We start from the raw sequence: 144,179 nt of genomic DNA on the forward strand, positions 1-144,179 counted from the left end.
TATGTATTATTATATTACATATTATTTAAATATGTATATGTATGCATAATTTAAATTTGTATAAACGAATTAGAGAAATTATATAAAATGGTCTCTAATATCAAATTTGTGAAACTAGTGAACCTAGCCAAAGACCGAGAAACACTGCTCTAATGTTAGAGTCTTTCTGGCATTGCCTCCGTTCTACTAAGCTTCCGCTAAAGATTCCAACTGTTGAAATATTTCCATGCTTTTTCTTTTGCTTTATTTACAGATAATGCTTAATGTATTAATTAGCTACTTCTACAAGTTAACTTTAGTACAATAGTTTATTTTGTTTTGATTTCTGGATGACAGTTTTTCATTATAATTGTACCTTTCTAATTAAGTTTCCATGATGAGGTTCAAGGATAATCTTATTTTTTATGCAACTTATATGGAAGCACTCCCAAATTCAGGGTATTGGATTGAATGTCAATGATTACTTGAAACTCTTAGATAAATAGTCATGCTGTGTTGTGCCATTTTGAAATATTAAATCACAGCCATCCAGGAAAGCCTGAATAATTTGCAAAATTAAAAGGAAATAAAAAAGACTAAGCAATCATCTTTAAAATGTATTTTTATGATTTCATGAAGCACTTCCAAGTTAATAATTAATTCAGGAAAATTTTAATACAGTGAGATTATTTTCAAATTTATAGCTACTCTAATAATTTGTTTTTTAGAAAATATGTCTTAGTCTATCTTCTAATCAAATTAGAAATGAAAGGGGATGTATCAAGTTTGTTCTATCTCATCGGAATGCCAAAGTTAAATGTCATAAGGCTCCAACAATTTACTAAAATGGTTGTGTCAGTTAATAGTAGTTTTCTGCTTGAAGTTTGGTCATTGATTGTGGCATACTACCCGTGCCCCACTCAATGCAATGCTTCAAAGCCTGCCTGGTGTGGGAATTTTTAGGAAATACTTAGTATCTTGCTGCATCAGACATTAAGAAAACCATTAATATAAGTCCCCAAGAATTAGGTGGATCTTTGGGATGCTGATGAGACTGAGAACTAGAAAGCCTTTCTGTCTTCAGATAAGTTTCTTTTAACACTTTGAAATAAGTATATATAATTATTAGAGAGCTTGATCCAATACTCTCACTTTGTTAAAAAGGGAGCAGCCCAAAATCTTATTTCAATTAGATAAACAGTTAGAAGAAAGGACATAATGTGGAGACTATGTTGACACTGATAGAGTTAAAAAGTTGGCTAGCACATTTTAAATGCATTTTTTTTTATGTTTTTTCCTCCATGAATCTGCAAGAAAATCTGATCCTGGTTTGAAAATATCCAGGGGAAAATTGTTCATTCCAGTGCTTAAAAAATACTAACAGTAAACACGAAACAGTGGTCCACGTTTTCAGAGAAGACAAACTAGAGCAATTTCTGCCTGATCTGAACATCTATTTAAAAGTTTTATTGGAACAAATAAATATTTATTAATGCCCATGGATTTGCTACGTGTTTTACATATGGTCTCTCATTTAATCATTACAGAACATCTGTGAAGTAAACTATGTTCTCCTCAATTTATAGGGGGAGAAACAGACCAACCAACCTGCAGCTCAGGAAGGTTACATAACATAAGCAAAGTCACACAGCAAGTAAGTACCAAATCTAGATTTAAACCAAGGTTCCTTTCTTCAGTTTCAGCCTCAGAGTAGAGTTAGAACTGAGGAGTTTCAGTGGTAAAACGCTGTCTTTATTGAAAGTGAAATGTCACTTGTCTTGCAATCACCAACTGTCACTGTAGTTGGCTTTAAATACAACTTCACAGATTTGAATTTCCTTTGCTACCGCTTCTGCCTCTTCTTCCCTTTTTCCTTCTTTCTCTTCATTTTTATCTTCCCTGAATCTATACCCTATAATAGTGTCATGTCTGCATGTATTTTTACAGACATCTGAACCCTCAAGAGATTTAGGCAATATATATATATATTTTACAAAGGAAGTATCTGGCTACAGGTGGGCATTTAAATAATCTTTACACCATTCTAATAGCTAGCTTCTGTGTGCACTTCAAGTCAGGCCAAATGTTTACATACTTTATGGCTTCACCATTATTTTCTCAATGTGTACATAGTATGGAGGGTGTGAATGGGAAAGAATCAATGGGAAAGAATTATACTAATTTATGGTCTCTGTCCTAATGCTGTGAACTAATTCAGACAGCATTACAATTCACTGTACTAAATAACAGAGTTTATAACACCCCCAATGCAGAATTCCAAGTACACAGATAATTTGTTAGTTAGTTTTTTTTTTTTTAAATATATTTTTCCCTTACTGTAATCAGGTATACTTTCTAAGGAAAATTTTCAGGCAAAGTTTTGAAAAAGGCAGAATAGAAAATGCATTTCTGTTGATTAAAGACTGGCCTTGTCTAAGCAAGGCATTCTTTGAGTCAAAAATAAAATGATTTGACAGAGATAATAGTGAAAAGTAGATTTTTCATGTCACTGTTCATGTCCCACCGCACAGCATGTGCACTCTGGAATCATGAACTGGGGATACTTACTTGCTCACAAACATTTTTTTCTTATTTCACAAATGAAGGTAAGGAAGGTGTGCAAGTTTATCTTGAAGAATGAAATAAATTAGAATTTTAAGTGTTTTTCACTATATCCCACAAATAGTGGGCATCGACTCCATCTTAATCGCTTTTCTTCTCACTCTTACTTTGAAGTCACAGTTCAATATAATTAGAACCTAAATAGTTATAAAACTACTTTGAAAATGATTGTTTTAGGCCCCCAACGTTCACTTGACAGAATATAACTTAGAGTGAATTTTTTCCAATCCCGTGAATATCGGAGAATTGTATTCATGCTAAGGATAATTTCTGGACTTTAATTTTCAGTTTTAAAAGATTATTTTAGTTGTTGACTAAGATTATATAATATAAAAATTAAGGTAATATTTTATTCAAACAAAATTTGAAGAGAAATATCCATGCTACAGACAATGTTTAGCCATAAAATCTAGGACCAGTCTCTTATGAACTATGTGATTCTAATCCTGGCTCTGAAATACATCAGCTACCACTGTGCTTCCCTGGAATTTTCAGGTCACAGTATTATATATCTCTTAGGAATTTTACTACGTCTAAATTGTAGATCACAGGGCAATACTTGCTTTGGTTTGCTAGTTCCAGGTGGATAGATTCTCATTTACAAACTGCCTGATTTCCCATATCCATCCATCCATCCAATTGGGATATGGAGCATCTGAACTAAATTGCGGGATTATTGTAAGAAAAAGATTTATTTCTTCTAACAAATTTCCCTGAAAACCAGTGACTCTTTGCTAATTATGACCTAACTCTCTAGGTCTTTGTATCTTTATTTTCTAAGTAATGAACCAAAACACCAACATGAAAGCAAGGAAGCTATAAAAGATTATTTTTTAAGCCTCAAGCTACTTTTCAGCTATTGACTGCACTCAATATCATGCTGAGATTTCACGTTGATTCCATTGCTTTGGCTTAATTTCCAGGGAGCTAACCCTGTTTTGTCTACATGAGTCTTTCCTTTCCTCCTCAAAACCAACTATGTGTACCTTTCACAACTCAAGCTAAGTTCTAAGTTGATTTGGTTTTTACTATTCAGAAGCTATTGAATTTTACCTAGAGGCAGCTAGTATTTTACAAGTGAATAAAGAAACAAGCATGGAAAATTAGGCATAGAGTAAAAAGATAAATTCGAGATTTTTTTTCACATGTTATTCTTTTCCAAATTACTTTGTATTTCAGAAATATTTTTCTTAGGCATAAAATTGTCAAACCTTCATCTACTCCATAATATTTTTATGAAAAATGCTAACTGTATTGAATAATAGTTTTTCTTTAAAATGACAACATAAGATAAGAAAAAGATCCTCAGGTAACTATATCAGACCCAAGTAGTATCTCAAGATTCCTAATACAATGGTGTTTTTATTGGTGTGATTTTATTTTCAAGTATTTTTAAATGTAAGGAATCTGAATCATTTATGTCATAGAATGTTGAGAGCTATTTTATGGTTTAAAATAACAAATCAAACACAACGCACTTTAAAATTACTGTCTTTTGACCAAGACCCTTCCAAGTTATTGAATGGCTATTTTAATTCATATCCCATGGGTTATCAGTTAGGATGGAAATCATGTCACAATTTTATTGATCATTTGTGTTTCTATGAGAGCCAGTTTGAACCTCCATTTACTTCAAAGGTTCCCTACAAAAGTATCCTAAGAAATAAATTGCAGGGAAAGGGCTATCTTCAGCGTACCAGAAGGAAAAGCAAAGGGAGGGGGCATATTCGCAAGCTCAATTCTATTCTACTTTCTAGCACCAGACATTATTTTTTTTCCCCCCTTGCTAGTCTGTCTTTGGGTCAGACTTATTATTTTGAGCCCACATCCTCTACCCTTGAGATGTTCTGTTTTAATCAGGTTTTTCTTCTTATATTTTCTCTAGAAATAGGAAAGGACAGAGGAATGTTTTCCCAGGCTCTTCCCTTCTTTCTAGTAAAAGAACATCTGGTGAAAAATGTAAAAAAGCTAGTCTGTCACTTTTTAAAAGTAAACTACCAAGATTTTAATATTATGTAATATCAAACTGAAACTTTACCGTCACTGAATCAAAAATTTACAACTCATTCTGTTTTATTAAACAATCAATTAATTTAGGTAATAAGATAGTAACTATTTCATGTACTAAGATACCTGACTTGACCTGACTATTCCTGTTGTAATAATCAGTTCAGATGTTTATTACATTTTGCTCAAATAATAAGCTCTCAATTATCAGCTATTAATTCATATTTTCCTACTTGATTCTTACAGTTGTATGACAATAATACTGTTATTGTTCCCAATAACAATTTCGGAGATGGTTCAACTAAGGCTAATTAAATAACTTCTTGAAGGGTGAAAATCAGTATTACTAAATGCTAGATGCATTTTTGAAACTATGTAGCCTAAATTTAGTGCCCAAATTTTAAACCACAGTATAATGCTGCCACCCTGAACCAAAGACAGATTTACATTAGATAATAGTTTGACACTATCTTTTCATGTATGGCCAGAGTAGCTAGTTATGAACAATATACAGTGGAAAAGTTTTAAAAAAAGAAAACCAATATACTATGACAGTCAAAGCTTATTTCAAGAATACAAATTAGGAGACACATTGAATATTCAAACATGATCCACTATATTTATAGAAATGAGAAAGAACATATGATAATTATAAGAGTTTTAGACAATCATGGTCAAAACTGTCACCAAACTAGGAAGAGAAGGAAACATCTAGTAAAGGGCATGATTAAAAAACCTACTTCGGGCATCATATTTAGTAGCTAAGTATTAGATGATTTTTATCTAGGATTGGGAAAAGAGCAAAGACTTTTTACTTTTCTATTGAATATTTTTACTAAAGGTCTAGCTATCAGTATCACAATAAAATAAAATCTTAAAGATTTGAAAGGAAGAATTAAATCTTTATTAGAGTTTCCTTTTCTCTATATCCTCATTAAGATTTGTTTTGATCATGTTGTGCACAATAAATATACACAATTTTATCTGTCAATATTAAATAATAAATGTGAAAAAAATAAACTACCAGGTGGCATGACTATTGATACAGGAAGTCCCAAGGAATCTAAAAAACAACTGTTACAATAAGGGAGTTTAGCAATGGAGTTGCCAAGAACTGTGAAGGGTCTTGAATCTTATTCTACTTACATGCTAACAAGTTAGCCTGTCACTTTTTTTTTTCTTTTTGGCAGAAGGCCCAATGCTCAAGTCACAGACAAAGAGTGTATTACTCATGACAATAGCTGTACCCAGAGTATCATGGTTTCCTCAGGAGCCGCAGAACAATACAAAGACAACTAGGAATCACCAGCACACATAGTGTGTTGAATCACAGGGGAGGAACACAGAGCAAGACCACCCTTTGCATGGGGATAGAATCCTTCACATTTGCTTGCTGCAAATGTAATGCTAAGAAATGGCTGAGGTAATGGTCCAGAGTCTTGTATTCTTGGTACATTTCAGCAAAATGTACAGGGATGCTCAGGGCCCATGGTAGACTGGTTCTTCCAACAGTTCCGGTGTATAAGGATGGCATACCAAAAAACACAATTGTATATTTGTGTGCTGGCAATAAAAATTTTAAAATAAGTCTAAAACTTCAAATTATGACAGAATCTATAAAATATATAATTTTTGATATAAAATATAAAATGTACCAGAACTCTCCATTAAAAACTACAAACCATTGCTGAAAAAAATTAACTGAGACTTAAGTATATGGAGAAATATACCTTATTCATGGCTTAGAAAACTATTTTTAAAATGACGATTCTCTACAAAATGTCTCTATTCAATGGAATATCAATTATATCGCAAGCAGGAATTTTAGTAGAAACTGACAAGCAATTTTTAAATTTATACAAAATGCAAAGAACCTAGAATACCCTCAAGGAATCTTGAAAAAAGGGGGGTAAAAGTTGACTTATACTGCCCGATACCAAAACTTCCTATCAATTTATCATGTGAAGATAGTGTACACAGTGGTGAGCAGACTGGCAAGAAGATCATGGAGCAGAATGGAAAGCTCAAAAAAAGACCCATTCACAGTCATTTGGTATTTTATCAATCCATTGGGGAATGAGAGTCTTTTCCACAAATAGTTTTGGAGTAACTGATATCAATAATAAGAAAATAAACTTTAGTTTCTACCTTATTTAATACACGAAGATTTTTGAGAGATGTGTTACGGATTTAAATATAAAAGCCAAAATTCATAAAGTATGTGGAGGAAAATATTAAAGCATATTTTCATAATTAGGGGTAGGCAAACATTTGTTAAGGCATTGTAAAGTTAAAAAATTCTGCAAGTTATACTTTATCAAAAGTAAAAACTGCTTATCAAATGACACCATTATGAAAAAGAATAGGGAAGTCACAAACTTTAAAAAAAAATTCAGAAAATATGCATCAGACAAAAGACTTATATCCAGGATATATAAATAACTCATACGACTTAATATTAAGAAAAGAAAAACTCAATAGAAGTGGGAAACACTAAACACTAGATAAAATATATAATATGAATAAGCACATCAAAATGCGGTTAGCATTATTAATCATCAGAGAAATGCAAACTATATACACATACCTATATGTATGTATGTATGTATGTATGTGTATATATATATATATATATTTTATTTTATTTTTTTTTTTTTTGAGACAAAGTCTGGTTCTATTGCCCAGGCTGAAGTGCAGTGACATGATCTTAGCTCATTGCAACCTCTTGGCTCAAGCCATCCTCCCTCCGCCTCCCAAGTAGCTGGGACTACAGGCACCCACCACCATTCCTGGCTAATTTTTTGCATTTACTGTAGAGATAGAGTTTCACCATGTTGGCCAGGATGGTCGTGAACTCATTAGTGCAAACAATCCTTCTGATTCGGCCTCCCAAACTGCTGGGATTACAGGTGTGAGCCACAACAATGCCTGGCCAAAAATGTAAACTGTATTAAATTAAATTAAAGCCATCTATAAAAGAGTACATTTGGACTGGCCAGTTACATAAAATTCTAGGCTGGAGAAACTAATTTCTGGAAAAACTCAGAACTAGTCTCTGGTGGAAAGAGTCAACAGAGATTTACTGGGAAGGGGCTTGTGGGAAATGTCTAGGGTCATACATTTTACATATTCATAGAGATTTTTGTTATCAGATATATGTATCTATTTAAACTCAGCAAATACACAAGATTTAGCCATAATCTGTTATGTAAATTTTACATTAAAGGCAAAAGAGCTGTAAATTAATGTTGTTATGTAATGTTCTAAGGTCTGCAATTAGCTTTAAGATGCATCAAAAATTAGATGCCTAGAGAAATGGTTAGATGTGTGATAAAGCAAATATAATAAAGTATGAATGATAAAATCCAGGTAGTAGATGTACAACAGTCATTGTAAAAATTTTTTCCAATTGGCTGTATGTTTAAACTTTTATGATGAAATATTGGGAAAAAATATATATCTTGCCAATACTATCTTAAAAATATAGCACCCCCTATCCTCACCTCAACAAAAAGCAAGGGCAATTGCAGCTACTCAAAATGCAATGAAGACACCAAACTCCTTTGTGATACTTCTGAGCCACCTTACTATTTGGCTTCTTTCCTACAGTCTCAGGATAGCTGCAGAAGCTACAGGTATTATGTCTGCATCATAAGCAAGAAAACAGAAGAAAATACAAAGGCTGGAGTTAACATACTGAAGGAGATATTGGCTGAGAAAAAAAAAATTCTGGAAGACTTATCAAGAAAATTCTGCGTAGAATAGGATCACATGACCTGAGCCGCAAGGTATCGTAAGAAATTTCCACATCATACAGAGAGAAGGGAAATGAAGATTGAACAGATTTTGAGTTGTTAATCCTCGGTGTGCACCACATGAGTTACATCCAAATATTTGATAATCTCTGTTTCAACTTTTACATGTAAAGAACAGAACCCTAAAGAATGTGACTGGAGAGTGATCCAAGATGGCTGATTGCTAACAGCTTGGGACTGTAGCTCCCAGTGAAAGCGCAGAGAAGGAGAGGACACCACACTTTCAGACGAATTGTCGTCGCTCACGGACCAGAAGATTCCCAGTGGAGGAGCCCCACGGGTTGCCAGCTCAACTCTTCTGGCTGGCGCAGTGGTTTTGCCGGTGCAGTGATTTTGCCAGCGCCTCGGCGTGGCAGCTCTTCCTGCAGAGTAAACAGGACTGGTTCCCCTTCTGACCGATGTTTGGAGCTCCGGGAAGGCAGGTCAGCTTATTAGGGACTCAAGAAGAAAGTCTGACCAGAGATTCCCAGGCAGAAGAGCACCATCAGTCTTATCGCTGCTGTTTTGGCCAGCGCAATGGGTTACTCAGATTCAGTGCTGGGAATCAATAAACTGGACGTCCACTCAGAAACCTAATTAGAAAGGCAGTAATTGTAAAGATGACAGATGGATAAATTCATAACATAGGGAAGAAAACAGCCTAAAAAGTCTGAGAATCAGACCCAAAATCAGAACCCCTCTCCCTCTACAGGGGATTATAGTTCCTCATCAGCAATGGAACAAGCCGTGATGGAAAAGGACTGTGTGCCATTATCAGAAGTAGGCTTCAGAAGGTGGATGATAAGAAACTTCTGGGAGTTAAAAGAACTTGTTCTAACCCAATGTAAAGAAACTAAGAACTTTGAAAAAAGGTTTGATGAAATGCTAACAAGAATAGACAATATAGAGAGAAATATAAATGAACTAACAGAGTTGAAAAACACAACACGAGAGCTTAGTGAAATATGCACAAGTTTGAATAGCCAAATTGATCAAGCAGAAGAAAGGATATCAGAGGTCAAAGACCAACTTAATGAAATAAAATGAGAAGACAAGAATAGAGAAAAAAGGATAAAAAGAAATGAGCAAAGTCTCCAAGAAATATGGGACTATGTGAAAAGACCTAATTTACGTTTCATAGGTGTACCTGAATGTGACAGAGAGAATGAATGCAAGCTAGAAAATACTCTTCAGGATATTATTCAGGAAAACTTTCTGAATCTAGCAAAGCAGGACAATATTCAACCCCAGGTAATACAGAGAACACCACAAAGATATTCCTCAAGAAGAGCAACCCCAAGGCATATAATCGTCAGATTCACCAGGGTTGAAACAAAGGAGAAAATACTAAGGGCAGCCAGAGAAAAAGGTCAGGTTACCCACAAAGGGAAGCCTATTGGACTCACAGCAGATCTCTCAGCAGAAACCATACAAACCAGAAGAGAGTGGGGGCCAATAATCAACATCCTTAAAGAAAAGAACTTTCAGCCCAGAATTTCATATCCTGCCAAACTAAGCTTCACGATTGAAGGAAAAAGAAAATCTTTTATGAACAAGCAAGTACTCAGAGATTTTATTACCACCAGGCCTGCTTTGCAAGAGCTTCTGAAAGCAGCATTATACATAGAAAGGAACAACCAGTATTAGCCTTTCTAAAAATATACCAAAAAGTAAAGAGCATCAACATAAAGAATTTATATCAATGAATGAATAAAATAGCCAGTTAACATCAAATGGCAGTAACCCTAAATTTAAGTCGACTAAATCCCCCAATCAAAAGATACAGCCAAAACCTAATGGTATGCTGAATCCAGAACCATTTCACATTCAAAGATACACAAAGACTCAAAACAAAGGGATGGAGAAAGACTTACCAACCAAATGGAGAGCAAAAATAAATAAATAAATAAAAAGCAGGAGTTGCAATTCTCACCTCTGATAAAATAGATTTCAAAGCAACAAAGATATAGTGGTAAAAGGATCAATGCAACAATAAGAGCTAACAATCCTAACACCTGGATACATAAGACCCATAAAGAGACTTAGACTCGGCTGGGCGCAGTGCCTCAAGCCTGTAATCCCAGCACTTTGGGAGGCCGAGGCGGGTGGATCACGAGAGATCAAGACCATCCTGGTCAACGTGGTGAAACCCCATCTCTACTAAAAATACAAAAAATTAGCTGGGCATGGTGGTGCGTGCTTGTAATCCCAGCTACTTAGGAGGCTGAGGCTGGAGAATTGCCTGAACCCAGGAGACGGAGGTTGCGGTGAGCCAAGTTCATGCCATTGCACTCCAGCCTGGGTAACAAGAGCGAAACTTCGTCTCAAAAAAAAAAAAAAAAAAAAGAGACTTAGACTCAATGAGACAGAAAATTGATGAGGACAACCAGGACTTGAACAGAACAAATAAACTTAATAAATATTTAGAGAGCTCTCCATCTTAAATACACAAAATATACATTCTCCACTTTAAATACACAAAATATTGATCGACCATTGTTAATACCCAATTTTAGAATAGAATAAAGCAACATTCCCGTTCTCTCCCTCTTTCTTCCTCTCCTTCACTCCTTTTTCTTTCTTTTCTTCTTTCATTTCTAAAACAAAAAAAAGAAAGAAAAAAGAAAACAATCCCATCCAAAAATAAATAAATAAAAATAAAGTAAGCATTCCTAAAAAAAAAAAAAAGGTGAAAACTAAATTAGGTATGAAAAAAGCATATGAAACACTATTACAGAGCCTGGCACAAAGTAATAATACATTAATATTAGTCCCAACATATTACCTTTGGGAAAAAAAAAAGAACCCAGCTGAGCTGGAAAGCAAACACTCTGCTCTCTCCCTTCACCATGCTGGTAAAAAAAAAAAAAAGAAAAAGAAAAAGAAAAAGAAAAAGGAATGTGACTGGACTCTGCAGGATGGGGCTTCTCCAAGATCTCACCACAGGGTGACAAAGTAGGGACTTGGATGTTTTGTTGAAAACCTCTGAATGTTAGTATTGTTGGCACTTTAGTTCAGTCTCTCTACAGAGAAATCCTCTAAGCTTCTGCAGTGGTTTGGAAAAATGAGGTCAGGAGTGATAAATCTAGCAGCCAGCAATAAAAAACCCAAGCAGGCAATAGCTTTGGATATCTCACTCTTGTAGCCTTAAAGCGAATTCTCCTGTTCCCAAGAACAAGAGAACTGATCCTTCATTCAGAAGCACAGCTCAACTCAGTGTCCTTGAGCCCAGGACTTCAGAGAGTAAAATTCTGATGGTACTGAAGAAGACAGTTATTGGATGCCATGGATTCTTGGAACGTGTCTAGAGATCTGATTTTCTTTTTCTTTTTCTTTTTTTTTTTTTTTTTTTGAGACAGAGTCTTGCTCTGTCGCCATGCTGGAGTGCAGTGGCACAATCTTGGCTCACTGCAACCTCTGCCTCCCGAGTAGCTGGGACCACAGGCGTGTGCCACCACACCTGCTAATTTTTGTATTTCTAGTAGAGACAGGGTTTCATCATGGCAAAAATGGTTTCGATCTCTTGACCTCGTGATCCGCCCGCCTCCGCCTCCCAAAGTACTGGAATTACAGGCGTGAGCCAACGCGCCTGGCCCAAAAATTGATTTTCTTTTTTTTTTTTTTTTTGAGACGGAGTTTTGCTCTTGTTACCCAGGCTGGAGTGCAATGGCGCGATCTCGGCTCACCGCCTCCTGGGTTCAGGCAATTCTCCTGCCTCAGCCTCCCGAGTAAAAATTGATTTTCTTAAGGGGCCAGGTATGTCTCCCATAACTCTTCCCAGTCTGGTAGCTTTTATTGACTTCCCCAAGTCCACTGAGGTTTTAGTATATCTGTTTTGCTAAATCAGGTGGCACAGCTCCACATGCTTTCTTCTTCCAAAATTTTGCTATTTCTTTATCTTTTTTTCCTTTTCTTTTTTTTTTTTTTTTTTTTATTGAGATGGTGTTTCGCTCTTGTTACCCAGGCTGGAGTGCAATGGCGCGATCTCGGCTCACCGCAACCTCCGCCTCCTGGGTTCAGGCAATTCTACTGCCTCAGCCTCCTGAGTAGCTGGGATTACAGGCACGCACCACCATGCCCAGCTAATTTTTTGTATTTTTAGTAGAGAAGGGGTTTCACCATGCTGACCAGGATGGTCTCGATCTGTTGACCTCGTGATCCACCCGCCTCGGCCTCCCAAAGTGCTGGGATTACAGGCTTGAGCCACTGCGACCTCTGCTACTTCTTAGTGATGCAAAACTTTAGAAACCTCACTCTGAGGCTTTGTTTTTATTTTCTGGAGCACGGATAATTTTCTTTAAATCAAGAATAGTTGAAGTTTTCTGACTTATGAGGATCGTAAGCCCCTCTCTTTAACTGTTCTGTTCTCTTTTGTCTGAGATGTGGTAATTCAAGACATTTTATTAAATAAATCATTTGAGAACATGACCTCTAAAATATCCACAAATACTTGGAAAAGCAACTCAATCCTGTTTACTTGGTATGTCAAAATACATGATTAGTACCATGAATTAATTTTGGAATCATACATATTAATGTTCAAGCCTGGGTCCAGAGCCCCTGCTGGCACACTTAGTGTCTTTGTGCAAATTAGCCAAAGGCATTCCCTGAGCAAAGACACTACTGAAAGAGTCCGGCTTAGGAGGAGGAGTATGGGTGGGATGGAGCTAACCGTCCGCATAGCACAACATACCAGTACATATTAAAACCTGCCCAAACAAATGTGGGGACCTGCTGGGTTCACATCTCTTATAGCTACTAAATTTGGGCAAGTGATTTTATTATAATGGTATTCAATTAATAAATATGAAAATTTTATGAGAATTAAATGAAGTATTTTTAATAATAAATCATGTGTGGTATTTAGTATTAGCTTCTGTCATCATTTATACAACAAACAACAATTCAGGTTTTTTTCACTTTCTTCAGATTAAATGGAGCCCTACGGAGCATAAATGTGTACAACCTGTTGAAAGGAGGAGGTAAGAACCAGTATAAATACTTCCCTAGTTGTGGATAATCTAAGATAATAATTCATTGTACTGAATTGTGATTAAGGGAATAATTTATGATAATTTTAAGCTTGTATTTAATCATTTTGAAACAGAACATAAGTATATAGCTTTGAAGTGTCCATCATTTTCTATTCAGATACCCAGAAATCACATTTTCATAAGTAATTGGTAATAGATTATAGAATTTTTGCTTTGTTTACAACATTTTATTGGGGTAGGGTTTTCCTATAGAATATAAATTGTGTCTTCTTATAGATTATTTTCATGTTTTATGTCATTGCCTTGTCTAAAAAAATGAAATACAGAGGGACATTAGATTTTTCAAAATCTGTTTAACTGATAGGTTGTATATTATATTAATACTGAAAATGTGATCCGTACTGTCAATTTTTCTCTCTTTCATCTTCTATTCTTTTTAACCACACACTCTCAGTTGGAAAGAGGTAAAAGAAAATTTGAGATGTGTGATATGAACATGCATTTATTTCCATATATATATATATATATATTCTTTTTTTTTTTTTTTTTTTTTTTTTTTTTTTTTTTTGAGACGGAGTTTTGCTTTTGTTACCCAGGCTGGAGTGCAATGGCGTGATCTCGGCTCACCGCAACCTCCGCCTCCTGGGTTCAGGCAATTCTCCTGCCTCAGCCTCCCAAGTAGCTGGGATTACAGGCACGCGCCACCATGCCCAGCTAATTTTTCGTATTTTTAGTAGAGATGGGGTTTCACCATGTTGACCAGGATGGTCTCGATCTCTTGACCTCGTGATTCACTCGCCTTGGCCTCCCAAAGTGCTGGGATTACAGGCGTGAGCCACCGCGCCCGGCCCCCACATATATTTTTAAAAAGCAGGTTTTAAGTCACAAATTTTTAAAAATCTACATGAATTATATTTTAATACATTTTGAACTTCCTTATGTTTTTCCAATGAACATTTTTAGATATGCAAAACAAGCAAATTGATCTGAAAATGAACAAAGAGAAATGAAGAAGATCTAATATGGATATTTTAATTTTTGGAACACTGACATTTAATGTGTCATTATTTACTGCAAGCTGGTAAAATTGTTTAATCAAAAGAATTATATTTCTGATAATGTAAGAGTTATTCCAAAATAATAAAAACAGATTTATTTTATATGTGATTTTATCTTAACATCTGTCTCTGTAGTATATGAAAATAAAGAATAATTTGAAGAGATAAATACAAAATACAAAATGTTTAAACACATATTGATCAGAATCAATTCGCATGAGTTAATTTTAAAGAGATGGATTCAAAAAAGGACCTTCCCTTAAGAATGTCACATTGGACAGACATACCTATATTTCATAACTTGATCCACAAAACATTTGAAACTTAATAATACTTTTCAGAGCAAGTGAAAATATAAATAAGAATATAATAATAAGAATAGAGTAGGAGAGGATAGTGGAATATGAGGATGCTTCTGGCAGAAAGGGGTACATTAAAATAGCACTGTGTAGCTAAAATAAGGTGTTACAGATTATGACGGTCACAAAAATAATGTAACACTCAATGGGTGCCATAGCTTCAATTGTTCAGGATTATCTCTCTGTTATGTGTTATGGCATTCTAGTAGTAAACCTGGTTTATATGTTGGCTCTATATTATTTGTAATACAATAAAGTCAGAAGCAAAAATGTAAAAGCAGAGTGAAGACAAGACAGACAAGACTTCAGAACTCTGATAACAGAAGACAAGATCACCTGCTTCTAGCACGTTCACAATCTGCTTCTATGAAATGCAGAAGCAATGCTTCTAGTGATGATTTTATGTTATCAGTGTCTTCTTAAATAGATTCAGGCCCTGTCATTCTTAAAAGGAAGCATAGGGTGAGCATTGGCCCTGCTCTCTCCCATTCACATGCCATGGCTGCAGATGAACCACTTTATTGCTGCAGGCTGAAGCTTCTGAAAGAGACTCAGTGATGATTTTGAAGCACTTTAGTCTCCAGCAACTGAGAATTCAAGTTTTCTTTTCTTTTTTTCCATTATGTTAGCATTTATCCTTTACAAGGTCAGCACCATTTATAGATAATGCTGTACAAAACACATTTTAAAATTGGTGGAACTAACATAGAACCCTAGCCATGGAGAATAAATTTCCAGCTATGTTTGCCCTCCAGCAATGCAATCCTGAACAGATATTTCAGACCTTTAATTTCCACCTCCCTGAAAAATAAGTTTTTTCTTAATACTTAAATAAATCCAGTAAATCATTCCAAAGTTCAGAAAAGAAAGTCAGTGCTTGATACTTTAATTAGCAGTAATCGTCAGTCATCTGTAAAGAATGTCATAGACATAAAGAAGTATAGATGGTTACCTAGGGGAATTCGTTAGCAATTGCAGACATTTTCAAAATGAGTAACACTAGATGCAGTGTCTCATTTTTGCAATCGCTGCATATGCTGATTAACTAGTCAAACACTTGTAGTCTTCCTTCCTTCAACAATGGCTAGAGACTGAAGGACAAAGAAGGCTTCCGGTCCCAATTTTACTTCTAATACTTTTTATTTATTTATTTTGTGATCTCTTACCTTGCATGTAATTTATAATTTATGCAGTAGTTACCTCCCTCATGAATATCTCACAAAGATTAATGAGTGTTGTTTTTAAAGTTATTTCTTCGTTATTATCTTTCTGCATAGTGGGAATTAGGCCTTGTCAAAGTAGGCGGGTGGATCACGAGGTGAAGAGATCGAAACCATCCTGGTCAACATGGTGAAACCCCGTCTCTACTAAAAAATACAAAAAAATTAGCTGGGCATGGTGGCGTGTGCCTGTAATCCCAGCTATTTGGGAGGCTGAGGCAGGAGAATTGCCTGAACCCAGGAGGCGGAGGTTGCTGTGAGCCGAGATCGCGCCATTGCACTCCAGCCTGGGTAACAAGAGCGAAACTCCGCCTCAAAAAAAAGAAAAAGAAATACCTATAAGCTTTCGAAACACTGTCACACTTAGGGAAAAAAGTATTTTGTACAACGGGGCCATGTTTCATTAGCTGAAGGTTCGTAATATTTCTAAGATACTATTAATATTCTACCTTTATCCCTTTTGAGAGATAGGAATACAAACATCAAAAAAGATGTTTATTAATGCAAATTGATATAAATAATTGCCCAAAGCCCCCAAAAGTATAATGCAATCATTTATGAAATTATGTTGTTATAAATGTTAAACTAACTCCTTTACCATATTGTATGACTCTGAGCTGTTCTCAAACAAAAAAACTGAATGTTCATTTATTCTCTCAATATTCTGTTAATTTATTCATGAATTTATATTCTGTGCCTGGGTTATGTTTTCTGTTTCTATCCCGTTTGCCCTTTTCCTTCATGAATATCTAGGTCCCCTATATTTTCAATCACAAGGTTTAATCCTTGTGTTTTCTGGTCGATTTCTAAATCATGGTCAATATACTTGAGGTTCTCTACAAGATTAGGAATTGCTGCTTTTGCTTCTTTTGTTTCTTTCTACTTCATCTTATATGAAATAAACTGCTTTAATATCATTTCAGTATCTTTCTCAACAGAAAAACTGGCTTTTAGCTGTGTGCATTGCCTCTAATAGAAAGTATTTCTTAATATCTCTTGTAGCGAGTTGTAGCCATATGATTAAGTGCTAGCCAATCAGGTATTTATGAACAAATTATAACATTTTTCCTAGAAAAATTCCTTAAAATGAAAGGAATTTTTTTCAAAAAACATTCTTCCATGGGCTATTTAGAATGTTATTGATTGTCTGAAACTGGAGCAACCATGTTGACTATTTGGAGATCTTAGAAATGGAGCAGTGGAAAGAAGAAGCCTGCTTCCCGGACAGTAGCCATTCACTGTCCACTTGCTTATTTTTTTCCATGATAGAGGAGTAAGCTTTTACTTTGCTTAAGGACCATTTTTGAAGGTTCTTCTTGGCTCATAAACAAATGTAATTTTAACTTATACAACCTGGTAAATTGGTAAGCATATATTATATCCTAAATAAAAACATACTGATTACTTGACTTCAGCTTTTTAGGGCTATGAACATAGGGTTTAATCCACGTACTCCACAGATAAAACAGATATGACTCATATAATAAGATACTAGACCTAGTTATTTTATGATTGTTAAAATTGTGATTTTAATAAATAGATACTCATACTTAGAAACAATCAGTATAAAGAATATAATTAATGAGAAAATATATAATAAAACAAACACAAAAATCATCCTAACAAAATCATCCAAAATTAACCTTATGTTATTTCAGAGAAAAGAAAATATCCATATCCATGCAATTTAGTTTCCTGATTTTTCTTACTTGACATGATGAGGATTATTTTATTAACATATTTTCTCTTTCAATATTATTCTTTTAAAATGATGTATGTATTCAGTCACTAAAATTATTTTCAGTGCGTATTAGGTACCATGCACAATGGTAAACACTATGGAAGGAGGTAAGCAAGATGTAGTCAGTCTATACTACCATGGAATTCCTGTCTAATAGAGATATTAAATAAGCAAATTCAATCTAATACATTTATCTGTCTTCCTTATAAACCTATGGCCTAGCACTCCAAAGTTGTCAAATTCACCAGTTCTATCTTTGCCCAGAGATTCTGGTAATAGTTAAATACAAGGGCAGATTGTAAAAGCATTTTTTGGGGGAAATGTCTTACTTCAGGAAATATAAATTGTCTCAAAAGGGTATATACCAATATCATGGCATCAGTATAATAATAAGCACACACGTGTCCCTGTTCCCAGGTTACTTGAGTGATATGGACATTCTTCTTTCCTCACTATCTTGCATACAAATTGTATTACTGTATCACGGGCAGGGGGCCACTTACAGATGGTTGATTTACCCAGATTGTTTTCACAGTTCATTTATTTAGAACTCAAAAGCTTTTCTATGGAAACACAGAAATGAATGTTTTGTGATAAGAGGTGGTAGAGGCCAAAATTTTATCATACAGATGAAGCTTTAAGCCAGCAGTTTTCATAGAGAACAGGGTATAAAGTGTTTCTTATCAGACCTAAAGTCTGTTGGTGCTAATGCCAGAGAGGTATAATGAGGCATATCTAACACCACTTTCCTTCATGGCCTGAATCAGTCTTTCCGGTTGAATTTCAAGAGCCCTAGCTGAAGAGGAAATTTGTTTAGATGGATGGGCGTCCTTAGAATTTTATTTTTGGTTTACAGTTTCAAAAGGAAAGAAGAGAAAAAGGAAAAGAAGAAAGAATGAGACTGTGGGAAAAAGAATAGAAAAGACGACAAAGCAAGAAAAAGGAAAGTATCTTCCATGTTATTTTGAGTAAAAACATTCTTCTCTTAAGAATGCAAAGTTTGTCCCCAATATACATATTTACTGAACTCCTTATTTAATGCTATTTTCCATTGCTCTGATATTTCTCCAAGTCCTCTATATGACATATCCTCCAGGTCTAGTTAGGAGTAGTCAGTATCAGCTTGTCCAACAGCCACTGTAAATTTCATTTATTTTGTTGCATCCAGTATCAGCTAAGAGTCATTATAAAGGTAGTGAAAGTGGTGCCATTTAACAAATATGTAATGGTGTCTTTTTACACATCCAGTTACTGTGATACTTAAATTTGAACAATTTGTCCAAACCACAACAATTTTACAAGCAAAAGAGATGCTCTTAATAACTACGCCAAGACAACAAGCTAACCCAGGACTATCCCAGACAGACTGGAAATATTGATCTTTTATGATCTCTATGTAAATGGACCCTTGTTAACTCAAATGAATCCATAAATGGTAAATGTTGAGATGAGTGAGGTCATGCAATGTTAAGAATTTGGATCATGGGCAATAAAATCATCTCTGCCTTAAAATGTCTTCTATAGGCCAGTACCTCTGAATTATTACTCATTTTCATAACTTTTCCTGATCCCCTGGATGCTCATCGACTTATTAACCTGTATTTACCTAGAACTTTACTTTTACATAATGGCTTACTTTTTCCTCCACAATTGCATATTGGTTTTAGCTAGAAAGTGTAGAAATTATGGGTCGAGAAGAGAGAAGTTTGGTCAGGTTGTCAGAGGTGTGTGAACCAGAGCAATTTCATCTTGGGTAGGAGCTGAGTAAAATGAGGCAGAGACCTACTTGGCTGCACTACCAGACAGTTAAGGCATTGTAAGACACAGAATGAGATGTGAGGTCAGCACAATATATGGGTCATAAAGACTTTGCTGATAAAAAAGATTGCAGTAAACAAGCCAGCTAAAACCCACCAAAGCCAAGATGGCAACGAGAGTGACCTCTGGTTGTCCTCACTGCTACACTCACAACAGCACCATGACAAATTACAAATGCCCTGGCAATGTTATGAAGTTACCCTATGTGGTCTAAAAGGTCGGGGGGGGGGGCATGACTATAATCTATCCCTTGCTTAGCATATAACCAAGACATAACAATAAATTTGGGCAACCAGCAGCCCTTGGGGCTGCTTTGTCTATAGAATAGCCATTCTTTTATTCCTCTACTTTTTTCATAAACTTCCTTTCAGTTTACTCTATGGACTCACCCTGAATTGTGTCTTGCACAAGATCTAAGAATCCTCTCTTGGGGTCTGGATTGGAACCCTCTTCCCGTACCAAGGTGATGGCCAAGGAACAGTATCTGTTTATACAATAAAGCCTCGTAAAGGAACCTGGGGAAAAGGCTGTTTGCTTTCATCTAAAATATGTAAAAAATAGAATTAGTTACACACACGTTGGTGATGCCTGTTAGGTTTAGGGATGGAGCTATTGCAAGCAAAGCTAAAGCAAAGGACCCTGTGAATTGGAAGAGACATTATAAAAAAGCATCAATGTTGTAGTGCTTATTCTTCACTTGCACTAAGGTACTTAAATTGTTAGAATGACAACAATAACATAAGGGCTAGCAGCAAACTAAGTGAGCAAATTCATGCCCACCTGATACTAATGTTATGCATGTGCTAAACTGTTAACTATATAGTATGTTTTAAAGTATCAGAACTATTTTCCATACACAGTTACCATAGTGTCTGAAATTCCATCTTCAGATCCAAGTGATCTAGAACAAGTATGACTTTCCCTGGTGTCCTTTGTGTCCTCCGAAGCCAGTGCTTCCAGGAAGGGAGGGCACAATTATCTCCGGGATCTGTACTAAGGAGCATAAATGCACATATGTGTTTATGCTAAAAAAAGAAATAGTGGGTTTATGTTAAAATAAAACTAGGTGAAAGAGGAAAATATCTTTCAATAAAATTAATTGCATTTTAGAGCCAATAAATCACTCTAACCATATACAATTTATTTTTTCACTGATGTCATTGAAATTTTAATTAGAACTATGCAGATTTACTTTAATTGTAACATATCAGTCTTATAAAGTACTTTAATTTTCAAAAAAAACTTAGCACTGATTCCTTGGAAAGACTGCAATTCAAGACGAGCAGCAGTTTAATCCAACTTTGTTTTAAATGAAATACTGTAAGAAAATTAAGAGGCAAGGAGGAGGAGAAGGTATGACTACAGGCCGGCCTCTAAGATGTGTAGCCAAACACATAATATGGTGGTGGGAAACCTGAAGAAACAGATGTTGTTCCAGCCCTGACATTCACCTCCCTCCCATGGAACTGGAAGATAGTTACCTACTCTGAGCCTCAGATTGCTTAACCAGAAAAAGGAGACCTTTATATTTCATCTTTAATGTTATAACGAAATGAAAACTATGTATATAAAGCATCATGAAATTCTTGATAGTATCTAGTAAATTGTATTTGATATTATTTTATCACTTTAGTATAGGACAAGGTAGCAAATTAGAATACAGTCAGCAACTAGACAATGACAATTAAGAAACAAAATGGTCAGCTAGGTTTGCATAGGAAATCACGGCATTAGTACAAGAGGTTAGATATAAATTTAATAGATTTTTCAGATTTTGTGAACAAAGTGTTCATTTGGTGAACAGTTATTATAGCAGCATGTCAATAATATCACACATACTAACTCTACCTAGTACTCAACACTCCTTGCACAGAAGAGAGAAAGATGAATATGTGAGAATTAAGTCAAATGTTCTGCTGGCATTCTTATTGCTTTTCAAACTTGAATATGTATATTAATCACCTTTGATTCTTCTTGAATTTCAGACCCTAAATTATTAGATTTGAGAAGAAGCCTAAGAGCATGGATTTCTAAAATTCCCCAACTGGTGCCAATGTAGGGTGGCATATTTAACAACTATAGATGCAGGCAGCCCAGTTAAATTTGGATTTCAGATAAACACTTGTATACTTGTTTTCCATGTGTATGTCCCAATGGCTGTATGTCTACTTAAAATACTTCTACTAAAAATCATTTTTTATCTGAATTTATAATTTAACTTGGTATCGTGTATTTTACCTAGTGACTACATATCAATGTCACTGCTCAGGAGATCACCTTTGAGTAGCAAGATTTTCAACCTTAAAACTCAGATTGTGATTATATACAAATGATATAAAATATCAACATATTGTTTATTCCAGAAAATTTAGAGCAATAGGACAATAAACACGTGCTCTCTAACTGTCTGACTTCGTGGTTTTTGGAACAAAAGACTTATTGGATTTGATTTGACATGAGATTAGTGTGCAGAAGGGAGAGCAGAAGATTTAACCTGAAACACAGGATTTGGGGAAGCCAAGGACTACAGAAACTGGTTCCTCTCCTTTCTCTTGGCTGTCTTTCATCTGATTCCTCTGGAATAAACTGGAATTTGAGAGATGGCAAGGGTAGGAGGAAAGTGACAAGGGTAGGAGGCCTCATTGATTAGCTGATTATAGTAAAGACATTTTCTATTTCTGGAAAACTTTTTTTAATTAAAAGCCGATACACAAGAAAAGGCAGGTGAGATGAAATATATCTCACTATCAAATTCTTCAAAATGAGCCTGCATCTATGTGAGGGAACTGGAGGAGGGAGACAGAAACCCGAGAAGGTACATTTTTTCCCCCCCTGAAAGAAACTAACATACCAAAAAAAAAAAAAAAAAAAAAAAGCACGTTGTAATATATTGCACTTATCTGTTTCATGGGGATGCTAACAAGTACATGACTGTGAGTCTGTGTGTATATTAGCTTCAACCATCAGTGCTTAAGAAAAATCTGTATTTGTCAAACTTGTTCCTGTTTGCAGCAGAAACAATATTATGGAATGAAAGCCCATCAGAGGTTCTGTGTGATGAATTGTTAAGATTGGATAACTTAACGTACAGAAGAGTTTAGCAGCTCAGTGTACTCCCTACTCCAAACAATTTGTATTCTCTGTTACCAAAGCTTTGTTAGGGAGGTGACAAACAGTTTTAAATCAGTTGAAATTGAACGCATTCTTATATTTTTCTTATATTGAAGAATAAAGAATAGACTTCAGCTGAACACATGCAATGATTTAGCATAGTCACATAAAACAAAAGCATTTCATCTATGTTTGAAAACCTTGTAGGTGCAATAATTTGTGGTTGAAATGCAATGAATGAGAAAAAGAATAGAGAATTAAGGCAAGAGAGAATGCAAGAGGAAGAACAATAAATTATAAATACACAAATTCAATGAAATCCCTATCAAAGTTCCAATGTCATTTTTACAGAAATAGATAAAAACAATTCTACAGGCTGGGAAACATGGAAAAATGCCATCTCTACCAAAAAAAAAAAAAAAATCACACACAAAAAATAACTGGGTATTGTGGCACACCTCTAGCACCAGCTCCCAGGAGGCTGAGGTGGAGGATCACCTGAGTGCAGGAGGTCAAGGCTGCAATGTGCCATGATCATGCCACTGCACTACAACCTGGTGACAGAGTGAGACCTTGTCTCCAAAAACAAACAAACAAACAAAAAGAAAAAAACAAAAAAAGAAAGAAACAACTCTACAATTTTGTGGACCCACAAAAGATTCTGAATAGCTAAAGTAATCCTGAGAAGGAAAGGTTGGAAGCATCATACTTCCTGATTTCAAAATTATAATTTACAGCTATAGCAATCAAAGAGTGTGATGCTGGCATAAAAATAGATTCCTAGACTACTGCAACAAAATAGATAGCCCAGAAAGAAACCCAAGCACATATAGCCAACCAACTTTTAACAAGAGCATCCAGAAGACACAATGGGTAATGATAGTTGCTTCAATAGATGTTAGAATAACTGCATATCCACACACAAAAATGAAACTAGACCCTTATCTTCATTCATACAAATCAACTCAAAATGCACTAACAACCCAAATGGATCACCTGAAATTGTAAACCTCTTAGAAGGTGGCATTGGGGAAAAGCTCTTAGACATTGGTCTTGGCAACAATTTTTTTGATAGGACACCAAAAGCACAGGTAACAAAAGCAAAAATAAACAAGAGGGACTACATCAAATTACAAAGCTTCTGCACATGGAAAGAAACAACAAAATAAGGCAGCCTATGAGTTGGGAGAAAATATTTGTGAATCATATCTCTGATAGGGGGCTCATGTCCAAAATATGTAAGTAACTCACAAAACTTCATAGCAAATAATAAGTTGATTTAAAAATAGGCAAAGGATTTTAATTGATATTTTTCCATAGAGACACAAATATGGCCAATAGGTATATAAATAGGTTCTCACTGCCACAATTCATCAGGGAAATGCAAGTCAAAATCATAAGATATCACCTTATACCTGTTAGGTTGGTTACTATTGAAAAAAACAGGAATAACAAGTGTTGGTAAGGGTGTGAAGAAACCTTGTACACTGCTGGAGGGAACAGACTGATAAAGCTACTATTAAAAACCGTATGAAGAATTCTCAAAACTTGTAGCTAGAACTACTGTATAACCCAGCAATGTTTCTTCTGGATTTATACCCAAAGAAAATTAAATCATCTCCTTGAAAGATAAATTAATTTCCATGTTAATATAGCATTATTCACAAAAGTCCAGATACGGAAAGAACCTAATGATGAATAGATGAAGCAGCATGGTATTGGCCAGGGGCAGTAGCTCACACCTGTAATCCTAGCACTTTAGGAAGTCGAGGTGAGCAGATTGCTACGATTTTGTGTTCGAGACCAGCCTGGGCAACATGGCACAACCCTATCTCCACAAGGAAAAAAAAATACCTGGATGTGGTAGAACGGAACTGTGGTAACTAGAGGCGGTGAAAGCAGGGTGCGGAGAAAAAGAGAACTAGTGAGGTCACAGGGTAAAGAGCTGCAGTTATGTAGAATAAATAAGTCTGGAGATGCAATGCACAGCATGAGGACTACAGGACAGGTGTCCCCATCCCACGGGCCACAGACCTGTACCAGTCCATGGCCTAATAGGAACTGGGCCACACCACAAGAGGTGAGCAGGAGGTGACTGAGCAAAGCTTCATCTCTATTTACAGCTGCTCCCCATCACTCACTGAGCTTCTCCTACTGTCATATCAGCTGCTGCATTACATTCTCAAAGGAGCACAAATTCTATTACAAAGTATGTATGCAAGGGATCTAGGCTGCAGGTTCCCTAGGAGACTCTAATGCCTGATGATCTGAGGTAGAGCTGAGCTGGTGATGCTAGCACTGGGCAGTAGTGGTAAATACAGATTAACCTTAGCAGAGAGTTGGACTGCACTGAGTTGATTGCTTGCAAACTCACGTCGAAATCCTGTGAGTAAGGGGCAAGTGACAATTAAGCTGCATCTCATGGCAAATTTTACAGTGGCAAGTAAGTTGATATACTTCAGTTGTACAGCTACATCTAGTGGCAGTCTTTAAGTCAGAATTGGACACTTATTTCTGTCCATACACGGCCCACCCATTATTTCGTTTACCACTTCCATCTGCACCTCTTTCGTGCATTGCGCACCTCTCCCAGTCAGTTTTGGTAAGCCCGCAAGCTAAACCTAGTAAAAATGAGCAAAAAACAAATGTTACTGGAGAGCGTTTTTGAAAAGGGGTAAAGACTCAACGATGGGAAAGTGAAAAACTTTTAGACTGCCGACAACAACAACAACAACAAAGCTGCATTTAAAAGAAAATATTTAAATTTTAGGTTATATAATAAATTATGGATTTTTCAAAAGAAAAAACGTGAACATAAAGGACAGAAAGTTACTGAAGGCCGCCACTCAAATGTGTCTGCACTGAGAGCATTCTTCTTAGCAGCTAACTGCATTGCTAAAGCTAAGAAGCCCTTTACTAAGGGTGAAGATTTGATTCTGCCTGCTGCTAAGGACATTTGTCATAAACTTTTAGGAGAGGCAGCAGTTCAAAAAGTGGTACATGTTCCTCTTTTCCCCGGCATCATAACTAAACAAATTGATGAAATAGTAGAGGATACTGAGGCGAAATTGTTAGAGAGGATTAGTAAGTCACCATCATATACAATGCAGGTTGATGGGTCTACTGACATTGATGGGTCTACAGATATTGACAAGGAATCTTTATTTCTGTGCAATATATTTTTCACAGGAGGATATACATGAAGATGTGTACTTCTGTTTCCAACCACCACCACAGCTGCAGAACTATTCAAGTCTTTGAATAATTATGTATCAGGTAAACAGAATTTGTCATTTTGTGTCGGTATATACTTGGAGGAAGTGGCTGCCATGACTGGACAGCTTTTTAGTTTTACTACTTGGGTCAAAGAAGTAGCTTCCGAATGTGAGTCTATGTACTGCATCATCCTCAGAGAACTGCTGGCTAGTTGAAAAATGCCACCTGAACTGAACAACATTTTTGCAGGATGTGATTAAAATTATCAACCACATTAAGGTACATGTCCTTAACTCATGTCTGTTTGTGCGGCTTGATGAGAAGATGAATGCAGAGCATATATGTCTTCTCATATCCTATGAGAAGTAAGATGGCTTTCTAAAGGCAGATCACTGGCCAGACTTTTTGAATTATGAGAGCCCCTCCAGAAATTTTTTTTTAAGATAAACAGTCACCACTGGCATCAAATTTCAGTGATACAGAATCAGTAGCAAAATGTGCTTACCTATGTGACCTATTCAACCTGCTGAATGAACTCAATCTGTCACTTCAGAGGAGAATTATGACCGTGTTTAAGTTGGCAGATAAAGTGGCTGCATTTGAAGCCTAACAGGAATTATGAGGATAACTGAACACTGAAATTTCCGACATGCTTAAAACATTAGCGGAGATTTTGAAAGAGACTTAGCCAGGGCCTTCTTTCTCCCAAATTGTGTATAATCACCTATCTCAGTTTTCCAAAGAGTTTGAGCATCACACACGGGGGCCTGTCGGGAGTGGGTAGATAGGAGAGGGATAGATGGGAGTGGGGGGATAAGAGAGGGATAGCATTAGGAGAAATACCTAATGTAGATGATGAAGTGATGGAAGCAGCAAACTACCATGGCACATGTATACCTGTGCAACAAACCTGCATGTCCTGCACATGTACCCCAGAACTTAAAGTATAATAATAAAAAAAATTCAATAATGAAAAAAAAGTACATTTGAGGTAACTTCAAATCTTCAAACATTCTGGATTAAAGTCAAGGTGGAATATCCTAAGATTGCCACAAAAGCACTGAAAAGCCTGCTTCCATTTCCAACATCCTGTCTTTGTGAAGCAGGGTTTTCTGCAGTGACAGAAACCAAAATGAGATTACAGAATAGACTAAACATAGGAAACACACTTTGGGTGTCACTGTCCCTCATCATCCCCAGATGGAACGGTCTAGTTACAGGAAAACAAGCTCAGAAATCCCACTGATTCTACATTATTGTGGGTTATATAATTATTTCATTGTCTATTATAATGTAATAATAGAAATAAAATATACAGTAAAATGTAATATGCTTGAATTATCCTGAAACCCTCCTCCCAGCCCACATCCCCAGTCTGTGGAAAAATTGTCTTACAGGAAACGAGTCCCTGATGCCAAAAAGTTTGGGGACCACTGCTACAGGTCATAATGTTATATTTTATACTGAAAGTTTGCTAAGAGAACATATTTAGTTGCTGTTACATTAGAAGATAACTATGTGACATTATAGCTACATTAATTGGTTTAGAGACAGTCATCATTTCATATGCATACACAAAGCAAAACATGTTGTACAACTTAAATATATAGACAATAATTTTTTATAAAAAATTTTTAAAAACAAAAAAGAAGGTCAGAGAAAAAGTGAGAAACAGAGACTGATGTTTTCATAAAATTGATTTCTTGTTATTTTCTCCACAGAGCACTTACCAAGCCTGGGCAAATACTTCCCAGAAGCTCCCAAGCATGAAAAGCCATTAACAAAATTGTTTCTATATTTTTTCCTTGAATGAGTTGTCGTTGACAGATGTAACAAGATCTAAACATAAAGCCTTTCTGCTTTTTTTTTAACCGAAATATCAAGACTCTTATTTTCAAGATGATACATAAGATGTTTACTATGGGGAATGTGAGGTCCTAATTATTGTTCCATCTATGGAAATGAAAAAAGCAAAACAAATACATATAGTTCCATATATATTAGTATATGCAGTATGTAATTACATACAATTCTTTTAATAGCATAGATTATAAAGTAATACAAAATATGGTAAAATTTATTTCAGACTTTTCTATTACACTAATTATAAGAAAATAATCATTTTTCAAGGACAGCAGAAAGAGTAGAAGTGGCTATATTTTATGAGATTTTCATTTACAAATGCCATACTTAGAAGTAACATGCTTTAATGCAGTCTGAGATATTTTTTATTTGAGAATACATAAATAATTTGAGAGCTGTGGTTACACTGTATTTTAGGACTAAATCTTTAGTTAGTATTCAATCAAGGGAAACATTCAGTTAATTAATTAATATTCTCAACTGAAACTATGTTTGACTCCTGTATATCACTGTTACTTCATAGAAAACTAACTCTTAGATTATTTGTTGTGTATTCATTCAAGTCTTCAAGAGCTGTAATTTCTGTTGCACCAGGTATATGAGTGAGGTTTTAACAAATAATTCTATTTTTTTAACTTTTATTTTAGGTCCAGGGATACATGAGCAGGTTTATTGTATGGTACACTTCTGTTACAGAGGTTTGATGTACGTGTCACCCAGTTACTAAGCATTAGAACTCAAGTTTTTTTTTTTTTATGTTTCTCTCCCTCCCCCCACACTTCACCTTCACAATTCTTGCTAAGTAGATTTTGTGTTAAAGTATTTGGGTAATATGAAAATGAGTAAGTTGTAACATTTTAGATGTTCATGCATTGGGAAAGTACATAGACCAAAACTGATTACAATAGCAACAAAAATATTACTCTTGACCATTTTCTTACTTTTTCTCAAAATGAACTTCTGTAGAAAACATTTTAGTGAACTTTCATTATAAAATGCTCATTGCAAATTAACACAGTTCAGTGAATTTTTGCAACTACTTAGGCTAAGCCTATGTGTACATGAAGTGTTTGGCACAAAGTAGGCACTGAATAAATGATACACATATTTTTTATTTATGTGAATGTTCTCGATTCCAAGGGAAAAAATGAATTGTCTGTCTCCTCTTCTAAAGTATTTCTCAATACACAGATTGCTTCAAATATATTCCCTAATGTATAACCACACAGTAAATTACTTAAAATTATATTTGAAGTTGATTCACTGACTCACAAAATAAATATATTTACAGAAAAAATAAATATGCAAATAAGCAGTCACTAGTTATAATGATGTAAAAGTATTTAGCTCTTTCCTTGAAGGTATAAAAATTAGATCATCTGAAGGTCAACAGACATGTATAAAAGATAAGAATACCAAGAAAATTGTTGGCTAGTTTAACGTTAGTCACACACAATGCACAGCATAACCAACTCTGATATTTTAGGTGTTAAATGGAACACAATTCATTTCTACTATTGTTCAATCCAAATCACATTTGATCTCCAATTTATATTGAGATGATGCAGAATGAATTTCCTCAGCTTTTTAGTTTTTAGCACATTGTACAATTTTCACAGATGTCTGACCTTTGGATTTTAACATGATAATGCAGCCTCTTCTGAACAAAGACTGTTACTTAAAAAAAAAGTTGTTCTTTCATGCAAAAATAATTTCAAAAGGAATATAAAAAGATACATTGTTTTTCAAAAATATGTCTAGAACTATCAAATATTGTTGGCTACAAAGGTATTTCAGAATGATAGGTAAATACATAAAAGGCTGAATATTGTAAGTGATCATTAATGCTTTCTTTATAAGTTTAACTGATTGAAAAACATGCTTAATGATTTCAATCTTAAAATATATTGAGACTGTCACCTTCTGAAATAGATACAGAGACAGACATCCAAATGGTCAAGAAAAAGATGACAGTGGCCCTCTTCTCACAGTTCCACTAGGCAGTGTCCCAGTGGGGACTCTATGTGGGGGCTCCAACCCTGTATTTCTCATCTGCACTGCCCTAGTAGAGGCTCTCCATGAGAGTTCTTCCCCTGCAGTAGACCTCTGCCTGGACATCCAGGCATTTCCACACAGCTTCTGAAATCTAGGTGTAGGCTCCCAAGCCTCACCTCTTGTCCTCTATGTACCCACAGGCTTAACACCACATAGAAGTCCCCAAGGCTTATGGTTGGGATCCACTGGAGCAGATGCCTGAGACATATCTTTTAGCCACGACAGGAGCTGGGGCAGTTAGGACACATGGAGCAGTGTCCCAAGGTTGTACAGAACAGCATGGCCTTGCCCAACCCCGATAACCATTCTTCTCTCTTAGACCTCCAGGCCTATGATAGGAGGGGCTGCCACAAAGTTCTCTGAAATGCCTTCAAGGCATTTTCCTCGTTGGCTGTTCGCATTTGGTTTCTCTTTATTTATGGAAATTTATGCAAGCAGGTTAAATTTCTCCTCAGAAAATGGGTTTTTCTTTCCTACCACATGGTCAATCTACAAATTTTCTAAGCTTTTATGCTCTGTTTTCCTATAAGTTCTAGTTTCAGTACATGTATTTACTCACACATACGGCCATATGCTGTTAGAAGCAGGGCACACCTTGAATGTTTTGCTACTTAGACATTTCTTCTGCCAGATACTGTAGATAATCACTCTAAAGTTCAAAGTTCCACAGGTCCCTAATGCAGGGTCACAATGCTGCCAGTCTCTTTGTGAAAGCCTACCAAGACTGGCCTCTACTCCAGTTCCCAGTAATTCCTCATCTCTATCAGAGACCACCTCAACCTGGTCTTCACTGTCCATATCACTATCAGCACTTTGTTCACAACCGTTCAACAAATCTCTAAGAAGGTCTAAGCTTTCTCTCATCTTTCTATCTTCTTCTGAGCCCTTCAAGCTGTTCCAACCTCTGCACATTACCCAGTTTCAAAGTTGCTTCCACATTTTCAGGTATCTTTATAGCAATGCCCCACTTCCTGGTATTAATTTTCTGTATTAGTTCATTCTTGCACTGCTGTAAGGACATGCCTGAGATTCGCTAATTCATAAAGAAAAGAGGTTTAATCAGTTCATGATTCTGTGGGCTATACAGGCTTCTGCTTCTGGGGAGGCCTCAGGAAATTTCCAATCATGGCAGAAGGCAAAGGGGAAACAAGTAAGTCTTACACGGTGGGAGAAGGAAGACAGTGAAGGGGGAGGTGCTACACATTTTTAAACAACCAGATCTCATTAGAGCTCTATCATCAGACAGCACTATGTTGCTAAACCATTACAAACCATCCCCATGATCCAATAAACTCCCTGTCAGCCCCACCTCCAACACTGGAGATTATAATTTGACATGAGATTTAGGTGAGAACACAGAGCCAAGCCATGACAGTGTCCTAAAATGATGCTCACCCTCTCCTGGTACCACAAACTTAGGGCAAGGGGGTGCCCTTGTCAAGTGCAAAATACAACTCTTCCTGTCAATTTGATTTTTCTCTTTAGACTTAGATAGCTCACCATTTTACACCTACTATGAGCAGAATGGCAATGGTGCTCATGACTTCTGTTGCTCATTTATTGTTTTATCTTTATTTTCCATACTTGCTGGTAAGCTTGTTAAAAATAGTGTGTGTGTCTGCTTCTTCACTGTATTGTTTCTCTGAAACACAGAGTGTCTTTCATCTAGTCAATGTTTTTAAATAGTTTATAAATGTGTGAACTGTCCACTGTCTTTGGCCCCATCACTTAACTGCATATGTATTTAGAAGTTAATACTTTTAAGTTAGGATGTAGAACTACGATCAGTCTTCTAAGTTACCTTTACAAAGAACAAAATGAAAAAGAAACAACATTTTATTTTGCTTATATTTGTTTAGAAGTTCTGGAAGTAAAAACAAAGTTACTGATCTCTGCTTCAAGATGGATTTTTTTTTTCTCTCAACAGAGAATAAAAGTAGTATGTAATCTTGGGATAATCCCCAAATTATATAATATCAAATATGAGAAAATGGAAACTCTTCAAATTATACATGTAAGAAAATAACATTAAACAAATTAATAATAAAGAGTAAAAACATATAGATGAAAATTATACATAATTATTTTATTCTTCCACTCAGGCATAAAATCTTTAGGATAAGCCAGTTGAATGACTTAGTATATTAATCTAAAATGTCATTTGCATTCTAATTAATTTCTATGGCTATACGGAAAGGCAGCAGAAAACTCATGCAACGTTCTTAGACTTCTCATGTCTTGATTCTTTCATTATTTTTTTCAGTTAATTTTCTAAAGTTATACAGACTGCTGAGAAGTGAACAAAATGTTTCAAGGCTGCAGATAAAAATATAATTATGAATAAGAAGCAAGCAACTTTTTCCTGGATATTTTAAAAGAAGTCGATGAGGATGTAAATTTAAAATTACATATTTCTAGACTGCCTAAAGATTTCATAATATGGTGCCTCCCACTTTGTTATTTATTCTCTTTTTCATATCAAAGTATCTATATGGTATTTTAACTTTTCTTAAAGTATACTGATGGGTTTCTAACATAGGTGAGATTACCGGTGTTTGATTGATATACAATTATTTTTTATCACCTTCTTTTTATTTTTGTTTTTCTCTTCTAGTCTGGGTTAATATTGTAATAAATTTATAATCTCACCCCCGAGGGAAAAAGTACCCTAACTAGCTATGTCTTTTAGGTGGTGTTGACTTTAGAAGTGGACACAACATCTAGTTTCCAAAAATAAAAATTATAATTCTATCCTATTCTTGAAGTGTATATTACTCCAATTTATTTCTACAATAGCCTTTTATCCCTTTCTGCTGTACAAAGTAGCTGATAGCTAAGCAATATTTTTGCGTTTTCACATGTATTCAGTCTCAGCAAAGAAATCAGCCTCAAATTGTAACATCACTTTCTACTTATTTTCTTAAGTAACAAGCCCTCCATTTCATTTTGAATGTAAGTTAGTGATTATTTTTGTTACATTAATAAAAATATTTTAAAAGTTGAATACGTGTGAACTGCATCAATGCATAGTAACTTAATTATCTGATGAACTTGAAATCTTACATATCTCAAGTTGAAGAAGACCATTAAGACCATCCTCATTTTGTTCTGTTTTGTTTTTAGATGGAGTCTCACTCTGTCAACCAGGCTGGAGTGCAATAGCATAATCTCTGCTCACTGCAATCTCTGCCTCCTGGGTTCAAGAGTTTCTCCTGCCTCAGCCTCCTGAGTAGCTAGGACTACAGGTGCGCATCACCATGCCCAGCTCATTTTTGTATATTTAGTAGAGACACACCATATTGGCCAGGCTGGTCTCAAACTCCTCAACTTGTAATTCACCTGCCTTGGCCTCCCAAAGTTCTGGGATTACAGGCATGAGCCACTGTGCCCAGCCAAAATCATCCTTCTATGCCACTTTTACTCTGTATCTTGTAGCCTATGGTGGCATTTATATACGTGTTCTGATGTAGAGTCAAGTTTATATCTGGCTGGAAAAATAATGCTTGTTTTCTTATTAAAGTCACTATACATGAATATATATATTTTCCTATTAATTGATAAGCTAATATTTCTAGATCTTTTAATAATTTTGCTTTAGTTAAGGAAGTTCCTAGAGCTATCACAGCAGAGCTTGTGATAATTTTGAAAATGTTTCATTAATCAACCACTAATATTTATAAAATCATGTCATGTAAATAGCTACATTTGGTACAACCAATTTGCATGTAGATATCATTATAAGTAAATGATATTCATAAGACTATTACTAGTTCCAAGACATGCAAATGAAAAATCTGGATAGTTACTTAAATGCTGATTAAAAGTAAATGTTGTAAATTGCAATATTTACTAAGAACGTGTCATAAAAATTCAGTTCTTTACATTACAAACACTTTCACCATTTACTTTAAATGATGGCCTTTTCTCTGGTTATACTTCTGAAGCTAAATAACTTGCTTATAAAAGTTCACGTCTGCTGCTGCATACTCTTAATGTCTTACATTTTCAAGACTTTAGATGTAGCAAATATTTTTATGTGCATTAACTTCTGAGTATATTGCATTTTGTGAAATTTAATACACATACCAATGGCCAAAATGAGCTGATTTTTGTTGTAGTACAGAAAATTTTCAATATTAATGGCCATCTTTTTACAGAGTAAGATATATAAATGTAGCAAATATACATAGTAAAATATTATATAAAACCAATAATTTATGTATTGATATACTATGTCCTTTTAACAATAAGGTACCTAAGTAAATAAAATAAGTTGATTCAAATAGTTTATGAACTAAATAACAGTATAATAGATGGTATAAAATAATGGTTACATGAACGACTGGAATTTAGGGTACATTGATTAGAATGGCAACCTACTCTAAGACAAACCTAACATAATCCTACATTCTTAGAAACATTACACAATCTGAAAAGCCAGATTCTCTGTTGAGTGTTTGAACAACACTAATGCCACGTTTATATTTTGAAGTAATTCAAATAGCTTCTGCAGGGCTTGACTTAGAACCAGCCCTCAATTTAATTTCTAAGAAAGTTATTCAATGTTATTTTTGTCTATACAAGCATTTTAATAGTAACTTTTTGGTCATAGTTTATACTGTAATATGTTACAAGTATTCTTAGCTCCAGATCAATGATATGCCAATAACTAGGAATGTGTCATGAAAATCCAATTCCTTACCTTATTAGTCCCCTCACAATTTATTCTAAATGGCACCTTTTTTCTAGTTATACTTCTGAAGCTAAATAACTATTGCTGATTCCCCAAGTGTGATAATCCTGCAGCCTTAAGTTTGCATAAAGTTGACACTGTGTAAGACACTTTGAGAGAACATTTAGAAACCTAAACAGCTTTCAGATGTACTAAGTAGATTTTTCCTCAAATCAAATTCTCAATAATGTATTTTTTCAGAAGATTTTCTAATGAAGTATAGACTTTATCTTATCTTTGTATTTCAGCTTTCTATCTATGATGTATAGGGAGAAGGATAATATAAGTTCTACTGATTAAATGTCCAGATAAACTAGTCATTGGTCTTCTCGCTTTCTGCTCTGTCCTCCAGCACAACCTGATTCTCACAGGACACAAAAAACTTCCAAAATCATTAGTTAACAAAACACTACAAAGGTCACTAAAAAAGACCTTTTAGCTACATTTAACTGTACAATTCCCTTTTAGCTACATTTAGCTGCTCAACTAAGAGTTACAAAAATGAATAAATAATAATGATTCAGTCTTATCATTTTGTTTGAGCCTGTGGTTCTATGTAAAGACTGTTTTTGATAAATTTTAGAAAACCAGATGGAGGGAAAGTTTTAACCTTCTAGTACTGCTCGGTTAGAAAAGCACACATTTTACTCCATATATGCAGTGTTCATTTGTATTAATTTCATGTAACTGAGAGAAAAGTATCTTGAAAAATTTTAATCAAATTGAAATTTCTTATGGGTATCTGAACATCCTAAGGAATCCAAATGCAGAAATGGGAAGAAACTAAATCAGAGACCCCAACACTGCTAGGAATTTTTCTGTCTTTCATCTACGCCTTATCATATATCAGCTTTGAGACAGTGCTTGCAATAGTGACTGCTCAATATGTGATAGTCATTATTTCTATGCATTTGTAAGTTTGCACACTGAAATAATTTTCAACTCAGGAAAGAGTTGTAAACATACTACAGTTGAGTTTTTTTAACTCTTGCTGTGTTACATTTGTTATTTGTGTGTGTGTGTTTTGTACGGGAAATACTTTTCTGCTTCATTTTTGTCAGCCATGTTGCTCAAGTTTCTATTTAAACCTTTTCTTTTCCTGTGAGAAATAGCTACCTTGGTGCTCTCATGTATTTTTTTAAATCCTTTTGTTTTTCCTTAAGCATAAAGGAAGAGAGAAGTGAAATGAAGGGGAACAGAAGCATTTCCATGGATGTACTTCAAATTCTATCTTCGGCTTCAGTTGATTCTGAAATTGTCAGCTGGGATAGTCATCTATCTAAAATTTGACTTGAAAATTTTCAGTCTTCAAATATTTTTTTAACTTAAAAAGCCAAGTGCATAGCTCTGTCAATTTTTGTGCCTGGTTCTTAGTATTATGTTTAATGATGTAAAAGCTGTCTTTTACCATTTTGCATGTCAAGCAGGCACCCAGAGGGTTATTTTTTAGAGTACATCAGACATTTTCTTATTCTACTAAAGAGTAATATGACCTTCTGTAATGTTTGGTCCATTATATTATGCCATTAAATTACCAATAAATACTTTCCCAATTTTGGCCATTTTTCAAATTATGGTTAGGGTTATATGTCTTTGGCCTCTCCTTCTCTATCATTCCTCAGTGACTTGAGAATCATTCAAATGGACTGTGCTTATCTACAGAAGAGCACTGAATCATAGAAATAGTCCTTTTTTTTAAGAAGTGCTAATGCTAGAGACGTATACAAACCCTTGAACACAATGAACATTTGATTAGTTGTTCTGGCATATAAATACATCACAAGGAGAAGTCTGATTTGAAATTCAATTACTCTTAATATCATACATAAAACTGATAATGTACATAATTGTTTTCATTAGTTTGAACAACACTATTTCAGCCTTTATAAAAGTAAAATTAAATAATATCAGAGCCTACCACTATGTCTTTGGCAATGAAACAACCTGTGCTATTTTTTCCAACTAGGAGTTTCATTGGAAAACACAGAAACAGTAATCTGATGACTTATAGCCTTGTAAAATATTCAGTCTTCAAAAAAAAAAAAGTATCTTTTCTGAGTACTGGCAATGAGTTAAAAGAGAAGTTCATTTTTCTGACATATGTGCTACTTGTTAACTGACCAGATATGAAGAAATTACAGTTGAGAAAAATATAAAATAAGTGGCCAGGCACAGTTGCTCAATCAAGCCTGTAATCTCAGCACTTTGGGAGGCTGAGGAGGGTGGATCAGACCAAGACCATCTTGGCCACAATGGTGAAACCTGTGTCTGCACAACAGAGGCAGCCATACTGTCCTCTGAAACGTAACGCCATTGGCCATTCTCCCACTGGCAAAAGACAAACTTATGCTCATGAAAAATATGTGCTTATGGCAAATAAGTACATGAAAGGACTTTCAACATATTTGGCTATTAGGAAAATGCAAATTAAACCCATGAATATATATCATCACATAGTTTTTAAGAATGGCTAAAATTAAAAAGACCATAGCAAGTATTGGGAAAAATGCAGAGAAGGTGGAGCTTTAATACACTTCTGCTTGGAATGTAAACAGTTCATTTGTATTAATTTTATGTGCATTAACTTCTGAGTACATTGCATTTTGTGAAATGTAATACATGTATCAATGGTCAAAACCTTTGACAGTTCCTGGAAAACCTTTGGCAGTTTCTTAAAAACTTAAGCATACACTTACCATATGATTCGGTTATTCTCCTCCTAGGTATTTTTCCAAAAGAAATGAAAACATATGTAGAAAGACTTGTACACAAATATTCATATTAGCTTCCTTTATATCAAAAACTAGGAACAACTCAAATGTCCTTCAAAGAGTGGATTAAACAAATAACACCTGGCACATCCATGTCATAGAGAACCAGGAAATTATACAAAGTATAAAAAGCAAATATAACAGATTATGTACTCCACGGTTCTATTTATAAATATTTATAGAGTATGCAAACTAATCAACAGTGACAGAAAAATGATCAATGGTTGACTGGAGTGATGGATGGCCTGGGGGTCAGGAAGGTAAGAAAAAGACTGATTACAAAGGGCCATGAGGGAACTGTTGATACATAGGTTTATTAACTTGATTATACCAATCGTTTTATGAAGTAGTGATATACCAAGAGCTATCAAATTTTATTTTTAAGTGTGGTATATTGTGTGTATCTATTATACCTCAAAAAACCTATTACTTCCCCCAAAAAGCTGTTTTAAAAGTCATTATATTCAGTTAGAATTATTGTGTGGATATTTAATATTATACATAAATGTTTAATTTTTCCACAATTTCTTCTTACACCTTGTTTTTCATCTTGGCCTGCTTTTGTTTCATTGAAGATACACCCTCTTTAAACTATTGCTGAACTAAAATACACATTTCTAAAAGCTTCTTCAGTTTCCAGAAGCAAATACATTTCTGAGGAAAGAACTCCATGTAGATCTTGAGAATATGAACAATTCCTCTTCTTTAGAACAAACAGTTTGTTCAATAGGTCTAAAATCTCCTGTGCTATTTTCTTCTCTGAAACTTCTTCTTTAATATAAAGAGATTCACCATGCCTGTTTCTAAATAAATAACATATTCTGTTTATTTTCATTACATTCTCAGACTTCAGGCTTAAGGGAAGGCTATTTTCCCTGAATCATCTATCAAGCTGTTATTCCCTTCCTGTTCTCTGCAGTGCAAAAAATGGCCACTAAAATGTTAGGGACCAAGATTGGTCTGAACATGGGCAGGATGAACAGTTCTGGGTTATCATCTTCTAGTCATCTCCTAATATATTAGGGCACGTAATAAAGACATATTTAGGGTAAAATTTCTGATGGCTTCTCATAGAATTTTGGTAACTTTAAATAGTAATTTTTTCCTCCTATTCATTTTTTCTCCCACTGCGAGGGAACTGAATTAGTTTTTGTCACGAGGTATAATATATCTAGGGAGGCCCTTCTTATTTTCCCCATGTTCCTTCTGGAAAATCCAAGTTCACTTCTATTGTCCCATCATTATCATCACTAATTTTTACTCTTAGAAATGTGATGCTTTGGATGATAAATTTTAGGGCTGCTGCCAAAGTGAAGTGAGTGAGGCACTTGCCTCGGGCATAAATTTAAGGGCAACAAAGAAAATTCAGAAGTTAAATAATATCATTGCAATATTTTATGCAAATAAAAATGAATGTCCAAAATTAATTTTAAAAATTGAAAAATTTTAACTAAGAAAGGGATAATTTGTTACCCTAATTACATTTCATAACATATATACAAGAATGCAAAAGGCTACTTGGTAACTATTTTAGCATAAAAAATACGGTATCCCTTATTTGAATTTGAAGTCAGATGCCAGTGGAATGAATTTCTAGAGGCAGTTGCCTTCTGTCCATTGTCTAGGCAGAAGTGTCTCTTCTTATTCCTGCCACATGAACAATGTAGAGGAGGCAGAAATCTACCTCTGTTATTTGTTTGCATACAGTGAAAAGGGAGACTAGATGTTAGTAGAATTACCCTCATCATTAGTGTGTTTTCATTCCTTCTGAAACTATTTCAAACAATAGAATAAGAGAGACTCCTCCCTAACTCATTTTATGAGGCCAGCATCAACTTGATACCAAAACCTGGCAGAGAAACAACAAATAAATAAAATTTCAGGCCAATATTCCTCATCAACACTGATGTGAAAATACTCAACTAAATACTGGCAAACTGAATCCAGCAGCATATCAAAAAGCTTATCTACCATGATCAAGTCAGCTTCATCTCTCGGATGCAAGGCTGGTGCAACATACGTAAATCAATAAACGTAATCCATCACATAAACAGAATCAATGACAAAAATCACGATTATCTCAATAGATGCAGAAAAGGCCTCTGAAAAATTCAACACCTCTTCATGCTAAAACTCTCTGACAGAAAAGTATCTCAAAATAATAATAACTATTTATGACAAACTCACAGCCAATATCATACTGAATAAGAAAAAGCTGGAAGCATTCCCTTTGAAAACCAGCACAAGACAAGGATGCCCTCTCTCACCATTTTTGTTCAACATAGTACTGGAAGTTCCGGCCACAGCAATCAGAGAAGAGAAATAAATAAAGGTATTCAAATATGAAGATAGAAAGTTAAATTGTCTCTGTTTGCAGATGACATAATTGTATTTTTAGAAAAACCCACGGCTTTAGCCCAAAATCTCTTTAAGCTGATAAGCAACTTCAGCACAAACTCAAAATACAAAACCAATGTGTTAAAATCACAAGCACTCCTATAAACCAATAATAGCCAAATCATGAATTATGAGTTAGCTCCCATTCACAATTGTTACAAAGAAAATGAAACACCTAGGAATATAGCTTAGAAGGGTTGTAAAGTACCTCTTCAAGGAGAACTACAAAGAAAAAAGAGAGGGCACAAATAAATGGAAAAAACATTCCATGCTAGTCAATAGAAAGAATATCATGAAAATGGCCATACTTTCCAAAGTAATTTATAGATTCAATGTTATTCCCATCAAGCTACCATTGTCTTTCTTCATAGAATTATAAAAAAAAAAATCACTTTAAATTTCACATAAAACTCTGACGGCCAAGACAATTCTAAGCAAAAAAACAAACAAAAAAAGTGGGAGACATCATGCTATCTCACTTCAAACTATACTACAAGGTTACAGTAACCAAAACAGCATGGTACTGGTACCAAAATAGATACATAGGCCAATGGAACAGAATAGAGGACTTGGAGGCAAGGCCACATATCTATAACCATCTGATCTTTGACAAACATGACAAAAACAAGCAATGGGGAAAGGATACCCTATTTAATGAATAGTGTTGGGAAAACTGGTTAGCCATATGCAACAAACTGAAACTGGACCCCTTCCTTAGACCCTATATAAAAAATCAACTCAAGATGGATTAAAGATTTAAACATAAGACCTAAAACTATAAAAATTCTAAAAGAAAACCTATGCAATATAATTCAGGACATACCATGGGCAAAGACTTTATGACTAAAACACCAAAAGCAATAGCAACAAAAGTCAAAATTGACAAGTGGGATCTAATTAAACTAAAGAGCTTCTGCACAGCAAAAGAAACTATCATCAGAGTGAACACACAAACTACACAATGGGCGGAAATGTTTGCAATCTACTCATCTGACGAAGGGCTAATACCCAGAATCTACAAAGAAAAAACTTACAAGAAAAAGGAAACAACTCCATCAAAAAGTGGATGAAGGATATGAACAGACACCTCTCAAAAGAAGACATTTATTGAACCAACAAACATATGAAGAAAAACTTATCATCTCTGGTCATTAAGAGAAATGCAAATCAAAACCACAATGAGATACCATTTCACACCAGTTAGAATGGCGATCATTAAAAAAATTCGGAAACAACAAATGCGGGAGAGGGTGTGGAGAAATAGGAGCGCTTTTAAACTGTTGGCAGGAATGTAAACTAGTTCAATCATTGTAGAAGACAGTGTGGCTATTCCTAGAGGATCTAGAACCAGAAATATCTACTTGACCCAGCAATCCCATTATTTGGTATATACTCAAAGGATTATAAATCATTCTACCATGAAGACACATGCCTTCATATGTTTATTGAGGCATGTTTACAATAGCAAAGACTTGGAACCGACCCAAATGCCCATCAATGATAGACTAGATAAAATAAATGTGGCACATATGCACCAATAAATACTATGTAGCCACAAAAAAAAAGGTTGAGTTCATGTCCTTTGCAGGGACATAGATAAAGCTGGAAATTATCATTCTCAGCAAAGCAACACAAGAACAGAAAACCAAACACTGCATGTTCTCACTCATACATAGGAGTTGAACGATGAGAACACATGGACACAGGGGGAGGAACATGACACACCAGGGCCTATCAGGGGGTGGAGGGCTAGTGGAGGGAGAAATACCTAATGTAGATGACAGGTTGATGGGTACAGCAAATCACCATGGCACATGTACACCTATGTAACAAACCTGCAGGTTTTGCACATGTATCCCAGAACTTAAAGTATAATAAAAGAAAAAAAAGCATATTTTAAAAATATTTGACTAAGAGTTAAAAATTTGCCTTTCTAATACACTTAGTTAGATCAAGTTCCTTAATGAGTTGGATTTTAGTTTGTCATCTACAGACTTAGCCTTTTTAAACAGAGTGAATGGCCTAACATCTGTTTCTTAATAATGTAATTAATAAACTCTATTTTATGCCATATTTTAAAATTAACTGGTTATTGACATAGCATTTTTATAAATGGAAATTAGAATTTTGAATATAATTGATTCTTATTAATTTGCATAACTGCTAAAAAGTTTTTTACTTCTGTATATTCAATAGTTAAGAATATGGCCTTTGGAATCACACACAATTAAGTCAATATTCCAGGTCTGCCAGCGCCTATGTATCTTTGGGCAATTCAATCTCCATGAGTTTCAATCTCACCATGTCAAAGGATTATTATAAAGAGTAAGTAATGTAGGCTAAGGATCTACCACAATGCTAGGTACATAGTAAGCATTTCAGCAGTGGTAGTTGTTACTAATATTAATGTATATTTTAATGGGAATATAGACAAAAGGATTCCTGGAATGTTCCCTCATGACAGTGACTTCCCAAAAGTCCTCAATGAATATAATTTTCTTATGTGGAAATGGCTCAGCTTTCACTAAAGAATAATGACAGAATTTTTATATATTCCCAGGTGATGAGCAAGCAGAATAAACCTTGTAATGCTCACAATAGTTTCACTTACCTTGATGTGACAACCCTACATTTAACAGAAGGGAAATCTGACCTTATGTAATCTTAACTGCCATGGGAAGACACCAGGAAAAGGTGAGCTGCCAGTAAGGAGTCAGTGATTAAAGAGTTGTTACTTACACTATTACCTTCTTATTACTGTTAAAAGCAAAATGGCATCTGCCCTCAAAGTTGACAAATTAAGATTCTTCCAGATCAAGAAAAATAATAAAATTATCCACATGCTTTGGGATAAAGTGAAAAGAGGACTTATTTCTCAAAGTTTTAATAATATAACAGTTAATTTAGTAATTAATAAGTGATTAATAATGAATTCAACTTAATCACAAAAGTAATTTAGTTTTCCAGATCTACTTTGTCTGCTATCCTCCTAGCAGGGCATGGGAAGTATGAGATATTGCTTTGTTAATTTTGTTGGAAGTTATTCCTATGTTGGTAAAACCATTTATTTACATAGAACCAGAATTTTGGTTTGCTTACTCAAATGTTCAATGTTTCTAAAAACAAATCATTGTATGACCTTTTTTCTGTGTGATAATCCTCTTAAGTGCAAGAGCTGCTAGTTAATTTCACCCAATTTGTGACATAATTTAGATTTTGTATACCATTTAATTCATAAAATATATGTTTTTAATTATCTGGATTTCAACCAAGTAGTAACCTTACTTATGACAGATTAAAAAAAAATTGTCAATTATTAGTAGAAACAAAGCATAAAAAAATCAGATGTATAGTATAACATTAGCACTTAGTATTGTCTGAAGAGATTTGATAGAATTATTTTAACACAGATAATATATTTGCCATCTGTAAAAATGTCAAACTGCAGTTCTAGTCAGTAAATATGTCTTTACCACATACTGAATACAGGACTAATCACACTGCATAAGACAAAGCCTTGATTTACATATGAATACAAATTTTGAAAAAGTATATACATATAAGAAAAGTAAATTTCAGCAATTATGAGAGCCAAAAGAATGCTTTGACTAACTTACATAAGAACTCATTTTTAACTTACTTAAGTGCTGTAACAAGCAAAGTCATGATATGGATAGAACTATCCTAGAGGTGTTTGTAATTGACACTAGTTTTTAATTTTTATTTCTAAATCTGTAGCCCTGAAACTTCATGGAACAGAAACCATGATTTCTGTATAATTAATCACGGTCATCATCAGACATCTCATTTTCTGCAAAAACTACTGTTGCACTAGAATAGATTAATCCATGTAACACTTGCATCAGCTGAAACACATGCGTGAAATGCAGAGACTGGACCTTACCCCAGACTACTCAGGAAACTCTTGTGTGATGGTCCATATTTTTAAATAAGCTCTACAAATGAATGTTATGCACACATATTTGATAACTAATGCCCTCTATAAACCTCAAATACTGACCTAGTTACCTATGAGAAAAATAAACTTCTGAACAATCATAATCGACTTTAGGAAATCTAGTTCTAGTTAAACTTTACAGTATAAAACCATGCCTTTTTGAATCTAGCCAAAAGTTAATTCTGATGGTTTTATTCACCTTGTCTTACATACCCCTGACCTTATGTTTTGATTCATACACTCGTCTCGCTTGTGTGCTGAATACTCTCTACCTCACCTCACAACTTCTCTTTTCCCTCCCTTTTTCTTCCTTGTCTGCTATGCCCCTCCTTTTCCCTCCCTTACTTTTCCCTCCCCTCTCTTCCTATTTTTCTTCTCTCCAGATTAATCATTCTTAATTTCTTATTAGAATCAATTAGAGATCTTAAAAGCATATCAATGCCTGACTCCCTCTCAGATGAATGGAATCCGGAATCTGTAGTAGCATAAATTACAGGTACAGAATATATTCCACTTTATCTCAGCCCCTTCCCTGGCCACCTTAGCTGGAAGTCTTTCTCCTTTGAAGAACTTGGAAGAAGCTATTATCCCTTTTACTACTCACAGATGGTCTTTTCTTGCTCCCTGGCTCTTGTCTATTGACCTTAAACTCTCTTTAAAAAATTAAAAATAAAGTAACTCATCCCTACACTGCTAATATCATTTTTTGCAAAGCATAAATTCTTGACAAATATATATTTTTGGAACAAATATAGGAGTGATCACATTTTTTAGGACTGGGAAAGATGCTGATACATAAACATTATTTTAATATCTGTATCTTAAAAGTAACTTTTAGGAAAACATTATTTTAATATCTAGATCTTAAAAGTAACTTTTCTTTCAGTCTTCTCTGTAAAGGGAAGTTATTTTGCATTTTAAGCAAAGAAAGGAAAATATCGAGATATGTGATTTATATAAAAATGTGTACCAGACATTGCCATTCTGTAGTTTGTTTCCTTTCTCCTCTATCTGTTCTTCTTTTACATGGGTAATTAATCAGACATTTCAGAATCACCTGCAGACATAATAGTTTATATTTGGCACTAAAATTAGGAACCCAAGTTTTGACCACCCTCATCAAACTATGAGAAGTGAAGTGAAAATACAGTTAAACTGAGAAGTGAAGTAAAAATACAGTTCTGTGGCCTTTTAAACAACTCCATGTTTTTGATGATTGTAAACATCTGGAGCTTTGGTTTCATGTAGGAAAAGCATGTAGGTCTCTGCATTTTTCTGTTTATAAAAATCATGGTGTTTTAGACAGCACTAGCATCTACTGAAGATTATTTCCATTATAGGTTCTGTATTAGGTGTCATGCTTCATTTTTGCAAATTGTATGATAATCTATATGTTAAAAGGATAATATTAATCTATTTTAAAATCTGTATTAACACTAGCCTAGGGATAATTACAAATTATATTTATAAAAAGAGAATGGGTTAGAAATATATTTATATAAGTTTGATGTCTCAGATGAAGCAAACTGACACATTTAATTGTTTTGGAAATTTGTTCACATTTAGGTGCTTGTGGAATTTCACTAAGAAGTTGGCTTACAGGATTGTTAATATCACAGACTACACACACAAGAGACATTGCTTTGAGCCTCAGCGATACCAGCACTGGCCCCATCAGTTGAATCTGTATGTGGCCTTTCAATATGAAAACACAGTACCTATCTAATAGGTATGTGCTGAGTAAAATGCTAAAGATCCTTTAGGCTGAAGTTAAGTTTTCTTCTTTGCCGTTAAGGGTATTCTACTGATACAATTTTATATTTGTATTCTTAACGTTTGGTCAAGTAAAATCATCTCGAAGGAACAAAATAAGTTTGAAACACAAGTGAATTTTTCTCAAGTCAGGCCATGCTGAAAATTACATGGCCATTTCTAAATTACATTTCTTAAAGTTGAATTTTGTTTCTATTATGTTATAGAAGAGAAACAGAGCCAGTGGAGCAGAGTAGAATGTATGATCAACCTATACCAAGCCTATTTTCTACTCCTTATTTATTCATTCTTCAGTTCTGTTCCTTAGAGAATACCAAGAGTAGTTCTGAGTAAAATTTAATTCTTACATCTACTTGTATGTTAGGTTCCAATTCAATTATAGACAAGAGTCATTAGAAAACAAAGTGTTCTGAGGCTGGGACAAGAAAACTGAAATTGGGTGTTTTCTATTCCTCATTTGATACACTTTCCCCTTGTTTTAAAAAAACAAAACATTTTTCTTGTTATAATTTTCCCATTCTAGGTTTCTCAAGTTTAACAAGCTAAAATATATGATAAAACTAGAACTATTTTGTGGTCTCCCAATCTAGAGGTCCTTCTGCTGGAGCATCTCTAGGTGCTTAGCTCCTGAAAGATTTGCATTTCTCCTGAATTATACAACCAAGACTAAGAGAGTCTAGATAAAGGGCCCGTTTTACCACACTGTGAGAAAGACATTGCTAGCTTATTACACATGGATAAAGTGGGTCTATAGGTTCAACCATTTTCGTCTTGTTAATGCTCAGGAGAAAGGGAAGGGTATTCCAACTCAACTGTAGGAAGAAAGGCATCCATGGCTTTGGCCACAGTTACTACTCTTAATGATTGACTTGAAGATATGTGAACACAGAGAAGATAGAAAATTGAGCTTCTCTACACTGAAATGCAAAAAGAAAAGCAATAACTGTTCTTTACTTTCAAATGACACTGCATCTTCTCCAACCTCTTGTTCAGTATTAGATTATTGAAGAGTTCATTGAATGTTCAATTGAATTAAATATAAAACATGCCTGTAACACAAAACCTAACAGAAAGAAGCCTGCCCAAGGAAACCAGAAATTTGGTGAACTCCTTTAAGCTTAGAAACTTGCATGATAATCTCATATTTCTCATAACAGCTCTATGAGAAAGAAATGGCTTTTATAAGCCTATAAAAAAATGAGGACCCTACAACTTAATTATAGTGCTATTGTGAGCCAACCCAAGACTGCAATAGAGATCTGTTCAATTTTAAATCTAGATTTTTTTTTCTATTAGGTTTCAATGTCTCTAGTCATTGTTTTATTTTTTTTTGGAAATTATTTATTTTAAATTACACCAAACTATACTGACTAGCTCTATGATTTTAACTGCCATATTTTGTATAAAAGAAGAACTGTATTAAAATGAGATTAACTTCTAATCATAACTAGATATAAGCTGAAGAAAAAATTTTTAATGGCAATTATAACAAAACCAATGTTTAAAACCTTATGTAAACAATTTGGACTACTCTCCTTGGGAGCACTTAAGTTAATATCACTGCAAAGTCTGAAGCCAAAACAACTTAGTTCTTTTTAAAAATAGTTACTTTCTACTCAGCCGTTAAGTTTGAGTGTACAGAAAAAAAAATAGTAATAATCTGAGCTGTTGTCTTAAAAGTAATTGTATCATGTTCTCTTTTTTTGAAACTTGATTCTGTATAATTAGAGTAACTTATCACCCAGATTAGAAAACTAGTGAGAAGAAAAACACATGCAGTGAGGATACTGGATAGTATTCTAAACCAGGACTTTTGTAGCAAACTAGAAAGTATGACAATCCTATACCAAGTCTACTGTCTTTTCTTTTTATATTTATTCTGCAGTTACGTTGTTTATACAATACCAAGAATAATTCTGAGTGACATTTCATTCTTAAATCCACTTGTATGTCAATGACTTACCTTCTTCTCATTATCATCTTTATTTTTCTTACTAGGAAGCCATATTCCAGCATCACAACAGCCATTCAAACATGGCAGCAGATGACATTTTCATTTATTTTCCTCTCAAAGGGACTGAAAATCTAAAAGTATATTCAATTTTAATGCACCCAGTGCATTTGATCACAGGTATTTCAACTTTGTCAACTAAGGGTGTCCCAGCTTTTTGTATTACATACATCCTCCCTTGACCGACTCAATCTATTTCTTTACTTCAGCTAGAATTATTTTTCTATAAAGATTACTTTTCTCTTGTAATCATTTTGTAGCATTTAATTACATATATAGTTCAAACTTTTTAATATCAGTAACTAGCTTCTCCAGTATTGTCATGCTAAGCTCTTTACCGTTCCCTAAATGCCCATACTACCTATTACCTCTGATATTGTTGGTTACCTGATACACATCCTCTGGAGAAGTGCATAACTGTCACTTCATTTATTCACCTACTCGTAGAAAATTTACTTTGAATCTACAAGAGCCAAAGTGCTAGGGTTGATACAAGCAGTGAACAAAGCAGATCCAGTCCATGCCCTCAAGGAGTTGAATATATTCCATTACAAATTTACTTTCTCACATTGCATTAAACATTATTCTGTGTTTCTGTAGCATTCTGTATGTGGTGGGCAAAATAATAGTGTTCACCTCCCAAACCCTGGAGCCTGTGAATATTTTATCTTACATGGCGAAACGTACTTTGCAGATGTGATTAAGGACAAACTTGAGAGGTGGAGTTTATATCAGATTATCTATCTGGGCCAATCTGAGAGACAAAAAACTGAAGAAGCTTTATCTGGTGCAGAGAGACAAAGAAAGCAATGCATGGTAGAAGAATGGTGCCGCCAGAGAAGAATTTGATGCCTTGTGGCTGATTTTGAGATGTAGTGGGCCTTGTGCAAGGACTGCAGATAGAGACCAACCCTCAGCTGAGAGCTGAAAAGGAAATCATGGGTCAGTCTTGTGACCACAGGGGTACTACATTCTGATCATCTTTGCTGAGTGAGAAAAGAAAGAGACTCACCTCTAAAAACTATAGAAAGGTCAACATGGTGAAACCCCTTCTCTACTAAAATTACAAAAAATTAGGTGGGCACGGTGGCGCATCGCTGTAATCCCAGCTGCTCGGGAGGCTGAGGCAGGAGAATTGCCTGAACCCAGGAGGCGGAGAATGCGGTGAGCTGAGATCGCGCCACTGCACTCCAGCCTTGGTAACAAGAGTGAAACTCCGTCTCAAAAAAAAAAAAAAAAGAAAGGAACACAGCACTGCCATAACCTTGATTTTGCACAGTGAGATTCAGTAGATTTCTGACCTACAGAACTGTAAGGTAATAAATTTAAGTTGTTTTAAACCTCTATAAATGTGATAATATGCATAATATATATAATAAATATGGCAGGTAATATATATAACAAAATAGCAATTGAAAATAAATGTAATGAACGTACCTCTGTTTTAACTTAAAAGGATATTGAATTTGTTTAGTTGCCCAATTTCTGTGCTACCTGAGTACAGTTTCTATAATTCATGTTTTTATTCCCAGCACCTGGCAAATTTTCTATGATATGGCAAGTGTGCTAGGAAATCATGATAAATTTAGAATTGCCTACTTTTTCATAAAAAAAGTTAGACAGTAATAAATTCTATCAACTAAGATGTCTGTCCTTAAACTGTAAGTATCAAACACACTTCAATAGCTGTAAAATCAGAATTAAATTAAATTTGAATAAAAAATAAAACTTAAGAAAAAATCTGGGAAATACTTAAAAAAAGAAAAACTATATCAAATGAATCTATTGAAATAGTTGAAATAAGATCAGAAATAAAGTGAGGTGAATGTGGAACACAGACAGCATTAGGGAACTAAGAAATGAAATCATTAGACCATAAACCACACCGAGAATCAAGTTATTAAGTGAAACAACTGAAAAAATTGCGACAAAAATTAACTGAACCAACGTGCTGATGACAAACAGTATTGCAGAATCAGTCGGTGTTGGGAAATGGTGATAACTTGATTCAGAACACCGAAGTGACAAATTTTAATAAAAATGGAAAACTGGATTTTCTAATAAAAATGGAAAATTGTTGACTTATAGAAACAAAGAGTATTGTTTAAGGTAAAAGTGGATTTTTTTGCTGATGTGTTTAAATTCTGTATAAAGCCAAGCCAATAAAACTTGTGTTTAATAAGCAACGTGAGCGGTAGACATTCTAGGTTAGAAATCTGAGGCAGTAGGCAGTTATTCAGAGTCAGGTAGATACAGAGCAACGGATAGGTCAGCATTAACTAGGGTTGGCTTTTATGCAAGTAGAGCCATCAGGGTATCTTATGGGGCAAAGCTATGTGGCTAGTGCAGCAGCAGGACAATGTAGCATTAAGACGTCCGACTGGAGGAAGGACTTCAAGCTAGATCTTTTCTAGCTCAAGGTGTGAAATCAGAGGACAGAAGCAAAAGAAAGTTAGCTCTAAAACAAAGTGCAATTTGGCAGAGTCACCAGTCCTAGATTGCTGAGGCAGGTACCGGCCTCAAGGAGGGGTCAACTGGGAATTTCAAAGAAGATAATGATCAAAGCTGACTACTGATGGTTGGCTTTTGAGTTTTGTCTTTGATCATAAATAAAAATTAAAAGAATTAGCCACTGAGGGTGAGTAAAAGTTGTCTAATTCTAAAATGAACTACATCTGGACAAACAAGAAATGGATCAAAAGAGAAATCATCAATAGAAATAGTAGAAAACATTCCCAAAATAATTGTAAGCTCCCTATGGAAGGGACAGACATTCAATTTATGATTTTCTTAAACACTCCACTGTCAATATTAGAAAGATCAATGAGACAAAAAATTAACAAGAATATCCAGGACTTGAATTCAAATCTGGACCAAGTAGACCTAATAGACATCTACAGAACTCTCTACCCCAAATCCACAGAACATAGATTCTTCTCAGCACCACATCATACTTACTTGAAAACTGACCACATAATTGGTGGTAAATCACTCCTGAGCAAATGCAAAAGAATAGAAATCATAACAACCAGTCTCTCAGACCACAAGGCAATTAAATTAGAACTCATGAATAAGAAACTCACTCAAAACCACACAACTATATGGAAACTGAACAACCTCCTTCTGAATGACTACTGGATAAATAAAGAAGGCAGAAATAAAGATGTTCTTTGAAACCAATGAGAATAAAAACACATGTACCAGATATTCTCACAGGTTTTGAAGAACATCTATATTATTCCTCTAGACATTTAAAGCAGTGTCTAGAGGGAAATTTATAGCACTAAATGCCCACAAGAGAAGCAAAGAAGGATCTAAAATTGACACCCTAACATCACAATTAAAAGAACCAGAGGAGCAAGATCCAACAAATTCAAAAACTTGCAGAACTAAGAGTAGAACTGAAGGAGATAGGGACACAAAAAATCCTTCAAAAAAGTCAATGAATCCAGGAGGTGGTTATTTGAAAAGATAAATAAAATAGATAGACTGCCAGCCAGACAAAAAAAAAAAAAAGAGAAAAATCAAATAGATGCAATTAAAAAATGATAAAGGGGATATCACCACCGATTCCACAAAAATACAAACTACCATCAGAGATTACTACAAACATCTCTATGCACATAAACTAGTATATCTAGAAGAAATGGATGAATTCCTAGACACTTACACTGTCCGAAGACTAAACCAGGAAGAAGCTGAATCCTTGAATAGACCAATAACAAGATATGAAGTTGAGGCAGTAATTAACAGACTAACAACCAAAAAGAGTCCAGGACTAGACTGGTCCACAGACAAATTATACCAGACATACAATGAGAAGCTGGTACCATTTCTTCTGAAACTATTCCAAACAATACAAAAAGAGGAAATCCTCCCTAATTCATTTCATGAGACCAACTTCATGCTGATATCAAAGCCTGGCAGAGACACACCTGAAAAAGAAAATTTTAGGCAATATCTATGATGAACACTGATGGGAAAATTTTCAATAAAATACTGGAAAAGTAAATCCAACAGCACATCAAAAAGCTTATCCACCATGATCAAGTCAGCTTCATCCCTGGGATGCAAGTCTGGTTTAACATATGCAAATCTATAAACATAATCCATCAGATAAACAGAATCAAAGACAAAAACTATATAATTATCTCAACAGATGCAGAGAAGGCCTTTGACAAAATTCAACAGTGCTTCATGCTAAAAACTCTCAATAAATTAAGAATCAAATTTATGACAAACCCATAGCCAATATCATACTGAATGGGATGGTATTCAAAATTGGAAGCATTCCCTTTGAAAACTGACACAAGACAAGTATACCTACTCTTACCACTCCTATTCAACTAAGTATTGGTAGTTCTATCAAGGGCAATCAGGAAAGAAAAAGAAATAAAAGATATTCACTTAGGAAAATGGGAAGTCAAATTGTCTCTATTTGCAGATGACATGACTGTATATTTAGAAAACCCCATTGTCTAAGTTCAAACTCTCCTTAAGATGATAAGCAACTTCAGCAAAGTTGCAGGATACAAAATCAATGTGCAAAAATCACAGACACTTCTATATACCAATAACAGACAAACAGACAAATTGTGAGCAAACTCCCATTCACAATTGCTATGAAAAGAATAAAATACCTAGGAATACGACTAACAAAGGATGTAAAGGCCCTCTTCAAGGAGAACTGCAAACCACTGCTCAAGAAAATAAGTGAGGACACAGACGGAAAAACATTCCATGATCATGGTTAGGAATAATTAATATCGTGAAAATGGCCATACCGCCCAAAGTAATTTATATATTCAATGCTATCCCCATCTGCACAGAACTGAAAAAAAAGACAAAAACAAAACCTTAAACTCCACATATATGGAACCAAAAATAGCCTGCAGAGCCAAGACAATCCTAATTAAAAAAAAAAAAAAAAAAAACCTTAAGGCATTCCACTCCCTGACTTCAAATTATACTACAAGGTTACAGTAATCAAAACAGCATAGTACGGGTACCAAAAAAGAGATAAAGAACAATGGAACAGAACAGAGGCCTTGGAAGTAACGCCACACATCTACAATGATCTGATCTTTGACAAACTTGACAAAAACAAGTAATAGGGAAAGGAGTCCCTATTTAATAAATGGTGTTGGAAAACTGGCTAGCCATATGCAGAAAGCTGAAACTGGAACCCTTCCTTATACGTTATACAAAAATTAACTCAAGATGGATTAAAGATTTAAACATAAGACCTAACCATAAAACCCTAGAAGAAAACCTAGGCAATAGCATTCAGGACATAGACATAGGCAAGGACTTCATGACTAAAACACCAAAAGCAATGGCCACAAAAGCCAAAATAGACAACTGAGATCTAATTAAACTAAAGAGCTTCTGCACAAAGAAACTATCATTACAGTGAACCAGCAACCAAGACAATGGGAAAAAATTTTGCAATCTACCCATCTGACAAAGGGCTAATATCCAGAATCTACAGAGAACTCAAACAAATTTTCAAGAAAAAAAACAACCCCATCAAAAAGTGGGTGAAAGATATGAACAGACACTTCTCAAAAGAAGACATTTATGCAGCCAACAAATAAGTGGAAAAAAGCTCGGCATCACTGGTCATGAGAAAATGCAAATCAAAACCATGTTAAGATACAATCTCATGCCAGTTAGAATGACAATCATTAAAAAATCTGGAGACAACAGATGCTGGAGAGGATGTGGAGAAACAGAAACACTTTTACACTGTTGATGGGAGTGTAGATTAGTTCAACCACTGTAAAGCACAGTGTGGCAATTCCTCAAGGATCTAGATATAGAAATGCTATTTGACCCAGCAATCCCATTACTGGGTATATATCCAAAGGATTATAAATTGTTCTATTATAAAGACCCATACATATATATGTTAACTGCACCACTGTTTACAATAGCAAAGACTTGGAACCAATCCAAATGCCCATCAATGATAGACTAGATAAAGCATATGTGGCACATATACAACATGGAATACTATGCAGACATAAAAACGGATGAGTTCATGTCTTTGGCAGGGACATGGATGAAGCTGGAAACTATCATTCTCAGCAAACTAACACCGGAACAGAGAACCAAACACTACATGTTCTCACTCATAAGTGGGAGTTGAACAATGAGAACACATGGACACAGGGAAGGGAACACCACATACCAGGGCCTGCTGGGGGTGTGAGGACTAGGGGAGGGATAGCAGGGAGTGGGGGGATTGGGGAGAAACAACATTAGGAGAAATACCTAATGTAGATGACAGGGGGATGGATGCAGCAAACCACCATGGCATGTGTATGCCTATGTAACAATCCTGTACTATCTGCCCATATACCCCAGAACTTAAAGTATAATACAAAATCAAAATAAAAAATAAAAATAAATGGTAGCAGATCCAGTAACACATACTTTCACTAAAATGTGTTTATGTAAGAGAAAAATAAGGAATCTCTTTCCATATACTATATGATTTGTGTAAATTGTCTAGCATGGACAAACTCTTGGACAGAGAGCTGATTAGTGGTTGCCAGGGGCTGTGCAAAGGGGTTGTGTGGAGAATGACTGCAGTTGGTTGGTTTTTGCATATAGTTTTGGTGATCTAAATATTCTGTAATGAGACAGTGGTGATGGCTGACAAACTCTGTGTGCTAAAAAACTACTGAATTTCATGCTTTACTTTTAAAGGAAGGTAAAATATATTTAATATTCAATAAGGGCAAGTGGATTCTCAAAAAGGTCACCAAACTTTTATTTTTATTTATGTTTTATCTTAATAGTTTTGGGAGAACAAATGGTTTTTGGTTATATGTACAAGTTCTTTAGTGGTAATTTTTGAAATTTTGGTGCACCTGTCACCCAAGCAGTGTACAATGTACTCAATGTGTAGTTTTTATCCCTTCCCCGAGCCTCCAAAGTTCCCATTGACTCATTCTTATGACTTTGTAACCTCATAGCATAGCTTTCAAAGTGGCCTATGGAACTGTCTATCTTAGAGAATGTTCCACGTGCTAATGAAAAGAATGTATAATCTGCATTTTTTGGTAGAATGTTCTGTAAATATCTGTTAAGTCCATTTTTTTTCTACTGTATAGTTTAACTCCATTGTTTCTTTGTTGCCATTCTGTATTGATAACCTATCTAGTTCTGTAGGTGGAGTATTAAAGACACCCACTATTATTGTGTTAGCATCTATCTCACTTCTTACATCTATTAATTGTAATTGTTTTATAAATTTGGGAGCTCCAATGTTAAGGTACATATATATTTAGGACTGTGATACTTTCCTGTTAGAAAAGTCCTTTTGCCATTATATAATGTTAACTGTTGTTGCTTTAAAGTTTGTATTGCCTGATATAAGAATAGTTACTCCTGCTTGCTTCTGTTTTCCATTTGTATGGAATACCTTTTTCTACCTTTTACACTAAATTATTGAGTCCTTATTTGTTAGGTGAGTCTCTTGAAGGTGGCGGATACTTGGTTGGTGGATTTTTATCTACTCTGCCAATCTGCATCTTTCAAATGAAGCAGTAGGCCATTTGCATTCAATATTAGTGGTGAGATTAGAGATACTGTTCTATTTATTGTGTTAGTTTATTGCCTAAATACCTTCATTTTTCCACTGTGTTGTGGTTTTAAAGGCCCTGTAAGATTAACGTTTTAAGAAGGTTCTATTTTGGTGTATTTTAAGGTTTTGTTTCAAGACTTAGAACTTCTTTAGTATTTCTTATAGTGAGATTTGGTAGTGGCAAATTCTCTCAGCATTTGTTTGTCTACAAAAGATTTTAACTCTCCATTTATGACTTGAGTTTTGCTGGATACAAAATTCTTGGCTGGCAATTATTTTGTTTAAGGAGGCTAAATATAGGATGCCAATCCCTTCTTGATTATAAGGTTTTTGCTGAGGAAGCTGATGTTAATCTGATAGGTATTCCTGTTTCTGTTACCTGATGCTTTTGTCTCACAGCTCTTAAGATTCATTCTTTAATCTTGACTTTAGATAACCTGATGACTTTCTACCTAGGTGATATTTTTTTTTGGGGGGGGAAGGGAGGAAGGCTTGAAGGGAGGAAAGGAAGGAGGGAGGGAAGAGAAGGGAAGGAAGGAAATCAGGCAATGAGAGAGACATTGCCGACCTGGATCTAGAGGTCTACAAGTTGATTTTTTTTTTTTTTTTTTTTGAGAGAAGGAAAGAAAAAGAAAAAAATGAGTAAAGGAGAGGAAGAAAGAGGAAGAGAAAGAGGGAGGGTAAAAGAAAATACTGCTTTATTATGAAAAAAAAATGGGTATTAATAATGGCCAATCAATGTTTCATTTAAACCTATGAGTAGGTGTGATGTGGTATTGACAAGAATGTATATTTTGTGTATTTGAAGTGGAGAGCTCTATAAATATTTATTAAGTTTACTTGTTCTGGATCTGAGTTCAAGTCCTTAATATCCTTATTAATTTTCTATCTCATTGAATCTAAGTCTCTATGTATCTGGGTGTTAGGATCATTAGCTCTTGTTGTTGCATTGATCCTTTTACCACTATCTCTTTGTTGCTTTAAAATCTATTTTATCCAACATGAGAATTGCAACTCCTGCTTTTTATTTATTTATTTATTTATTTTTGCTCTCCATTTGGTTGGTAAATCTTTCTCCATCCCTTTGTTTTGAGTCTTTGTGTATCCTTGTGATGCATTTCCTAGGAGTCCTTTTCTTTTTTTCTTTTTTGAGATGGAGTCTCGCTGGAGATCTAGACATCCAAATATAAGAAGCTCAAAGGACTCCTGGAAGGCAAAAGCAGGCAGAGTACTAGTAGCTGTGGATCTCTCAATTAGTTGTGCTGAGGTTTTATCAGGGTGAAGAGTGGGAGCTACCTCAGCTCCCCTGCCATGTCAGCAGAAAGGCTATTCATCTAACAGCCTTACTCCTGTCCTAGTATTTCAGCTATTCAGATCAGACAGCCACCTCTTTTCACCTATAGGAATGTTATGTTCCAAGTAGGGAGGAACTGTGACTCTGCCTTTCATGCAGGCCTAAATCTGGGGGGGTGCTCCTCTTGTTGGGCTGCACTCATCATGGATTGTTCCAGAAAGGCTATCCATAGATGCCTCCATGCTACGTTCCTGTGGGGGAAGCCCTAGCTGTACCTGCAATGAGTACCAGCAGGGACAAGGACCCCTTCTTCAAGGCCCTTCATGATTACAGGGGCTTCCTGCCTTTTGGGATATAGGTGTAGCCTTTCCCTACTGAGCCCAGCACTGAAATTGTTTCTCTACTTGAGAAACTACAAACCACTGGAAAGGTCTGCTACTCAAAGCCTTCTGCTCAGATTCTTTTGTCCCACTGGGTGATCCTTTGATGTGGTGCTTTCCCCCCTCCCTAGGGATGCGGCTTCCTTAGAGTCAGACTGCAGTGATTGTTATAGCTTTTCTGGGTCTAGCCACCTAGTGGAGCTACCATGCTCTGAGCCGGTGCTGGGGAATGTCTGCAAAGAGTAGAGTGATATGATTAGCCTTCAGGTCTCCCTGTCATGGACACCAGCATCTGCTCTCGAGGAGGTGGCAGTAGAGTGATATAGACTCTGGTTATAGATAGGTTAGTGTGCTGGTTTTCTCAAATGCTGGCTATGCTATCAGTAAAGCTGTCACATGGTCAGACTTAGGATCTCTGGTTAGCCAGGATGTTGCAGGCAGTGGTATTAGGTGTTGTCATCTCCTTCCTGGGAACAGTGTAATTCCGTCATGAGTTGCTGTAATGGCCTGAGTTGACTGGCCTCCAGCCAGGAGGTAGGGCTTTCAAGAGAGCACCACCTGTGTATTAGTGGTGGGATTTGAGCTTGCCCTAAGTTGGCCAGGGAAAGTAATCTGGTTTCTCAGGCAATGAGTGGGGCCATAAAGCTCACAAGAGTTTGTCTTTTGTTTTAGGCTACCAGGATGGGTAGGAAATACCATCAGGTGGGGGCTGGGTTAGGTAGGTCTGAGCTAGGACTTGCCTTGGGTGGGGCTTGCCACAGCCAAAGCCACAGCCAAAACCACAGCCACAGCCACTGTGGGGGACAGGAGAATGGCCAATAGGGTTATGTTCCAGAGGGCAGTATGGCTGCCTCACTCTGCGGTATAGTTCACCAGGGAAGTTGGAGACAGCGTTATGAGAGGCCTCACCCAGCTCTGGTGCAGTTGGTGAGGCCAGCCTCACTTCTGCAAAGCCCAGCTAACATCACCAGGTTTAGATCCCAGGCAGTCTACATCCAGAATCCAGACCTGCCCCAGGCCATAAGCTTCCCCACTGAGAACAAGCAAAGCTCTCAAACAATGCCCCTCCCTGCTGTGTGCAAATTCAGCAGCTCCTGCCCTATATCTGCAGCACTCCCTGGATTCTGCTCGAGGAGTTCATGCCCACTAAAAATTATTCCAAAATTCACTTGAAAGGTTATTTCATCCTAGGCCCCCCTCCCTAATTCTGCTGGCTCCTTCCCTGAGGGTCCCTGTGAGATACAGTCAAGAACGGCATCTTTGGGCTCAATATCAGGGGTGCCTACAAGGCTCTTCCTGCTGCAGTTTCTACTCTAAATCCATTCCAGCTCTAGGTAAAGTTAAATCCTTCTCTTGTGATTGGATTTTCAGATTCTTTAGAGGGGATATGTGTTTGGGGTGAGTTTTACCCCCTCTCACACTTTGGGGACTCACAGTTTTTCCCCAGTCTTGTGGAGTTTGCATTGGCATGCTGCTTTTTTCCAAGGATATGGGAATTCTTTTTGTTTTCCTTATATGTTTCTGTGTTGGTTTTTGGAACAAAAGTTCACAGTGTGAGTCTCCACACACTGTTCTGTCTGTCCAAGTGAAAGGTGCATGTTAGCCCTGCCTCCTATCCACCATCTTCCTTCTGCATCTGAAGGAATTAAGTTTATGATATGTGAGTTATTTGTCAATAAAACTTCACGAAAACAGAAATGCCAAAATTATTTCATATGTGTTGATATGGCCCCAATGACTGGAGGAACAGCAGGGTCATTAGCCTCACGATTATTTAGATAAAACGACAGGGACACATGTAAAGCTGTTTTAAGGAGCAAAGAGTTTAACAGGCCAGAAAGGCAGAAGCTCCCTCATACAGAGACAGAGGGAATAGGACTCCAAGCCAAGAGAGGAAACCTCTAGTGTAACAGAAAACAGCCAGTTATACGAGAGGGCTGAAAGAGAGGGTGTCTGATTTGCATAGGGCTCAGGGGATTGGTTTGACCAGGCACGTCATTAACATAGCTCATGAAAAACTGGCCCTGACACCCTAGCCTTTTAATCTGCAAATGCAGGGCACCATGATGTTCTACACAGGTGGTGATAGGTGGGGGCAGCCATGTGCCAGGCACAAGTGGGGGCAAGGAAGAAAATGGTAGGCATCACCATGTTTGGGTGAACCAAGTTTTACTGGCTGGCATTCGCATATAAAGTTTCCCTACCCAGCTCTAAGAGCCTGGGCTTTCCTGTTAGACAAAAAATGTTTCTGGGGCTTCTTTAAAAGAAACAAAAACTTCCCGAGAACCTCCTTTCCTCTCTATCTGCCTAAAATAATTTCTTAATAACTCCTAAAACAGTATAATTCACAATAAAAAATTATTTAAGTTATTAAGATGTAGTCTAATCACACAGGTGAAAACACATCAGTTATAATATATTCAATAAAATTATAATAATGTCTTTTCTTTCTTTGTTATTTTCATTCATTTGGAAATCTATAAGAAGGAGACTATCAAAAAGCAGCAAAGATTAGCAATCTGTAGGAAAGTCTCAAAGGACATAACAAGGCTGTGAAATACAGTAGTCTTCCCTTATCCAAGATTTCTCTTTCCATGGTTTCAGTTACCTGCAGCCAACCACAGTCCAAAATTATTAAATAGAAAAATCCAGAAATAAACAATTCATAGGTTTTAAGTTGCATGCAATTCTGAGGAATATGATGAAATCTCATGATGTCCCAGTTGGCCTGAGATATGAATAACCCCTTTGTTCAGTGTATCCATGCTGTCTATGCTATTCTAAGGTCTGACCGCATCATGGATGGCACAGTCGCCCCCACAAACCACACATAACTTCTGGAGGGCCTTCGGGAAATAGAAAACCTGAAGTAGCTGGAAGATCATGAGAAGAGGAAGAAATTATCAATCCCTGCAAAGCCTACTTAACTGAGACATTCTCTATTGTTTCTTATTCTGGCCTCAATTCACAAGGCCATTGGACTTTATAACTGACCTTGACCAAATTCAAGACTCCACACCCTACAGCCCCCTCCCAGCTTGGCCAAACTCATGATTCCACACCCTATGACTCCCTCCCAGCTTGCAAACCTATGACCCATTCTCAGCTTGCAAAAAACTGCCCCAAACTGTAACTTTTGTAACTTTCCACTGCCTCTCCCACAACCTATAAAACCAACTCCTATCCCACCACTCTTCACGGACTCCCTTTTTGGCCTCAGCCCACTCACACCCAGGTGAATAAACAGCCTTGTAGCTCACACAAAGCCTGTTGGGGGGATCTCTTCATTCAGAAAGCTCATTTTAACACTACTAGCTATTTATAAATAATCACGAACTTGAAATGGTTAACACCCTCTGCTGCCAGCCCATTATATGTCACATCGTCTGCTCATGATATCCAGTCATTGACATTATCACTCCATGATCCAGAATTTTCCAAAGCATATGATCTTCATTCTAACCATAGTTAGAATCATCAACAGCCTAAAGCTGTATTACCATGCCAGTATTTATTTCACTTCATGTCATCAATAGGCATTATCTCACATCATCACAAGAAGGGTGTGTATAATACAATGAGATATTCTGAGAGAGAAACCATATTCATCTCATACTGAGCATACTTTATAAACTAAACTATAACACAGGGATGTATGTATAGGAAAAAACGTAATATATAAAGGGTTTAGTGCTTTCTGCAAGTTTAGGCTTCCACTGGGGGGTCATAGAATATAATTCCCGCAGTTAAGGGGAATAACTGTATTTAAGTTTCACACTTGATTTTACCTATGTAAATTTCTAAATTCTCCACTTGTTTTTGAATCCTAGTACCCAGCTCAAGGCTTTTTGGGTTACAGACTGCACTGGGCCATTATTACCCTGCACCCATCCAATTATGCTGTTTCAGAATAATTACAGACTTGAAATGGTTGACTCCATCTGCTGTCAGGTCTACCCAGAAATATACAGGCAGTCTTAAAAAATATTTATGGTAAAGAAAGGTCTACAGACAATTTGATAGTTATATTTTCTATGTATACACATTAACTTTAATAGGCTCATTAAAAAAGTCCTAGCTAATAGTTTACTCTCAGTTTTACAGTTTCGTGCCTATGTTTTATTATGAAATTTTATAGTTCAATTTAATAAAATGTAAACATTATAAATGTTTAGATGACTATCTGCTTAATTTGTTACTCATAAACTTGATGGAGATTTTGTATGTCAAATACCAATATTAACATGTGTATGTGTCTGTATTTGCCTATGTGTAGAATTTATACTTATTCAGCTCCAAAGTAGATAAAGTTATTGCTGAGCAAATGAAAAGAAAAATGGTGCTTGGCAAGATGTGTTTCTCATCTTATTCTATAAGCCTACAGCAGAAAACAAAAAACACACCAAAGCATGAAACCAACCTTCCTTCCTTCCTTCCTTCCTTCCTTCCTTCCTTCCTTCCTTCCTTCCTTCCTTCCTTCCTTCCTTCCTCCCTCCCTCCCTCCCTCCCTCCCTCCCTCCCTTCCTTCCTTCCTTCTACAGTTGTGGCTGTTTGTCTAAAGAAACATTTTATTTTTGGTTGGTGGTAGGGCGGCAGTGAAATCTAAGCTTTAAAATAACATACTTTTTTTTCCAACCTTTATTTTAGAATTAGGTAGTACAAAGACACATTTATTACATGGATGTATTGTGTGCTGCTGAGGTTTGAGGGATGGATCCCATCACCTAGGTACTGAACATGGTACCCGAGAAGTAGTTTTTCAACCTATGCTCTTTTCTCTCCCATCTAGTAGTTTCCAGTATCTATTTTTCCCATATTTATATCCATGCGTACTCAAGAGTTGTTTCACTCTTGTTACCCAGGCTGGAGTGCAATGGCGCGATCTCGGCTCACCGCAACCTCTGCCTCCTGGGTTCAGGCAATTCTCCTGCCTCAGCCTCCTGAGTAGCTGGGAATACAGGCATGCGCCACCATGCCCAGCTAATTTTTTGTATTTTTAGTAGAGACGGGGTTTCACCATGTTGACCAGGATGGTCTCGATCTCTTGACCTCGTGATCCACCCGCCTCGGCCTCCCAAAGTGCTGGGATTACAGGCGTGAGCCACCGCGCCCGGCCAGTTAGCTCCCATTTTTAAGTGAGAACATGTAGTATCTGGTTTTCCGTTTCTGCATTTGTTTGCTAGGATTATGGTCTCCAGCTCCATCCATGTTTCTGCAAAAGACATTATTTCATTGTTTCTGTAGCTGTTTACTATTGCACAGTATATATGTACTTTTCTTTTTTTATCTAGTCCACCACTGATGAAAACCAATGTTTGGTTCTATGTTTTGCTATTGTGAATAAAACGTCAATGAACATACAAGTGCATATGCTTTTTTGGTAGAATGATTTATTTTTATTAGGGTATATACCTGGTAATGGAATTCCTGGGTTGAATGGTAGCTCGGTTGGAAGTTATTTGAGAAATCTCCAAACTGCTTTTCCCAGTGGCTAAACTGATTTTCATTGCCATCAACTGTGTATAAGCATTCCCTTTTCTCTGCAGCCCCACCTGTATCTGTTATTTTATTCACTTTTTAATAGATAGGCATTTTTTGACTGATGTGAGATGGTATCCCATTGGGGTTTTGATTTACATTTCTCTTATGATTAGTGATGACGAGCATTTTTTCATGTTTGTTGGCCACTTGTATATCTGCTTTTGAGAAATTCTGCTTATGTTCTTTGCCCAGTTATTAATGGAGTTATTTGGTTTTTGCTTATTAAGTTTCTAATATAGATTCTGGATATTAGGCCTCTGTTGGGTGCACAGTTTTCAAGTATTTTCTTCCATTCTGTAGGTTTGTATACTCTGTTAGTAATTTCTTTTGCTATGCAGAAGCTCTTTAGCTTAATTGGGTCCACTTGTCCTTTTTTTGGGGGGTTGCAATTGCTTTTGTGGACTTAGCCATAAATGCTTTGCCAAGGCTGATATTAAGATGGGTATTTCCTTCGTTTTCTTCTAGAATTTTGATAATTTGAGGTCTTACATTTAAACCTTACATCTAATTCAACTTTAGTTTTTGCATATTGTGAAATGCAGGAGTCCAGATTTATTCTTCTGCACATGGCTAGCCAGTTATTCCAGTACCATCTACTGAAGGAGTCCTTTCCTTGTTGCTTATTTTCATTGGCTCTTTTGAAGATAAGTAGCTGGGGGCATATGCCTTTACTTCTGACTTCTCTATTGTTTTCTATTGGTCCTCGTGTATCTTTTTGTACCACTACCATGCTGTCTTGGTTACTGCAGTCTTACAGTATAGTCTGAAGTTTGGCAGTGTGATGCCTACAAATTTGTTATTTTTGCTTAGGATTGCTTTGGCTATTCAGGCTTTGGTTTTATATGAATTTTAGATTTTTTTTATTATGTGAAAAATGGAATTGGTAGTTTGATAAAAATAGCACTGAATATGTAAATTGCTTTGAGGCAGTATGAACATTTTAACAATATTGATTCTTCCAATTTATAAGCATGGAATGTTTTTCTGTTTATTTGTATGGCTTTTGATTTCTTTCAGCAGTTTTATAGTTCTCCATGTAGAAATCTTTCACCTCCCTGGTTAGCTGTATTCCTATGCATTTCAAAAAATAATATACTTAAAGTTAGAATAATAAGGGGCAAGTTTTATATTGAAGGGAATGCTTTTCCCATAAACACACAGATATAGTCACATTTAGTAGGATTTTAAAATGACCATTAGGACGTTACCAATGTAATGTTTTATTGCTCCTACTTTCTAGTTTAAAATGTATTTTGTGACAAATTCAAAACTGAGACTATATGTAGTCAAAAGATGCCATCCATGGCAAGTGGCAGAGTTAATTAAGAATAAAAAATATATGGCTAATTAGTATCAGGACAACACAAGTTACAAAAGTACTGCAAATTAATATTCCTGAGCAAAAGCACAACGAAAGTGAAATGCATTAGAAGTACTTGGGCAAATATTTCCATTTAACAGAAATCTTGAGAAGTCAAGATTGCTAGTAAAACGATAAATTTTATCCAACTGTCAGCTGAATTTGTCCTTTCCAGTTAAAGATTCCCCCCCCTCCAAATTTAAGCTATGTTCAACCCATATCTCCACAAGAAAAACATATTCCAACTTTCATTTGTATCTTCAACTATACTAATCTTTTCTCATTTTTTGTAGTTGATCTTCTCTGACTTAAATACTCTCAGAAGACCTTCACGTGGTTGCCTATTCTTCGTCTTTTATATCTCATATCCACTACCTCTTTTTCAGAGGGTCATCTCTTATTACTCTTATTACTTAGAGACATCATGCCTTTTTTTCTGATGAATATTCTGAATCACAGCATCTACCCATCATTAACTCAAACACTCGATCTATTTTCTTCTTAGCTCTTAGCCTTACCCATCTCTGCCACCACCAAGAGAATGCAAGTATAAGAAGAATAAAAATCTTACCTGTTGTGTTCATTCAACATTGTCTGGTAGATAAATAAAATGTAACCTCAGCAGTTACTGCTAGATGAATTGAATGAACCATTCTGTAGGCCCCAGAAGTCTGAGGAGGTTAATGTGTACCTTCCCCTTGCAGATGCTTATTCTCTCTATATAAAAGTACACCTACAAATATATTTCAGTAACCTCTTTTACTCTCTGGGATCAAGTGCAACACTCTGGTCTCTGTGATAATGATTGTCACTTACACAGGCTTATATAGTCATGCAGGTTATTTTGGCAAAAGTCAAACACATAATGAGAAAGACTATTTTAGAGACTATATAAAAACATATGAGTTATTTGACACCCCCAAACACTGTCACATTTTGTAAACTATAGACAAATGGTTCTAAAGATAAGATGAAGGATAACCCAAACTCAAGAGTCAGCCATTTTCAAGATACTCTCTTTACTAGCAGAGGAGACGTATTTTATTCAATGGTTAATAGAACTCAAAGGCACTCAAAAGGAATGGTCTCATTTATTTACATTATTTTATTTCACATACCACCAAGCCTTTCATATTTTTGTATATCCAATACTTTATGTGATCTTCAAACAACATTTTGAAGTGGATAAAGCTGCTCCTTTGCTCCTTCTTGCAATGTATAGATATATACTGAGGTCAGGAACAGAAGCTACTGATGGGATGAGAATCTTGGTGAATTCAAGAGGTAGATAATAAAGTCAGGCCTTTCGGTAAACAAGAGCAGTGGAAACTGGAAATTTAGGAACTGAAGACTTTCTACTATTATTATTATCTGCATATTTTCATTTTCACTTCTTGTTTCCTCCTGTTCCTTCTCATGATTTATCTTCAAATCTCAGATATTTTTCTACCTCTAAACAATGTCGTTTCATATTCAGTTTCTCAATCAATAACTTTTGATTAATTCAAAATTAGTCAAAGTGTCTATGTTTATGTAAATGCTTGTTTTTACATTAAATATTTGCAAAGTTTTAAATAATTAAGATATTTTATTATCAGAATTTATTTTGTGTTGTATTCTTTCCTATTGCTATATAACACATACTTACTTAAAAACTTTTCTTGAAAGTTCTATGATTCATTTGTACAGATATATTATAAAGTCCTCTTGGTTTTGTCTCTTTGAAATTGTGTTTAAATATTAATTTTATTTACTGTACTCCTTTTAACATGGACTCACTGAACTCAAAGAGCAAGAAAGTCTATTCAAATGCATTGGAGTGAATGAGAATGAAATAATAATGAGCCCTTACTGCTTTCCAATTAAGGTAGAACATTTAAATTAGTTATAACATCTCCTGTCAAAGACCTACTCAATTAAGATTCACATCAAACAAACGCCTGATTGTTACATATTTACCTTTGTTCTTAAATGACTCATAGTCCAGCTAATCTCTATCTCAGAGTCCACTGCCAGGCAATTTCCAATTGTGAAAACCCTGGAGTTGTTCTAACTAGCAAAAGACCATTTTTATTTTCACCAAAGACTAGAAGAGTAAGAAAGTAACAAAAAAGTAGGCTGTAAGGGGCCAGAGATTACACATGACTTACCCAAATTATCCAGTTAATGGCAAAGCCAATCCTATAAACTAATTTCCTTTGTCCAGGACTGGAGTTTACAAAGAGATGCTCTCTTGGAAGCAGTACTGTAAAAGGAAATATTACAATTAAAACTTCTTGTCTTTTAGCTAAAAGGAATAGATCTGAAAACTGGCTGTATTTTTAACAGTTTTATACTAGTTGTTACATGAACCCACTCTCTCTGAGTGACATGAGAGAGAAATGGAACTTATCCTGCTCATTGCTGCTGCATGAGGGTAGTATTAGAGAAAGAGACAAAAGAAGTGGAATAGAGTTTCACGGGAGGTAGAGGCTTGCCGGGGAATCAGTCAGAGGGAGGAAGCAGTATATTCCTCTAGTGTCTGAAAAAGCAAACAATAAATGAAGGCACACGTGGAAGCCTCCTAGCATCTTGGTGTCTGGGAAGATGGGGAAAAAACCCTTCCGTACTGAATAAGAACTTTATTTTCTCTCACTGCTTCAAAAGTTGTCAAACTTTTTCAATCTTTTCACGGAGGATGTATTACTACTGCAGAAGTACTACAGATTCTTCTGGTAGCAAGCGAACACACCAGAAACAGTTACGCATTGTTTGCATTTACGATTTGCTCACCTTCTAGATGCCTTTAAGGATTTTACAGGCAGGACAGAAATAAATGAATGAAATGCACATTCTAAGAATCCATCAAAACAGTTTGTAAAGACGCCTTAAAGCAACCTCCACTGGGGCAATGATTAACATTTTGAAAAACTTTTTTTATTCAGAGAGAAACATCCACCTAATAATGTATGTGCTTCTATATTCTTGTCAAGAAGGATAATATCTATGATTCACTAACTTTAATGAAAACTTTATTCCTAACATCCAAATATTTTCTGATTCAACCTGTATTTGTTTTTTATTGCTGCGTTGCCACAAACTCAGGAACTTCAAACAACACAAAGTAATTATAGTTTCTGTCTGTCAGAAACCTAGCGTGGCAGGACTAGGTTCTCTGAGTAAAATGTCGCAAAGCTGAAACCAATACTGAATTCTTTCCTGGAGGCTGTGGAAAGAACTCTTGTTTCTAATCTCATTCAAACTTTAGGCACAATCTGGTTTCCTGTGATTGGGAGTTCTTTTTTTTTTTTGCTGGTTATGGGTTGGGCATTTCTCTCAGTTCTTACAGTCCATTTCCATGTTCTCTTCATATGAACCATTCATCTTCAAGTCAGTCAGCAAAACATATTTAGTCCTTCTCACTTTTTGAATTTTGAATAGTCTCTGACTTTTTCTTCTACTTGCCAGAGCAAATTATCTTAAGGGGCTTGTTGATGAGGTCATCCCCACCTAGAGGTCCTTCCTTTCTTAAAGTCAAGTATACCATACAAAATAAACTAACATGAAAGTAAAATTCATTAACGTTATTGTCTTGGAGATTATGCAGGGTATGGACACTGGAGGAGAGGGATACTAAACTCTGCGGGTCATTTTACACTGCCATACACACAGTCCATAAGGCACAGACTTTGTGCTCATGCCCATACTGAAGACACATTTTTGGAAAGACCAATAATTCTTAACCAGATATCACAATGACATGACAAATGCAAATGAAGGTACTAACAAGTTCTTTTTAAATAGCTAAAATGAAGTATATACGTAAGTATCAGAAAATATTTTACCCATTGATTTTTAGCTTTTTACAAAGAAAATGTGTCTGCCATATAATAACCCATACCTGAAGCATACCTGAAGATCTGTTGTTTTTATAGGGCTCATCATCCTAGGAGATATAGGACAGAAAAATATTCCCACTTCTGCTGCAGTGATCAAAAGAAACCAAATTTATCAATTCCCATATAACCCTGAGAGGGCTTTCTTTAGTTGTGTTAAGGAATGGCAAATCATGCCAACTAGGGCTTTCTGTCATTTCCTGACATAATCCCATTACTAGCTGACTACTATACTCAATACCTCCTGGAAACCTAGCCTTAGCATAAATCCATATATTATCTTTTATTAAAAAGTCAAAGTATTCATCTATGGTAGATATTATGTCTAAATTTTATTCTACATATGTACATAGCTATACTGGCCTCTTTCATGAACTATACAGTAATAATTTAATATGCCATAGTTGTATTTCCCATACAACAAAAGCATTGATATTGATCAAATTAGCAATCCATGAAATTTGCTTGCTACATTTTTTGGCAATGTTCAATCATTCATTCTAATATTTTGTGAGATAAAAGCATCAGTCTCACTAGTCTACTATAACTCAACTTTATATAACTGACTAAAAAACAGTTCATTTATCAATCAGGACCACCCTGGGACAAAGGCAATAGAAACAGAAAATGTCAACTGATGCATCCTTTCAACAATGTGTATTGAATGTCATTTGTATGCCTGTTGGACTCAGAGGTAATGACGGTGAACAAGAGTCCTGTTCTCAATTCACTTTGCATCTTCTTAAAGAAATGGATAAGCAGAGACTTCTGCCAAGATGGCCAAATAGGAACAGATCCAGTCCGCAGTTCCCAGTAACAGCGAGCCAGAAGGTGAGTGATCTCCCCATTTCTAACTGAGGTACCAGGTTCATCTCACTAGGACTGATTAGACAGTATGTAAAGCCAAAGGAGGGCAAATCGAAGCAGGGTGGGGTGTCGCCTCACCCAGGAAGTTCAAGGGGCCGGATGACTCCCTCTCCTAGCCAAGGGAAGCCATTAGGTACTTTTCCAGACACTCTGGCACTCTGGCTTAAATACTGCACTTTTCCCATGGTCTTCACAATCAGCAGACCAGAAGATTCCCTCCAGTGCCTACAACACCAGCGCCCTGGGTTTCCAGCATAAAAGTGGGCAGCCATTTTAGCCTCAGCCATTCTTTTTCTCATACACCAGTGGCACCTGAAATGCCAGTGAGACAGACCTGCTCATTCCCCTAAAAAAAAAAAAAAAAAAAAAAAAAAAGGATAAATTCCTAGATACTTACACCCTCCAATCAGGAAGAAGTTGAAACCCTGAATAGTTCAATAACAGAGTCTGAAATTGAGGCAGTAATTAATAGCCTACCAACCAAAAAAAAGTCCAGGACCAGACGGGTTCACAGCCGAATTCTACCAGACATACAAAGGGAAGCTGGTACCATTCCTTCTGAAATTATTCCAAACAATATAATAAGAGGAAATCCTCCCTAACTCATTTCATGAGACCCACATCATCCTGATACTAAAACCACAACTAAAAAAGAAAATTTCAGGCCAATATCCATGATGAATGTTGATGCAAATATCCTCAATAAAATATTGGTAAACCAAATCTATAAGCACATCAAAAAGCTTATCCATCGTGATCAAATTGGCTTCATCCCTGGGATGCAAGGCTGGTTCAACATACAAAAATCTGTAAACATAAGCCATCACATAAACAGAACTAAAAACAAAAACCACATGTTTTCTCAATAGATGCAGAGAAGGCCTTTAACAAAATTCAACAGTGCTTTATGCTAAAAACTCTCAATATACTAGGTATCAATGTAATGTATCTCAAAATAGTAAGAGCTATTTATGACAAACTCACAGCCAATATCATACTGAATGGCAAAAACTGGAAGCATTCTCTTTGAAAACTGGCACAAAACAAGGATACCCTCTCTCACCACTCCTGTTCAACATAGTATTGGAAGATCTAGTCAAAGCAAGCAGGCAAGAAAAAGAAAGGAAGCATATTCAATTAGGAAAAGAGGAAGTCAAACCATCTCTATTTGCAGAAGACATGACTGTATATTTAGAAGACCCCATTGTCTCAGCCCAAAAATCTCCTTACGCTGATAAGCAACTTCAGCAAAGTCGCAGGATAAAAATCAATGTACAAAAATCACAAGCATTCCTATACATCAATAACAGATAAACAGAGAGACAAACCATGAGTGAACTCCCATTCACAAGTGCTATGAAGAGAATAAAATACCTAGGAATACAACTAACAAAGGATGTAAAGGTCCTCTTCAAGGAGAACTACTAACCATGCTCAAGAAAATAAGTGAGGACACAAACAGATGGAAAAACATTCCATGCTCATGGTCAGAAAGAATCAATATTGGGAAAATGGCCATACTGCCCAAAGTAATTTATAGATGCAATGCTATCCCCATCAAGCTACCACTGACTTCCTTCACAGAATCAGGGGGAAAAAAACACCTTAAATTTCATATGGAACCAAAAAAAAGCCTACATAGCCAAGACAATTCTAAGCAAGAAGAACAAAGCTAAAGGCATCATACTGCCTGACTTCAAACTATACAATGAGGCTAAAGTAATCAACACAGCATGGTACTGGTGCCAAAACAGAGATATAGACCAATGGGATAGAACAGAGGCCTCAGAAATACCACCACACATCTCCAACCATCCGATCTTTGACAAACCTGACAAAAACAAGCAATGAGGTTTTCCATTAATAAATGGTGTTGGAAAACCTGGCTAGCCATATGCAGAAAGCTAAAATTGGAACCCTTCCTTACACATTATACAAAAATTAACTCCAGATGGATTAAAGACTTAAATATAAGATCTAACACCATAAAATCCCAGAAGAAAACCTAGGCAATGCCATTCAGGACATAGGCATAGGCAAGGACTTCATGACTAAAACACCAATAGCAATGGTCACAAAAGCCAAAATAGACAAATGAGATCTAATTAAACTTAAGAGCTTCTACACAGCATAAAGAAACTATCATTAGTGTGAACTGGCACCCAAGAGAATGAAAAAAATTTTTGCAATCTACCCATCTGACAAAGGGCTAATAACCAGAATCTACAAAAAACTTAGAAAAATTTACAAGAAAGAAACAACCCCATCAAAAAGTGGGCAAAGTATATGACAGACATTTCTTAAAAGAAGACATTTATGCAGCCAACAAACCTATGAAAAAAAGCTCATCATCACTGGTCGTTAGAGAAATGCAAATCAAAACCACATTGAGATGCCATCTCACACCAGTTCGAATGGTGATTATTAAAAAAATCTGAAGACAATAGATGTTGGAGAGGAGGTGGAGAAATAGGAATTCTTTTACACTGTTGGTGAAAGTGTAAATTAGTTCAACCATTGTGGAAGACAGTGTGGCAATTCCTCAAGGACCTAGAAATAGAAATACCATTTGACTTAGCAATCCCATCACTGGATATATACCCGAAGGATTATAAGTCATTCTATTATAAAGACACATGCACAGGTACGTTTACTGCAGCACTGTTTACAACAGCAAAGACTTGGAACCAACCCAAATGCCCATCAGTGATAGATTGGATAAAGAAAATGTGGCACATATATACCATAGAATACTATGCAGCCATAAATAAGGATGAGTTTGTGTTCTTTGCAGGGACATGGATGAAACTGGAAACCATCATTCTCAGCAAACTGACACAAAAACAAAACCAAAGACCACATGTTCTCACTCATAAGAGGGTGTTGAACAGTGAGAATACATGGACATGGGGAGAGGAGCATCACATTCCGGGTCCTCTCAGGTGGTGAAGGAGTTAGGGGTGGGATAGCAGGGGTGGGGGATTGGTGAGGGATAACATTAGGAGAAATACCTAATGTAGAGATGATGGGAGCATGGAAGCAGCAAACTGCCATGACACATATAATACCTATGTAACAAACCTGCACAATCTGCACATGTATCCCAGAACTTAAAGAATAATTAAAAAAAAAAGAAATGGACAAGCAAACTATCACTTACAAATAAAATATATTACTAAGGAGCAATTAAAGGCTGCACTGGGAACATCTATAATGGACACCCAATGTTATCTTAGGGGCATTGGAAGAGTATTGAGCTAAGAGTGAAGATATAACATTCTGTCAAGAGCCCTGATGTGTTAACATTTCTTTAGTAGATTTAAATAAAGACATCAAAGGCATGCATATGAAACTTGTGGAGAATTCAAAACTGAGATTACTTTTGTTAAAAATTATTATACAGCAAAATAACTATATAATTAGCTGAAATAAATTGAGTTTCCAAAAAAAAAACCCAGAAAAAAAGAAATAATTATATTTATATTTTAGAAAAAATAAAATTTAATAATGACTTGTTAAGATTCAGTTGATGAGTAAGGCAAAGAAAAAGAGAAGACTGGATTGATTAAAAGAAACAAATAATATCTACGATCTATTCAATATATACCCCATATGTACCTCAACACTTTACAGGTAAGATAAATTGTTTTCTTCAAGTTTACATGGTTCATTAGGGTAAGAATAGGAACTTAATTCCAAATCTTATCAGTGAGGGGTCTGAATAAGTAGTACAGGTCAGTAGGTAATTCATTATGTTGAAATAGAGACAATTATAGCTTTAGTTATAAAAATAGATAATGTATTTGCTAAAATATATTTTAGAGAAAAATACATGGTATTCATGGATATTTTGTTTAATATAGTTAATATGAAATAATATTAGGGCATTTATTAGAAAGTATATGTTTCAGTACAGGAGGAAATGAGAAAACCAGACCTACTTTGAAAGAGAAGACTGTGAACCACAACCAGAAGAATCAAGTGAGCTGATATTATGGCTGAGAGTTCAATCATTTGAAGCGGATGCTCCAGCTAAAACTAAATTCATTTAAAGATGCCCTAGAAGTGAGAACCTCTCTTCATAGTTATATCTTAAGTAGAAAATCTACAAAAATTAAATAAAAAGTATTTATCACTAGCTCCTACTCAGAAAAATGCCTGGGAGGAGTTTAACAGTTGTTTGTATAGTGACACAAAATAAATCAATAGAGGAAAGATACAGTTTGCCTATCAAAAACACCACACCTGTGCTATTGAGAAGTTCTTGAGTAATTCCCAGTTGTTTTATCTTCTTAAGTCAGTGTCATTAAGTTTTAGTACATATCCCACTGAAAAAAAATTGCTGCATGGAAGGATCCTTGCCTTAGGAAATAGTAACGCTCATTTTCATAATGTCCTTTTGTGAAATGGCTTATGTTGCTACCAATATGGTAGCTTACAGTCTTGATTGATTCCTGCCCTTTACTGAGAAAAAAGATGAAGTTGACTGAGAGAAAACTGAACAGTAGTGAAGAGCACACTGGGGAGACCTGTAAGAGGCTAAATAAAGAGCCTTAGGTGGTATATAATGGGCCTGTAAACATGTAATTGCTGTCTTCGAATCCATAATAGGATGTTCTAAACAAACGTGGAAGAAAGTTGTGTAAAGTATCAAATTTCAGATAAATGTTGAGTTTGTTTTGAATACTTTAGTTTTTCAATAAGTCCAACTTTTCTGACCTATTCAGTTCTCTTTCTCACTGAAGTAATTAATAAAAAATGGAACAGTGCTTTGTCAGGATACTGCAGGAAATTTCTCCCTTGGATATACAATTGCGTCAATTGATGTTAAAGTGCCTCCTAACTACAGATAACGTTATTCTAAGTGTATTTTTTCATAACGAAAGAACAAATTAGACAAGTTTATAAATAAATAATTTGATATAGAATAATATGAATAAAAAGTAAAATTATTAGTTCTGTAAATAAGATTTGTAATAAAATCTACTCTACTTATGATTACATATTGCCAAGGGGCTTGGATTCATTATTTAAAATTTAAAAAAATTTTTTCTCCTCCAGTTAAATATCTCTCATTAGATAATTATTAGGCAGAGAAATAAAAGAGTGTATAATATCTTTATACCACAGAAGAACCTGGGAAAAATAAAAGACAGATGTGCTAAATTAATCAAGTTAATCAAATTACCAAAGCAACCAGAAAACAGTAAAGATGTTTATAAGAATAATTGCATTTAACTCATTCTTACAAAGGCTTTTTCTAATTAAATAAACAACAACAATGGCTTATATCTCATGGAAAGACTTGCGCATTCCATTAGGAAGATATTTGATTTTCATTATATTTGTCTACTGGTGAAAATCATTCAAATACATTTTGGAACAGGATAACATAAGTGATGGGCTGAAACTGCAGAATTCATTTGAGGCCATTTTTTGGTTTGAGTTAACAATGACTTGAAACAAAAATAAAATTATAACATTTATTTAAGTTGAAATTTAAGTATTTCTCTATGACTGGTCTAAAACAACTATTCATATCATTTTAATTTTTACTTAATAACCTCTACTTAAACTACTTTCTAGTTTTTAACTAAAAATTAATATACAGTTTAAAATTAAATATTTATCTACATGTACCTATCTGTATCACATACACACATATAGCACACACGTATCTACATACATGCACAGTTTTATTTTTATTATTTTCTCGATGTTCTGAAATTTTAATATAAATTCCCATTTTGTTACTCAAGATTTTATTTTTAGTAAATGTATCCTTAAGCTTTATGGTCTTTATTTTTCTGTAATTTAAAAAATTAATTTTGGTTTAATTGCTTTTTGTTTATGAAATGTGTTGACATGTTCTTTCAACCAAATATGGGCTAAAATTTTCAAATATAGAAATAAAACAAAATAAAGGCAAAAATGATCAATTTTAAGAACATTCAATCAACAATCTAAGAAGTTGTTCACTCCATTAAATTTCAACCCATTAAATCAGCCTTACTAATTACATTATGTCTGGACATATTTATATACCATATATCTTCATTATGAGTCATAAAGTACAACTTTACGTAAAGCGCCATTCTATATACTATTTAATGATTTCAAGGCTTGTATTCAAAATTGTCTTATACCAAAATCAGAGCCACACTTTCTTATTTCACATTTGTTTCTAAAAGTTTTTCACTATGTGCTGTACTTTCCATTTATTCATCTTCTTGTTATCTGATTAGTCTCTTAGATACTTCCTCACTTTACAGCCTAGGTCAGTTGTCTCAACTACAGGTGATTTAGCCATGTGTGATGTTTTTGGCTGCCTCAAGTAGGGGAAAGTGGGTAAAAGCCCAAAACAAAGAATTACCTGGGCCAATACCAATAGCACTAAGACTAAGGAACTTGCCCTAGGGTATGCCTAGTACTTCTGAATCAGTGTGTCTCTCTGGTGTCTGAGGTAGCTTCCCAGACATACCTAATGTCACTATGTCACTAACCCCTTGCCAGTATGGCCACCAACATTCCTCAGCATTGCTTTCCCTCTAGTATCTCTATTTTTGCTCTCAACGCTGAAACACCTTTTCTCAGGATAGCCTGGGTGCTATTATTGTGAAAATGTTGAGTCCAGAATTTGGTCAGTAATTTATGAGAAGCCCGTGCATAAATGCATAGTGATCCTGTCTCCATAGCTCTTCCTATCTCTTGTCCTGCCCTGCATAGTCTAGCACTTCTCTTGTACCAGATTCTGATCTCTGCCCCCAAACCTCAATGAATTGACAACCTGCTTGAATTTCAGCTGCTGGCACATAATCCAGATATACCTGAGGCTCTGAACTCAGGATTAACATTTAAAAATCAATCAGAATTTTTTATTACCACACAAAATGATGTTTATTTTTTCTTTTATTGTCAAGTTTCCAAATCAGTTTGGTATTTCTGGGTACCATACATTTCACATTATTCAGAAAATACCAGATAATTTTCTGTTAACTCTCTAATCTTCACTTTTATGAAGTTCTGAACTGAAAAAGAATCTGGCTTATTCAAGAACCATTTTTAGTACATGGGATGATTTATTCACCCCTCAGGGTAATTTGAGCCCCATTAAGACAGGAATATGATCCAAATGAATTCTCTCTGTTAATAACTCAAATATGCTCTTTGGTTTATTTCCAGCTATAACAGAATAAGAAGTTAGCTAATGGGAGTCACTTCTCATTCAGAAAAGTGTCATCTCTCTTTTAACATTCTTACAGAATTTTGAGCATTTGGATTAATGAGGATCCACTGAAAATTCCTACACAGCAATACTCATTATAAACAAATTAAAGCCCATTATTCCAAAAATGTGTGGGCATTTAATAAATTGTGTTGATGGAACTATAAGAGTCAGAGTGCTTCATTTCTACTTCTGTATCTAACACCAGCTGTCAGACTTTGGGTACCCCTTGCTGGTATGGCCACCAACATTACTTGGTGCCTTAGTTTTCTCTTCTATAAAATAGGGATAATATTAGCATCTACACAAAAAGATAGTTGAAAATTAAATGAGTTAATTTAAGTCGCTGTGTTCATTTCTCTTTTCACACAATACTAAATCAATGAAAATTACTTGTTTTTTAATTGCTCTTATTTATTGGAGGTATTTTTCAGTTTTTTTAGTTTGATTTATACTAACATTTAATAATAACACATACTTATGGAGTATAATGTGACATTTTGGTACATGCACATAAGCCATAATGATCAAATTAGGGTAATTAGCGTATCTTTTATGTCAAACAATTATTAGTTCTTTTTTTTCTGGCTATTTTGAAACATACATTATAGTTAACTGTAGACACCCTACTATGAAACAGAACACCAGCACTATTTTCTTCTAACTGTAACTTTGTTTCTGATCCCCAACCCCCTTTTACTGGAGACTTCTAAATGTGGGATTTTATTATCAAATTCAGGAATCCACATCCTCATGGCTCTTTTGAGAAACCTCCTAATGGTATGGATCTCAATTTCTGCTTCAATGTTTAATCCCAGATTACATTTACCTTGATTAGTAAAAAGAGTACTTAGCAAATCAAACAGTTTGTACAATAACCACTGCTATAATCATTGATGGCTGACTAGATACCTCTCAGACTTTCCTCTTACTGTTTCATTTATACCTAAGAGAAGACATAAGATATGCATTTTGTCATGACTCCCTATTACACATACAGTGAGAAGCCTCCAGAAAGTGTGGACATAGGAGTGCAAGTAGGAACTCAAACCCTACTTGCCTTTTTCAAAAGTTCTTAGCTTTTAATTCTACTAGCACTGCCCTCTGAAATCTACACCATTCTCTAAGAAACCTTCCCTTGTCTTTATCATTAGAGTTAATAAATACTTCTCTTAGTCTGTTTAGGCTGCTGTAACAAATTACCATAGAATAGAGTATTAGGTCATTCACACACCACAATAAAGAACTACCTGAGACTGGACAATTTGTAAAGAAAAAAAGTTTGATTCACCATTCTACAGGCTGTACAGGAGGCATGGCTGGGGAGGCTTCAGGAAACTTACAATTAAGTCGAAAGGGCAAAAGGAAAGCAAGCACATATTCACATGGTGGTAAAAGAGATAGCAAATGGGAAAATCCTACACAGTTTTTAAAAAAAAAACAAACAAGCAGATCTCAGCTGGGTGCAGTGGCTCACACGTGTAATCCCTGCACTTTGGGAGGCCATGAAGGGCGGATCATGAGGTCAGGATATGGAGACCATCCTAGCCATGGTGAAAGCCCATCTCTACTAACATAAAAAATTAGCTGGGCTTGGTGGTACACACCTGTAGACCCAGGTACTCAGGAGGCTGAGGCAGGGGAATTGTTTGAATCTGGGAGATGGAGGTTGCAGTGAGCCGAGATTCTGCCACTCCACTCCAGCCTGGCGAAAGAGCAAGACGCCATCTAAAAACAAACAAAAAACAAGCAGATCTGATGGGAACTAACTATCATAAGAACAACAAGGGAGAAGTTTGCCCACAGGGTTCAATCACCTCCCACTCAGCTCCTCTTTGAACACGTGGGGATTGCAATTTGACATGAGATTTAAGTGGGGAAGCAAAACCAAACCATATCTTTCTGCCCCCGGCCCCTCCCAAATCTCATGTCCTTCTCAATTTTAAAATACAATCATGCCTTCCCAACAGTTCTTCAAAATCTTAACTCATTAAGCATTAACTCAAAAGTCCAAGTCCAAAGTCTCATCCAAGAAAAAGCAACTCCCTTTGGCCGAAGAGCCTGTAAAATAAAAAAAAGTTAGTTACGTTGATGATACAATGGGTTTACAGGCATTGGCAAAACGCTCCCATGCCACAGGGGAGAAATCAGCCAAACAAAGGGGCTATAGGCCCCATGACAGTCCAAAATCCAGCAGGAAAGTCATTAAATCTTAAAGCTCCAAAATAATCTCCTCTGACTTCATGTCTCACGGACAGGCAACTTTGACACAAAGAGTGGGCTTCCAAGGCCTTGGGCAGCTCCACTCCTGTGGCTCTGCAGGGTAAAGCCTCTGTGGCTGCTTTCACAAGGTGATGTTGAGTGCCTGTAGCTTTTCCAGGCACACGGTGCAAGATGTTGGTGGATCTAACATTCTGGGTCTGGAGGACAGTGTCCTAGTGGGGACTCCCTGTGGGAGCTCCAGTTCCTCATTTCCTCTCTGTATTATCCCAGTAGAGGTTCTCCATGAAGGCTCTGCCCCTGCAGCCGACTTCTGCCTGGACACCCAGATGTTTCCATACTTCCTCTGAAATCTACTCAAATGATGGCAGGAAGTGAAGAAACTCTCTAAGGCCTATTTTATAAGAACTTTAATCCCATTCATGAGCTCTCTACTCTCATGACCTAATCACCTCAGAAAGACCCCACCTCCAAATACTATAACATTGGGAATTAAGTTTCAACATATAATTTTGTAGAAACAAAATCATTCAGTGTATAGCACTCATGTGAAATTAAAAGAACTCTGTATTTTCTCTGGGGTCATATTTTACCTGTGTCAGGAACTTTAGCTACTTGTATCATTATTTTCTCCTACTCTTATTTATCCGTCTTCTTGTGTCTAATAGTTCTCCTATTTATCTTTATTTTCCTGTAATGAGCAAAAATCTACTCATAATACACATTTATTAAACAAAGTTATAAACATTTTATAAATACAAGAATTGTGCTATTTCTACTTAACAACAACACTTTATTTCTGTTTCTGATTTTCATAGTCAAATATGGCACCCGATTTTTTGTACATGATAGGAAAGGTTGAGTGCCTAAGGAAGAGGAGCTTACCTGGACAGGAGAGACACCATGAGGAGGACAGAACTGTCACTGATTCAATCTTTGCACCTTTTCGGAAAAACCAGACTCTATTTCTTCATTGAGTGGAAAAAGAAGTGTGCATTAGATTATGGGAGAAATACCAACAAAACTATGGCAGCTGCATGACTCTTTTCTCAGTCAGTTTGGGATACTATACCAGAATACTCTAGGCCTGGTGGCTTAAATAACAAACATGTATTTCTCACAGACTGGAGTCTAGAAAGCCAAAGTTAAAGGTGCTAGCTGATTCAGATCTGGACCCCCTTCCAGCTTTGCAGACAGCTGTGTTATCTCTGAGAGAACAATCTCTGGTATCTTTTCACCTTTCTTATAAGGGCACCGATTCCATCATGGGGGCTTCAGCCCCGGACTACATCTAAACCAAATTCCCTACCAAAGGCCACAACTCCTAATACAATCACTTTCGGGATTAGGTCTTCAATGAACAAATGTGAAGAGAACACAAATATTCAGTACATTGCAACTCTTTTCAATATATTTTGTTGTTTGCATTACAGTAGGTAACAACACAAATAGGGCAAAACCCCATCACAATTTAAAAATAAGTAAGATGTTGTGGTTGGTGATGATTAAAAAATTATACCTAACTAAAGCCACTAAATCTCCTAAAATGATATAAATTTCTATTAAAATGTGATAGGCATCATTATGTCAGTCTTATAGAAGTTTATTTGTTGAAAATGAGTTTATACCTCAACATATGTTTTTTTCCTCTGGGCTATCTTAGTACATCATATTATACTAATAATAGTTAGATACAATGAAGAAAAAGATAAGTTAATATAGACATCTTGTTCATAGATAGAGCTTACTTCTTATTTCAGAATTTTACTAGGGCCTGGGTATAGTGACTGACGCCTGTAATCCCGGCACTGGGGAGCTGAGGTAAGACTACTGGTTGGGCCTAGGAGCTTGAGACCAGCCCGCAAAACATGTTGTAACCCTGCCTCTACCAAAATAATAATAATAATAATAATAATAATAATAATAATAAAATAGGCAGGTATGATGGCACATGCTGTAGTCCCAGCTACAAGGAAGGCTGAGGTGAGAGGATCACTTAAGCCCAGGAGCTTGAGGCTATGGTGAGCTATGATTGTGCCTCTGCATTGTAACCTGGGTGACAGAGCCAGACCCTCTCTCAAAAAAAAAAACCTGGACTAGGTTTCTAACAAATCCACTTTCCAATATGTTCATCACAACTACTTGTAGAAATGTTTGATTACATATTCACTGCTCTTTTACTTTTGTATCTCCATAAATTTACAGTTCATTTCAAGTAGTGGCTGTGTATGCTTGTTTCAATAAATTGGTGTTCAGTCTCCTGATTCACTGAGATTATGGTTCCTATGTAGCCAAAAACATAATTCATGTTTGCTTATTCTGAAATTAGCTCCTGTAATGAAAGTTCTAGAACCAGTCAAACTGAAAACGTAAATATAAACCAAAATATTGCATACCATTTTTGGTGATTTATTTGCCCCATGAAATCCATGAATTCTCTAAGCCATTTCTAAGCAAAGCCAAGCCAACAAATAAAAGGGTTTGGTCTATAATGAAAAGAAACTGAGAGGACTGCATTTGGCTAGATTTATGCAATCACTTGAGATAAACAGAAGAACTTTGATATTTCTACTGATGAACAAAGACATACTCAGAAAAATGGCTGCAAACCAGAAAACTCAACCAAATAAGCAGCAGCTGATGCTGGGTATAAGCCTTTTCCTACTACTACATAGGAGTGTACTTCAAAAGGTAAAGGCATAGTCACTAAAGGCAAAACACAAAGCAAGTTAACATACCCTTGAGATGTAGTATTTTGCATACACCTTCTTCAAAAGGTCTCAGCTGTCTTCACCCTAATACTTATTTCAACAAATTATTATTATTATACATAGCTTTTTTTTTTTTTTGAGATGGAGTTTCACTCTTGTTGCCCAGGCTGGAGTACAATGGCATGATCTTAGCTCACCGCAACCTCTGCCTCCCGGTTCAAGCAATTCTCCTGCCTAAGCCTCCCTAGTAGCTGGGATTACAAGCATGCACCACCATGCCCAGCTAATTTTGTATTTTTAATAGAGATGGGGTTTCTCCATGTTGGTCAGGCTGGTCTCGAATTCCCAACCACAGGTGATCTGCCTGCCTTGGCCTCCCAAACTGCTGGGATTACAGGTGTGATCCACCATGCCTGGCCTTTAGAATTCTTATTATGCTGAAGCACATTATATTTCAATACTACAGTTGACATATTACCAATATGTCAACTGTAGTATTGAAATATAATGTGCTTCAGCATAATAAGAATTTTATATTAATCAGGATAGGCTTACCTATGATATAGAAACAAATTAAACCCCAATCTCAGCAGGCTAACTAAAAAAGAATGCATTTAATGCTTACATTATGAATCCACTGAGTATCAGTGGGAGGAAAGAGTGCTGCTTTGCTCCACATGGCCACTTAGTAAACAAGACCGAGAGATGCTACCTGTGTTGTAGCTATATCATCATGAATACATAGTCAAGAACTGAGAGGAAAGAAAAGAAACAGTGAAGCATCTTGTGGTATATTTCAAAAGACAGGTGTGGGCATTACTCCTGTTCAAATCCCACTTGCCAGAGCCAAGTTACTTGGCTCCAAAAAAAAAAAAAAGAGAGAGAGAAAGAAAAACTGCAAAGGGGGCTAGGAAATATCATATGTGGAGGAAGAGGTAATTGAAAGAGCTAGGTGAGCACCTATTGTTACCTCTAAAAAGATATCTATATTCAATGCTAAATTTTAGAATGTGTAGTTTTAAAAATGATTTCTGATACCTACTTTTGGGTGGCTGATGTTTATGCTTTCTACAAGCATGTTGCTCTTTGGATTACTTGTGATATGAAAGTGCTGTTGAGTCTGCACTGAAATTGACTAATAATAAAATTTGAAGATGATTGTCTAACAATGTTAAAAAATCAGAAAATATTTTCAATGGCTGGAAGAAAAATATTTTTATTCAAAAATTAATGTTGTATTTGGAGTGTAAATATTGCCCAAATCCTATTGACCAGAACCCAGTTAGTTGGCCTCAGTGTAACAGCCGAAGAAGCTGGGAAATGTCTTCCTGTGCTCAAATAAAAACACTCAAAGGAATTCACCATTTAAGAAAAAGAGGTACCTTTTGGCATAGGTAAGTAAGGCAATCAGCTCAAAAGTGGCTTATCATCACTTACTATCAAATGTCCTCTTACAGATCTGTATAATTCATAATGTTTTGAGGTCCTCTTATTTTCAGTAAGAGAGGTGATATATAAATGATTCTTCCCTGGAACATACCTTTAATTATTTTTAATAGCATGTGTTAGTGAAGTAGTCATTGATTGGACTCATTGATCTAGTTGTAGTATCCAAGGAAGCAAAGCCTTTAGAAGAACTGAGAGCCATATGGACAGTACCCTTTATCAAACAGATTAATATCCTCTTTTCCTACAGAGCAATCTGAGCAAAGGCTAAAAAATATTTACTTTCCAAAATAATTTTTGTTTAAAATTTTTCTCTTATCAGATTTGAAATAACCCAATTTTTTCATTAACACTAAAATGCATGGTCCACAATGTAAAATATCAGCCACTTAGACATGCTAACTTGCTTTCTAATTAGTGCACTTAGCAAAATATAAATTAAGTTGAGAACACTAACATAATGAGAAGTCATCAACTTTCCAAAGAGAAAAAAAGAAGAACTCTGTCATATAAATGGTTTTCTATTGATCTCCCTCTATGATACACTTAAGCAACATGGCAGTAAGACACCAGAGGAAAGGACTGACTGTATTTACAGTTCTGCCTAAAAACTAATTGTGCTCAACCATCTGTTTCACCGACATGGAAATGTTTTGAGGAGTTAGGATAAGTAGAATCTATATACAATTCATTACAATAAATGTTTTAGAAATCCCTGATCTGTACAAACACAGAGCCTCTGAGTAGAGATAAGAGCATTGGAAACTGAGTTTCTATCACCCTGAAGCTTCCAGGAACATGAGTGTTCTTCAAATACTTTCTGTACTTTCATAAAGGAAAAAGGGATATAGTGATGAGTTTTCTTGTCTATTTTGGGAAAATGACTTCTTGGTGACTGTACACTTTTTGTTAGTTTTTCTTTTCCCCTGGAAAGCAAATGAAAATGTTTGCCAATTTGTATAATAAGAGACAAATATAGTCACATTTTTTCCTAACTAAATGAAGAATTTTTTTCTACTTGGGAACATACAGATTAAACAAAACAAAAACAAAAGCCTTCATATTTCAACTGCGTAAAAATTATGTAGCCTGATTTTCTCACCTTTGCTAAGAACCAGAGTCCCAACAAGAGGAATTCTTATGGAATTGAAAAACTTATTCTGAAACTAGCTGTAGGCCATTATCATAAAAGAGAATGTGTTACATATTTTCTTTACATTTAAATTTTCTTAAAGGTACAAACTAGAATTTTTGAAGAGCATAAATTGCTTCATTTTTGACAAGTTTATCTGACACTACTATACTTATAGGATGACATCCAGAAAAAGCAAAATAAGCCTATTTATTCAAACAGTGGAAGAAAAAAAGCTAGTTTCCAAGATAGCCTAGTGAAATTATCCCCATAAAAAAAACCTTTTCCTCTTTTTCCTTTAATAAGTATAACCACATTAGCTGTGATTATTTTCTTCTAGCACTTATGAATTGTTTTTCTGCCTTATCGGGAGGTATGTTTTTGGAGAAACCTTCAATATCATACATTTCATCTACCTATAATGACATAAATTAACTATTGGCAAAATTGGGATCTCAGGCTTATGCTTGAAGATTTGAAGCTCTGCACAAACACCATCAATATAATCTCCTCTGGCCTTGAGAGGCACCAGTAGCTAGCTACCCTTCTTTTCCTTCAGAACTATTGCAAAGCTAGATTGCCTAAACCATGATTTAGCATCATATGTGCCTCAAGGAAGAGTGATATGTCTCCTGCTATAGTGGTGGGTAAGTTCTCTTACTCGACATGTATTCTCTTAATTGAGAAATGTTGGATCATGATATGGTTTGGCTGTGTCCCCACACTAATTTCATCTTGACTTTTACTCCAATAATTCCCACATTTTATGGGAGAAACATGGTGGGACGTAACTGAAACATGGAGGTGGGTCTTTCCTGTGCCGTACTTGTGATAGTGAATAAGTCTCACCAGAGCTGATGATTTTAAAATTGGGGTTTTCTTGCACAAGCTCTCTCTTTTCCTGCTGCTAACCATGTAAAACATGACTTGCTCTCTTGCCTTCCACCATGATTGTCAGGCCTCCCCAGCCACATGGATCTATAAGTCCATTAAAACTCTATATTTTGTAAATAGCCTTATCTCAGGTATGTCTTTATCAGCAGCATGACAACAAACTAACACAGACTAAGACAACTGTTGGCCAAGTGACTCAAATGTACTAAATCATTTTTTTGCATCTAAACAATTTTTTAGTCACATTCTATGTAATTGCAGTGACAGAACTCTGTTACAGATTTAAACTCAGTTTTTCCCTTATAAATGTCTGCAGAGAATGGGAAAAAAATCAAAATTTTATTTTTATAGTGAAGCAATTCATAATTTCAGAATGATGTTTAGCTCATCTATACACACTGAGATTATTGATAAAAATAAAACATTCCCAGTCAAATCAAAGAATAAAAGGTGATAAATCTCTCCTCCCCATGTCCACCAAAATCTGGAGTTCTAAAGAAAAGACTAGCAAGGATGTAGCCAAGAAGATTCTTGCATTTTTTACCCTTTATCCTACCTTAGATTTTGTATGGAAAAACAAATTTTTTTAAAGAAACATTTTTAGCAAGAGCATTGTTTCATAGTGAGTCTGTGCATTTCTCTTATCATCTCAGAAATATGTGGGTTATATAGAGGAAAAGGCAGTGTCTTCCTATCACCACCTGGAGACTAAGTTGAATAAGGGACTTGCCTTTAAGAAGGGAAACTAACATCTATCTCCTGTCCCGATAATTGTTGAGACACAAAATTCAACAGCTAGGCCAACTTCATGTCTGAAGATGCTAGAAAAAAATACAAGTCTCCAAGTGTTCAGCACTTGGAGAGCTGGTAACAACACGAATGCATGCAATTTTAGATGGAGCATAATAAATAACACAAATGGCAGCCAGGTTCCAGGTGTTAGGAACAACCTTACCTAGGAAGACTGTGGTGAATTGAGATGATTCTGGCATTAAAAACCTAAGAAGCTCTTGGGTTTTGGTGGGAGTTTGTAGTAGTCAGTCTGCATTAAGGAATTCTATCATTTAAAATTATCTTGAACTTAATTAAAATCAGCTAATTTAAATTATGAGAATGAATAGGGAAAAATCCAGTAACCTATCCCAAAGTTTCCTGATGACCAAACATATAGAAATATTGATCAGATTTACTCCCTTTTCCTTTAGCTATTTTAAAGATATGTAGGCTGCTTGTCTATTAAGTACTTTAGGGCAAAATCTATGTCCAAATGTGTTTATACCTTCCAAGGCTTAATACAACATTTCTAATCTGGTAGCTTCTCACTTAACACTTATTGAGATAATTTTCCATTATACATTACAGAAAAGTTTGCTTACATCAGCTATTTTTGTAGTTATACACAATCTACAAGGAAAGAGACTGATTTGAACTACCCTGCATAATGCCTTATGTGTGTGTGTGATTATGTGTATCTGTATGGTTGTGTGCACACATCTGTATGTGTGTGATAACATTTCATCATTTATCAATCCTGAAGAGTGCTAATTCCTCTACATCCAGATCAACTGAACCACATGGGATATCACAATGCTTTTTCTAAAAAGCTTTAATAATTGAATACAAGCCTCAATGTTTTTTAATATGTAAGTGTAATGCAGTTCTTTTTATCTATGGAATTACAATTGTGATGGGACAAAGTGAGCTGCTACCGACATATGCAAAATGCCTGGCACGGAATGTGTCTATTAGGGGAAGGAGAGAGAGGGATGACTGCAATGCACTATAGAAAAAGGGCACAGATAAGTAGAGCTTTACTTTTATCCTGACCTGGTAATCAGAAGTAGGAGATAAACTAATAGAACATAGTTGATTCTCATTATTCCCAGGATTTGTGCTCTATATGGTCGCTGTGAATACTGCCATAGTGAATATCAAACCACTTTTCTTGGAGGAAATGTAATTAGTTTCCCAAGTCTATCATCACAATATTTATTTCAACCAGTCAATGAATAACTTTGCTTTATATTTGTTTGTTTTTTAATATACTTTACTTAATATACATGTTGGTTCATTAACATTGAACTCACAACCAATGGTACCATAGCTCATGACTACACAAACGAATTCCCTTTGTAAGGCACATTGCAGATTTCTTGCACTTAGCAATATAAGCTAACAGTTAAGCACTATGCTTGGGAGCAAAATCAACAACAATCACAAATATATGAAAAGTGTAGCACTAAATAAACTATGAAAAGAATATGTTTACAGTATGAGAGCTAAAATAAGAGCCAGACATTTGCCTTGTACATCATCAGCTGAGAATGTGCCTGCCAGGAAACTCAACTTTTCTCCAATCCTCACACATCCATGAACTGCAAAAATGTCATGTGTACTGACTGTGGAATTCCAAATAAATTTAGCAAGTAAATATGCAAATACAGAATCTACAAATAATGAGAATTGGCTATATTTTTTTTTTTTTTTTTTGAGATGGAGTTTTGCTCTTCTTGCTCAGGCTGGAGTGCAATGGCACAATCTTAGTTCACTGCAACATCTGCTTCCTGGATTCAAGCAATTTTCCTACCTCAGCCTCTTGAATAACAGGGATTATAGGCATGTGTGACCACACGCAGCTAATTTTGTGTTTTTAGTAGAGATGGGGTTTCTCCATGTTTGTCAGGCTAGTCTCGAACTCCCAACTATAGGAGATCTGCCCGCCTCGGCCTCTCAAAGTGCTGGGATTACAGGCATGAGGCACCATACCCAGGCGGCTCTATTTTCAAAACTGCAAATTCCTTTGTTGGTAGATAAATCAAGAATAAGGGCCTCCCTACATTTTATTTAATGCTAGAATGTTCAGCACAGATATATTTGCAAATACCTTATGAAAAGACGCATTGAAATATGCCTTCATTAAAATGGAAACAATTCTCTAATTTTAGGAAGCAATAATGTCATTGATTTCAGAAATTTAGACTCCAATTACAATTCTGTGAGTGTGTGTGAAACAGGATCTTGCTATGTTACCCAGGCTGAAGTGCAGTGGCATCATCATTGCAACCTTAAAGTCCTAGTGTCAAGTGATCTTCCCACATTAGTCTCCTGAATACCTGGAAATACAGGCATATACTACCACATCTCGCTCGTTTTAAAAAATTATAGAGATAGGGGGTCTTGTTATGTTGCCCAGGCTGGTCTCAAACTCTTGGCCTAAAGAGTTTCTCCCACAGCACTAGGATTATAGGCATGACCCACCACACCTGGTCTCAAATTATAGTTTTAAATAACCAAGCCACAGTTTCCTAGATAATAGTGTGTTAATCTTTAAAATGAAGAAGAAAGCTTTTCTGAACCTGAAAATTTAACTCTGTAGACCAAAAGAAGATATAGAATAAGACAATTATAATACAATCTATTATTTTTTCTTCAAAAATAAGTATAAAAACTTTTTATACTTATAATTAAAGAATTACCTATTTAATTATAAAACAATTTATTTATTTATTTATAAAACATTAAACCTCAAAATGAAAATTGAAAGGTTTTACTATTTGAACACCTTACCCCCTCCTGTTTCCCATTCAAAAGGTCTCATTAAGCCTGCAAATGCCTCCCAGGGTTATTACCAGGTTTTACTTGTCCCTTATTTATTTTTAATAAAACATGACAATTGAATTGATTATACAGATTATTTGAATTTGAACCTTCTCCTAATACCACGGTAAAAAATATGTAAATGATGTTTAAATAACACACTGGCTTACCAGCAGCTGTACTTACAATGTATTCTATGGAAAATAAGAAGAAAATTGAAGTCATTATCTGCTCTCCATTACTTTCAATGAACATTTATTTGACTATACATGTAATACCAAAAGTCATTCCAACACAGTTATCCACAGTAAAGTACATTGCTGACCATTCAAAAGCGCAGCTGAACCCACAACTAGACAATTAGTCTAATGCCCCTACCACCTGTCCAACTGTTAGTGAAAGTAAATGGCCCTTAATAAGCAGTTAGAAAAGTTCATTCATGGGAAATTTATGCTGCTATGTGACTTTTATCACATAATTCATGAGACTAAACCAACTAAGCTTTGGAATTCAATTTGACAGAATATTTATTGCATGTCTATTGTTTGCCAAACCCTGATACAGAAACTAAAAATCATTCAAAGCTAAGTTTCTTCAGGAAACTCATTTTCCGGTTATGGAAATCAGAAACATACATAAAACACTAAAATGCTGGGCAACTTAAGATAATTACCGTAAAACAAGTACATACAAATTACTGCAGGATTTCAGAGAGGAAGGTGCATGCCATTCTAGGAATCATAAAACGTTTCTTGGGGCAAGGGTATGTGCACTGAAGCCTGTGTAGTTGGAATAATCACTTTAGCTGGGAAGGCAAGATAAGGAAAGTTTAGCTAGAAGTGACGGTCTCGGCTTGTGTATTAGAGGTATGCAACAAAAGGGTTCTTTGGAAGAACCTGCAAACTAAAGAGGTGTTTTATGAAAGACAAAGTTGTGTGTGTGTGTTTGCTGGGCATGAGTCAAGAAGAAATTTTGATAGCATCTGTTACCTCATAATAACCCTGTAAGGAATTGTTTTCCCCACTTTACAGATAAAGAAACTAAAATTTTAAAGAGATTTAGTAATTGTTCAAGGCTACATAGTTAGTGAAATATAAAGCTAAGGTTCAAAGCCAAGTCTACCTGATTATAGAGCCTGAGTAAACACCAAGATATATGGATTGCATTATTTTATATGCATAAATTGTTCTGAGCCTCACAGAATCCTTATGAGGATGTGAGAGAAAGGAGGACTTTCCTTTCCCTTGTGAAAGGAAAATATCTTGAACCCCCCAAATCATTAAGGAAAACTCAAGCTGGAAAATGCTTAGGGCAAACCTGTCTCCCATTCTATTCAAATCAGATATCTTATTTTCCTCCTTTGAAAAGACTATTAAGAACTCAAAAGAATGTAACCATTTGTGTATTACCTATATATGACCTGGGAACTCCCGCCCCACTTCCAGTCTTCTTGCCCTTGCTTCAAGTTGTCCTGCCTTTCCAGACCAAACCAATGTACTTCTTACACATATTAATTGATGTCTCATGTCTCTCTAAATATGTAAAATCAGGTTGTGCCCTGACCACCTTGGGTACATGTTGCCAGGACTTCCTGAGGCTGTGTCACAGGTGCATCCACACCCTTGGCAAAATAAACTTTCTATAGTAACTGGGACCTCTCTGTGATTGTCTGAGTTCACAAGGTGCATTGCTAGTTGCAAAGATTAAGAGATAACTGAGTGTGATACAGTGGGGATTCAAACCCAGGCTTCTTTACAATGATGGGTCAAGTTATGTAAAACATACGATTGAAGTAAACTAACTTCAAAGCAAACAGTTGACCCAAGACAGTATCTAACCTTCATGCTTCTTGGAAGAATGGTCTCAGTTCTAAGACCAAAAATTCTTTAGGGTGCTTTTAATAATGAAAAACTTGTTTATTTCCCTCTAAGATCATTTTATACTCGTCTGGAAGCTCCCAGTTACCACTTATTGTTGAGTTCACTGAGGGTACCATTTCTGAAATGAGGATATTAATCAGTATTTGATATTTTGTTTCAAAAAAAGGAAAGAAAAAGATCCTTAAAAACTATACTGTGTTTCTTATGCTCTTTTTCTATGAATTACATTAAGAATTTCCTCGAAGAAGCCACAATGTCACTACCAGCTTGGTTCAAATTCTACATGTATATGACATCCTTCACAATTTGTAAAATGTAGTAACTTTGTCATATTGTAGCAAGTCCCAGTATCAGAGTTAATAAGTTTACATACGGAAGAAAGAGGAGGAAGCCAAAATTAGATAACATTTTTTCAATAACAGAAAAAAGAAAAATGGTAACACTTGTTCATCTTGGACATTGATGGAAATTTTCTCACACTTGTGAACTTGAGCCTTTCTTCCTATTTCTGGATTTGAAAGTTGCAAGGCAATATTCAGTACATCATGCTGTGGCTGATGGATTGATATGTCTCTCACTCAGATAATAATTGGCTTTGGCTTCCTGCCTACTAACAGCTGCAAGAACAATTTAGAGTCTGACCTTGACACTGGACTCCATGTTTCCCAGAACAGTAGGAATTTACTGTTGTTCTTAAATTCACATCTCAAACAGTGTATGCGGGGTTAATTGATTTTTCCTCCTAATTTTTAATGTCCTGTTGAACATTATAAAACATCTATAAAATGTATATATGTATAAAACTTACTGAAATTGTCGTTCCTAAACTATCAGTTCTAAATTTCTACTGGATGTGGAAAAGGCTCTCAACTTTCCCCTTGCCCTCCAGAACTCTGGAATACATCACAACGGATCCTGACATTCTTGTTTTCTTGAGCAAAACGTGACAGTCATGCCTAAGTGGCTAATTCTGGGTCTATTTATTATCCTTGCTCTAGTTCATGCTATATACTCAACACCCATAACAGAACTGACATAGCTAGAATGAAAAACCTCTGGTTTTGAAATCTTGGAGAATTAGCTGTATACTTTGAATCACCTATAATTAATAACTTTTACATTAACGCAGTTATGGCAAAGATTCCTCCTGCAACACAGTGGGAAAGTGAGAAAAAAAATATTCTCAGGCACCTGCAGCATACTGCAGGATATGATTACATGACATATTCAATATATTTTATTATCAATCAAAAATATTTTAAGTTGTGTCAGGGTCATATGAAAAAAAGCAAGCAAGATCTCTAGAGAAATTACTTTAAAATACTCAATGGATACAAAAACCCATTCTCTGAGCAACTGCACATGTAAAATCAAAATCTGTGTGGAACCTAACTAAAGATTCTAACAAGATGATTGAAATATCTCCGGTTGGACTATCTGTGGGAAATTAAGCTATAGTGAGGACAAAAATAGACTCCAATGTGGAACTGCTATTTATCTTTTTATTTCATGTATATAAATAACATACAACATGTGCATAGTTATTCAGCATAAGATCATTTATGAGTAAGAATAAATATAAAATCTCTCATGGAAAATTCTGTAAGACAAGATTTATTTCTAACTGTATACCACTCAGTACAAGTATTTTATGAATTGGTATAATAAGTAATAGAATTCCAACTAGATTGAACTATATTAATGAGTGAAGTCTCTTTCAAGTATTAACTTTCAGGAAATACAAAGACGGAACACTATGAGCCCTGAAGAAAGGAAAACTGTTGGTTTCCTCTTGTCACCTTTAATTCAGGCATATCAGTATTGGCAGATAAGTTGCAATTCTGTAATTACACTGACTGTATTTAATTCTGGCTCCATTTAAAAGCCACGTGATAGCAGTCAGTTATTTATTCTTTATGATTATCATTTTCCATTTTTAAGTGAGAAAATACCAACTCATAAATTTGCTATGAGGTTTAAATAAAGTAATTTTTAAAGAGGATTTGGACAAAGGCTGGCACCTCTTAAGTGCCTGATAAATGTTAGCTTTCATTAGCTAACAATATCTACTATAGAAAATTTGCATCAGGCTCCTCATTCATCTGACCCAGAGACTTCAAATCCCATCAACTCTTGGAATTCTGCATTTGTTCTGTATTTCAAGACAGTTTTATTTTCCTATTCTGTTTAATGAGTCAGAATCTTCCTTCAGTTCAACATCTGCTAGCTCCTTTTGGCACAAGGCCAAAAGTCCCATATATTCTTACCAGCACATCGCAGTTATTCTGTATCCCCCAACTCATGTGAGTGTTAAAATGTGAGATGGCAGATGGAGGCTTGTAATGCAAACTGGTTTGTGGCACAGAGGTGCGTAGAAATCAGAAGAGAGTTCTCATTAAGACCAGAATAATAAAAAAGGGGAAAAGTATATACACAATCAGGAAATTGAGACCTATGAGAGAATACAACAACATCTTGGTGGAAAAGAAACAGAGGTGAAAACAAAGAAAAATAAAAGTGTATGCATACACGTACACAGGCAGACATATATGACATCAATGTTAGTTCTGTCATAGACACTCTTAATCAATATATGCCCTTTATCAATTTAAAAAAATTTCCTTCTATTCCAACATTGCTGACAATGTTTGCTGACAATGTTTTCTTTTTTTTCTAATAAATGGTTGGTAAAATTTATAAAATTTGCCCCTATATCTAATGATATAATAAGATATCTCTTCTTTAATTCTGCTGATATTATGAATTATACTAATTGTTTTTCATATATTGAAATAATTTCATTTATTTTTGAGACAGGGTCTTGCTCTATTTCTTAGGCTGGAGTGTAGAGGCGTGATGACAGCTCACTGCAGCCTCGACGTTCCAGGTAGAAGCAATCCTTCCTTTTCAGCCTCCTAAGTAGCTGGGACTACAGGTATGTACTACCATGCCAAGCTATTTTTTAAATATTATTTTTGTAGAAATAGGGTCTTTCTCTATTGCCCAGGCTTGTGTTGAACTCCTAGCCTCAAACAATTCTCCCACTCAGCCTCTCAAAGTATTGAGATTACAGGCATGAACCACACTACCACCTTGCAAGAGCTTTTTTTTAATTCTTGGGGAAACCTTTATTGTTTATGAGCTATTATCCATTTTTATTAACATCATTATTTAGATATAATTCATGTTATACAATTTACACATTTAAAGTACATAATTCAATGCTTTCTAATGTTCACAAAGTATGCAATCATCATTACAAACTATTGCAGAATATTTTCAAAACCCACAAAAGAAACTTTATACTAGTTAGTGTAGGAGATCGGTCAGGGCAGTGGGAAAAATTACAGGAAAGATGGAAATCTTCTTGGAAGGCCAGGAGGTATTTCAAAAGCTTTGGGAAAGGGTGATGGCTGAAGACAGCTTAATCCTCTTACCTTCGACAAATGGCAGAAGGCAAGTACAAGGGAGTGCAAACGAATTTATTTAGATACATTTGTTTACCTATTTCTCCAGAAACCAACCTTTGCTCATCCATGTGCAGGACTGCCCCCTACAGTGGGGGGACTGACAATGTTAATTACTCACAAATATTGTTTGCTGTAGGCCTTTGTCATTAAATCTGTACTAAATACATGTGAGTGTCTCCAGCTTATCAGGGCCACTCTTTCTCATCTGCTGTGCTAAGCTGAAGTCCCCTAGCTGCACTCACAGGGAAAATACCTATGGACTGTGAACGCCTTTCATCTGTCACCGCTTACTCAGAGTCTGCGGAACAGACTCAGCAAGTTAGCAGCCACTGTCCATTACACCTCGACCTCCCCAGACCTAGACAATTGCTAATCTACTTTATATCTCAATTGATATTCCTATTCCTTTCATATAAATGGAATCATATGTGCTCTTTTGTGACTGGCTTTTTTCACTTAACATAATGTACTTAAGTTTCTTTCATGTTGTAGGATCTATCAGTAATTCATACCCCTGCTTTTAAGACTGGCAATGTTTCTTGTTCTAAATATTTAATAAAACTTTCAGTGTAAGAGTTTTCTGGTATAAGACTTTGCCTTATGGAAAAATGCGATGACAGATTTAAATACATTAATAGATATGGAGATTTTCAAATTTTCTATTTAATCCTGGCTTTACAAGTATTTTTCAAGAAATTCATCCATTGCATTAATGTTTGAATGTGTCAGCAAAGTTTTTTTGTATTATGTTATTTTTATATCACTATGATCTGTTGTGACATCTTATTTCATTCCTGAGATTGACAATTTATGTATTTCACTTGTTTTTGGTATTTCTAGCACTTAATTAATTTAGTACTAAAAACTGGCTCTAATTTTCTCTATTGTTTTCTGTTTTTAGTTCATCCATTTCTTTTATCACCTTTATTATCTCCTAATTTGGTTTTAATTTTCCCCTTGTAATCTTAGTGCAGAAGTTTAGAGAACTAAACTATTTTAGTTTTGAATAGGACTTGATTTTAAAGTTTCATTTTATGAGCATCACCAACATTTTATATTGTGTATTATTACTTAGTTTAGAATAATTCCAAACCAATGGTTATCTGGACATGCACTATTTAATTTGCAACTGAGGCTTTTCTATTTATTTTGGTTTTGTTTATTTCTAATTTAATTTCACTTTAGGCAGAGAGCATGATCTGTATGTTGTCAAAGTTTGAAATTTAATTCTAAAATAAATCGGACTATTTCATAAGACAGAGAATATTTTCTTATAAACTCAGAGTATACTTTTATCAAAACCAATAAATCATATTTATCACAATGTTACCTAATCTTAAGACCATATTTATATTTACCAGTTATCACTTCAGTCTCTTAAATAACAAAAACAAACAAACAAAAACTGGATGCAGGTTCCATCTAGAATCGTGTTTGCTCTTAGTTGCCATGGTACTGTATCATTTAAGTCTGGAATACCCTCTCATTACACCATTAAGTTGTTTATCATTAGGATGTTTATTTGTAGTCTTTCTATTTTCTTTGATGCAGGCATTTATTGCAATGAACTTTCTGCTTTGTACTGTTTTTATGGTATCCTGTAGGTTTTGATATGTTTTATTTCTATTTTCACTTCTTTCTACAGATATTTAAGTTTTCTTCTTAATTTCTTCATTGACCCATTGGTCATTCAGAAATAGGTTTAATGTCTATGTATTTGTACTATTTCTAAGTAGCACAAATAAAGTTCCTCTCATTATTGACTTCTATTTTTATTCAATTGTGGTCACAAAAGAAAACGCACAATTTCAATTTGGTTGAATTTTTTTGTTACGTGGACTAACATATGATCTATTCTAAATATTCCTTGTGCTGCAGCTGTTGGATGCATGTTTTATAAATGTCTGTCAAGTTCATTAGGTGTAGTTTAGTTTAACTTAGATATTTCTGTTAATTTTCTCTCTGGATGATCTGTTAATCACTGAAAGTGGGCTGTTGAAATCTCCTATTATTCTATTGCAGTCTAACTTTCTCCTGAGATCTATTAATATCTGCTTTATGTATTTTGATGCTCTGATATTGACTGCATACACATTTTCTTTTCTTCTCTCTCTCTCTTTTTTCTTTTTGAAGAGAGGGTCTTACTCTGTTGTGCAGGCTGGAGGGCAGCTTACTGCAGCTCTGATCTCCTGGGCTCAAGCAATCCTCTCACTTGAACCTCACAAGTAGTTGTGACTACAGGCACATGCTACCACACACAGTTAATTTTAAAAATTATTTTTAGAGAATGGGTCTCCCTATGCTGTCCAGGCTGGTCTCAAATTTTTAGGCTCAAGTGAATCTGCTGTCCTGGCCTCCTGGGATTACAGGTGTAAGCCACCATGGCAGCTCACATATATATTTACATTTGTTATATCCTCTTTCTGAAATTACCCCCTTTTCAGTGTATAATCACATTCTCCATCTCTCTTAGTACTTGATGTCTATTTTTCTGATATAAATATAGCTACTGCTACTTTTTTTTGGCATGAAATATCTTTTTCTATTTCTTTTCTACACTTTTAAGTGTCTTTATAGGTAAAGTGAATTTCCTGTAGGTAGCACATAGTTGGCTATTCTTTTTTAATCCATTCAGCCATTCTATGTCTTTTAATTTGAGAGTTTATTCCATTTGCATTCGCTATTATCATTTTTACATAAAAACTTTGTACTGCCATTTTGTTATTTATGTTTCAGTTGTTTTCTAAGTCCTCTCTTCTGTCTTCCTTTGTGAATAATAAATTTTTTTGTGGTAGTATGTTTTAATTACTTGCCTTTTATTTTTAGTGTATCAGTTTTAAGTTTTGCTTTATGTTTACCATGAGGCTTATGAAAACACATATTGTAGTCATAAGAATTTATTTTGTATAAATAGCAACTTTGATCACAAAGAATTAAAAAAACTAAAAATATTTACACTTAATTCATCCCCCCACATATGTTGACATTTTATTGTCTGAATTTCCACTGTTGCCTATCTCTTAATTGTTATAGTTATTACTTTTGATATGTTTCTCTTCATACTAGAGATGTAAATGGTTAATCAACTCATTGCAATAGTTTTCAGAAATTGTGCACTTACTTTTACCAGTGAGTTTCATACCTTCTGATATTTAATTGCACATTAGCATCTTTTTTTCACATTAAATAACTACCATTAGCATTTTAGAAAATACAATTCTAGTGCTAATGAGTGTTTTCAGCTTTTGTTAGTCTAGGAAATCTTTCTCTTCTTGTTGGAAGGACAGCTTTACTGAGGGACAATATTTTTGACTGGCACTTTATTTTTATTCAGGATTTAAATATGACATTCCACTCCCTTCTGGACTGTTTGGATGCTAGTGAAAAGTCTGTTACCAGATGAATTAGTACCCCTTTATGTCATTTGCTTCTTTTCTTTTTCTGCTGTTAGGATTCTCTTTTTGTCCTTGACCAGTGAGAATTTTATTACTTTATATTTTGGAGTAGTCTTAGTGTGAAGAATCTGATGATCTTGAACTTTTCTGTACTTGGATATTTGTACCTTTCCTGGGTTTTAAAGTTTTTATTTTTTAAAAATCAGATCTACATTTTGTTCTTTCTCAATCCTTTCTAGAAGGCCAATGACTCTTAGATTGGCTTATTTGAGGTTATTTTCTAGATTCTGAGGCATTTCTCATTCCTTTACAATGTTTTTTTACTTCCCTCTGACTGTGCAATTTCCTTTTTTGAGACAAAGTCTCATTCTGTCACCTGGACTGCAGTCCAGTGGCGTGAACATGGCTCACTGCAGCTTTGATTTTCTGGGCTCAAGTGATCCTCCTGCCTCAGCCTCCCAAGGAGCTGGGACTAAAGGCACGCACCATCATGCCCTGCCCAGCTAATTTTTAAATTTTTGTAGAAATAAGGCCTCACCATCTTGTCCAGGCTGGTCTCAAACTACTGGGCTCAAGTGATCCTCCTGCCTTGGTTTCCCAAAGTGCCACCATTACAAGTATGAGCCACTGGGCCTGACTATGTGTTTTTAAATAGCCTATCATTGAGGTCACTAATTCATCTTTATTAGTTTTTTTGATGAGACTCTCAGATGCATATTACAGTTCATCTAATGTATTTCTCAGTTTCTGAATTTCTATTTAACAAAATTATTTCAATCTGTTTGTTAAATTTATCTTAAAATTTGAATGGTTTTTCATATTACTGCAAAGTTCTGAGTTTCTACAAGACTGCTATTTTGAATTCTTAATCTGAGAGCTCATTGGGGTCAGTCACTGGCTTCTTGCTTTATTCAGTTAGGGAGGTCATGGTACCTTGTTTGCTGCTATTATTTAAAAAGGTATTTCTATGTCTTCAAATTGAAGGATTAGTTACTTATTCCAGTCTTTACTGTCTCTCTAACACATGCGTATCTAAAGGTTCTGTGCAGTAGGCCTATGGATTCCTTTAACACCGTATATCACTGCTTTTGTTTTGACATCAGAAGATATCTTAAGGCCAAGTTTGCCATGGCTCTTGCAAAAAGTTCCAAGTAGGGGAATTAGAAAGGGTTTCTCCAGCTTTGGGGTGAAGCTGTCTAGGGGTTCATCCACAGAGGGCCCGTGAAGACTTCTTTCTATTGCATAGTACAGCTGAACGACTGCTCTGATTTGGATTCGTTTTTGTCTGAGTTCGAGAGCAGCCTGTGAGTTTTGCACTGGTGCTGCTATTCCCCATCTCTGCTATTCATATTCAGCTTCCCACAGGAGTCCCTCTCCACTCAGGCAGTTACAATGCTCTCCATGGGCTGAGGCAGAAACAGCTTTTCTGTGTAGAAACCCAAGATTATGGGGAAGCTGGCTGTATGCCTCATTGCCACGTTTTCCAGTGCAGAAATCATCAGTCTGGGAGACTTTTCCACACAGTGCCTAACAGTATACGGGGTGGATATCACAGATACAGAAGTCCTTCTCTCCTTATTTCTACTCAAATTTCAGATTTGGATATTTTTTGTTTTTTTAGGCAGAGTTTCGCTCTTGTTACCCAGGCTGGAGTGCAATGGCGCGATCTCGGCTTTCCGCAATCTCCACCTCCTGGGTTCAGACAATTCTCCTGCCTCAGCCTCCTGAGTAGCTGGGATTACAGGCATGTGCCACCAGGCCCAGCTAATTTTTTGTATTTTTAGTAGAGATGGGGTTTCACCATGTTGACCAGGATGGTCTCCATCTCTTGACCTCGTGATCTATCTGCCTCGGCCTCCCAGAGTGCTGGGATTACAGGCTTGAGCCAGTGTGCCTGGCCCATATTTGTCTTTTAAATATACTTTTTATTGTATTTTAGGTTTTGGGGTATATGTGCAGAACATGCAGGATTGTTGCATAGGTACATACATGGCAATGTGGTTTGCTGCCTTCCTCCCCATCACCTATTTCTGGCATTTCTCCCAGATTTTTACTTATTTGCAGCACTAGGTTTTCTCACAACCTCAGTTTTGAGTTTCAGGATATTGGTAATGATAAACTTGGCATTAGATAATATGTTTTTCATTTTATCTGTGGGAAAGTGAAACCAGATTGATGATATCACTGTTTGACCTAGGCATTTTTGAGTAGTACAGCTGTTATTTTACAGAGTATCACTAAAATTGCATTATTTTTTATAATTCTCACGACTAAATTCAAATTATTGATTTTGGGTAGGAAAACCATTAATGTCTCTTTGTTAGTATATTTTATCAGTAGGAATATGACAGTGATGGCAGCTGCAGCCCCTCTGGAGGAGCTGCAGCCATGACACTGGCTGCAGTGGGGGAGGCTTGGCCAGGGCTGTCTGTATACACAAAGTCAGCGGGAGCAGTAACAGGCAGAAGCCCCTCGCCCTTCCAAGTTGGAAGGCAGGAGCCCCATCCTCCTGGGCACAGCTGTAGCCACCCAGCCAGGAATCTGAACCCGGGCATCTCTGTACTCTTCGGGGTCCAGGAAGTCCCCCTGCCCCTGCAGGCTCAGAAGTACCTACTTGCACTGCCTGGCCTCTCTCCACTCCTGGTGCCTACTCTCATTTCAGAGTAAAGTTGTGGCTGAGCCTGGACACTCTAATGACATAGTCAGATGTGCGCATGCCCAGGGAAGCGCTGACATGCTAGATCCCTGCCACCTTGGCCCCCTCCAAACTTTGGACACCAACGAGCATGGGAGGGAGGCCAAGTAGGGGCTAAAGGTGGCTCAGCATGGGCCTGCAGGTTGGCATAAACAGCTTGGGCATCATGGGCACTGTGGATGGCAGGTTAATGGCATCAGGAGGCAGACAGGCTCCTGGGCAGAAGGAGCAGGTCCCTGGTGAAACCCCACATTCAGGCTAGGGATGGCCTGAGGTCTGGGGACTAGGCTGCGAGTTCCATGGACTGAAGTGAGAACTTATTTCACCTCAGTGAAGTGAGGCCAGTGCTTTTTCCTGGCCTGCCCATGGCTGCCCATGGACCAGTGAGCATGTACTTCCTCCTATATGAAGCCCATAAAAACCCTGGACTCAGCCAGACTTGAGTAGATGATTGGATGATCTGTCTATGGAGAGGAGCTACCCATTGTGGGTCTCCTCTCTGCTGAGAGCTAAGGAGACAAAGGAACAAACTGCCTATGAAGAGTAGCTTCTCACTGTGAGTCTCCTCTCTGCTGGGAGCTGAGAAGACAAGAGGACAACCTGCTTGCAGACAGGAGCTACCCACTGTGAGGCCTCCTTTCTACTGAGAGCTGGACACTTATTGGGATGACCTGCCTTAGAAGAGGAGCTAAGTCCCCTTAGAGCTGTCCGTTGCTCAATAAGGCACCACTTGCTTTGTTCACTCTCCATTTATCCACATACCTCATTCTTTCTGGATGCAGGATAAGAACTTGGGACCCACCAAATGGTGGGTCTGAAAGATGCCTAACACCAACAGGGCTGAAGAGTGCCTGTTTCTCACCACATTATAGGTGACAAGAAAAAGAGAAGAGAAATGGAGAGAAGAGCTGCAGTATTTTGAGCAGCCCAGACATAGGAGATCCTCAAACCAGGCTGTGACACCCTCTTTGGGGCTTTGCAGTTCCTGGCATCTCCAAGCTTCTGGGTGCCACCACATTTCCCAGTGCCAGCTGTGGAAACTGCCTGTGGTACACCTGGTCCAGCTGCAGCCTCACAGGATGCTGGCATCCATGCTGGTACCTAGAGCTGCTTTATCCGCCACAGCCAGTGTTCCTGACTGTGCACAGTGGTCAGAACCCATGCTTACTTGCTCACACACCCCTTGCCACTCCATGCCTGGCTCACCCTTGGTAGGTGTGGGATCCAGGCTGGTAGCACAAGCCAAGTGCAGCCTGTCAGGCTGAAAGGGTGAAACAAGCCCAGTGGGCCCAAGCAAGACTTGGGCAAAGGTGCTACCAGCCACAGAGGTATCTGCCTGGAAAAGCTACACCCGAAGAACCCTGTAACAATAGCTTTACCTTACTACCAGATAGTCTTTTTGAAATCTCCTACATGCAGTGACGCTTATATGTCCTATTGCCCCTAATTCTTCAGTTTCTTTACACCCCACCACTACTTCTTTAAGGTCCAATTATATCGTCTGATCTACTTGACTAAACTTCTAATTGAGTCTACAATAACCATTATTTTCTCTGCTTTCAGAATTACTAGACTAAAGCATGGCATATATGAATTTTCTTTTCAGTGTCCCAACTTTCAAGAAGTACATAATTAAATTAACTTTTAAAGCCTTGCATAATCTGATCTCAATATATCATACCAGGCTTATTTTTTATTACTTCAATGAGCACATAGTTATTAAAGACCTATTATTTGCTTCTGCATAAAATTTCTTAATAATTGTAATACTTTCCATGTATCACAAAACTCCTTATTTTTTTTTTGAGACAGAGTCTTGCTCTGTTGTCAGGTACCAGGCTGGAGTGCAGTGGCACGATCTTGGCTCACTGCAACCTCCACCTCCCCAGTTCGAGCAATTCTCCTGCGTCAGCCTCCCGAATAGCTGGGACTACAGGCACGCCACCATACCCAGATAATTTTTGTATTTTTTTAGTAGAGACAGGGTTTCACCATGTTGGCCAGGATGGTCTCGATCTCTTGACCTTGTGACCCACCCACCTCCGCCTCCCAAAGTGCTGGGATTACAGGCGTGAGCCACCACACCTGGCCCCACAAAACTCCTTTCTAATCCACTACAAAAACTTCTCCCGAGTTCTTCATTTTATACATTTAATCACAACTGAACAAACTTGTCACCAACTTTACTTATCGAAACCTTAGCCACTTATCAAGGTCTATTTCAATTGCCATCTCTCTGATGAAGCTGTTTTAAAAATCTTTCTAGTCTTTCTTTTTTTCTTGAACTGTCATACTATCTGAATCTCTTTATAAATACTGCATAACAATATTACACAATCAACCATAAATTTTTATTAGGCTTGGGTGGGGGCAATATGTATAGAATAGTATTTAAGAGAATGTGGCCTAGAGTCCAACTGCCTGTGCTCAACTCCTGGACTACAACTTCTAATTATGCAATTTTGCCAGCTCTTTTACCTCTCTATGTCTCACAGAGGTTGCCTAACTTACAATCTTAATTCTATTGTAAAGATTAGGTATAAAAACTCTTGTAAAGAAGTTAACACATGGCCTGAAACAGACTAAGTGCAATAAAAATAAACTGTCATTTTTATGTGGGTTTTGCCTTCTTAGCATCAACCTTACATGCTCTCCCCTCACTATTAGTTTCTTTCTCCTCTGCTTTCCTTCTCTGACTTTCCTGTGTGATAACATATTCTCAGCACAGTTTCTGTAATTCATGCCGCCCAACTTAAACTCTAACTTTTATTGTTGGAGTGGTCTTTCTCAATCCTAATTCTATATCTAAAGTACCTTCCTGCTTAAAATCTCTTAGAGCATCCACATGGCTCATAGCACAGAGGTAAATTTCCTTATCGTGACTTAAAATATATTTTTAAGTTTTGATTCTTTTTTTGCAATTATATCACTATATTTTCAGATTCATAAACTTCCTGTGATGTTTCACAAGACTTGACATGCTAATGGAGCTTCTTTTGTCTCCTATTTTCCTCCTTTTTACTAAATCCAATGAAGGAATTTTGCCCTCATTCAAGATTTTAGCTGAAGTGTCATTTTCCTGATCAATTCCTTTCAACTGTGTGAAGCCAGTCACTTAGGTCATATGTTTACATGCCGTGCAACATACTGACTGCTAACAGAGAAGCTATAATTTATTGTTTATTTGTCTATCTATCATTATTAGCCAGTCATCAACTTTGTAGCTCTGATATTTACAGCACTTAGTATGGTGGTTTTAAAAGAATGCTCAGTAAATATTTTTTGAGCCAATAAACAGGTAAATGTTGTTAGTAATGTAACAATTATTGTGTTGACCAAGACAGACCTAAGGCATTTGATTTTCCTTTGGAAGAGGACATGCTTCATGATGTCCTCACTTAAAGACTTTTACTGTTGGGCACCCTAGATTTAGAACATCACTTGATATAGTCAAAGAGGAAGCGTAATAAAATATTTATGGGACTATATAAGCTATCACGGGAGGTGACAGGCATCACCACTGCTCACTTGCAACCAGAATGGTGCAATTCCACCATGTCCTAGAAGAGATCTAAAATATGGATCAGAACTATTTATTACAATATCAACACCTGTGATAGCAAACTGTGAGCTCTTTAAAGGCACAAAATTGAATTCATAAATTTATACATATTTAAAACACCCAAACACACGTTACCCAAAGCAACTATTCAGTAAATACTTCATAATGAGAGAAAGCATAATCTCATATTCTCATTAAACATCAAATAATGATTATGGTCTTAGGCAAAAAATATATATATCAATCAAAGTAAGTAGTTCTAGAATGAGTTCATTTAGCTAAACGTTTTGTTTACTCCATTCACTTTTTCTATTTTCTTAAATCTCAACTGTTTCAACTTTGGAAACAATTGTATTATCTGGAGTTTCTACTCCAGTGTGTAATGTGTATCATCCTTGGGACTTTGCCAAAGCTCTTCTTCTGTTGTGATTCCATTTTTAAATCTTTTAACATTCTATAGTAAAACACTGTCATCTACAAACAATTACGTGTGCGGTGGTTTAATAACACTTTTTTATGGGAAATCAAGTGTCACTATTTTCACACCAGGCTAATTGTTTTCGGTGTAAATGTTTTCATTCTTTTCTAGTCCCCCGAACACAACTCTCCTTCTGACCTAACACAACCTTTGTGCACTCAATTATATTTCTTTAGAAAAATTATTGTCTTTGAATTTCCACTTTGGAATCCTTCCAGTAGTTCTCATAGTTATATTCTTGACCTTACTGAACAAGCATGAGTGAGTGAAATCTTACTGAAAGTGTCATGAAAGATATTACAAAGTATTAATCCTAAACTTTGATGATGTATAACTACTGTGTGGTGATGAGAAGCTTCTTGATTTTAAAACCCTAAAACTTTTAAATTTATTTGGAGGATAAGAAAAGTACAATTTAAGAAAGAAAAATAGAACTTTTTCTAAACATTGTATGTAAGTATCCTACATTAAAATATAGTTGTACAAAGAGTAAAGAATATAAACACATTGTTTCCCAAAGGTAATGTCTGTAGAGACTGGGAGAGAAGCCTGCTTTGTTTAACGCAGACACTAACACAGAGAGACAAGGGAAATAATGACCTAGGCAAAGATGTTCCAAACAAAGGAAGAATATAAGATTTCATAAACCCACCTAATGAAATTGAGTTGTATGATTTACCTAGCAGATAACTGAAAATCAGCTCCCAAAAAGATGCTCACTGTCCAAAAAACAATGCATGTAAAAAAGTGAGAATTTTAACAGAGACAGAAAATATTAAAAAGTACCAAACTAAAATAATGGGACCAAATAATTCAACATCAGAACTAAAACATTTACTAGAGGTGTTTAAGATGAGATTTGATCAAGCAGAAAAAAGACAGCAAACTTAAAGCCAGGTCACTGCAAATAATTCATTTAGGAGAGTGAAAAGAAAAAACAAGAATTAAAAAGTGGAGAAATTTTAAGAGAATAATGAGACATAATCAAGCAGACCAATACATGAATTATAGAATCTCAGAAGAAGAAAGAAAATATGAGAAAGATTCCTCAAGTAAGTAACAGCTGCAAACTTCCTAAATCTGGAAAGACAATGTACATTCAAATCTCAAAACCCAAAGTACTTAAGTTGAATCCAAACGAAGACACATTAAAAATCAAACTGGCAAACATAGATTTTTAAAGCAATAAGGGAAAACCAATTTGTCACATATATCCCCATAAAACTCTTAGTAGAATATATAGCAGAAAACTCTCTGGCCAGAGTACATAAGATGTTTTATTCTTCTTTATAAAAGAAGAAAATAAATGTTATCTTAGAGTATTACATCTAATAAAATTGTTTTTCAAAATTAAGAATATATAAAGAACTTCTCCATCAAACAAAACCTGCTCGATACAACTGCTAGATCTCCTTACAAGAAATGCTAAAGGAAGTTCTTCAACTTGAAAATAAAAAATGCTAATAGCACCACAGTAACATAAGAAAACCAGAAATTCATGGTTAAACATGTAGATTAATACAGAATGCCATATTACTATAGTGGCAAGTAAATCACTTAATTCTAGTATAAAAGTTTAAAAAGTATTACAAATATAAGTAAAACTATACTAAAATATACAAAATAAGAATAGGTCTAAATTGTGATGACAATAGTATTAAAAGTGTGTGGGGGGAAAAGCTAAATAAAATGTCAAGCTTCGTATTCAATTGAACTTAAGTTCTCCTCACCTTAAAATAGACTCTTATAACTATGAGATATTTCATATAACCCATGTAACCACAAAATAAAACCTATACGAGTTACGCAAAAGAAAAAAGGGATGAAAGCATATTAATATAAAAGCAATCAACAGCACAGAGACAGCAAGAGAAGAAATAAGGTACTAAAAGACACTCATTAAACAGTGAAAGTGGTAATAATACCTATGTCACTATCAATAATTACTTTAAATTTCAATAGACTAAACACTGCAATCAAAAGACATATGTAGTTGAATAAATAATTTTTTTAAAAGACCCAAATTTCCTATCCACAAAAAACTTAGCGTAAATTTAAAACCACACATAGGTGTAATCCCAGCACTTTGGGAGGCCAAGGCGGGTGGATCACGAGGTCAAGAGATCGAGACCATCCTGGTCAACATAGTGAAACCCTGTCTCTACTAAAAACACAAAAAATTAGCTGGGGATGGTGGCGTGTGCCCGTAATCCCAGCTACTCAGGAGGCTGAGGCAGGAGAATTGCCTGAACCCAGGAGGTGGAGGTTGCAGTGAGCCGAGATTGCGCCATTGCACTCCAGCCTGGGTAACAAGAGCAAAACTCCGTCTCAAAACAAACAAACAAAAAAACACACATAGGGTAAAAGTGAAGAGATGGGAAAATATATACAAATGGTAACAAAAAGAGAGCAGGTATAAATACTCACTATAACTTAGAAACAGAAGTTCCATTTGACCCAGCAATCCCATTACTGGGTATATATCCAAAGGATTATAAATCGTTCTACTATGAGGACACATGCACACCAATATTCATTGCAGCACTGTTTACAATAGCAAAGATCTGGAAACAACCCAAATGCCCACTGATGATAGACTGGACAGGGAAAATGTGGCACATATACACCATGGAATATTATACAGCAATCAAAAACGATGAGTTCACGTCCTTTATAGGGACATGGATGAACCTGGAGATCATCATTCTCAGCAAACTGACACAAGAACAGAAAATGAAATACTGCATGTTCTCATTCATAGGCGAGTGTTGAACAATGAGAACACATGGACACAGGGAGGGGAGCACTACACACTGTTGGGAGGAATAGGGGAGGGACAGTGTGGGGTGGGGAGATGGGGAGAAATGCCAGATATAGGTGAAGGGAGGAAGGCAGCAAATCACACTGCCATGTGTGTACCTATGCAACTATCTTGCATGTTCTTCATATGTACCCCATAACCTAAAATGCAATAAAAATAATATTCACTATACACAAAGAATTAGCTCAAAACGGAAACTTGAGTGTAAAGTCTGACAATGTAAAATATATGAAAGTAAACATAGGATAAATTTTTTATGACATGTGACAATATATCAGATATGAGATTACTTTTCAAAATATATAAGGAACAGAAATAACTCATTATCAAAACCACAAAAAAAAACCCACAAAATTTAGGTCAATAAAAATGGACAAAGTACTGGAATGGATATTTTTCAAAGAAGACATACATGGCTGTGCATGGGTTCAAATTCCCACACTTTGAGAGGTCAAGGCAGGAGAATTGCTTGAGGCCAGGAGTTCAAGATTAGCCTGGGCAATATAACAAGACCTTGTCTCTACAAAAAATAAAAAGTTAGCAAGGCATAGTGGCACATGCCTGCAGTCCTAGCTACTCTGGAGGCTGAGATGGGAGGGTCACTTGAGCCCAGGAGGTTGAGGCTGCAGTGAGCTATGATTGCACTATTGTACTCCAGCCTGCGTGACAGAATAAGACTCTGTCTCACATACACAAAAAAGAAGAAATACATATGACCAACAGGTATATGAAAAATTGTTTGACATTACTGATCTTAAGGGAAATAAAAATAAAAGCTACAGTTGAGTATCTCCTCATATATTGGCAAGGACGTGGAGAAATTAGAATCTTTTTAAACTGTAATGCAGATGTCAAATTGTGAAGCCACTATAGAAAACAGCATGGAGGTTTCTTAAAAAATTAAAAATAGAATACTCTATAACCAGCAATCCTACTTCTAGATGCTCATCCAAAAAAAAACTTGGATTCAGAATCTCCAAGAGATAATTAGTAGTTCCATGTTCACTGCAGCACTATTCATAATAGCAAAGATGTGGAAACAATTTAGGTTCTCATTGATATCTGGATAGGTAAAGACAATGTGATGTATACAACTACTGAAATACTATTCCACCTTTAAAAGGAAGAAAATTCTGCAATATGTGGCAGCACGAATGAACCTGGGACACATTATGTTATGTGAAACAAACACATGCACAGACAGACAGGTACTGCATGACGGAATTTACATGAAGAATTTAAGTTACTTAGATTCATAGAATCAAGACACCGAATCATGATTGTCAAAGAAAATGGGTATAAAATTTCAAACAAGATAAATATAAATCAACTCCAGCTATCTGCTGTATAACATTATCCCTGTAGTCACCAATAATGTAAACTTAAGATTTGTCAAGACTGCAGTTCTCATGTTAAGTGTTCTTATCACTAGAAAATAACAAAGAAAACAAATAATTTTTTTAATATTGAATTTAATATGTTATAAAATTCTTAATATACCTAATAGTATGTATTGTTAAGTATGAAATGCTAAAACTGATCAAACATAATTACAACCTACTTGGTATACAAAGACATATGTATATGCAAGGCATATTTAAACAAATTAGAGTCATATTGCCAGGGAAGTCTGGGTAATTTCTATAAACCATTCGTTAATAAAAACTAGATTACATGGACAATATTTTTGAAATCTGATCAAAGATATTGGAAGGACATCAAGACAGAAAGGGTCATGATTTCTAGATATGAGCAGCTGAAAGATAACTTTAAACAAAATGAAATAGGCAAATGACAAGGGGTTACAAAAAAACCCAGAAATTTGCAATCTTAAAGAGACAGGCATACAGCGCTGCAAAATTTAATTTGTATCTTTGAGAAGGAAACATTGCCATTTTGACTAGGGTCCTGATCAAGTTACAATCTGCTCAGAGGAATGCCAGACAGCTACCCTCAAAAGATCCAGGGCCAAAGACAGTTGGACAGATGTATGCTGGTCCTCAGGCCAAGTGTATCTGCAAGACCTCCAGACTGGCAAACTTGTTTCAACAGCAATGGCCACTCCTCAGCATAACTTTGCAACCATGAGGGAAGGTGCTACCCATTTCTATGGCTCCATGCACGGAGAGATGTTCTAAACATTTTGAAGATAAACAAAATTTGCCAGTGGCTTCAAACCATTACAACAGAATCTCACTAAATCTATTTCTCTAACAGAATCTAACTAAATGATACCTACATTGAAATTTTACCAAGTAAAATGCCTTTACTAGAATCTAATGCAAGTTCTCTTCTTCCATCTAGTGACAAATTTGCAAAACGCACTTACCTTTCCTAATATGACAGCTAAATAACAGACTGTAAGGTAGACTGTGGTAGACTTCACGCTTTAAAAGTTCAACCCGAAAGTATGCAGCCAGATCAAAAATGTTGCAATGTTTTTGTCTCTCAAATACATAATCAAAATCACTCCTCAGCAAAATGTTTGCCTGACATTGGATATACTAGAAATTATTTACAACGATCACTGAAAACGCCTGTACATACCACAAAGAGCCAGTTTAGAGACAAGCCTGAAAAGCTCAATGTAATATATACAGTTTTTTATAAACTTAAGATTTTTTTTTCTCTCATTCAGATTTTCTTATTTAATAAAATAGAGTCTTGCTGATGATGAACTCTATGCAGAGCACTCTTATTGATTATCCTCAGAAAGGCTAAATTCAGAGCTTTCTTGACCATAAATTGGTCTTGTGCATTCCTTCCATGTCTTCTGAATCTTCATGAAAACTGACACTCTTAGCTCAGAATTTAAACTTTTTTCAAATGTTCATTCTAATTAAGTGGTATCCTTTCATCTAATATTTTCCTATTACTGAGTAATAAGATATGAACTAACATCAATATGGAAAGATTTTCATCACAATCTTTTATAATTATAAAAAAAAGCTAAGTAATCAATACCTGTGAAAAATCAATTATACTTTCTAAATATGAATCAAATCACACAATTATATTTTAGTAACATGAAAAAATAACTGTACTCTTATGAGTGACTATAGTTTTTTAGTACTTCGGTTTTCAAGTTTTATAGTCATTTGTATACATTAACTTTAGAATTGAAATAAAGTAACATATTTCATTCACTGAAATCAACCCATTTATTATGAGGTGGAAATTAAAGTTCAAAGTCACACTGGTAATTACTGACACAGCCAGTACTTGAATCCGGGTCTATCAAGTCCAGTGCTTTGCTGGTTCTCCAAGGCCATGCTGTGAAGTGTTAAGTTAGAGTGTCTGACATTTTTATCCTCTTCTAATCTATTTTCAATTGGTTTTTTCCTGAAATGGTGACAAATATTGCTCAATTCTCCATCTATTGACTATTTTTCAGAGGATGGAATAAAAACTGCATCTCACAACTTTTCAAGAGGTCACCAGACATTAGATTCTGACATCCCTTAGAACTGCTGCACGCTTAAATCAAATACAGTCACCTGGAAGGAAAAGGTCTCTGGAGGCTTCCCTCTAGCTTTGAGATCTATATTTCACAATTATTTGAGGTACTGTTAAAAGCAGAGAGTAAAACACTTGAAAATTCACTTGCTGTTTTCAATGTTTTATTTATGCAAGAGAATTTGGGGAAAAAAGTAATGCTGAAAACTGAATAATTTAATATACATGTCTTTGTTAAATTTTTTAACTTTTTTTTCCATTGTAACCATTATTAAATAGAGAACTATGGGATGGACTGACAAGGCTGGACAGATACAGAGTGGAAACAGGTACAAATGCTCTTTCTTTTCATCCTTCTATGAAACAAAATATCTGCTTTGATGTTGCAGTGAGTACTTGATTCTATAAATTCTAAATGTATGTAAGTGTTGGCACTTTGTGTTTTCAGGAGCAACTGTCTTGCTACAACCACCCTCTCCTAAGCTAAGGTTATCGATCCAGGAGCTAAGTGGCCACTCCAGATATATTGCAGTCTCTACCTCTAGTTTAAAACAAGTAATACAACATTTTGCAGAGGAGATAACTCAAGTCCATAAAGATGAAGTGAAAAACTTGATGCATATAAAATTGTAAGTAGAGAGGAAAATAAAAACCCATGTATTCTGCCTACTCCAACATTATTGTTTGCAGCAATATATTCTGTTTAACATATATTTATGTATTTATTCATAGTAAAAAAACGAGAAATGCAGTATTAGTAAAAAGGGGTGCATATAGGCTGGATAGAGATAATCTGTAGATAAAAACCTTTAAAATATTCAGGTTGTCCTCCTTTCTCTCCTCAATAATATCTTTTCTTTTTAAAAAGCGATTACAGCATGCTTCTATGGCTAGTCAGACTGGTCTACATATTTGACAGCTATGTAAAAGCAGAGCAAACTGGGATGTGTATGGGAAAAGCCAGCAGCTCACAAGCATAAGCTTAGAATTACTAAGTTGTTCATAGGGATTCCACTTCTATTTGGGCTTGTGGAAGTAACCTAACATGGGATGAGAGAGCAATAAAAACTGCATTTGTGGCCCGGTGCGGTGGCTCATGCCTGTAATCCCAGCACTTTGGGAGGCTGAGGCGGGTGGATCAAGAGGTCAAGAGATCGAGGCCATCCTGGTCAACATGGTGAAACCCCGTCTCTACTAAAAATACAAAAAATTAGCTGGGCATGGTGGCACGTGCCTGTAATCCCAGCTACTCAGGAGGCTGAGGCAGGAGAATTGCCTGAACCCAGGAAGCGGAGGTTGCAGTGAGCTGAGATCGCGCCATTGCACTCCAGCCCGGGTAACAAGAGCAAAACTCCGTCTCGAAAAAACAAAAAAAACAAATACCCCCCGGCATTTGCATAAATATGGGGATCTGCAAAGTGACTAATGCAGTCATGGTCCTAATGCCAGAAAGCTGGAGAAAGTAGATATGAAAAGGAACCACTCACTGTAATAATAAAGTTTAAGGAAATTATTAATAATTAAGGTAATTAAATTTGTCTAGTAAATGTAACAATTATAAGCTCTACTTAAAAAACAGAGATTTTTCAATATCACATTAAAACACTTATGCATTTGTATCATGTATGCCTACTATAATTTATGAATATATGCATTTATTTATCAATTAATTCTTCCAATATTGCTTAGCCGTGTACTACATAGTACTGTGTTAGTCAGGGTTTTCCAGAGAAACAGAACTAATAGGAGATATACAGATATAGATACACATACACACATGGATTTTATTATGTGAATTAGCTCAAGAAATTATCGAGATTAAGTCTCACAAGCTGCCATCTGTAAGCTAGAAAACCAAGAAGCTGGTGGTATAATTAAGCCCAACTCCAAAGGCCTGAGAATCAGAGGACCAGTTATATAAGCATCCGAGTCCAAAAGCTTGAGAATCAGAATCACTGAAGTCAAGATGATGATGTCAGCACAAGCAGAAAGAACAAACTGTTCTTCCTTCATTTTTTTCTTCCATTCTGTCCCTGAACTAATTGCATGATGCAGACCCATATTGGGAAGTCAATCTGCTCTACTCAGTTCACCAATTCAAATACTAACCTGTTGCAGAAACACCCTCACAGACAAACTCAGGAATAATGTCTTACTAGCTTAATTAGGCCATTATTGTGCTGCTCTAAGGAAATACCCAAAGCTGGATAATTTATAAAGAAAAGAGGTGTAATTAGTTCGCAGTTCTACAGAGAGTATAGGAAGTGTGGTATTGGCATTGATTTCAGGCGAGGCCTCAGGAAGCTTACAATCATGGTAGAAGGCAAAGGGGGAGCAACTGTCTCACATGTCAAGAGTGAGAGCAAGTGAGGTGGGAGAGGTGCCATGCACTTTTAAACAACCAGATCTTGTGTGAACTCACTGTTCACAAAGAAGATGATGTTAAGCCATTCATGAGTGATATGCCCCCATGATAGAAGAATGTCCCAGCAGACCCTGTCTCCAACACTGGGAATTATATTTTAACATGAGATTTGCAGGGAACAAACATCCAAACTATAGTACTTCATCCCTGGATCCCCAAGTTTCATATCCTTCTCACATTGCAAAATGTGGTTATCTCTTCCTAACAGTCTCCCAAAGTCTTAATTCATTCCAATATTAAGTCTAAAGTCTTAAGTCTCATCTGAGACTTCTCTCACCTATGAGCCTATAAAATCAAAATCGATTATTTACTTCTAAGATACAATAGGAGCACAAGAACTAGGTAAACATGCCCACTCCAAAAGAGAGAAAGGGGCTACAAGCCCCACACAAGACTGAAACCCAACAGGGCAGTCATTAAATCTTAGAGTTCCGAAATAATCTCCTTTACTCTATGTCTTTCATCCCTGTGTGAGTGGTAGCCTCCCAAGGCCTTGCACAGCCCCCAAACTGTGGACTTTCCTAGCCACAGTTCATGTGGCTGCTTTCATGGGCTGAAATTGTATATCTGCTACTTTTCTAAGCTCAAGATGAAACCTCCCAGTGGATCTACCATTTTGGATTCCGAAACATAGTGACCCTGTTCTCATAGCTCCTTTAGGCAGTGCTCAAGTGAGGGCTCTGGGGGAAGTCTTCAACCTCACAGTTCCCCCTTGGTTTTCTGCCCTAGAAGAGGCTCTCTGCAGGGACTCTGCTCCTGTGGCAGGCTTCTGCCTGGGTACCCAGGCTTTCTCATACAATTTATTAGTTGATTCTCACACTGTTAAAAAGAACTACCTCAGACTGGGTAATTCATGAATAAAAGAGTTTTAAGTGACTCACAGTTCTGCAGGCTTAACAGGAAGCATGACTTGCGGGCCTTGAGAAACTTAGAATCATACCAGAAGCAAAAAGAAAAGCAAGCACCTTCTTCACGGGGGCAGGCAGGAGAAATAGAGAAAGCAAGCAGGGAAGTGCCACACACTTTTAAACCATCATATCTCATGAGAACTCACCATCTTGACAACAGCATGTGGGAAAAATTCAGCTCCACGATCCAATTACCTCCCACCAGGTTGTTCCCTCAACATTGGGAAGTACAGATGGACATGAAATTTGGATGGGGACCCATAGCCAAACCATATTGTACATCTTCTGAAATCTAGGTGGAAGTTGTCAAGCCTCCTCTACTCTTACATTCTGAGCACCTGAAGCCTTAACACTACGTGAAAGCCACCAAGGCTTACGGCTTACATCATTCAGAGTTGCAACCTGAGCTGTACCTGGAGCCTTCTGAGCCAAGGCTGGAGCTTGAGCACCCTGGATGCAGGGAGCAACATCGAAAGGCTGAACAAAGGAGTGGAACCCTAGGCCTGGCCCACAAAATCATTCAGCCCTCCACAGGCTCTGGGCCTGAGGAGAAAGGAGAGCTGAGGAGAAGAAAGAGTTAGTCCGTGTCCAAAAAATGAAGAACTTGGAGTTCTATGTTCTGCGGCAAGAAGCATCTAGCACGGGAGAAAGATGTAGCCTGGGAGGTTAGGCCAGTCTAACCTTTTCATGTTTTTTTTTGCCTGCTTTATATTTGCTGGCAACTGATTAGATGGTGCCCACCAAGACTAAGGATGGGTCTGCCTTAACCAGCTCTCTGCCTTAAATGTTAATCTTTGACAATACCCTCACAGACACGCCCCAAATCAATACTTTGCATCCTTCAATCCAATCAAGTTGACATTCAGTATTAACCACCACAGTTGGTGAGTAAAGGTAAGCTCCTTAAAATTGAGTAGAAATTATGTTTTTTAAATAAAATAGGCTTTATTTAGATTTACCATAAACCTCCTGCCACCACACTTGCATAGCCTACCCCACTATCAACATCATCCTCCATAGTGGTACATGTGTTAAAATTGAGGAAACTACATCGACAGATTATTATTACCCAAAGGCCACAGTTTATATTCACGTTTGCTTTTGGCTTTGGATAAATGTATTCCACCACTTTGGACAAATTTCACATCACTATCCTGTAACTATCATACAGGTGTTTCACCAGACTAAAATCCTCTGTGCTTGTCCCATTTATCCTTTCCAGTCCCCTAACTGCTGGCAGTCACTAATCTTTTTATTGTTCCCAGAGTTTTGACTTTTGCAAAAAGCTGGAATCTTACAGTACATATGTACAGTTTTAAGATTGGCTTCTTTTATTAGTAGTATACATTAAAGGTTCTTCCATATTTTTTTCATGGCTTGACACTTTATCACTTTCCGTTGCTGAATAATAGACCATTGTGTGACTGTATAACAATCTATCCATTAACCTACTGAGTTCTTCATCTTGATTGCTGGGTCCAACCATCTTAACTGCTTCCAAGATATGGAAATTAAGAAGAAGGGTGCTATAAATATGTGTGTGCAGTTTTTGGGTAGACAAAAATTTTCAACTCATTTGGGTAAATAACCAAAAACTGTAATTGCTGAATCATATGGTCAGAGTGTGGTCAAGGTTCTGGATTTGTCCATTTTAATTATTGTGTGGTGTTATCTCATTATTTTAATTTCTCTGATGTAAAATATCTTTTCATATGTTTACTAGGCATCTGTTTATCTTCTTTAGTGAGGTGTCTGTTAAGGTTTTCGCCTGCTTTGTATATAAGTTGCTAATTTTCTTAATGTTGAGTCTTGAACTATTTGCCTGTTTTGGTTCTTAGATGAGTTGTTATTTTGCAATTTTTTTTCAATCTGGGGCTCGTTCTTTCATTCTTCTGACAGAAATTTTTAATTTTTATTAATCTTTTGTCTACTTCTGTAATCCATTTTGACGTGTGTGTGTGTGTGTGTGTGTGTGTGTGTGTGTGTCTGAAGAATATAGTCTGTGTCCAGATTCCATTTTGTTTTTTTGCATATGGATTTCCAGCACCAATTGTGGGAAAGATTATCTTTGCTTCATTTCATTATCATTGTTTAGCTGTGAAAAACCAGTTGATTGTATTTATATGAATATATTTGGGGGCTGTTTTGTTTCACTAATCTATCTGTATATTCTCTTGTCCTATGATAACTATTTTAAGTTTTGAATTTGAATAGTATCAATCTTCCAACTTTGTTTTTATTCCTTCAAAATTATGTTAGATGTTATGGCTTTTTAAATCTCTGTATAACATAAAATCAGTTTGTTAATATCCACAGAAATAAAAATAAATAAAACCTTAGTATTGTGGTTGTGATTGTGATTGTGTCAAATCTGTAGAGATGTGAACTGACATCTTGGCAGTATTGAATCTTTCTATTTATAAGCATGGAAAACTCTCCATTTATTTTATTCTTAATTTTATATTAGCATTTTTTAGTTTTCTTCATAAAAATCTTGTACTTTAAAAAATTTTTTCCTAAGCCTTATAATTTTTGGTGCTAATGTAAATGATTTTGTTTTCTGATTTCAAATTCTACTTTTTTATTGCTGCTATATAGAAAAACAAGTGACTTTTATATATTAACCTTAGCATTTTTTTAAGACTTTCTTTTTGACTCTTTTGGATTTTCTATATTAAAGTTTTATCATCTGTGTACAAAGACAGGTTTGTTTCTTTTTTCCATGTTAGTATCTCATTTTAGTTGATTGCATTAGGTGGGACTTCCAGGTTGATGCTGAAAACAAGCGATGAGAGGAGACATGCTCGCCTTGTTTCTAGTGTTAGTGGGAACACAGTTTCTCACCAATAAGCATAATGTTAGCTGTAGTATTTGTTTGTAAATATTTTACAAAGTTGAAGACATAAGCATAATGTTAGATATAGTATTTGTAAATATTTTACAAAGTTGAAGACATTCTACTCTATTCCTAGTTTACTGCAAAGGAGGGGTAAGCTAATTCACAGAATAGCTAATTATGGTAGTGCACGTACAGAATTATCATGGAAGAGAATAAAATTCCTTAGCAAGTATGCAAATCAGAGAGAAGTTTAGAAAATATGCGGCCTCACAGATCACTTCGCTTAAGGAGAAGGAATCCAACCCAAATGCAAGGCACAAGTTGTCACTATCAGCCATAGAAACTTGCCTCAAGAAGCTTTGATTTATCAATCACATTAGTAATTATAGTTCTGTTCTGCTCAATCCATCAATAACATAAAGTGTCATGGGAGAGGAAACAGAAATATAGAAATACAGAATTTTTATATGTGATAAAAGTTATGCTTTTATCAGCTTATAATGGACTCTTATAAGTTGGTTTATGTAAGCCCAATAGTAACTGCAAGAAAGGCTTACAACATAAAAAAGATAAATGGATCAATGTAGCGTGATAAAAAAAATAAAGTGCACAGAAAGACAGTAAAAGAGAAAAAGAAGTACAAAAGAAACGGACAACACCCAGAAAATGGTGAACAAAATTGCAGTTGGGCAGAGTGGCTCATGCCTATAAACCCAGCACTTTGGGAGGCTGAGGCAGGTATATCACCTGAGGTTGGGAGTTCAAGACCAGCATGAAAACCTCATCTCTACTAAAAATACAAAATTAGCTGTGCATGGAGGTGTGTGCCTGTAATCCCAGCTACTTGGCAGGCTGAGGTAGGAGAATTGCTTGAAGCTGGGAGGAAGAGGTTGCAGTAAGCCAAGAACACCTCTTTACACTACACAGCCTGGGAAACAAGAGTAAAACTTCATGCCAAGAAAAAAAAAAAAGAAAGAAAGAAAATGATAAGCAAAATTGCAGTATTGTTATTTTCTATCAATAATTACTTTAAATGTAAATAGATTAAATGGATTAAATTATTTCAAAAGAGATGAGCGGCTTAATGGATAAAGAAAATAAGATTCAAAGATATGCTGTCTACAAGTGTATTCGATGGTTCTCACACTGCCATAAACACCTACCTGAAACTGGGTAATTTATGAAGAAAAATGTTTAACTGACTTGCAGTTCTGAAGACTATACAGGAATCATGGCTCAGAGTCCTCAGGAAACTAGCAATAATGGCAGAAGGCAAAGGGAAAGCAAGCACTTTTTACCATGGCAGGGCAGGATAGAGAAAGGGGGATGTGTATACACTTTTAAATAACCAGATCTCATGAAAACTCACTATCATCAGAGAATCAAGGGAGAACTATGTTACCATGATCCAATGACCTCCCACCAGGTCCCTCCCCCAACACTGGGAATTGTAATTGAGAATGAGATTTTGGTGGGGACACCGAGCTGTACTATATCAACAGGAGACTCACTTTAAATTTAATGATATACAGGACAGAAGTGAAGAGATAAAAAAATATTCCATTCAAATTGCAACAAGCAGCAGTGTTGGCTGTACTTAAAAATATATATGCTTTAAGTGAAAATCTGTCACAAAAGACGAAGGATATCACATAATAATAAAAATGTCAATTTTCCAATTAGTTATATTATATTTTACCCAATATTAGAGCACCTAAACATACAAAGATAGCATTTACAAAACTGAATAGAAAATTATACAGCAATAGAATAATAGTATGAAACATCAATACACCATTTTCAATGATGAATAAACTATCTGGACAGGAAAATCAATAAAGAAACAACAGACCAAATAATACTACAGACCAAATGGACCTAAAAAAAAAAGAAGACTACATCCAACAGCAACAGAATATATATTCTTCTCAAGTATGCACAAAATATTCTCCAGGAAAGATCACAGGTCTTAACTAAACAAGTCATAAAAAATTCCCAGAAGATAGAAATGTTACCAAATTCATTTTCTGATCATAAAGCAATAAAACTAGAAATCAACAGCAATAGAAAACCTGCGAAATTCACAAACGTGAAAATAAAACAAAACATAGTTGAGCAACTAGTGGGTCATAAAATTTAAAAAGTAAAATAAGAAAGTATCTGAGACAAATGAAAATAAAAAGACGATGCACTGAAACTGATGGGATATAGAAAAAGACAGGACTAAGTGGAAAGTTTATTATGATACAGGCCTATATTTAATAAAAGAATATTTTAAATAATCTAACTTTATCAAAGAACTGCTAATAATAATTTAAAAAATAAAGTACAAATTTAGTAAAAGGAGAGCAATACTTAAGAACAGAAAAAAAATAAACAAAATGAAAAATAGAAAAACAGAAGACAAAAGTCTGTGAAATTAGGGAGTTGGTTCTTGAAAGCATAAACAAAATAGACATTTTCCAACCATAAGCAAGACAAAGAAAAACGAGAGACAACTCAAGTAAAATCAAGTATGAAAGAGATATTATAATTTATGCCAAAGCAATAAAAATTAATATAAGATTACATAAGTACTAGAAGTCAAAAAATTAGATAACCTAGAAGATGTGGATAAATTCCTAGAAACATACAACCTTGTTAGACTGAATCATGAAGTCTAAGAATAGAAAGTCTAAGAAGACATATATTCAGTGGAGAGATTGAATCAGTTATCAAAACTTACCAAAAAAAAAAATAGCTCATTTCCAGATGGCTTCACTGGTAAATTTTATGAAAGAGTCAAAGAATTAAAGCCAATTCTTCTCAATATCTTCCAAAGAATTAAATACATAAACACACTTTATGATGCCAACATTGTCCTCATACAAAAGCCAGACAGACACTACAGGAAAAGAAAGCTGCAGGCATATTTCTAAAGAATACAGATGCTAAAATTATCAACAAAATTACAGAAAACTGAATTCAATAGCACATTAAAATGATCACACCTCATGACCAGGTGAGTTAATCCATTGCATAATAGAATGGCATAACATATGAAGATGAATTAACGTTATATGCCACATTAACAAAATAAAGGATAAAAATCATGTGAGCATTTCAATGAATAGAGAAATAAAATTATCTGTTTTTTTTTTTTTTTTTTTTTTTTTGAGACGGAGTTTCGCTCTTGTTACCCAGGTTGGAGTGCAATGGTACAATCTCGGCTCACTGCCTCCTCCGCCTCCTGGGTTCAGGCAATTCTCCTGCCTCAGCCTCCTGAGTAGCTGGGATTACAGGCACGTGCCACCATGCCCGCTAATTTTTTGTATTTTTAGTAGAGACGAGGTTTCACCATGTTGACCAGGATGGTCTCGATCTCTTGATCTCATGATCCACCCACCTCGGCCTTCCAAAGTGCTGGGATTACAGGCTTGAGCCACTGCACTTGGCCTAAAATTACCTTTTCATGTTATAAACTCTCAAAAAACTCAGAATAAAGGGATGTTATGTCAACATATGAAAACCATATATAAGAAGCCCATAGCCAGCATTATTCTCAACGTTAAAAAATTAAAATTTTCCCTCAAAGACTAATAATAAGTCAAGGATCTTATCTATCATGTGACGCTTAAGGGCTCTAGAACTTTGACACTTTGATTTGGCTTATACTGCATGTACTAGTCAAAACAATTAGAAAAGATAAAGAAAATAAAGTATTGAAAGTACTAGCCAAAACGATTAGAAAAGAAAAAGAAACAAAATACATCCACCTCATAAAGGATAATGTAAAACAGTCTGTTCGTAGACACCTTTATCTTGTATATAGAAAACTCTAAATTTAGAATACATGCATACAGCTATTAGATACAATAAATAAATTCAGTAAAGTAGCAGGAAAAAAGCAGAATGCAAAGTTGTGTTTCCATGAAATAACAATGAACTATATGAAAAGAAAATTGAGAATGCAAACACATTTAAAATAGTATCAAAAATAGTAAAATAAGATTAAGGAGGTGAAAAATTTGTACACTGAAAACTAGAAAACATTAAATAGAAATTAAAGATGCAAACAAATGAAAAGACATTCTGGGTTCATGGATTGGAAAACTAATATTATTAAAATAACCACACTACTCCAAGTGATCTACAGATTCAATGCAGTCAGTATTTACCAAAATATCCATGTTTATTTTTATAGAAATAGTACAATTTTCAAATGTATATGGAATCCAAATAGCCAAAATGGTCTTGAGAATGAAGAACAAGGCTAGAGATATCACATTTCCTGATTTTAAAATATATTACAAAGCTACAGTAATCAAAGCAATAGAGTACTGGCATAAAGACAGACATACAGACCAATCAAACAGAACAGAACGCCTAGAAATAAATCCACACATAAGTAGTTAACTGATCTTCAAAAGGTTGCCAAGTATACACACTGAAGAAAGAACAGTCCCTTCAATGCATGGAGCTAGGAAAACTGGACAACCTCAAGTAAAAGAAAGAAATTATCCTTATTGTATAGCATACATAAAAAGTAACTCAAAGTGGACTGAGGACTTGAACATAAGACCTGAAACTGCAAAGCTCTTTAAATAAAATGTCGGAGACATAAGAATCTTTAAAGAAAACATCAGAGAAAAACTTCATGATATTGGCCTTGGTAATAGTTTTATAAATATGACACTAAAATTTTCTTTTCAAAAAGTTAGGTTTTCAAGCCCAGCATGGTGGCTCACACCTTTAATCCCAGCACTTTGGGAGGCTGAGGCAGGCAGATCACTTGATGTCTGTAGTTTGAGATCAACCTGGGCAACGTGGTGAAACCCTGTCTCTACTAAAATACAAAAATTAGCTGAGTGTGGTGGCAAGTGCCTGTAATCCCAGCTATTTGGGAGGCTGAGGCAGGAGAGTTGCTTGAACCCAAAAGGTGGAGGTTTCAGTGAGCTGAGATTTCGCCACTGAACTCCAGCCTGGGTAACCGAGCGAGACTTCCTCTCAAAATAAACAAACAGTATTTTGCTTCACACATCTTTTGCATTTTTAGTCACAATTTCATGTATTTCTGCTCTAATCTTTATTATGTCTTACTTCTACTCACTTGGGGTTTGATTTGTTCTTGCTATTCTAGTTTCTTAATGTGCATTGCTAGGCTGCTTTTTTGAAGTCTTACTGTTTTGATATAGGCATTTATTGCTTTAAACTTGCACTTTAGTACTATTTTTGCTGTATCCCATAGGTTGTGGTATAATTTGTTTCCATTTTTATCTGTTTCAAGAAATTTAAAATTTTCTTTTTGATTTCTTCATTGATCCATTAATCATTCAGGACCATATCATTTAATTCCATTAAGTTTGCACAGTCTCTAAATTTCCTCTTTTTCATTTCTAATCTTATTACATTTGTCTTCATAAAAATATGCCTGCTATAATTTAGATTTTTTGAATTTGTTAAGTTTTGTGGCCTAACACATGATTTATGTTGGAGCCTGATCTCTGTGCTGATAAGGAGAATGTGCATTTTGCAGCAGTTGGATAAAATGTTCTGTAATAGGTCCATTTGGTCTAGAGTACAATTTAACTCTGAAGTTTTTTGGTTGATTTCTAGATCACCCGTCCATTGTTACAAGTGGTGTGTTAAAGTGCCCTACTATTATTACATTACCGTCTACTCTTTTTAGATACATGAACATTCATTTTATAAATGTTGGTGTTCCAGTGTTTCGTGTATATTTCTAATTTTATATGCATTTTATAAATTGACCCCTTAATTATTTATTATGTAATGACCTTATTTTTCTCTCTTTACAGTTTCTATATACTAACAATAAATAGTCTGAAGAAAAAAATCAAGGAAGCAATTACATTAACAATAGCTACAAAAAATTACCTAGAAATAAATTTAACCACCAGTTGAAAGATCTTTACATTGAAACCTATAAAACACCAATGATATAAATGAAAGAACCACGAAAATGGAACAATATTTCATGTTCATTAATTGGAAGAATGAATATTAAGATGTCTATACTATCAAAAGTGACTTACAGATTCAATACAATCCCTGTCAAAATTTCCAAGACATTCTTCACAGAAATAGAAAACGCAATTCTAAAATATCTGTGAAACCACATAAAACCCCAAATAGTCAAAGCAATACTAAGCAAACAAAACAAATATGGAGGCATCATACTACCTGACTTCAAAACGTACTACAAAGCTATGCTAACTAAAACAGCATGATACAGGCATCAAAACACACACGGAGCAATTAAACAGAATAGAAAAAACAGAAACAAATCCACATACTTGCATCCATCTGATTCTTGGCAAATACACTAGGAATGTGCATTGTAGAAAGGACAGTCTTTTCAATAAATTGTGCTATGAAAACTGAATATCCGTATGCAGAACTGAAATGATACTACAATCTCTCACTACATACAAGTATCAAATCAAATCAAAATGGGTTAAAATATATAAACGCAGTACCTGAAACTATGCATCTTCTAAATGAAAACACTGGAGAAATACTTCGGGACATTGTCCTTGGCAAGTAATTTTTCAGCAAGCCTTCAAAACCACAGTTAACAAAAGCAAAAATAGGCAACTGAGGATATGTCAAGCTGAAAAAAACTCTGCACAGCAAAGAAAACAACAGAATAAATAGTCTCTATACAGAATGGGAGAAAAATGTTAGCAAATTACCCATTCAATAGAGAATTAATAATCAGAATATATAAGAATATCGAACAACTCAATAGTAAAAAGAAATAATAATCTCATTTGTAAAAACAGCAAATTTCTCAAAAGAAGACACATATATGGCCAAGAGGTGTATAAGAAAATGCTCAGTCACTAATTATTAGAGAAAATCACGTCAAAACCACAGTGAGATATTATCTCACCTCAGTTAAAATTATAATTATCAAGACTAAAAATAACAAATACTAGTGAGGATGTGAATCAAAGAGAACTGCTGTACAGTGTTGGTGGGAATGTAAATTAGTACAGCCGCTATGAAAAAAAGTATGGAGTTTTCTCAAAATCTAAAATTAGAACTACCTTATGATCCAGAAATCCCGGTGGTGTGTATATTTCCAAAAGAAAGGAAATCAGTATATAAAAGAGATGTCTGCACTACCCTATTTATTGCAGCACTTGTCACAATAGCCAAGATATAGAGTCAACATAAGTATTCATTAACAGATAAGAAAATGTAATACAGATATGCAAAGAAAAATTATTTAGCCTCAGAAGAATAAAATCCTGTTATTTGCAACAACATAGATAAAACAACAACATTAAGTAAAATAATGCAGGCATAGGGACAAATACTGCATTTTTTTAACTCGTGGAAGATGAAAAAGTTAAGCTCATAGATGTGGAGAGTAAAGTGATGGTTACCAGAGTTTGGAAAGAGAAGGAGGAGAGAAGAAGAGAGGTTGCTTAATGGGTACAAAAATACAATTAGAAAGAATACGTTCTAGTGTTTAATAGCACAGTAGCATGAGTATAGTTAACAATAATTTATTTTACATGTCAAAGTAGCTAGTAGAAAAGATCTGATACATCCCCAAGACAAATAATAATAGATATTTGAAGTGATGAACCCCAGTTTCCCTGATTAGGTGATTATACATTGTATGGATCTATGAAGACGTCACATGCACTCTATAAATATGTACACTTACTGTATATGAATAAAAAACTAGGTAAATAGCAGAAAATGTATTTGGACAACCATATTATTTAGCGGTCCCTTCAAGAATCTTCTGTAACATGTGTATGATAGCAGTGAAAAATTACCATTTGATTCCTTGAAAAATACAAATTAGCTTCTGGTTTACTCCGTGTATACAACAGAATAAATTATAAATATTGTTTGCTTTATTAGCCTAGAACACTCTTAAATATATTGAGTTTTGAGGTAAAAATTTAAAGGTAGATAGTTAGAATGTGTATGGTGATAAGGAAACTATTTGTTTTACCTATGAATAGAATGACCACTAGTTCTGATTTACATAAGAAGTTGTCTGTTTATACCTAAAGTCTTGGCATAATTATTAATAAAAAAAATGTTTATTCCCCAAATTTCCTAGTTTTGACCATAAATTGTATGGTGGCTATGACAGTAAATTATATGTGTTAACTTGGCTAGGCCATTGCATCTTTATCTGCATATCTATATCTGAGTGGTATATTGGTTTTATAACTCTGGAGAAATCTGACACATTTACCACAGTTATAAATTGTTGGATAATAATAATCAGTAACTATAGCTATTACTATGAACTAACAATCCAAAGCTGCCAAAGTTCTCATTTATAAAATTATGAAAATAATTTCTACTTCATAGTCTGTTTAGTATGAGTGTTCAATATCTGTTTTGTGCTGGCCAGAGTAGTATTCCAAAAGGGAAATAAATGTTATTTTAGAAGAAACATTAGTTCTAAAAATGCCTGTCTTCTTAATCTCTATAGATATCGATTTACTTTTTCTTAAATCAAAGATCAAACTTTAGAGTCTCCTCCTTACATGGGCTTCTCGGTTGTAGAGTTTGGCTTTTCCTACTTTTGGTGAAAGTGAGGTGGTTCCTTCTGCTTCAAGCTTCTTCACCTAAGTTCCACGGAAAAGGGTTCCCATTGATGAACTGACTGAGATGTAGGAAAAGCAAAGATTAAGGCCTGCTGAACAATTTCCTGGACATTTTCCCTGGAGTTAATTTTCTTTGTTTCTCTTTGTTTTAAAAATCTTAGTTGCTACATTCACCATTAAAAAACAAGTCTGAGAAAATTTCTATCTCCAAAAGCTTCCAAAGGTGAATTTGACTGCCTAATAGAGTTTGATCCAAAAGTATCAATAAAACTCACAGCTAAAAACTCAAACATAAGCCAAAAAGTAGTGTTTTTCTTTAAACCATAAGCACTTAAAGCTATTTCTACCAAATCTACATTGTAGAAATTTAGCCAACCCATATATTTAATCTCAATGGGTCAATTTTATATAGAGTATTCATTTTTTAAAGAAGTAGTCATTATCGACTCCTTGAAATCACTCTACTTAACAATATGGAGACAAAAATAAGTTCAACTTAAAGTGTGGCTCCAAACTTTAAATTCAAATAGCGTAAAAAAGACTGATGAAAATCACTGTGATGTAAAATAGAGGAAAGGAACATCATAGGAACTGCAAAGATAAAATGTAATGGAGTTCAGAGAAAGGAGAGACTGTTTCTGTTGGAGGGTTATAACATTAAGGGATGGCATTTAAACTGTATGTAAAGAATGAGAGTTTCAACATGCAATGATGAAGAAGAAAGAGATTAGAAATGGAGGGTACTTGTAATCAACTCTCAGAGTTGAGAAATGAAGGGGACTTGTTGGGAGAGCTACAAGGTCAACGTCTTTTAGAATTTGGAGTGTGAGACCGGAGTAGCAAGGTTTAAGAATGGATTGACCTCTGTTTTGGCCTAAATTGGCAGGCTACGTTCTTAGGAGGTGATAGATATTCATTTCAGGTTTTTTCTTCTTTACTGTGGCTGATGTTATTAATGCAACTTTTTGTCTTAGCCCATTTGTGTTGCCATAAATAAATACCTGAGACTGGGTAATTTATAAAGAAAAGAAGTTTATTTTGGCTTATCGTTCTGCAGGCTGTACAGGAAGCATGGTTGAAGCATCTACTCTGGTGAGGGCCTCAAGAAACTTACAACAATGACAGAACGCAAAATGAGAGCCCATGTGTCACAGCATGAGAGAGGAAGCAAGGGAGAGGACGAGGTGCCAGATTCTTACAAACAAGGAGTCATTTGTTTATAGCAGTAATAAACTAATAGAGTAAAAACTCTCGCATCATCACACATGAACTAACAGAGTAAGAACTAACAGATGAAATAACACATGAAACAACAGAGTAAGAACTCACAGATGAAATAACACATGAACCAACAGAGTAAGAACTCACTCATCATCAAGGTGATGGTCCTAAGCCATTCATAAGGATCCACCCCATGATCCAACATCTCCCACTCGGCCTTACTTCCAACACTGGGTATCACATTTGAACATGAAATTTGGAGGGGACATATATCCAAACTATATCACTTTTAAAAAGATAAATATAGGTGGATATGGTGACTCACACCTGTAATCCCAGGACTTTGGGAGGCCGAGGAGGATGGATCACGAGGTCAGGAGATCAAGACCAGCCTGGCCAATGTGGTGAAACCCCATCTTTACTGAAAATACAAAAATTAGCCAGGTGTGGTAGCAGGTGCCTGTAATTCCAGCTACTTGGGAGGCTGAGGCAGAACAATTTCTTTACCCTGGGAGGCAGAGATTGCAGTGAGCCAAGATCATGCCACTGCATTCCAGACTGGGTGACAGAGCAAGACTGTCTTGGGAAAAATAAATAAAGTAATAAGATAAATATGGAAAAATATGTTGGGAATGCCTTAGACATTTGAATTTGTTTTAAAAGGTACAAAGGAAAGAGAATCTGAAATAAGAAAATGCCAGTGGAATGGTGAGAAGGGCAGCAAGGTTTTCAATATCACAGAGATAGAATAAAAAGGATGTGAAAAGGAAGAGGAATTCAAAGATGATTTCAAACCTGAATGACTGGAATGATCGTATTCGAAAGAGGGCAGTCAGAGCAATGAGCAGAGGTAAGTTTTTCAGAAAGCTGGAGGTGTGCAATGTTTTACCTGTTGAGGTTAAGGTGCTTATCCAACAGGGAAGTCCTCCAGGGAGAAGACTGTCCTCCAGGCTATTGGATTTATTTTTTCGATTTCTATTTTCTTATGATCTAGAAATGTCCAAACATCACTCAATAGCAACTTGCCTAGTATTTTATTTTAAGAGAAGTACTTATAAGTAATCATTTTCTATAAAGTTTGCCATTTGTTTTTTTACTGTGGTGGCTACCATATTTTAGTATTTTTCCTTACTTCCTCTAGAAATATATTGGTGGATCTAGACTTCTCAGGGAGGTCATGGTGGGTACATGAGTTTTATTCATATGAAAGAGGAAAAACTTAACTTATGAGATGGAATGGGACAGAATATGATTCTTGTGGGGATAGAGTAGCAAGTGAAAAAAAAAAGCCTAAGGAAAGATATTTTGATAATTATTGCATCTATGAAGGGGAAGAATAAAGACAAGGAAGAGAGGCAATAAAACAACATTTTAAAAGAAGTTAACAGATATACAAATGTCTGTAAGTAGAGAGTTTCACAAAACATAACTCCCTAATTAGCATATAGTTAGATGGAAAGCAAAGTCATTCTCTATCATGAATTATATAGTCTCTTCAGATGGTTTTAGATATATAAACACGGAGCTATGTTTGCCTCTTTTTTCCAGTATGTATCTATTCTTTCAATTACAGAATCTAGAACTTTCTAAACAATGTCAAATATCAATGGTAATAGTAAAATACTTGCCTTATTTTTCATTTTAATAGTTTGCTACAGGTCATTATTTGCTAAAAAGTTTTCTCTTGGCCTTAGACTTAGTTAGAAATTTTACCAGAGATGGTGGCTAGTTTTTAATATTTTCAAATCATTTTTGTTTAAATGACTTCATATATTAAATTGCATTATGTCACATTATATAATCTATTTCATATTAATTATGATTCTATTTTGATGGATTTTGGTATGTCTTTCCCATGTACACATTTCATATCACACCATATTTCCACATCCAAGAAATAGCATGGATGTTTTATCTGTACTGCTTTTTTTTTTAAGAGAATGAAAGAACCAAACATAGAAATCAATGAAGACAACAGCTTCCGCCAGTGCTTCAAAAGCTTAAACTCTGAAAGACCCAGGGAACAATAAATAGATTTCAAAACATACAAAAAGAGACAATATACCTCACTTTTCTGGCTGAACAAAATTCTCCATAATAGGGGAAGTAAAAGATTTGCAAGGAAACTTCAGTGTATCCTTTGGGACAGGTTTGGCACTTTGACTTATCCCTACCCACTGGGAAACCAATGTGTGTATGGGAGAAAAGAAGAGGCTGGAGAACTCTCAGAACAGTAGGCAGCCCACAGGTGTTTTAGCTATACCATAGCAGAATATATGTCCTATTTCTGGAAAAGTTTCTGAATATATATCTGGCTATCCATATTTTATTTTTTGATAGACTTCATACACAAAAGCAATAAATAAATAATGGTTGAGAAAAATTATATGCATATGAGAAGGGAAAGTCATTATGAATACAGAAAAACTTGTCTAGAAATTGGTGAGGTAGACAAACAATTCATATTTGAAATGATGTAAGACCTACATAGACAACAAACAGAAGATGAAATGAAAATGTCAATAAATATATGAAAAAAGTACTGCCTCACTAGAAGTGAGAACAATGTGAATTAATCAACGTGAAAGATTTTTATCACCTACAAAATCAATGCAAATAAAAAGAACTAAAAAAAATATGATGAGTTGTAATTCTGGCAGAATTGGAAACTAGATAAACAAAGGGGCTTCCCACACAAGACAAGAAAAAGCCTGGATAAAAATCAATTTTGAGGCATGGCTGTTTCACAGTATCTTCTGAAAATCTGTTTCCCCTTTTATCAAAATATATTTTTATTTTTATAAATAAATAATAAAGTATATGTTTTGGTAGGAAATAAAAGATGTAATAAAACAATTGTCAAGCAATAAACTATTATCAAAATAATGAATACAGGTTAAAAAATATAAACTTCTAAAAATAACAAAGATTGAAATTTAACAAAACTTAATAAAAAGAGTCACCATTAAATCAAACATTATGGAAGAAAAAATTATGAATCACAAGAAAGATATACATATTTTCTTGTAATTAATCACATAAAGACAGATGAAAAATAAAGGGAAAAATGAGACTATAAGAGGAACAGAATGAGGAAACGGTACAATACTGAAAGTCTGCTGTGCAGCTTTTCAAAAGATGGATAAAGCAGAGATCCATTAAATAAAGATCTAGAGTTACTATGAGAGACAGGGGAAGAAACTAATTAAAAATTCACAGAGAAGTATATAGTAAAATAGACATGCCACCCACAGATGACTGCTATTCACAAGAGGGCTTCTCCAACAACTCTGTTTAAGCAAACAACAAGAAAGGTGCTTGTGCGAAAGGCACACTGAGAAATTCAGTGGTCCATAGGTCAGAACTAAAGTTAGGAGACAGCATACTGAAATGGACTTGCTGAATAACCGAAGGATGATATCCAAAAAATAAGAGTCCAGTTGGCAATGCTTACTAGAATAAAGCTATGTGCAATTACTATAAAAGTATCAAGATTAGAATAGGTATCAGGGGCACTGGACCCACATAAAACTCTAGAAGTGGTTACTAGAACATGGCATCTCAGCCGGGCGCGGTGGTGGTCAACATGGTGAAACCCCGTCTCTACTAAAAATACAAAAAATCAGCTGGGCATGGTGGCACGTGCCTGTAATCCCAGCTACTCAGGAGGCTGAGGCAGGAGAATTGCCTGAACCCAGGAGGTGGAGGTTGTGGTGAGCCGAGATCGCACCATTGCACTCCAGCCTGGGTAACAAGAGCGAAACTCCATCTCAAAAAAAAAGAATATGGCATCTCTATGGGCAAGATTACATTTGGACAAAAAGAGAATTTGTAAATCTATATTACCAAAAGAAATGATGATTATATGATCACATGGTTGAGTAAAGCTAGCCCAACTAACAGTCATAATCTCTTGCTGTTCAGTTCCATGACTGGCTTGATAAGAGATATGATGACGGGAAAAGTCAACTGGAAAACTTTGCAGCAAAAAAAAAATAAATAAAGAAAATCTATCTTGGAAAAAAAACTGCAGTTTAGCATTATATTTTAAAAGGTGAAAAATGTAGGGATGGTGATCCTAATCATATCATTATTTAATGCACTACTCTAGTTCCCACAAACCCAGACAGATCCTGGAGGACAACAATGATCTTCCACACATAGTAAGCCCTACAGAAGCATATGCTCATACAAGAACTTTGCTGAACCATATGAAGACTGCCTCTGTACAGGTGGCTGCTGATCTAGGAAATGCATTCCTTTCCTTTGTTATCATAAATTTAAAAAGAAACGGTTGCCATTCATTTGGAATGAATAAAAATATACATTGATGGTCATTTCCTAGGCCTTTGTTACCTTTTCAATCTCTAATAATAGAAACTAAGGGGATCTGGACCCTCTGGCTATGCAACACAATACTAAAGCCTATTCAATAAGAATATAACATCTTGGTAATCAAATCACATGAACAGTAAGTGAAAAATATATTGGAGGCTATATTAGTCTGTTCTCATGCTGCTAATAAAGACAAACTGAGACTGAGTAATTTATAAAGGAAAGAGGTTTAATTGACTAACAGTTTCACATGCCTAATGAGACCACACAACCAGTGAAAGAAGAGCTAAGTCACATCTTAAGTGGTGGCAGGCAAGAGAGCATGTGAAGGAAAAATTCCCTTTATAAAACCATTAGGTCTCATGAGACTTATTCTCTAAAATGAGATCAGCACAGAAAAGACCTGCCCCCATGATTCAATTACTTCCCACTAGGTCCCTTCGATGACATGTGGGAATTATGGAAGCTACAATTCAAGAAGAGATTTGCATGAGGACACAGCCAAACCCTATCATTCTATCCCTGGCACCTCCAAAATCTCATGTCCTCATAACTCAAAATGAGTTGTGCCTTTCCAACAATACCTCAAAGTCTTAACTCATTTCAGCATTAATTCTAAGTCCAAAGTCTCATCTGAGACAAGGCAAGTCCCTTCTGCCTATGAGTCTGTAAAATTAAAAGCTATTTAGTTACTTCCTAAATACAATGGGAGTATGGGCACTGGGTAAATACAGCCATTCCAAATGGGGGAAATTGGTCAAAACAAAGAGGCCACAGGCCCCATGCCAGTCCAAAATCCCGCAAGGTAGTAACTGAATCTTAAAGCTCTGAAATAATCTGCTCTGATATCATGTCTTACATCCAGGTCACACTAGTGCAAGAGGTGGACTTTCAAGGACTTGGGCATCTTCACCCCAGTAGCTTTGCAGGGTACTGCACCCTCTCCTGGCTATTTTCACGGGCTGGTGGTTCTGCAGCTTTTCCAGGTGCACAGTTCAAACTGTCAGTGGATCTACCATTCTGAGTCTGGAGGATTGTGGCCCTCTTCTCATAGCTGCACTAGGCAGTCCCCCAGTGGGGACTGTGTGTGGGGGCTCTTACCCAACATTTCTCTTCCACACTGCCCTAGTAGAGATTCTCCATGAGGGCTCTGCCCTTGCAGCACACCTCTGCCTGGACATTCAGGAATTTCCAGACATGCTCTCAAATCAAGGTGAAGGTTCCCAAACCTTAATTTTTGACTCCTGTGAACCTGCAGGTCCAACAGCACTTGTAAGCTGCCAAAGCTTGGGGTTTGCACCCTCTGAATCATGAGCTGTATATTTGCCTCTTTTAGCCATGACTGGGATACAAGGCACCAAGTCCTGAGACAGCACAAAGCAGCAAGTCCCTCGGTTCATCCCACAAAACCATTTTCTCCTTCTAGGTCTCTGGGCCTGTCATGGGAGGAGCTGCCATGAAGACTTCTGAAATATCCTGGAGACATTTTCCCCATTGTCATGGGGATTAACATTTGGCTCCTCACTACTCATACCAATTTCAGCAGTCAACTTGAATTTCTCCTCAGAAAATGGGTTTTGCTTCTCTATCACATCATCAAGCTGCAAATTTTCAAAATGCTTATGCTCTGCTTCCCTTTTAAACATAAGTTCCAATTCCAAACCATATCTTTGTTGACACATAAAACTGATGCTTGAACAGCAACCAAATCACATCTTGAATGCTTTGCTGCTTAGGAATTTATTCCGCCAGATACCCTAAATCATCTCTGTCAAGTTCAAGGTTCCATAGATCTCTAGGGCAGGGGCAAAATGCCACCAGGCTCTTTGCTAAAGCATAACAAGAATCACCTATGCTTCAGTTCTCCACAAGTTCCTTATCTCCATATGAGACCACCTCAGCCTGGACTTTAATGTCCATATTATTATCAGCATTTTGGTCAAAGCCTTTGAACAAGCCTCTAGACTTTTTCACATCTTCCTATCTTCTGAGCCCTCCAAACTGTCTCACCTCTGCTTTTTACTTAGTTTCAAAGTCACTTGCACATTACAGCAGTGCCCCACTACAAGGTACCAATTTGGTGTATTAGTCTGTTCTCACACTGTTGATAAAGATATATACCTGGGTAATTTATAAAGGAAAGAGTTTTAATTGATTCATAGTTCCATGTGGCTGGAAAGGCCTCACAATGATAGTGGAAAGTGAAGAAACAAAGTCACATCTTGCCTGGTGGCAGGCAAGAGTGTGTGTACAGAGGAACTCCCCTTTATAAAACCATCAGATCCCATAAGACATATTCACTATCATGAGAACAGTACAGGAAGGACCTGCCCCATGATTCAATTACCTCCCACTGGGTCGTCCCTCCCACAATACGTGGGAAATATGGGAGCTACAATTCAAGATGAAATTTGGGTGGGGACACAGCAAAACCACATCAGAGGCCTTAGTAAGACAGATGCATTTCAGAAGGTAATAGACAAACCTTACAAAAATTCATTGCTTTACTATATTAGTGACACGTTTAGGAGTCAAGTTTTCTAGGGCATGCTGGTATACCCTCTTCAAGGTAATACATAAAATACTGAATCTCACAATTCTCACTATTAAGAAGGGAGCACAATATCTTTGTCTTAGTTCATTTTATGCTATATAACAGGATATCATACTCTGGGTAATTTATAAAAAACAGAGCTTTGTTTGGCTCATGATTCTGAAGGCTAGGCAGTCCAAGAGCATGGTACTGTCATCTGACAAGAATGGTGGAGGAGTGTGTGCAAAAGTGCAAGACAAAGAGAGGCACCAGGGACCAGACATTTTGTAACAACTCACTCTTGCAATAACAATATTAATCCATTCATGAGGGGTTTGCCCTCATGACTCAAGTATGTTTTATTTGGCCCCATCTCTAAACACTGATGGGTTAGGGATTAGGTTTCCAATACATGAACTTTTCAGGGACATAATCAAATCATAGAAATCTTGTAGTCTTCTTTAATTAAGGCAGAATATTAGTGGGAATGTTAATTTGATCCATATACAGAGTAATTACTCTTTTAAGACTTTCTGATTTAAATGGGGACCAAAACAGTAAAAGATTTGGCTGTAGGTCTCTGCTGTGGTACAAACACTTTTGTCACATGGGGCATATTAGTTTACAAACTTATGGTATCTGTTATAAAAATTAAAAAGCAAATAAATAAGAAGCCACTCTGGAGTTCATGGCAATTCCAATCAGAACATTGAAACATAGATACCTATGGTCCTATAGCTACTCTGTGATATTGGTATGAAAGAGTTAAACGTTTTTCAAAGAGCAGCCCTTTGAGAGCTATTGGATCCTGGCAGAGATGGAGAAATCAAGTGACAGTGTGACTGAAAGTGCCTACTATATGCTGGGTTCTGCCAGACCCACTATGTCTTAAGGCTGGCCAGTCCCAGCATCAATGAGTTGCAAGATACAAACAATATATCCAGGAATAAGAACAAGCAGGGAACTCCAGATCTCCATGTAATCTAACAATATTACACGAGTACCTATTCTCCAGCTCTCAATTATGACCATGTGGGAAGTTTTTCACCATCAGCTAATGGAGGAGCAAAAAATGTCAGAATTTGTTTCTAGATAGGTTGGCATAACAGCTGGATATAACTGGGTACATGGATTGGGGCTGCACTACAACCTCACTCAGGGGTGGTTCTAAAATCACTATTAAAGAAAAAAATTCCTCCCATTGGGCATTTCTTCAAGCAATGTATGTACTTACCCATTTAAGGTAAAGAAAGATGGAGCCTGAAATTACAATAGGTACATGACCTTGCTTATTGGTCAGAGACCTGGAAGGAGAATAATTGAAATATCAAAGACAAAGAAATCTGAGTTGGAGGGAAGGGAAGCATGGGGATGAATCTGTGAGAGTGGGCATGAAATGCAAAAATGTTTTTGCATGCCCTGTTTTAATGCTAGCCAGAGTTTATACACTGCAGAATAAGGAATGAACAACCAAGAAGATAAAAACAACTGGGCCAGTTGACATCAGCCATCTGCTCACCTCAGCATCACAGTACAAGCACAATTGGCACATGGACAGTGCCCCTACAGCGACAGGAATAGAAGTAATTAATAGACCCAACAGCTTGGAGCTGCACTAGCTAAGGCTGATCTACTTTCTCCTGCAGGCAAATGCTCAATATAATGTTAATGAAAATCAATTCTGAGCCCTTGATATGGCAATATTCTTCTGAAGACCAACCAGACACTTGGCAGCAAGTTTACTTTAATGGGTGCTTTGCTTCCCAGAAAGGATAATCACTTATTTTAACAGCAGTAAATACACATTTTAGGTTTCAGTGTGTTTCTCTTATCTATAGACATCCTCTTATTACACTACCCAAGGGTTTTAAGAATGTTTCTCCAATAAAAAGAGATACACTTCCAGCAAAGATGGCATAAAATTGGTCCAATTAGTCACCATTCCTCTTAATGTCTCATTAACCAGAAATTGCCAAGCTGATAAAACAATATAATCACCTGTTGACTACATAACCTTGGTGTCAGCTTGTATAGAATACTTGAAAGGATGCTTCTCTAACTCAATGACCCATATATGGATTTGTAACCTAAATAATTAAAAAACATTGCTCTTAAACCAAGAAATAAATTAGGAGTCACCTTACTTTGCATCAGTACCATTGACCTATATGGAGAATTTGTTCTTCCTGTTAACCTATATTTAGGTTTTGTAAGTTTTGAAGTCCTGTTTCCCAAAGGTTCATACAGTATAAGGAAAATGCTTCCAAGAGACACTAAAAGGGACCCACTAAATGTCAAACTACAGTTGTGGCTTTGTCACTTTAAACTTCTAGTGCCAAGAGCCCAGAAAAACAAACAAATAAAAAAGATAATCTGGATAAAGTAGTGTTTCTACTAAAAATGAGGTAGATAATAATATGATTGCTATCTGGCAGTTACTTCAGCAACTCTTTAGATCAGTAACCCAAATTTCACAAGAGGTGAATAAGCCATAAACAGAAAGGCAAGGGGACTAGCTGCTCATAAAGATCAGAAATGTCAGTCTAGGTCACCTCATCAGATAAGCCACTTAGACAAGCATCAGTGCTCACCAAGCTGGAGAGGATTTTAGAATAATCGGTGAAAGAAGGAGAAAATAATGTTATTAATAAATTAATGTTAAAATAGTTTAATATTTAAATACATAAAAATAATTTTAAACTGTTTAAAATCATGTAACATTTATAACTTACATTTATTAAAGAAAACAATTTTAAAATCACTATCTGATAATGATACTTTAGAATGACACATTCTTACTGAAGCAAATTATTTGGATCTAGTTATATTCTATTTTTTTTTTTTTTACCTTTCATGTAATGTGGTAATTGTAAGTGTTCTTACAATACTTAACATGAGATTTGTTCTCTCAACAAATGCAATACAGTATTATTAACTCTAGGAGCAATGCTGTAAATCTATAATCTCTTCATCTTGCACAATTTAAACTTTATGCCATATGATTAGCAATTTTCTCCCTGCTCCACCCATCCTTTGGTGACCAACATTCCACTCTTGGTTTCCATGAGTTTGAATACTTTATATACCCAATTTAAGTTGAATCATGAAGTATTCTTCTATTACTAGTTTATTTCTCTTAGCATGAAGTTCTCAAGGTTTGTCCACATCACGGCATATTGTAGAGTATCCTTCTTTTATAAAGGTGAATAATATTCCATTGTAGTTTATACAACATGTTCTTTATCCATTCCATTGATGGAAATCTAAATTATTTCCATATATTTGCTATTTTGAGTGTTGCTGCAATAAACATTGGATACTAATGTTTGAGATCCTGCTGTCACTATTTGGATAAATAGCTTGGGTATGACTACTAAAACATAGAGATATTCCATTTTTAGATTTTAGAAGACCCCCTCTTGTTTTTCACATCCTCTGCACCATTTTGTATCCCTAACAATCATGAGAAAAGGTTCCAACTTTTCATATCTTCATTGATGCTCATTATCTTTTTTTTTCTTTTGTTTCTTTGTAATAGTCATCCTAACAGGTGTGAGAAGACATGTCATTATAATTTTGATGTGGATTTCCCTGGTGATTGGTGATATTGAGCACTTTTTCTTTTATCTGTTGGCTATTTGTATGTCTTCTTTGAAGAAATATCTATTAAAACCCATTCTCCATTTTTAAACAGGTAATTGTATGTTTGTTTTGTTTTTGCTATTGATGTAGAAGTTCCTAGCAGATTTTAGAAATTGACCCCCTATCTAATAAATGACTTACAAATATTTCCTCTTATTCTATACATTGTCCTTTCTATCATTTCCTCTGCCATGCAGAGCTTTTTGATTTGAAATAGTTCCACTTCTCTATTTTTGCTTTGTTACTAGTGCTTTTGCTGTTACATTCATAAAATCATTTTCAAGATCAATATTATGATTTTTCCCTATGTTTTCTTTAAAAAGTTTTACAGTTTCAAGACTTAAAAATAAGTCTTTAATTTGAGTTGATTTTTTTGTGTATAGTGTTAAGGTTCAAATTCATTTTTGTTTTGCATTTGGGTATCTACATTTCCAAAAATCATATATTGAAGAGACTATCTTTTCCTCACTGTGTATTTCAGGCATCCTCATGAAAGTCAATGACTGTACACTGCTTGGTTGACAGATGTACCAAAATCTTAGATATTTCCACTGAAGTATTTATTCATGTAACAAACACCACTTGTTCCCCCCAAAACTATAGATATAAAAATAAATTAGAAAATTAAAACTATATTATTCCAAAACTGGAAAAAAGTATTTGATAAAATTGCACTCTGCATTTAGAATAAAGCAGCAAACCAAGGATAGAATAAAATTTTATTTACCTGATAAAGAGCATCTATACTAAAACAAAACAAACAAAAAAGCCCAGGGCTTGCCTTATAATAATTATATAAGTAAATTGTGATTGTGGAACTCAAATATCATTATTTTTCAAAATCTGTTAGTGGACTAAATTTATTTCAGGTTGAGAATCACCGCTCAAGGTGTACTTAATAAATACATATTGTATTGAAAGAGAGAGAAACTAGTAAAGCAATCTAATTCACACTAGCATAAAAAAGAATAAAATACTTAAAAACAAAATTGACTAAGTAGGAAACAGACTTCTACCTAGAATATTATAAAACATTGATGGAGGAATGGATATATAGTTTGGGAATATTTTCTCCCACACTGTTGGTTCTATGTTTACTCTGTTGATCATTTATTTTTCTGTCCAGAAGGTTTTTAGTTCACATAGGTTCCATGTATTTATTTTTGTTGCATTTGCTTTTAGGGTCTTAAGTAATAAACTCTTCACCTAAGCCAATGTATAGAAGAGTTTTCTGATGTTATCTTCTAGGAGTTTTATGGTTTTAGGTCTTAGATTTATGTCTTTGATTCATCTTGAGTTGATTTTTGTATATAATGAAAGATGGGAATCCAGTTTCATTCTCCTACCTGTGGCTTGCCAATTACCCCAGCACCATTTTTTGAATAGGGTGTCCTTTCTCCACTTTATGTTTTTGTTTGCTTTGTTAAAGATCAATGGGATGTAAGTATTTGTTTTATTTCTGGGTTCTCTATTCTGTTTCATTAGTCTACATGCCAATTTTTCTACCAGTGCCATGCTGTTTTGGTAAATATAGCCTGGTAGTATAGCTTGAAGTCACCTAATGTGGTGCCTCCAGACTTGTTATGTAGGCTATTTTTTGTCACTATATGAATTTTAGAATTTTTTTTTCTAGTTTTTTGAAGAATGATGATAGGATTTTGAATCCTGCAATGAATCTGTATACTTCTTTTAGCAATATGATCATTTTCAGAATATTGATTCTACACACTCATGAGCACGGGATGTGTTTTCATTTCTTTGTGCCATTGATTATCGCTTTCAGCAGTGTTTTGTAGTTTTTCTTGTAAATATCTTTCACCTCCTTGATTAGGTATATTTCTTTTTTTTTTTCTTTTTTTTTTTTTTTTTTGTAGGCGTTGTAAAAGGGATTGAGTTATTGACTTGCTTCTCAGCTTGGTCATTGTTGGTGTATAGAAGTGCTACTAATTGGCCGGGCGCAGTGGCTCACACCTGTAATCCCAGCACTTTGGGAGTCTGAGGCAGGTGGATCACAAGGTCAAGAAATTGAGACCATCCTGGTCAACATGGTGAAACCCCATCTCTACTAAAAATACAAAAAATTAGCTGGGCATGGTGGTGCGTGCCTGTAATCCCAGCTACTCAGGAGGCTGAGGCAGGAGAATTGCCTGAACCCAGGAGGCGGAGGTTGTGGTGAGCCGAGATCGCGTCATTGCACTCCAGCCTGTGTAACAAGAGCGAAACTCCGTCTCAAAAAAAAAAAAAAAAAAAAAAAAAAAAAAGTGCTACTAATTTATGTACATTAACTTTGTAAACTGAAATTTTACTGAATTAATTTATCAAATCTAGGAGCTTTTGGGGTTAGTCTTTAGGATTTTCTCAGTGTATGATCACAGCATTGACAATCAGTGAAAATTTTACTTCCTCTTCAACAATTTGGATGCCCTTTACTTCTTTCTCTTGTCTGACTGCTCTGGCTGGGATGTCCAGTAATATATTGAATAGAAGTGGTAAAAAGTGGATATTCTTGTCTTGTTCCAGTTCTCAGGGAAAATGCTAAATGATAATAATGACACAACCTATCAAAATCTCTGGGGTACTGCAAAAGCGGTGCTAAGAGGAAAGACGATAGCAGTAAATGCCTACGTCAAAACTTCTGAAAGATCACAAATAAGCAAGCTAGGGTTACACCTCAAGGAACTAGAGAACGAGAGAAAACCAAACCCAAAACAAAAAGAATAAAAGAAATAAAAAAGATCAGAATAGAACTAAATGAAATATAAACAAAAGAAAGCACAAAAGATTAATTAAACAAAAACCTGGTTCTTTGAAAAGTAACAAGACTGACAGACCACTAGTGAGATTAACCAAGAAAAGAAGAGGGGAAGATCTAAATAAGCTCAATTAGAAATGAAACAGGAGGTATTACAACTGTTACCACAAAAATACAAAAATTGTTCAAGGTCACTATGAACACCTTAGCACACAGAAACTAGAACATGCAGAGGAGAGGATAAATTCCTGGAAATATACAACCCTCCTAAATTCAATCAGGAAGAAATAGAAACTCTGAACTTACCAATAACAACTAGCAAGATTAAAATAGTAATAAAAAATTGTCAACAACAACAAAAGAGGCTAGGACCAAATGTTTTCACAGCCAAATTCTATCAGACATTTAAAGAATTGGTACCAATACTACTAAAACCATTCTAAAAGGGAATCCTCCCTAATTTATATGAAAACCATTCTAAAAGGGAATCCTCCCTAAATTATATGAAACCAGTATCACTCTACTACATAAAGGGAAAAGGACACAACAGAAAAAGAAAACTACAGACCAAATTCCCTGATGAACATAAATATAAAAATCTCTGATGAACATGGATGTAATAATCTGCAACAAAATAATAGATAACTGAATCCAACAGCACATCACAATGATAATACACCATGATCAAATGGGTTTCATATCAGGGATGCAGGGGTGGTTTAACATCCACAAGTCAATAAATGGGATATATTACTTAAACAGAATTTAAAAGAAAAATCATATGATCATCTCAATAGATGCAGAAACACATTTGAAAAAAATCCAGTATCCCTTTATGTTAAAATGCCTCAGCAAAAATGGCATTGAAGGGACATGCCTTAAGGTAATAAAGGCCATCTGTGATAAACTCATAGCCAACATTATACTAAATTTTTAAATTAATTTCTTTTTCAGTGGTATGTTTTCTAATGAATGGAAACATAACTGATTTTTATTTTGTATCTTGCCAGCTTACTGACTTTATTTGTTAGTTCTAACAGTTTACCAAGTAGAGGTTTTAGAGTTTTCTGTATATAAAATAATGCTATTGGAAAAAATAGCTATTTGTACTTCTTATTTTCTAAGGTGAATGTCCTATTTTTTTCTTGCCTAATTGTTTCCTCTATGACTTTCAGTACTATGTTGAATAGAAGTGATGAGAGTAGGCATCCTTGTCCTATTTACAATTTTTGAAGAAAAGCTTTCAGTTTTTATGCCACTGAGCATAATGCTACCTGTGGATTGTCATATATGTACTTTATTATTTTGAGTTACATTCCTATTATATCAAGTTGTTAAGAGCTTTTAACAATAGAGAAATCCTAAATTTTGTCAAATGCTTTTTCTAAATCTATTTAAATTGTCATGTTTTTCTTTATTCTGTTAGTGCGTTGTAATAACAACTAATTTTAATATGTTGAACCATTTTTACATTCCAGAGATAAATTACACTTGATCATGATGATGTGTGATTCTTTTAATATGTTGTAGAAGTTGGTTTGCTAGTATTTTGTTGAGTTTTTGCATCCATATTCATCAGGGATATTAGCCTGTATTTTTTTCCCCTTGTGTTATCTACCTGGATCTGGTACCAGCATAATGCTGGCCTTGTAAAATGAGTTTGAGAGTATACTATTCTCTTTATTTTTTTAAGAAGCTTGAGAAGAATTGGAGATAATTTAAATTTTTAGTAGAATTAACTGGTGAATCCATATAGTCCTGGGTGTTTTGGTGACAGGATTTTGATGACTGATTCAATATCCTAGTTTTACATATATGTTTAAAAATTCCACTTTTTTATAATTTGGTAAGTTGTATGTTTCTAAAAATGCATTGACTTTTCCAGTTTACTTAGTTTCTTGGCTTGTAATTTTTAATAGTAATTTCTTAAATCCCTTTTTTTTTATAAGTTTCTGTGGCATTAGTTGTAATGTCTCCTCTCATTTCTGAATCTATTTATTTGAGTCTTCTTTTCTTCTTAGTCTAGCTAAAGATTTGTCAGTTATGTTTATCTTTTCTAGAACCCAACTCAGTCCTGTTTTTTCTATTTTCTATTCTCTATTTTATTTATAACTATTCTACTCTTTACATCCTTTCTTCTGCTAACATTGGGCTTAGATTGTTCTTTTTATCATTCCTAAAGTGCATGCTTAAGATTCAGCAATCCCATTCCTCAGTATATATCCAAAAAATTAAATTCAGGGTTTTGAAGATATCTGCACTCCCATGTTCTCTCTAGCACTTTTTACAATAGTCCAGATAAGGCAACACCTATAGCATATCAATTAATGAAAGGATAAATACATTGTAGTATAACCATATAATAAAAAAATACTATTCATCTTTTTAAGAAAAAGGAAATCCTGCCATATGGAACAACATGGACAAACGTAAAAGACATTATGGTAAGTGAAATAACCTAGTCACAGAAGGACATACAGCTTGTGATTTCACTTATGTGAGGTAGATAAAATCATATAACTCAAAGAAACAGAGAGTTGATTGGTGATTTCTAGGAAAGCAGGAAGGGGGTAAATGGGAAGTTGGTGTTCAATAGGTATAAAGTTCAATTATGTGAGATGAATAAATTGTAGAAATCTGCTTTCCAACATTGAGCCTCTAGCTAACGATCCAGTATCACGCACCTGAAAATTTGAAGGTAGATTATACGTCAAATGGAATAGAAAAAAAAAAGACATTAGGTAAAACAAACAAACAAAAAAAAACTAAAGAAATCTGAATTAACTATAGACTTTAACAGTAGTATGTTAATATTATTTCATTAATTATATCCAAATATACAGTACTAATGCAAGATGTTAATAAGGAAAATGATATGCAGGATTTGAGGTGATATGGAAGCTGTCTGTACTATCTTTGTAATTTTTCTAAAAGTCTAAAACTCTACTATAATATAAAGTCTATTGATTAAAAAATGAGAAAAATACAATTTGAGACTTCCCTTTGTCATATATTATGTAGAAGTATTTATTTCAACAGAATCAAATTGCTTGCAGCAACTTGAATCCAGATTTTGATTTCTACTACAATTTTGAAATAAATGAATCTTTGAAGAAATAATTGATTCTAGGATTGGAGCATGAAATATGCAAGTTAAGATTGGAGCATTTTGTAATGCCACAAAATAAGTAAGTACTAGAGGAGAAAACATGTAAAAACACACAAAAACACTGGGTTATTTCAAAGGCAGCCTTTGAAACATTTTGATCAATAAAATACAGTAGCATTAAATTCCAAGTACGAGTGTAAAATGAATATTCATGATTTATACTGATATAAGTTATAGAATACAGGGAATAGAATAGACCAATCTCCTGTGCAAAATTTTAAAAAGAATCTATATACCTGTAATCCCAGCACTTTGGGAGGCCGAGGCGGGTGGATCACGAGGTCAAGAGATCGAGACCATCCTGGTCAACATGGTGAAACCCCGTCTCTACTAAAAATTACAAAAAATTAGCTGGGCATGGTGGCGCGTGCCTGTAATCCCAGCTACTCAGGAGGCTGAGGCAGGAGAATTGCCTGAACCCAGGGGGCGGAGGTTGCGGTGAGCCGAGATTGCGCCATTGCACTCCAGCCTGGGTAACAAGAGCGAAACTCCGTCTCAAAAAAAAAAAAAAAAAAAAAAAGAATCTATATAGACACACAGTTCTCAAGGAAGTGAAAAAACTTCCCATCCCATCAAGTTGACTGAACATAATGACTCCCTTCCAAAGATAATGAATGAAAAGGGATTAGTGGAAAGAGTAATTTCATAATGGAGAAATCTGACAAATGCTACCTCAGCCAAGTGATCAAAGTTAGCGCAACAGTGATAAGTCATATCGATATTATGTATCTTTAATATGATGTCATGAGAATGGCAATTTATATTGTTTTCCTCTGAAAAACCAGTGAGTCAAGTTTAATCAGGAGAAAAGCACAAGTCCTAATTGAAAAGCATTTTATAAAGCATGTGATAAATGCTCCTTAAAACTGTCAAGACTGTGGGGGAAAGAAAAAAGAAAAATTCACAGTCACCAGAAGCCTAAGGAGTCATGACAAAATATAAATGTGATATCCTGAATTGAATGCTGGCATAAAAGGGACATTAGGTGAAAATTAAGGAAATGTGAAAAAGTAACAGATTGCAGTTAATAATGTATCAATATTGAGTCACTTGTACTATATTAATGTAACATAATCCTTAAAAAGGGAAACAGGATGTGGAGTGCACATATCCTGTATTATCTGCTTAATATTTCTGTAAATAAAAAATTAAAATGCAAAGATTATTTTTAATTACCTACAATGTCTTTTGGGGTAATAGTATTATTAAATTCTTAGGGAGGACTTACTGGCTTTTCGCCAATAGCTTTAAAAGTATAGTCTGAATAGTTTCCTATGATGAATATAAATCAAGTACCAAGAGGCAATTTGGCAACATTTTTTAACAGTATTTTTCCTTCTTCTGAGGAAGAAAAATTGCTACGGGAAAAAATAAAATAGCATTCTATATAATAATCCAATTATTGCTATCAGAACTCTATATATGATTGAAAAGTTTGAAATACTATTTTTTTCAATAGTGTATTTCTGAGATATGTGGAAATCAAAGAAAATTCTACAATGGAACAATTACTATCTACTGCAAATAAAGTCCATATTGCAACAGAAATAATTTCTTTAATTTTAAAAGAGAAAGAATAAAATGACAACAGCGGGGTGTGTTCATTCTTATTAATAAGCACAAGAGCTTATTTTTATGATGAACTTACCAAGTCCCAGGCACTGTGATAAGCACAGCTTTGCATTCATTATGTCTTTTGATTCCCGCAATCCTATGATGGAGTTTATTCACTACTTTCTCCATTTATAGTGTGGCCACAGAAGCATAGAATTACTGGATAATCTACCCAAATCTTTATATCTACTAAGTAGTAAAGCAAGCACAATCTAAATATTAGGCAAATTGTTTTAATCATTATAATCACAGAACATATATAGGGCATTGGAAATCCAAGAAAGTAGAAAATCTCTTTTTGTGCTTTTGAAATTAAAATCTATTTGTGAATGACTTTCTTAAAAGTCAGAGCATTTCTGATTGTTTATCTATAAACCTAGGGAAAGTTAAGTAGACAATGTAAATTTTGTTGATTCACATGTAAACATTTGATTATTTCTTTATAGTGCTATAGAACCAGGTCTCTTCTGCCCACACACATACACATAAACATACGTATATATGTGATTGTATATATACAACAAGCCAAACAAAATGACAATGAGTCTCACAAAAGAGTTTATTCACAAAGAAGCCAAGTGAGGAGGCAAAACAGATCTCAAAAACGGTAGAAGGTAGGTGAGGGTTGAAACATATCTATTGGGGATAATGTTCACTATTAAACACTGTGAAGGGTACACTAGTGATAGGTAGACTAAAAGTCTGGACTACACCACTATATAACATATGCATGTAAGAAACCTGACTTGTACCCCCTAAATATATATCTTTTTCAAAATATAGA

The sequence above is a fragment of the Callithrix jacchus genome, chromosome 12 (genome assembly GCF_049354715.1).
Source record: "Callithrix jacchus isolate 240 chromosome 12, calJac240_pri, whole genome shotgun sequence".
In the NCBI taxonomy this organism is placed as follows: domain Eukaryota; kingdom Metazoa; phylum Chordata; class Mammalia; order Primates; family Cebidae; genus Callithrix; species Callithrix jacchus.